At 53.6% G+C, this 136,329-nt stretch overlaps 4 protein-coding genes and 2 long non-coding RNA genes across 8 annotated transcripts; 3 read left to right on the top strand and 3 right to left on the bottom strand.

Moving 5' to 3' along the window:
- Positions 14,010-16,040, top strand: LOC108636072. The gene is made up of 3 exons (XR_001918123.1): positions 14,010-14,141; positions 15,153-15,210; positions 15,326-16,040. It is a non-coding gene; the product is annotated as an uncharacterized LOC108636072 (long non-coding RNA).
- On the top strand, positions 58,743-69,515 carry SOX10 (SRY-box 10). Its single transcript, XM_018048743.1, has 4 exons — positions 58,743-58,961; positions 59,483-60,006; positions 64,840-65,108; positions 67,563-69,515. Exons 2-4 carry the CDS (start codon positions 59,570-59,572, stop codon positions 68,264-68,266), a joined length of 1,410 nt encoding a protein of 469 aa, XP_017904232.1. The 5' UTR covers positions 58,743-58,961; positions 59,483-59,569; the 3' UTR covers positions 68,267-69,515.
- On the bottom strand, positions 73,044-81,769 carry POLR2F (RNA polymerase II subunit F). Its single transcript, XM_005681064.3, has 5 exons — positions 81,634-81,769; positions 81,096-81,165; positions 78,218-78,348; positions 73,751-73,822; positions 73,044-73,234 (listed from the first exon to the last, which is right to left on the bottom strand). Exons 1-5 carry the CDS (start codon positions 81,651-81,653, stop codon positions 73,144-73,146), a joined length of 384 nt encoding a protein of 127 aa, XP_005681121.2. The 5' UTR covers positions 81,654-81,769; the 3' UTR covers positions 73,044-73,143.
- C5H22orf23 (chromosome 5 C22orf23 homolog) lies at positions 81,838-89,714 on the top strand. Of its 2 annotated transcripts, XM_005681063.3 has the most exons (7): positions 81,838-82,009; positions 82,310-82,421; positions 83,640-83,702; positions 87,162-87,344; positions 88,522-88,653; positions 88,876-88,976; positions 89,106-89,714. In XM_005681063.3, the coding sequence occupies exons 2-7, from the start codon at positions 82,319-82,321 to the stop codon at positions 89,175-89,177; spliced, it is 654 nt and encodes a 217-aa protein (XP_005681120.1). In that variant the 5' UTR covers positions 81,838-82,009; positions 82,310-82,318; the 3' UTR covers positions 89,178-89,714. The 2 variants fall into 2 exon arrangements, with proteins under 2 accessions (XP_005681120.1, XP_017904233.1); XM_018048744.1 differs by lacking the exon at positions 83,640-83,702 and having other exon boundaries at positions 81,856-82,009.
- Positions 90,558-117,926, bottom strand: MICALL1 (MICAL like 1). Of its 2 annotated transcripts, none has more exons than XM_018048741.1 (16): positions 117,540-117,926; positions 113,254-113,302; positions 112,656-112,797; positions 108,352-108,443; positions 107,139-107,281; positions 105,516-105,961; positions 103,360-103,417; positions 102,321-102,682; positions 100,508-100,923; positions 97,192-97,326; positions 96,514-96,640; positions 96,297-96,387; positions 96,069-96,142; positions 93,551-93,665; positions 93,337-93,383; positions 90,558-92,341 (listed from the first exon to the last, which is right to left on the bottom strand). In XM_018048741.1, the coding sequence occupies exons 1-16, from the start codon at positions 117,683-117,685 to the stop codon at positions 92,220-92,222; spliced, it is 2,565 nt and encodes an 854-aa protein (XP_017904230.1). In that variant the 5' UTR covers positions 117,686-117,926; the 3' UTR covers positions 90,558-92,219. The 2 variants fall into 2 exon arrangements, with proteins under 2 accessions (XP_017904230.1, XP_017904231.1); XM_018048742.1 differs by having other exon boundaries at positions 92,023-92,341; positions 108,352-108,440; positions 117,540-117,687.
- LOC108636071 lies at positions 122,443-136,101 on the bottom strand. Its single transcript, XR_001918122.1, has 4 exons — positions 136,000-136,101; positions 135,684-135,817; positions 126,208-126,302; positions 122,443-122,488 (listed from the first exon to the last, which is right to left on the bottom strand). It is a non-coding gene; the product is annotated as an uncharacterized LOC108636071 (long non-coding RNA).

The following is a 136,329-nucleotide window of genomic DNA, read 5'->3' as shown; positions in this document are numbered from 1 at the left end:
TACTTATAGCTTTTAGAATCCGCTTGACAGGCACCACCAAAACCCTGTCGGGGTTTGATCCAGACTGAATTGAATCTAGACGTTAATTTGGGAAGAGCTGACAGTCTTAAGACATTGAACCTCCTTATGCAAGTTTGTGGCTGTCTCTCTGCGTTTATTTCAGTTTCTTTTTTTTACTTTTTATTAAGTAAAATTTCAAATGTACAAGATTAGAGAAAAAAGAATGACGAAGCTCTTTTGCATCCAGCACCAAGCTTTATCAGTTAAATCTTGCAACTGCTGTATCTCCAGCCATAACCCTGTCCACTCCCATCCCCCTATCCATTTTTTTTCCAGCTTCTCTGGGGGTCTTCATGAATGTCTTCCAGTAATGGTTTTTTTGGTCTCTTTTCCTTTTTAAATAATTATAGATTGACAAGAAGTTGCAAAAATAGCATAGTTCCCCCCCATGGTGACATCTTACATAACCATGACACTTTATCAAAGCAGGAAATTGACACTGGTACCATCCACAGACCTTGTTAAGATTTCACTAATTTTCCTTGTATTCTTGTGTGTGCGTGTGCGTGTGCATGTGTGTGTAGGTCCATGCAGTTTCATCACCTGTATGGATTCATATAGTCACCACCATGATCAAGATACAGAATACTATCCCACAAGACCCCTCGTGTTACTCATTTATAGCAACCCTTATATCCCTGCCCATCTCCTCCAGCCACTAACCTGTGCTCCATCTCTACGCTGTCGTCATTTTGAGAACATCACAGTAATGAAACCACAACCTTTCGAGACAGATTCCTTTCACTCAATGTAATTCCCTCGAGCACCATCCAGATCATCACATGTATTGGCTGTTAATTCCTTTTCATTGCCAAGTAGTATTCTGCGATATGGACGTACCAATCTGTTTAACCATTCACTTACTGAAAGGCACTTAGGTTGCTTCCAGTTTTTAGCCACTACTAACAAAGTTGCTGTGTACAGTCATGTACACATGTTATTGAGGATGCGAGTTTTGGGGTGGCATTGTCTTTGTTTGTTTTGACTGGGCCATGTAGCATGTGAGAGCTTAGTTTCCTGATCAGGGATCAAACCTGTCCCCCCTGCGTTGGAAGTATGGAGTCTTAACCACTGGGCCACCAGGGAAGTCCCATGGATATGAGTTTTTGTTTCTTTATAATAAATGCCCAGAAGTGGGGTTATATGATTGATGGACATCTTGTTTTTTAAAAAACTACCAAACTATTTTCCAGGGTGGTTATACCTCAGTAATATTTTATGCTCATCTCTGTAAATATTTTGTTATATTTCATCTTTGTTAATTATCGTTAAATGGAGGATTTTTTTAAATTATATTTTCTTTGCTCTGTTGTTTATAAAGCAATTACTTTTTATTGATATGATTTACACACCAAAAAATTCACCATTTTGAAGTGTATAATTCAGTATGTATTCACAAGGTTGCACAACCATCACCTCTATCAAATTCCTGAATATTTTCATTACCCCCAAAAGAAACCTATATCTGTTAGCAGTCACTCCTCATCTCCCGTCCTTGGCAACTTAATCTACTTTCTGTTGCTATGGGTGTGCCTACTCCAGGCATTTCATATCAATGGAATCATTGGCCTTTTGTGTCTGGCTTCTTTCATTTAGCTTCGTGTTTTCAGGTTTCATCCATCCACGTGTTGTAGCTTCAGTTGGTTTTTGATATTGATTTGATATAGGAATACCCTATTTCTAGCTGTGAAATTTCCTTCATAGTTCTAATAATTTGCCTCTGGATTATTTTGGATTCTCTATATAGACAATCATATCACCTGAAAAAAATCCCAGTTTTACTTTTCTTGTCCAATCCTTGTATCTTGTTGTTTTTGCTTTTTCATGTCTTACTGCCCCAGCTAGGACCTCAAGTACAGTGTTGAATAGATGTATGGATGAGGCCAACTCGTCCCTGACTTAGTGAGTGTATCTATTGCCCCTTTAAGAACAATGCTTGTGCTGCTTTTGCAGATAATTTTTTTTTTTATCAGTTTAAGGAAGTTCCTTTCTATCCCGAGTTTGCAAAGACATTTTTATTGAAAGTCGATGTTGAGATTTAGTGCCAGTGCTGAGACGATCATGAGTTTTCTCCCTTATTAGTGTGATGAATGAAATTATAGACTTTAAAATGTAAAACCAGCATTACCTTTCTAGGATAAACCAAATTCTGTTATGCGGTATATATCCTTTTTATTCCTTGCCAGATTTGTTTTGCTAATATCTTACTTAGGGCTCTCGCATTGAATTTCACAAGCGGGAAATGGTCTGTAACGTTTCCTTTGAATGTTCTGTGTAAATAGAAAGGAACCATCCCCAAGTCTAATGTGTGTCTCTCAGAATCTCGGACCCTGTCCCTGTCACTCTCTCAGGGTCCCCCTCTGTCCCTCCCCAGACACACTGCTTTAGCTCGGGGAGTGCTCCCGCGGGTGGCAGAAGACAGAGGCGCCACTTGAACGAGACAGCCTGGAAACCTGGGGCCTCAAGCTTTGGGAGGGACATGGAGCTGAGATTCCCCAAACCAGCCAAGGGATCTACGTGACTGGGCCCCTCATTGAAGAAGAAGGCTTAAGGGAAATCTTCCATCCCTTTCTCCATGGGGAGGGAGAAAGCCCTCCAGAGGAAGTGGCTGGAAGGGGGCAGGGGGCAGGGGTTAATGGTGGCATTGTGCTCAGGGCTGACGGATGGCTGGCCTGTCAGTGACAGTGGCCCAGCCTTAGCAGCCCCAGGGAGATCCCCTCCCCCTCCCAGTCATCCTCTGAGGGAGGGGGCCCTGCTGGCCTTTGATAATGGCTGGGGGCCGCCTTCCCTGCTGTGAGGTCACTGAGCCATTCTCTTTGGTGGGGCCTGGTCTGTGGAGGCCCAGAATGCACTCTCCACTCTGGCCTGACCAGCAGGCGCTGCAGGTGGCCGGAGTGGGCGTCCTGCCCCAGGGCCCTTTGCCTCACTGGATCTCAGGCACCCAACACAGGCCATCCCGTGCCAGCCCTGCCTGTCTTGTGGATGATTGTGTCTCAGAAGGGATCTGGTGAAATCCAGCTCCTTGACATCTGGGGCAGGGAAATGAGGTTATGACTTGTCAAGGCTCCCGCGGGAGCAGAGGGATAACTGGTCCTAGGACTTTCTGCTCAAATGTGCCTGGACTGGGGCCAGGTTGATGCTGAGATGAATTAGACAGTCTGCCCTCAAGGGGCTCAGAGGCTGGGAAGAGGGGAGTCATCACGGGTACAGAGAAATATAAGTGTGGTAAATGCAGCAAGCACAGAACCCTGTGGGTGCAGAAAAGGGACCACTAGCCCAGCCAGGCGGTCAGGAAGGCCTCCAGGAGGAAATGATGCTGGAGGCTGATTTTCAAAGAGTGAGTAGAAGTTACACCAAGGAAGGCAAGGACAGCGGGGAAAGGCATCCAGGCAGAGGGAAGAGTGTGAGCAAAAGCACAGAGTAAACGGGTAGGGGCGTGTGAGCCGCAGCAGTTCGGTGCTAAGCAGGAGGGTCAGCAGGGCCGGATTTTCTGGGGCCTCACATGCCCAGATGGCTAGACTTGGCAGTGTGGAGAAGCTAACAGCCAGGTTCCAATCCTGCCTTCTTGGCAACCATCCATCCTGTGGTCATTCAGCTCACTGAGCAGCAGTGTGACCTTGGGCAGATCTCTTCCTCTGGCATAGCCTCCCACAAACACACTCTGCCCTGGGCTGCCCCGTCTGCCTGAGGTTATCCAGCATCAATTTCAGGGTGGACAACAGGAGGTCTGTTTCTGCCGCAGCATCACTGGACCACATCAGTCCCGGCTGGCCTAACGGGGACTTCCTGTTACAGGAAAAAAGCAACCCCGTCTCTGTTAGTTGGATCTTCTGTTACTTGTTGTCAAATGCTCTCCTGGTTCAAGCTCCTTTTGTTGTTCAGTCACTAAGTCATGTCCGACTCTTTGCAACCCCATGGACTGCAGCACATCAGGCTTCCCTGTCCCTCACTATCTCCCTGAGTTTGCTCACACTCGTGTCCATTGAGTCGGTGATGCCATCCAACCATCTCATCCCGTTCCCTCTTTTCCTCCTGCCCTCAATCTTTCCCAGCATCGGGGTCTTTTCCAATGAGTCGTTTCTTCATATCAGGTGCCCAAATTATTGGAGCTAGAGCTTCAGCATCAGTCCTTCCAATGAATATTCAGAGTTGATTTCCTTTCAGATTGACTGGTTTGATCTCCTTACTGTCCAAGGGACTCTTCAGCACCACTCTTTTGATGTTTGAAAGCATCAATTTTTCGGCACTAAATTCTCTTTATGGTCCAGCTCTCACATCCGTACATGACCACTGGAAAAACCATAGCTTTGACTAGACAGACCATTGTCGGCAAAGTGATGTCTCTGCGTTTTGATGCCTCAAACTGAAGAATAGAGAGTATAAAATACACTCGAACAACTCACACATCCACATAAACATTTTTTCAGAGAAATGAGACTTTCTCTTAAATACAGGATACACTTTTTGCTTTTATTTCAAATAACTTTAAAACTTGAACGTATTCAGTGTAGAAATTTGGAAATAAAATAAAGAACAAGTACTAAAAATTTAAAAATCACCAGCCAGAAATAAATACGGTTAGAATTTGGGGGTGTTTTCTTTCCACTTTTTCCTTATATGTCTTTAAATGAAGTCAAGCTCACGGCATCTAGTTTTTTCTTTTTTCTTTTTATTGATGTAACATACAGGCACGTATTGTTTTATATCCTGATTTTATGTTATACCAAAAGTGTTTCCTATGTAATTACAATTTTTTGCTAAGTGTCATATTTACTGGCTGCATCATATTCTGTCATAGGAAGTGCTATAATTCATTTCAACAAGCCCCAAGGGACTGCTGAGCACTGAGGTGGTGGCCAGTTGCAGTAGACATCTGTGGGCATAAGTCCTTATTTATTCCTAGTTTGCTTTAACAAAATGTCCTACAATGCAGCCTCCCCCTCTTCCCAACCGAGGAATCGAACACGGGTCTCCTGCACTGAATGTCCCAAGGCATTCAGCAGTGACAGGCATTCAACGGGTCCTGGGGTCAGCCACCTGGCAGAGCCCACAGGTGGCTTGTGGTTGCCTGGTGGCTCTGGGTCCTCCCTTAGCACGTGCGTGCTCAGTCACATCCGACTCTGTGACTCTATAGACTGTAGCCTGCCAGGCTCCTCCGTCCACGGGATCCTCCAGGCAAGAATACTGGGGTGGGTTGCCATGCCCTCCTCCAGGGGATCTTCCCGACCCAGGGATTGAACCCCTGTCTCTTGCATCTCCTGCATTGGCAGGTGGGTTCTTTACTACAGATGGTGGTGGTGGTTGAGTTGCTAAATCCTGTCCGACTCTTGCAACCCCATGGACTGTAGCCTGCACAGGCTCCTCTGTCCATGGCATTCTCCAGGCAAGAATACTGGAGTGGGTTGCCATTTCCTTCTCCAGGGGATCTTCCCGACCCAGGAATCGAACACGGGTCTCCTGCACTGCAGGCAGACTCTTTACCAACTGAGCTATGAGGGAAGTCCATAGTCTTTACCACAGACCCTCTTAGCAAATGTTTAGATTTTTGCAACCATTTCTCTTTCTCCCTGCATATTTCTTCTTCTTTTTAAATATTTATTTATGTGACTGCGCTGGGTCTCAGTTACCCCACGCAGGATCTTTGATCTTTATTGCAGCACACGGGAGCTTTAGTTGTGGCACATGGCATCTACTTCCTTGACCAGGGATCGAACCTGGGCCCCCTGCATTGAAAGCACAGAGTCTTAGTCACTGGGCCACTAGGGGATTCCTGCCCCTGCATGTTTCTAATGACCTCTTATTCTGCTCTGATCTAGGAAATCAAAGCTCTAAGGTATCACAGTCACATCAAAAAGAGAAGCAATAGACACTGAGTGGGCCCGTGAGGGGCTCCCCAAGGAGAAGTGCCTGATGGGGGTGGGAGGACTCCAGCAAGGCCCCTCCGAGCCTCAGTCTCCTGAGACAATGACAGGCCCTCCGCCTCCCTCATGGGAGCCAGGCCCCACGGAGGTCCTGAACGCAGGGCTGGCCTGGTCTCCCTGCCGGCCTCCTGCATCAGAGAGACAAGGCCTGAGGTCTAGAGTAGGGGGTGGGGATGTGGCAGTGCTGAATGGACCCCAACACAGAAGGGGCGTGGTGGCCTGCCCACAGCCACCGCCTCGCCCGCTCTTCAGATACCCCACGCCCCGCTCACACCCAGGGGACCCCGGAGCCTCTCCATGCATCTCCACCCGTGGCTGGGACCATGGGCCAGTCACAGCTCTGGGCACTGGGGCCGTTTGGATCACCCCTTCTCAGTCAGGAGGCCTGGGTGTCTTCCTGCTGGTGACCACCATCAGTGTCGAGAGGGAGGGGTACCGCTGCACCCCAGCCTTCACTTCGCACCCTCTCGGCCTCCTGGTCTCCCAGCAGACACTGGAGCCCTCTTATGGGAAAGGCTGAGGTGTGAGGCTTCCAGGTGAGCTGTGGACTGGAGCTCTCACTCCTCCAGGAAGACCCAACCGAGGCATTTTCCCACCCTCAGCCCTCCCCAACCTACATCCCCAAAGTCAAGGGCAGCGAGCCTTCAAAACCTGCTGGTGGAAGGTCAGTTGCTTTCTGAGGTGGAGAAATCTCCATCCAGGGGCCTGGTTATCCAGGTCTAAAAGCACTCCTTGCTTCTCTGAGATCTCTCCCAAAAGGGCCCGTCCACCCACAGGGCTGGGTCCCCCGCCAGTGTGGACCAGGTCACCAGGGAACCTGGACTGACTAACGCCAAAGAATGTCCAGGTGTCAGCCCCGGACCACTGGGAGGAAATCAGCGCTGCAGACGGCATCCTTCTCCAGCTGCTCGTCCAAACTTCTCACCCAAACTGCCTCTGCCCCACGCCCGGGCTTCCCTGCCCCTCTGTCCTCCTTCCAGCTCCCGAAGCTCCCCTGCCCCTCCAAGCCCGGCCTACTCCTCCTGCTGAGTGTCTTTTTCTCTCTCAGCTTTTTTTGTGTGTATCACCGGATTCTCCTTCTGGAGTATAATTGTTTTGCAGGGTTATGTGAGTTTCTGCTGCATAACAAAGCTCTATGTATACGTACATCCCCTCCCTCCCACACCAAGCTGAGCTCTCTGTGCTACACAGCTGGTTCCCTCAGCTTTGGCGGTGGTTTAGTTGCTCAGTCGTGTCCAGCTCTTGTGACCCCATGGACTGTAGCCCTCCAGGTACCTCTGTCCATGGGATTTCCCAGGCAAGCATACTGGAATTGGTTGCCATTTCCTTCTCCAGGGGATCTCCCCAACCCAGAGATCGCACCCAGGTCTCCTGCGTTGCAGGCGGATTCGTTACCGATTGAGCCACCAGGAAGCCCGCTCTATTGATGTGTAACTCACGTCCTGCACAAGTCACATTTTTAAAGTGCACAATTCAGTGTTTTTTAGTGTATTTATAGAGCTGTACAACCATCATCAGCGCTATCATTTCAGAACATTTTCATCACCCCCAGAAAGAAACCCTGTACCCTTCAGCCATCATTTTTCAATTCCCTAGCCCTAGGTAACCATAGTTTACTTTCTGTCTCTACAGAGGTACCTGCTCTGGACATTCTAGACCAAACTCTTGCCCTGTTTCCCCCTCTATAAAGCAGGGGCGGTGATGGTTCCTCCTCACAGGGTTTGGTGAGAATTTAAATAACACCTGGACTTAGGATCATGTTTGATGCAGAGTAGACGCTGTATAAAGTCTGCTGTTGACATCACCTCCAGGGCCTGGGCTCCTCCGCCCACCCACATGCCTTCCACTTGCCCTGTGAGCTCATTTCCCCCTCATCCAGACCCCCAGCCTAGACGCCAGACCTCCCTGGCATCCCCACCCAGACATCCCAACAGCCTCTCAGACTGAGCATTTCCTTCCTCCCCAAGCCTGCCTGTCCTTCCCATGCCGTGCCCCTCACTCAGGAAATGGAATGACCGTCCACCTAGTCAGACCAGACACAAGGGGCACCCCTCCCCACCTGGTCCATCAGTCCGACTGTGTCCTCCCCACTCTCCCTCCCCTGGTGGTCACCCCGACCTGCCTCCATCTCCAGCTCAGTGGTCACGAGCTGGGCTCTGATGTCCAATGCTGGGCTTTTGTGTCCAATGCAGTTCTGTCCCCCACTCACTGGCCAAGGAGCCTCAGGCAAGTCACCTCACCTGTCTAAGCCTCAGATTCCTGGACAATAAAATTGTTGTTGTTCAGTCATCAAGTTATGTCCGACTCTTTGCAACCCTGTAGACTGCAGCACGCCAGGCCTCCCTGTCCCTCGGTAGATGATAAAATAAAAATGTCCTATAAAAGAATGCCTTCGCCAATCGCTTGTCTTGAGGACTATATGAATAAAATATATGAAGAGCGTGTCTAATATATAAGCATTATTGTTGCTGTTAATATTACTCTCTCCCCTAGGTGACTCCACTGCTCCTGAGCCCGGTCCCCACCTCCACCTTGCCCACAGCACCTCCTGTGCCAGTCATGACAGGCTGACCATGTGCAGGACACCGAGGGAGCCTTCGCATGCCCTGCTTTCTTTAACCATCACGACATTCCCAGGAGGCAGATGCTGTTACCCTCATTTTACAAATAAGGAAACTGAGGCCCAAGGTCCCACAGCTGGGGTCAACCACTGCCTCCAGTGGTAATCACGTTGGTAATCATATATTGATGGAAAACATTTATCGAGACCCTATTGTGGATCAGTTACTGAGCTGAGTCACGTTAGTGACTTACCTTGCTAAGTCACTTTAGTCATGTCTGACTCTTTGCTACCCTATGGACTATAGCACTCCAGGCTCCTCTGTCCATGGGACTCTCCAGACAAGAATACTGGAGTGGATTGCCATACCCTCCTCCGGGGATCTTCCCAACCCAGGGATCGAACCCACATCTCTTACATCTCCTGCACCAGCAGGCAGGTTCTTTACCACTGGTGCCACCTAGGAAGCCGGTTACTGAACTGGGTGCTGGGAAAACAGTAATAAACCCAGCATAGACCCAGCCCATAAGATCTTCCCAGAACACATATCGGACCCCTTTCAAATCCTTCAGTGACCGTTCCACTGCCCTCAGGATGCAGTCCTTGTACCTTATCAGGGCACCCTGGGTCTTCAGGAGCCCTTCCTCCCTGCCCTCAGCAGTCTAGCTCTCCCACTGTTCCTGCCCCACCCTGATCCAGTGCACTGGCCTGGTGGGGCCTCCCCACCCCAACACACACCATTCACCTTCTTCCCAGACTCATCCCCAGCACCAGCTCCTTTCCTGCCTTCTCCCTCCATTTCTTTGCCTGGTGAACTCTTATTCATCTGTTGAGGCTCCGGGCACAGTCACCTTCTCCAGGAAGCCTTCCTTCCCCAATCTTCCAGTCTAGATGAGATCCCAGGCCGCCTGTCTCCAGCATGCTGACCCTTTACTGATTTGTCTCTCCTCCTGGACTGTGGTTTCTGGAAGGCAAACCTGGGGGCCTCCGTCATGCCCCATCCATCACCAAGTCAACTGATTTTACCAGTCTCGCCATGACCCAAAGGCCCCAGCCCAGCCCTGAGGTTACACCTGAGGGCACGCTGCTGACACCGTGTGCATGTTCCATGAGCAGTCACTTTGCTCTGTTTCACGTCACCATAAATGCTGGGACAGCGTGAAATGGACGAATTGTTGAATGGAGCATCTGAGCACAATCTCCCCAGGGTTCCAGCTTCTGTGATTCCAGACAAGGGGCCAGGGCTGTCGGGATCCTCCAGGCCTCTCAAGGGGTGGGTGGGTTGCAACCCTGGAGAGAGATGACCAGGGCTGGAGTCACCTGGGTGAGCCCCAGGTCCTGGCTGGGCAGCCTCTCTGTGTCTCAGTTTCCTCATCTGAAAAATAGCGACTTCAACTCCTCCCAGCCTGCTTTGCGGGGCTGTCGGGAGGAGCCAGAGACTGTGTTCCCTGAGGGCAGGCTCTTTGGTACTGGCTTCCTGACACCCCCATCTCAGACACATTCTCTTTCATTTTCAAAAAGAAATTCCAGGAAACTTGGTTCTAGGCATTCTCTGGAGACCCACACCCATCTCAATGTTTCCCGACCTGAGGGCTCTTTCTCGAGGAGGTTTTGGGAAGAGGGGAACATAGCTGGGTCCGGCTGAGCACCTGGTTGGGACACTCACCTGTGGAGCCTCAGTCTCCACCTCCGAAAGATGGGCCGTCACTCCCGGCCCGAGGCTGCTGTGCTGATGAAGTGAGATGGTACGTGAGAAGGCGACTTGTCTCAGCACAGGAGGGTGGCCTGGGGTGGAGGGCGGAGGTGCACCCCAGGACGGTACATCGCACCCCAGCGCCCCCACATCCTGCTCCCGGCGGCCTCCCCGAAGCCGCATGGCCGCCCACAATATGGCCGCCGCGGCCACCCGGCCCCGCGCCCGCTCGCAGGGCGCCAGGGGGCCAGGCCACGGTCACTCCTGGTGTCCCGGGGGTGCAGCACGGGGCGGGAGGCGCGGCCAGGAGGGAGTGGGGTGGGTGGCTGGGTGGGGGGCCGGGAAGAGCCAGGGAGAGGGGCAGGGAGGCGAACAAAAGGTCCCTTTGTGGCGCGGCCGCGAGAAGAGGAGCGCATTACCCAATGCCCAGAAGCCATGTTGGTAACAAGAGAACCATTCTCTGCCTCGCTTGGAAAACAACTTGGAGCAGAGAGAGACCGGGAGAGAGTTAACCCCATGGGCGCGGGGCACAGGGGCCCGAGGCCGCCGTGGGAGGCGGGAGGGAGCGAGCGCCCGCTGGGGGCCTTTCGCGCCCTGAGCCCGTGATTTCCTGTCTCCCAGGCCTGGTCTGCGGTCGGAGGATCCAGGGTCCCAACATGGCCGCTTGGCCGCGGCCCAGCAGCCTTCGGACAGGGGACTGGAGCCGTGGCTTCTGCTGCCTGGGCCTGGCCAGATGTGTGACCTCTGCCTGCTCCCAGCTTCAGGGCCTGGCCCACCCCGAGGGCACCCCCCCCCCCCGACTCCCAGTCTGGACTCTACGCCCGCAGGTCCCAGGACTGGCCCTGGCTCCAGGGCCCCACGACCTCCACAAGCCTCCCTTGGCTGGCAGGCGGCATAGTTCCTCCTCAGGAAGTCCCTTCCATCTTTGCACAGTTTCGCTGTTGAGTTTTTCCTGAAACTTCATTAGATCTCTTTCAGCCTGTGCATCTTCTACCCACCAGTCCTGGTTCTCAGGCTCCTAGAGACCACATCTGGTAGGAAGGGGAAGCATACCAGAAGAAGCAGCTGCTGTGTTTGGGGCCCCTCACAGGCACTTCGGGGCCAGCCTGGCGAGAGTGAGCTGTGACCCTGTCTGCCAACGCCACTTATTCTAAAAGCAGCTATCACAGGGCCACACGGAGGAGGCACCCCATGAATAAGCAGAAGAAAGAGGTCCTTCCTTCCTTCCATCCTTCCTTCCAGAAATACAGGCAGAGCCATGTGCCCAGCTCTGTCTTAGCTCTGGGACTCAGCAGTGGACCAAATAGACCACCCTGCCCCCAGGGAGCGGGCAATAAAAGAGCAAAGACACAAACTAATGGCAGGTGGCCACAAGCTTGATGGTGACAAATCTGGGCAAAGAGAAAGAGTGACAAGAGGGATAACTTTAGAAATGGTGGTCGGGGGAAGCCCCCGCAAGGCTCTGCCATTTCACAAAGATCTGAATGGAGAGTGGAGGAACACTCAGGCAAAGAATTTCCAGGCACTGGGCACAGCGTGCCACGGCCCTGAGGGGGACCGTCCTGGGGAGTCTGGGAAGAGCCAGGAGATCAGAGTGGCTGCAGCAGACATCAGGGGATCGGGTCATGGGGAAGGATGGAAGAGCCCAGGCGCGTGGGTGCCCGCAGGAGCTTGGAGCAAGGTTTGTGTGGTCAGAATTCCATTTCAACAAGGACTCTTTGGCTGCCTTGTGGGGAATAAACTGCAGGGGTCAAGGGTGAGAGCTGGACACCTAACAGGACTTTTGTCATACCCCCCTAACTCCTGTGTGCTCCCCTCCCTAGCACTCCTCCTCCCCAGCTTGCCCACCCTCCCATCGTAGGTGCAACCATTCTCCGAGTAAATGTTGGCCCAGCACCTTCTAGGTGTTAAGAATGAGGCGTTTGATCTTTGAGCCAGACAGGATCCTAAAGAAAGCAAGGTTGCCCTGCGGGGGTGGGGGCAGTTCACAGTTGAAGGAGTCCCAGGCACCCAAAGGGGACCCAATAAAGGACGAGCCTTGCCTGTGGACCCCTAGTTAAAGAATGAAGGCTGGGCAGTTTTTGAAGCTTCACAAAGGGCTCTCAGGACCCTCCTCTCTTAGTCCCCCTGTGTTGTGACATCAGCAAACAGTCCAGAAACCCAGGGGCTCAGTGCCCTGGCTCCCACCTCAGGCAGGTCCCTGGCCTCCCAGAGCCTCGGTTTCCTCATCTGTAATACCACATGGACCTCGCAGGTCTGCTGAGTACAACTCAGTCCTCAGGGGGCAGAGACAGGCTCTGAGAGGTGAATGATGGAGCTTGGTCACCAGTTGGAAGGGGCAGTACCTGCTGACCCCTATTGCCAGGCCCTTCCCTGCATCTCTGCGTGTTCCCGACACACCTGTGGGGCCTCAGCTCTGGCCCCTCTAAGGCCCAGAGCTGCGTGCTGGAGCAGGGCAGATACTACGGAAAGTAGTGACAGTATCGAGGGGCTTCAGGTGGCAGAGGGGCCAGTGGGTAGGAGTGAAAGTGTTAGTCGCTCAGGTGTGTCCAACTCTTTGTGACCCCATGGACTGTAGCCACCAGGCTCCTCTGTCCATGGGATTCTCCAGGGGAGAATACTGGAGTGGGTTGTCATTTCCTTCTCCAGGGGATCTTCCCAAGCCAGGGATCGAACCCAAGTCTCCCGCACTGCAGGCAGATTCTTCACTGTCTGAGCCATCAGCAGGTAGGACAGGGAGGCTGTGAGACCCAGAAGACAAAGCAAGACAGACTTGGGCGTTCCAACTGAACAGAAAGCACCCCAGCCCTGGCAGCCACCCTGGTAGGGTGAGAGAGAGGCCCCTTGTGATCCTGACTCCCCCCGACCCCCACCCTGACAGGCTGTAAGCAGCCTGGCTTCTCAAGCCTCTGCATCTTCATTTGTCAAACGGGCTCCCTCCTCTCTGGTCCCAGAGGGTGGTGGCAAGGATCAGATGAGTGGGAAGCTGGGCACGCAGGGAGCCGGCGGGGCTTTATACTGGGTTCCTGCTGGTTTCCAGGCCTGTGCACTCCTGACAAAATGATCTAACATGGTGGATTTGTGCAACAGGCAGGGCTGCAGAGGAAAGAGGGAAAACAGGGGCAGGAGAGAGAGGGAATGGGGGAGGAAGGGGGTAGGGGTTCCTAGAGGAAGCAAGTTGTACGTATCATGGGAGATGGGAGGGTTTGCACGGGCCAGGAGGCGAGGGAGGGCTTGTAGGCACAAAGACAGGAACAAGAAGGGCAGAGCCCTTGTTAGCAAGGTGGTGTGGGGCAGCTGGGGTTGGGATCCTGGGAAGTCCAGAGCCTCCTAGGCCAGAGCTCGGAGATTCACCTCCACCCCTTCCAGCCTTGGGCTCAAAGAGCCGGATTTCCATCTCTGGCCTCTGCTCGAATCCTACCCTCCCTGTGGGGCACACTCCCCATGTCTTTGCTGGTCAACCCATTGTTGAGAGCTGTATGGCAAAAAGACCCTCTCTGGGAAGTCCTCCCTGAGCCCCAAGCCAGGTTGAGAATCCCTCCCCTGGAAGTAGTTCGTGCTGTCCCAATGGGAAAGAACTATTATACCCATTTTACAGAGGAGAAAACTTGGGCTCAGAGAGAGATCCTCATGGCTCAGGGGTGCGTGACTGGTGTCAGAGCTGGGATCCTAACGTTGCAAGAGGCCTGGTGCCTGTGAACTCTTATGTTACCTCCCCCACCCCACCCTGTGCCGGGCACCTCTTTTTCCTGGGACCCAGAGAAGGGCTGAAATTCAAGTGCTACCACGCCACCGGGAGGTGGCAGGGCAGATCCTGGTGTCGGGGCGGATCCTGAAGCTGGGAGTGGCTGACCCCACTGCTCCCACAACCGGTCTGAGAAGGTGCAGAGAGGCCCAGGATGTAGGGGTGAGTGAAAGGGGAGAGACCGGGCCTGAGGGCAGGGCCCACGGGCAGCCCTGGAGGGCAGGGAAGACAACCCTTGCGGCCAGAGCCCAGGGTGGCAGGGGGCTGATGGCCCGTGGCAAGGCAGCAGGAAGAGGGGGAGCTGGCCACAGGAGGAGGGGGAGAACTGGGGTCCCCGGTGCCAGGCCCTAGGCTGGTGCTGGGAGCAGGGGTCAGGCGGCGGTCGCGGGCACTCACAGGCTGAGGGCTGGGCTGAGTGGAAAGAGCACTGGAGACGCTGCGGGTCACGCGGGAAGTCACCCAGCGCGGGCGCGGTGCCCGGGCCCACGTCACACCCTCACCGGGGCGGAAGCCTCGAGGCCCTTCCACGCGGCACTGTCGTCAGCCAGCAGAGTCACATGGGGGGCTGGCCGCGGGGCCGTGGCGCCTTCCGGTGGCCTCTCCGCCCCCGCCCCGCCCCTGGGGATCCTGCCACCGCTCTTGGAAAACAACTGAGGAAATCAAGTGGAAACACAAATCCGCCACCCCAGTCTCTCCCGCTCCCTTGGGCCAGGCCCCTGCCCCCCAGCGCACCCCGGAATGGGGCTCAACCCAAGAGGCCAGGCAGCCTAGCAAGGTTAGCCCTGGCAAGACCCAGTGGGCACGTCCTCAGCCCCAGGACTCCCAGCATCCGGCCCTGTCCACCCATCTAGTCCCGCAGAGGCTGGCCCTCCCCAGGAGAAACTGGGGCATCGAGCTTGAGCCACCCCCTGCCGCCTCCCTCCCAGAGACCTCTAGACTCTGGGATCCAGGGCCAAGGAAATTCCAGGCCTGACTCTGCCCTGGAGAAGCTGGTCACCTGGGCAAGTCCTTACCTGCTGTGGGCCTCAGTGGCCTCATCTGTCAAATAGGAGCAACAAGTCCTGCCCAGACCCACCTCATGGGCCGGAGAGAGAGACCCGGGCCCAGAGAAGGACGGCACTGTGTGAGCTGTAAAGGGCCAGGCCCATGCACGGTCACTTTGATATTTTACAGAGAGGAGTTGCCTCCCTGGCTTAGAAGTCAGCTCCATGAAGGGGGACGTAAATTACAGGTGATGATACGGGGTCCCTGAGGTTGCTTACCCCTGAACAGAGAGGAGCCCAGCCCTGGCCCACCTGGTCCCTCTTAGCACCAGCCACCCCCAAATGCCTCTGTCCCCTCCACAGACAGGATGCTGGCCCCATCGGACACAGTCTTTCCTCAGCAGATGTCTTCCTCGTCCTCCAAGACCCAGCTCAACGGTCCCTGCTCTTAGAAGCGTCCTGATTCCAGGGGGGCGAGCAGCACCCACTTCCCCTGGTACATTCGGCAGGATGAACACGTCAGGTGTGGTGTTAGCCATCTTAGCGTCCCAGCAAGTGTGTGAGCTCCATGCGAGTGGGGCCTGTGTATTTACCACCCTGGAGTCCCTGCCCCACGCTCAGCGCTGGGCCTAACAGCGTCAACAGGTGTGAGCAAGCCGATGTGTGTGTGTGCACATGTGCCTGAGCGCCAGGAGAGCTGGTCGGGAGGTGACCTGTTCAGGAAAGGACAGGGAGGGGTCAAAGTTTACTACGTGCATCCCCAGCCTCCACTCGGGGCTCCCTCTACTCCCAAGACCGTGACTCCCCCAGTCTCCTTTGCGCCCATTCAGACTGAGGGAGCGTCTGGCTCCTTGCCGACTGAGTCAAGGTCAGCTCATCCCCTGCCGGGTCACAGGGGCGCACTCCCAGGAGGAGTGTACTGGTGGTATTTCCAGAGCTCTGCTGGGTGTGATGGAAGGTGAGGGGACACTGGCCCATTAGAAAGTGGACGGAATCTTCCAGACTTCAGACAGAGGAGACTAGACTATCAGGGAGGGGACAACGGATGTGAGCCGCGTTTTGAAGGAAAAACTGTCGTGGTTGATGATTAGCTGCGGGGGGATGAAGGGGCGGATGAGTCAAAAATGACTGAAGTTTCACGCCCGGGTCACTGGAGAACAGTGGGGCCATTGATGGGGGCAGGGAAGCAGGGTGGAGGGGGCTAGTTTGGGGGCAGGATGGTGACTCGGGTCTGGGACAGAGACGCACAGCATTTGGGGCTGGAAGCAGCCTCAGAGACCATCCAGGTCGCACGCCAGGAACGGAGGCTCTGGGAGGAGCAGCCACTTGGCCGGGACACCAGAGGGGTTGATGTCACGACCGAGGCTGGGGACCTGGCCAGGGTCAGTCCTGGAGGCAAGTCAGACCCAGTCCTCACCCTGGGAGACTGAGACCAGAGTCACTGTCCCCTGGGAGAGACACACATGGGCATCACTGCAAACTGATTGATGGGGTGTCCACAAGGCAATGTGGGGACACAGGGGGTGTGAGGGAAGGGCGAGTAACCAAGGAATAGTAATAGCAGCGTTATTAGAAGTGGGGCCCCTGCCAAAGTGCATCTCCTGTAATTCTAGCAACCGGCCCACAGGCTATGCAGACGCATTGTCCCCATTTTACAGATAAAGTTGAGAAAACTAAGCAGCTGGTCCAGGGCCTCATACGTCTCATGATGCCCAAACTCTTGCTCTTAAGGCCCGCTTTTGGATGCAGTGTTCTGGAACTGAAGCCTGATGGATGTGTAGGAGTTTTCCAAGTGACAAGGAGGGAGGGGTGACATGGGGCAGAGGAATCAATGTGTATCAAGGCCCGGAAGACCATCCATCCGTCAGCAGGGCTGGAGGGCTTGGTCTGTAGCCCACCTTCCTACCTCTCACCCTGGGCCTCCTACCCTGCCTCCCACCCTGTCCCCAGGCCCCTCATTTCACAAGGCCCCAGCTGCCTACCCCACCCTTTGCTGGTGATTTGTCAGATGAATGAGCCGGGGTGGAGGGGTGGGGGTGCGGCCTGTCCCCTCTCGCCTGCTCCCAGGGCTTCACAGCTCAGTCCTGCCCCATCCCCTCTGCCCCACGGCACTGTCTTCTCATCCCAGGAGTGATCCCACAAAAAGTGAGTCAGCCCCGAGGAGGCAGGGGTTGGTCTGAACTACTCAGCACGTGAGCAGCTGAGCTAAGGCTCAAACCCACAGGGCCTGGGGTCTCAGACCCTGGCAGAGCCCTCTGAGGTCTGGACAAACCAGGTCGCTCTCCATACTTCTCCATCCCTGGGCCCCCCCTTTGCGGTCACCCTGGTAGTGAACCAGGGGACAAGGAGGACTGAGCACCAGAACCTATAAGGACAGCTTATAACTCAGGGTGCAGTCATGTGCTGGTGTCGGCCCGTGAGAGCCAATTGCTAAATCTTCTGGAATTTTCCAAGCCTGTTATATCACCTTGGAAGCTTGAAATTGGCCCCAGTGAGAGTTTTACTCCGTGAACATTGGCAATCCACTCCTCTATGGCCAACCCCTCCCTGACAGAGCTGGTTGTTAAGCACTTACCAGCACACCACTGCCCAGCAGTCCCGCCTCCTGACTCCCGTGGAAGTTTCTGGGTTCTCCCAAGCACCCAGCCCAGTCTTGGGCTCTTGGGGGAGTTGCTTTTGTGCTAAATCCAGCGGCATCTCCTTCTTGCCACAGGGCTCTCCAGTCCCAGCATCAGCCGGTCTTTCCTGCCGGATCTCGGACTGCTCCCTTCCTGCCGCTGTGCTCCAGTGGCAGAAAAAAGGCAATTCTTCCAGAACAGGCCTCTGCTGATGCCATTCCCCACTCCTGGAATACCCATCCCTCATCTCTGCCTCTTGCGATTTTCCCTGCCCTGTCAGGTTTATTTATAATTGGTGGTCAGTAAATATTCCTTGACTAAATAGGAAGGGGTGAATTGAAGCCTCTGCATCCAGGACCGAACTGGGGTCTTGGCAGAGCCTGGGGCTCTGGGAAACCCTGAATCCATTCCCCTGCCTCAGGACGGAAACACAGCAAAATCCTCCTGCCGATCTCAGGCGTCTTGCGGCCTCCAGGGAGATGGGGTGTTAATGGAGTTCAGACTGACAGCTGCCCTCGGGCGGCAAAAGCAGCAATCAACTGAAACCACCCAGGTTACCTGGAAATGAATCCCTTCGATCCTTCGATCCGTGTTCAGCCTTTTGAACTCCTCTTCATCCTTCAAAGCCCAACTCACATGCTACCTCTGCCAAGAGGTCTTGCCCAGATCATAGCCCTCCATCACCCCCTCACCCCCGTGCTGTTAGGATTGCACCCATGGCACGGGGCGGTGCTTCTCTGTCTGTGTGTCCATCATCCACTAGATTACAGCCAGTTGAAGCAGGATAGGCCTCAGGTGGCTCAGATGGTATAGAATCTGCCTGCAATGCAGGAGATGCAGGTCTGATCCCCGAGTTGGGAAGATCTCTTAGAGAAGGGCATGGCTACCCACTCCAGTATTCTTGCCCGGGAAATCCCATGGGCAGAGGAGCCTGGCGGACTGCAGTCTGTGGGGTCACAAAGAGTTGAACATGACTGAACGATTAACACTTTCAGGCCTTATTTAAGGCTGAGTCCTCAGCCCGGTGCTCCACAGACTTAGGGACTGCTTGGGAGTTTTTTGGCCGCTCTGAGCAGCATGCAGGATCTTCCCAACAAGGATCAAACCCGTGCCCCCGGCGATGGAAGCGTGAAGGCCTAACCACTGGACCACCAGGGAAGTCTAGGAACTGCACGCCGGATTGGCTCCATCACTATTTTGGGCAAGTCACCTCTTCTCCCCGGGGCCTTTGCTCCCCTGTCCCTGGTATGAACTAGACTTGAACGAGGTTAATCACCGAGAACCCACCTCTCACATTCTAGGGCTCTGTGACTATACGCCCCTCCCCACGAGTCTCCCCCCTTCTAGCCTCCCTCTCTAACTCCTTAGTGGGTGACACCCCTTCCTCAGCCACCTTCACCTCTCCCCCAAACACCCCTCAGCAGATGCACTGCTCGGCCTGAGACCCCTGGACTCCATTTTTCTGGGTGCCCTTTCCCTTAGACTAGAGGTTCATCAGAAAGAGTAGAGGTCTGGTGCATCCGCAGGCCAGACATGAGCATCCATAAGCACCCGTCAATGGACCGTGAGGGAGCAGCCGGGACTTGCAGGGCCCTTTGGCAAGTCTCAACATCCCTGTTCAGACTCGCCCAGAGCAGCCGGCCCCTCACAGCCTAGCTCCCCCTTGAGCCCCCGGGGCTAACAGCCACATCCCAATCTCTGCCTGCCTTGCTCCAACTTTCATAGGGTGTGTGTGTACAGTAGTGTGTGTGTGTGTGTGGGGGGGGGGGGTAGATGGCAGCCCTTCCCTCCCCATCCCACGCAGAGGACTCGGGTGGCTGTGAAGCTACTGTCCCCTCTCACTCTCTGCCCTGCCCTCACATCCTGAGCACACCCAGAGGCAGATGCAAGAGCACACTCATGCAAGCGCACACACACACTTGCACTCAGGAGAGCTGTGAAGCTGCGGGTCTATCTCCCTATGCCGGTGTTTGGAGAGGTGTCACTCATGCCATCGGGCATGTTGACCAAGAGGGGACCTGATGGGATTGTTAGAAGGGGCTCTGAATCCCCTGTTGGTCCTGATATCCAAGGACCAAAGGCTGTCCCTGCCCCAAGGCAGCCTTGTGCAGCCACCGCTCCCCCACCCCACTCATCCCAGTCCTGACTCTGTCTAAGTTGCCAAGCCCCTCGCAGCTCTCGTGAGGCAACCCCCTGCAGCAGGACTCGGGGTCTCACCATCTCTCACAGGTGCCTGGAGCAGACTCAGGGCCCAGGGATGGAGCCCACAGAGCAAACCAACGGACGTGCAGAGAGAAGGCAGTGTGGGCCAGTCCAGCCCAGAAGGCTCCAGGGAGCAGTGTCTCTAGGGTGATGCAGACATGATGGTTTGCAGCCCAGACTCTAATGTCTCCTCTCCCAGGAGCTGCATGATCTTTAGCTAAATCCTAAACCTCTCCGGATCTGTTTCCCCATCTGTGAACAGTGCTAGGTCACAGCTCCTGCCTTATTAAGTTGTCGCGGCTGAATGAATTCACAGATGTGTCCACTCAGGAAATATTAGTGCTGCTGCTAGAAGTCGGGATGGTGGAGGGGAGGGCAGGGCAGCCCTCCTTGCTCCTTTCCTGAGCACAGCCCCTGTGCTGGGTGCTGCGAAGACACCCACGGTCCTGCCCACTGTGGATTCCTGAAGGTGGGGGAGGGTGCAGACAGGGAAAGAGCAGCTCCCAGACCTCCGTGTTACACACGGGCCTCTGGCTCTGTGTGTGCCGGGGAGACAGGCCGGGTTAGTTGAGGGGCCAGCCCTGATGGCAGAGGGTCGGGGGGCCAGGAGGAGAGGTGAGGCCTCAGAAGAGAGTGAGAGGAGGGAGTTCCAGGTGGAGGAGTGGCCTGAGCAAAGGTGGTCCTGAAATCCAAGGGCCAAAGGCCTTGGTGATGAGGAACAGTGGTCCAGAGTGGGGAGAGTCATGCTGTAGAACCCACCAGCTCCAGGACCATCACCACCAGCACGGGATAGGGGGCTGCTCTCCACACTCTGTGCCCCCTCATGCACGAGGTCCCAGCCTCACACACGAGGTCCCAGCCTCACGCAGGACAACACACCTGCTTTTCAAGTCTCTGCGCCTTTGTTCGTGAAGCCCCCGCCTATCAGTGTCACCTCCTCCACGCGGCACCTGCCCCCTGCATCATCGGCATCATCTCCTCCAAACAATGTGTAAACTTAACCTGCTCCCCTGTAGTTACTGGGGTCTCTCTATCACTCCCGGACAGGAATGCCCAAGATCCACCTGCGGCAGGGATTCGGTAGCAATCCGTTGGATGACTGAATGAGCAAATGAATGAGTGAACAAAGGTGGTGACTGCCACATCCCTCTACACGCTGGCGACTCACTGGATGATGGGCCCCGTCACGCACCCTGTGACCACAGGGCCCAAGCTGCAGGAACTCTGACACACACCGCGCCAGGCCCTCACCACCCCAGCGAGCCACGTGGAAAGCTGCTCTCTCTCCTCCGTGCCCCCTCCCCATCCATCCTCCCACCCACGCACACTTTCCCTCTTGCCTGGGGCAGCTGGTGGGAGGGTGGGGGCTGGGGCGGGGCAGGGCCAGAGGGGCCTTGGTGGCGGCAGTGGGGGCAGGGGACTGGGGGAGGCTGGGAAAGTCCAGGCTCTCTCCTGGGGGGCGGTGGGCGGCATGGCGAGGCGCTCGAAGGGATGAGGGAGGAGGGTCTCGGCCCGGTACAGCTGCGGTCCCCTCCCTAGCAGCCTGCACGGGTTCAGAAAGGCCTCTTTGTTCTCCGCCTTTAAAGGGTAAGAGAAACACTTATGCATGGCAAATTAGCCCAAAAATGTATTTCTCTAAAACACCCAATTGTCTCACCAGGCCTGCAGCTGCAGGGAAGTTCCAGGGAGCCGGGGAGGGGGTGTCTTTGGGGTGACCCTGAGGGACAGGGAGAGGTGGTGGGGAGAGGGGCCATCGCTCCTTCCCGCCTCTGCTCTCAGAATCTCACAGTCGCAGAAGGACACAGCTGGGGAGGGCCCGAGGGTCAGGGAACCCTCCCCCCTTCAGTGGTACAGAGACGGACACTGAGGCCCAGGGAGGTGGCTGGTGGCAGAGAAAGGGCTGATCCAGGACTCTGGACTCTTGCGTCTGTACCCACTGCTTGTCCATGCTGGAAGAGAAGGGGCTTCAGGGATGGGACCCCAGGTCCCCAAGATCAACCCAGCCAGCTGCCCTAGGAATGAAAAAGAGAGAAAGAAACTGGGTGGCTCTGCTAGTAAGCTCCCCACTTGGGGCTTCAGTGCCCAGAAGGATGGCCAGGGGCACCCACCGAGCCCGCCTGTTCCCCATCCTGATGCATCTGAAGGCAGCATGCGTGGGGCGATGGGAGATTCAGACAGTGGCGCCAGTCAGGAGTCCTCCAGCAAAGTCTTCCCAGGAGCAGACAGGAGACCTCGCTTCATCTGAACCAAATGCACGTTCGGAGGTTTGGGATCCCGCATTGATATCCCACTCAAGGCACGTTCTCCAGGAGTCGGCTCTGTGTGGACCCTGGGAGCATCTGGACTCCCAAAGGTGAATCAGAGACAGCTTTGTCCCCAAGGAGCTCCTGGTCCCCCGGGGAGACAGATGAGTAAGCAAACAACTAGCATGAAAGAGTCCCGTGGGGAGATGAGGTCCAAACAGAACCCTGTGAACACAGAGGAGTGGGATCTTCAGGGCAGTCTCCCAGAAATGGCCCAAGGGCTGGGCCCTGAGAGATGAGTTTGAGGGTGAGATGGGTGAACATTCCAGGCAGCAGAGACAGCCCAAGGGCACAACTGCAACTCCCGACACCACCGCTTGACCTTGGAGTCATTGATTTAAGAGAATTTATTGAGGACTTCCCTGGTGTTCTAGTGGCTAAGAATCCACCTGCCAGTGAAGGGGACATGGGTTCGATCCCTGGTCCAGGAAGATCCCACATGAGCCCACGCATCTTGGAGCCTGTGCTCCTCAACAAGAGAAGCCACCGTAATGAGAAACTGCACACAACAGAGAGTAGCTGCAGCCTGCCACAGCTGGAGAAAGCCCAGCAGCAACGAAGATCCAGCACAGACAATGATTTTTTTTTTAAGAGAATGTATTGAGCATCTCCAGAGTTCTAGCCCGTGTCAGTGGCACAGAGGAGAGAACATGATTCTGACCATTTGGAGATCTTACCAACTAGACAAAGTGAGTTTATGACAGAAGGAAAAACCCTGAGCTGGCCATGAAAAGTGCATGAAGGTACAGTTAGGGCTCAGCAGCTCCCGTGAGACTGCCAGCTCCCCAGCTGTTTGTGCATCTGTGGGATACAGGGATGGTAACCACCCAGGACGACTGCCGTGAGGACAAGGCGGAAGAGCCGAGCCAGTGATTGACACCCCAGAATTTCTCAGAAAATGTTAGATCTGCAGCCCCACCCCTCGCCACCCCCAAGGAGTCTGGAAATGAGAAAGATGGGAGCAAGTTGGGGAGGGGAGATTGTGTGTGTGAGAGAGTGTTGTGCTTACATGTGTGCGTGTGTATGAACGAGTGTCTTGATGTGCAAGTGTGCGAGTGTGTGTGTGACTGTGTGCATGTGTGCAGGTAAGAGTGAGAGGTGTTGTGAGTGTGTGCATGCACATGAGAGGGTGAGTTGTGCGTGTGTGGGGGTTGCTGTGGTTGTATGCAAGTGCACACATGAGAGCAGGAACAGGAGCGTGTATGTGTGTGTGTGTGTTTGTGTGTGTGTGTGGACACAGGATCATACCCAGGATGCTTCTTGGGGAAGGGGATGGAGCTAAGACTGAAAGGTCAGATGCACGAAGTGGCCAAGCAGCTGGAAAACCTTCTCTCTTGGCGGCTGGAGGGGCCAGAAAGGAGACCAGGCCCCTTGGGTGAGCAAGAGGCCACGAGGCGCCAAGAAGGGAGAGAGCAGCTGTGGGCCGAGGCCTTTTCCCCACCAGGCCTCCCCGGTTCAAGGAGGCACCAGCAGTCTTGGGTGGAGCCCTTACCTAGGCCCCCTTCCCAGGCTTATGCAAGACTCTCCCTGGCTTCCTCTTCCCTCCAGGAGAAACCCAGGTTCTTCGGAGGGTCGACCACACCCTCCGTGGTCTGGTCCCCACCCTGCTCTTCCCACTTCTCAGCCGGGTCAATTCACCTGCTCTGCACACTGGTTTCCTTTCTGGTCCCTCCAGCCACCCTCCCGCCACACTCTGAGCTTTGCCCTCCCCCGGCGATCTGACTGGAGAATCCTAGTCACTCAGCAGCCGAGTGCTGGTCCTGCCCCGAGTCATCCCTTCCCCTGCCTTCCTGCATCCCTATAACTCTGTCTTGTGCCCGCACATGCATCTGAGACCATCCTCATGGCATGCCATCATTTACAAAACCGTGGTCCCTGGACTGAGAACCACGGGAAAACTTGTCCAAGAATCCTCTCTGTAAAAGGCACCAGGAATTGAAAACAGGGATTCAAATAGGTATATGTACCCCTGTGTCCATAGCATCATTCACTATAGTCAAAAGATGGAAACAACGAAGTGTCTATTGACAGATGAATGGATAAACAAAACATGGTCTATACATACACTGGCGTATCATTCAGTCTTAAAAATGAAGGAAATTCTCAAAGACTACAATATGGTGACCCTTGAAGATGGGGAGCTAAGTGAAAGAAGTCAGACACAAAATGGAAAGTACTGTTAGAGTCCACTCATGGAAGGTACATACAGTAGTTAAACTCATAGAGACAAAAAATGGAACAGCTGTTATCAGGGGCTGTGGGGTGAGTGGAGAATGGGAAGTTATTGTCTAATGGGCAGAATTTCTGTTTGGAAGATGAAAAAGTTCTGGAGGTGGGTGGTGGTGATATAAATATATATAACACAATATATAATGTTTATACAATATAAACATAATAAACAATATAAACATACTTCATGTACTTAAAGTGTACTTAAATATACTTAAGAATGATTAGCATGGTAAATTTTATGCCGTGTATAGTTTACCACTGAGGGGGAAAAGCACCAGGCAAAGAGTTTTTCAAGGAAGTTCTTTTTAGATTTTAAGTAACGGTTTTCTTAAAGGGAACGCCTCTACACTGTTGGTGGAAATGTAAATTGGTGTAGCCACTATGAAGAACGGTATGGAGGTTTCTTTTAAAGGTAAAAAAAAAAAAAAAAAAAAAGTAAAAATAGAATACTGCAATCTGACTCCTGGGTTTATATCTGGAGAAAACCATAAGTTAAAAAGATACATGCACCCAGTGTTCGTTGCAGCACTATGTACTGTAGCCAAGACATGGAAGCAACCTAGATGTCCCTCGACAGATGAATGGGTAAAGAAGATGTGATATATGTGGACAAGGGAACATTACTCAGCCATATAAAAGAATGAAATAATGCCATTTGCAGCAACATGGATGGACCTGGAGATTACCATCATTGCTAAGATTTCACCATTACTAGAGGAAATAAGTCAGACAGAGAAAGACAAGTATCATATGATCCCACTCATATGTGGAATCTAAAAAAAAGATACAAATAAACTTATTTATAAAATAGGAATAGACTCACAGACATAGAAAACAAACTTACGGTTACCAAAGCGGAAAGGTGGGAAGGAGGGGTAAACGAGGAAGGTAGGGAGCAACAGATACACACTACTGTGTGCAAAATAGACAAATAACAAGGACCTACTGTGCAGTACACGGAGCTATACTCAATATTTTGTAATAACATGTATGGGAAAAGAATCTGAAAAAGAATACATATATATGCATATATATATATCTGAATCACTTTGCTGACCTAAAACTAATACAGCATTGTAAATCAACTATACTTCAATAAAAAATAAATTTTTAAAAAAAAAATAAAAGGAAACAGTTTTCTTTTTATGTAACCTGATAGGAATAATAGAAAAAGATGAACCGACGTCACCCACTCCCTTCAGGCAGACGTGTCTCCTTGGCGTCTCCGGCCCAGCACAGGGGGAGGGTGGTTCCGATGCACAGCGAGGCGTGTTGGTGACCAATGGCTTCTCTGACTAGCTTCCCTCGACCCTCTGGGGGGACCACTCCAGATGCATCCTTCCCTCCCCACACAGTCATTTCAGCCCAGGAATCTTCCGAGAGGGGTAGGGCACCCCAGGGAAACACAAAATGACCCAGTGGCATGCAGAAAGGTCAGCATTTCTTTCCAGTCATATGTTTACTCTTATTCTTTGGAAACTTCTACTTGGTGTATGTTTCTATAGTAGTTGCTGTTTAGTCACTAAGCTTTCTGACTCTTTGGAACCCCGTGGACTATAGCCTGCCAGATTCCTCTGCCCGTGGGATCTTCCAGGCAAGAATACTGGAGCGGATTGCCATTTTCTTCTTCAGGGGACCCTCCTGACCCAGGGATTGAACCCAGGTCTCCTGCATTGGCACTGAGCCACCACGGAAGCCTTTCTATAGTAGTCCACGTGTGTAATTTGTAAATTAATAAACAAACAAATGCCTTTAGATTTGACTCAGGAACTGAACAGATTCTGAGAAATTCTTTGTGATATCTTTCACACCCCAAACTCAGGAACCAATATATTTCAATATATTTCAAATATATATTTGATCTATTTGAATATATTTCAAATATATTTGAACCAATATATTTCAGACCAATGTATTTCTCTAATGTCCTCAGTAATCAAACTTGGCCTCTGATTTTTGCCATTCAACTCAGGAGCCAAACAGATTCTGATAGTGAGGAATATTTGTACAAATTTGGGACATTGTGCCCCCACATTCTTACTGTAAAGGATACACAATCAAAAGCATCAGGGACATCCCTGGAGGCCCAGTAGCTAAGACTCCTTCACACACTCAAAGCAGGGGGCTCAGATTCCATCCCTGGTCAGGGAACCAGATCCTACACGCTACAACTAGGGGTTCAAATGCCATAACTAAAAAAGATCCCACAGGCCACAACTAAGACCCGGAGCAGCCAAACAAACAAATAATCATTTTAGAATATTTATTTATTTATTTTTAAATCAGAGAGAGAGCTGGTTATTTTAAAAAATCAGAGGGAGCTGCTTGGACCATTGGAGGAGTGAAGTCTTACGGCCCCATTTAAAGGATGGAAGAGGTGAGACTATAATTTTCCCAGGAGACATCGATCCCAGGAGACAGATGCCCTAATGCCCTTTTATAGATAACGAAACCGAGGCTCAGAAAGGCACACTCTTCAAGATTACAAGGCTAGACAACGTCAGAGTCGAGACACCCCACCTGGATCTAATCCTCGGACTATGCTATTCAAGTTGCAGAGTCACAACTGAGCAACTGAACAACAACATACTGTTCCAGAGTGCCTCCCAGAGAGCCACCACGAGGAGGAGCTTGGCAAATGCAGCCTTGAAGCCAAGTTCCCTCTTTATCAGCAAGTTCTGGGCCACTCCCCCACAACACACACACCCTGCCTGGCCATTTCCGCCTTATCTACACACCTAATCAGGTTCAAGGTTGCCTCTCCCCAGGTGGGCCCTCCCCTAGCCTGGCCTTCCCTCTGCTGGCTATAGTCCCCCCGAGGTGGCAGCGGGCTCCCTGAGGACCCCCCACTGTGCCGGGCTGCTTGGCCGGGGGCCTGGCACGTCTGGGACATGATGGGGCTCAGTGAGCAGTTGCGTGAAGGGGCAGGAGTGACACGCGCAAGCAGCCTTCCTACTCAGCCACACGTGCGGGTGTGGGACTTGGGTCCCTTCGGACAACGACACTCTACGTGACCCTGACCCCGAGGAAGGTCAATGTGCAGCTGACCTTCGGATCAGAAAGAAACCCCAGAGCAATGGGGGAAGTAGAGGGAAAGAGGGGCTAAGAAAAGGAGAAAACAAGAGTACGAGGGGGTAGAGACGTCCAGGGCCCCCTTCCACTTGTTCCGCTCATGGATGCTAACAGTAAAACAGAAGCAAGAAGACAGTGGGGAGGGGCGAGCAGGAAACCTTCAAACCCGGCCGACCTTCTCAAAGGCACCGAAGGAACTTCCTTGGTGGTCCAGTGGCTAAGACTCCGCACTCCCAATGAAGGGGGCCTGGGTTCGATCCCTGGTCAGCTAACTAGATCCCACACGCCACAACCTGACAGTCAAGTAAATAAATAATTGAAAAAAAAAAGACCCTGACGGTAGTGGGCCACATCCATATAACGAGGGAAGGCCATCCTGCTCCCTGACAATGGCCTGAGCTCAGCAGGTGCTCCCGCTCTGTGCCCACCCCTGTCCTCGCATGGCACCCCTTCTGCCTGCCTTGGGCTGGTCTATTTCGCTCAGCAGGTTCCTGTAAATGCAGCCAGTTTTAAGCTATTCCTGAGTGACCTGGGAGCTGTGTGTTCCACAGGGTGACAACCACGACCTGAGAGTCTCACTCCCCCACCACCTCCTGAGGATGTCGCAAGGTCAAGACTGTGTCTGAGACAGCTGTGCCCACAGTATCTCCTGCTACCAGGCAGTGGGTCACGGGCTCTCAGCTGACCCAGTCATGAGGGATGGCCAGGACCCTCGGGGCATGCAGAAGTTGGGAGCTGAAAAAGGGCACCAGCAACTTGGGGACAGAGAGGGTGGAGAGGGTGGAGGACAGTGCCAACCTACTCTTCGTGGATGCCACTCACAGCCATATGTGTGTGCTAAGGAGATCCAACCAGTCCATTCTGAAGGAGATCAGCCCTGGGATTTCTTCAGAAGGAATGATGCTAAAGCTGAAACTCCGGTACTTTGGCCACCTCATGTGAAGAGTTGACTCATTGGAAAAGACTGATGCTGGGAGGGATTGGGGGCAGGAGGAGAAGGGGATGACAGAGGATGAGATGGCTGGATGGTATCACTGACTCGATGGATGTGAGTCTGAGTGAACTCTGGGAGTTGGTGATGGACAGGGAGGCCTGGCGTGCTGCAGTTCATGGGGTCGCAAAGAGTCGGACACGACTGAGCAACTGAACTGAACTGAACTGAACTGAAGGACTGACTCTGAAGCTGAAACTCCAATACTTTGGCCACCTGATGTGAAGAACTGAGTCATTGGAAAAGACTCTGATGCTGGGAAAGATTGAAGGTGGGAGGAGAAGGGGACAACAGAGAATGAGATGGTTGGATGGCATCACTGACTCAATGGACATGAGTTTGAGTAAACTCCGGAAGTTGGTGATGGACAGGGAGGCCTGGCGTGCTGCAGTCCACGAGATTGCAAAGAGTCAGACACAACTGAGTGACTGAACTGACCTGAAGTCGCTTCAGTCATGTCCAATTCTTTGTGACCCCATGGACTGTAGCCCATCAGGCTCCTCTGTCCATGGGGATGCTCCAGGCAAGAATATAATATTGGAGTGGGTTGCTATGCCTGCCTCCAAGGGATCTTCCTGACCCAGGGATTGAACCTGAGTCTCTTACGTCTCCTGCATTGGCAGATGGGTTCTTTACCACTAGCGCTGCCTGGGAGGCCCCCACAGCCATACTTGTGCACCCAAACACGTGTGTGTTGCCACCATCACACTTTCAGACACAGGTACATCCATACATCCATACACTCAGGCTCACAGGCACAAGTGTTTCCCCATCAAAGCCTTCCCAGCCCCCACATAGACACACAAGTCTACACACACATTCACGATTCATCAAGCAAGAAAGAAGGGCTGGATGCCCCTGAAACCATTCTTTCTCTCCTGTTCCACCCTCTTTCACTTCCACCCCACCCTGGCCATTCTTTTCCACATCAGCCAGGTGTTCCGACCACGATACCACCCCCAAGAATTTGTTGGAAATCCTGAGAGTGGTAGCCTGGTTCTCACACACCTGGTGAGTCAGGATTTCACCTGCCCAGGCCATCTTGACCCTGACCCTGTATCTGACCCCCAGCCTCCTCTGCTCACATGCACCACATCCTGGGCTGCATGGAGCGATGTGTCTCCCTGCTGGGCTCTCGTGGCACACCCTGGTGCCTCCAGCTCTGGTGACGGCTCCTGGAGATTGGAATTTGCCATGAAAACCTTGGTGAGCTGAGCCATTAGGGAGTAAGATGAAAAAATGTATGTACAGGGGACTTCCCTGGTGGACTCATGGTTAAGACTTCACCCTTCTACTGCAGGGAGTGTGGGTTAGATCCCTGGTCAGGGAACTAAGATCCCATAAACTGTGCTGTGCAGCCCAAAAAAAATTTTTAAAAAATGCATATTCAGGAGTTCAGCCCCGAAGAATGTCACCTAGTAGTCAAAACACAGCCTCCAACCAAGTCCTGACCCATATCACAGCTGAGCCTGACCACAAACCAGCCACAGATGGAGCCTTGACTTCAGTTAGAGACTGTCCATCAAACCTGGCTGATACCCTGAACCTTGACCCTGGTCTTCTGTGCCTACGGCCTGACCCTGACCCTGACCACAACCTGAGGCCGGACCCTAAACCAAAAATGAATGCTAAAAAGCCCTGATCTTGGCCACAGTCTGGATCCTGATCCTGACACCCAACACGAACACTCTCCTAGTTCACAGCCTGAGCCCTAATGGCAGGCTGAGGCATGACTCCAACTCCAAAATCAACTATTTCACTGTCTGTAAACTGAGCGCTGTTCCAAAGCACAATGACCCTGATCTTGACCCCAGTGAACCCTTATCTTGGCCCAAGGTCGAGTCCCGATCTTGACCCCAGACAGAGCCCTTCACCTCTCCCAGAATGAACTCTTACCCCAGCGACAGCCTGAGCCTTGACCCTGGCTCCAGACTGAGTGCTAACCCTGACTGCAGTCTGGCCCTGATCCTGACCAAAGCCCAAGACCTCGTCCTGAGCCAGCCCTCTCAGAAAACTCTGCCTCTGTTCACAGAAGGACTGGCCCCACCTTCCTTTCCCAAGTTCAGGAAACCTCAGCTGAAGCCTAGGAAGACTTGCAGAACTTTCCACAAGAGCCACATGACAGCCCTTGCCACGTAGCGGGAGGTGGGGTCCATCCTCACTTCACAGGTGAGGAAACCGAGTCGCACGGGGGCTTAACTTGTTCCCTGTGGTTCCAATGAATAGAACAGGAAGTGAAAGGCAGACACTGTAGGGAGACATTTCAGAAAGCATTTCCCAAATTTCTGGGCTGGGCAAGGACAGAATGAGCCGCGTGCAGAGGCCTGAGCGCCATGTCACTGGAGGCGTGCCAACAGAGGCAGGGGACTTGTCGGCTGGCGAGAGGCCTACAGGAAGTGGAGGGGCCCCCAGCCCCGAGCTGTCAAGGAGACTTCACGCCTCACTCAAGAGCTTCCTCCCAACCCTGATGGCCACACCTGGAAGGCCTCTAGGCCACCATCTCAGGAGGGAGAGACCCAGCCCCACCAGGTGGGACCAGAGCTCCACCCTTCCCTGCTCAACTCCTCTGACCAGCCCTTTATGTTGTCTGGACCAGGCATAGACGGGAGACAAGGCCCACCTTGCCAAGCTGGCCATCGGGCACTGTCACTCCGCCCCAGACAGGCTCTCTGTCCCAGTGTGAGTCCCTGCTCCGCCCCAGGCTCGGATACACACCCAGAACTGGGAGGACATTTGCCACTGTTTTCAAAACGCCCGCTCGGCCTTGCCCTCCCCTCATCCTCATTTTGTCGACTTGGGACACAAAGACCAGAGAGGCTGAGCGGCCTGCCTTGGGTGGCACAGCCAGGCAGGGGCACGTCAGGCTGTGGACCCCAGACCCTGGCACCTGCCCCACTCACACAGCCCCACAGCTGCCCCAGTGGGGTTGGAGGATGGTGGGGGGACCTGGTGCCAGGCGGCAGAGGCTTGGATCGGGGGCTGGAGGGCCCCTTGTGCCGCCACCCCCCCAGGCATCCCGGCCTGGCTCCATCCACCGGCCGCCCAGCTGCCCGCACATCCGCCCAAGCTCAGACATCAATCCACACCAGGGCCCTCGCTCCCTCTTTCTTTTCTGCCCTCCTCTTCCCTCCCCAACTCACGTCTTTTTTTTCCCCTCCTCTCTCTCTTCCAACATGTCATTACAGTAGAAACAAAAAGTGTCGGGACAATGCGGGCATTGACGAAGGCCCCCTCGCAGCCCCCTCCCCCCACGGTGCGTGCCAGCACTCTTTCCACCCGCCCAGGGCTGGAACCGCTGCCAAAGGAGCCCTGCTAATAAACAAGAGGAACCAGATAAACCAGGAACACAATAGAGGGATTTGTTGCACTTAGAATGGTGGGAACAATGTCAACGTCGCGCGCAGCTGCTTCTAAGCCCCCACCCCACCAAGTCCTGCCAAGCAGCCCCCTTGTCCCCCATCCCCACTGATTTATGAAAGGTCAGAGGGCATCATGGCTAGAGGGCCCCTTCCTCGAATCCCTCATTAACCCTTCGGACACAATGATCCCTTCTCTGGGAGGTGGTGAGTGGGGGGCGTGTGTCATGCACAGCGCTTCCTGGAGCTGCCTGGCCATGGTGCAGGGGGAGGAGGAGGAGCAGGCTCCAAGATGCCTTCAGGCCACGGGCTTCATCTGGAGTCACAGCCTCACTGATGGAGGCCTTCTTCTTAGTGACCCCAGAGGTGTGACGAGAGCCACAGCTGATCTACAAGATGGCGGCACAGGCTGCTTCCTGAGCCGCGCTTTCAGGGCAAAAGATCTGTTCTCCAAGGTCCTAGTGGGTGCCGAGTCCCTCCCTAGATGTTGGGGTGTGAGGATAAGCCAGACATCGTTCCTAATTTGGGCAAGCACAGGTTGATGGGTGTGGGGGAGCCCAGGGAAGGAAAATCAGGGGAGAGTTCTGGCAGGAGGTAATGTTTGAGCTGAGGAGGCAGCACCAGCAAGACAGTCCCCAAAGGTGGTCAGGAATCACATATCCTGCCCCACCACTTGACCACAACGTCTTCATTAGCAACTTAGAGACAAGAAAAATGTCCACCTCAAAGGATACTTGGAAAGATGAACTGACACAAATAAGATACTTAGAAAAGAGCCTGGCATGTAGTTAAATTTCAGTTGGTGTGGCCATTATTATTACAGTTGATGGTGGTGATGGTGTGGTGCTCACAGCCACCCTGAGCTTCATAACATGGCCGCATAGATGGGCAGATGAGGCTGGGACTCCCCTTGGATCATAGCTGGTACTTACAGACCAGGATCCCAACCCAAGTTTCCATACTCCAAACCCAGGAATCCTGCTTACTCAACTGCTTTGGGATGGACGTTCAAATTAGGAATCTGGGATTATGGGACAGAAAAGTGCTTAATGACCTATTTGGGAGTTAATCTCAAAATGAACTTCAGCCTGTCTTCCCTCAATAAAAAGAAAAAATCGCACGGAATCCTCTTAGTCCCTTCACATTTAAGCCCAAACTGGAAGAAGGAAGAAGCATAGCAAAGTCTCCTGTTCACCCACCTCTCACCTCTGCTAAGCAGGGGTCTCTTGATAACACTTTGACCATTCCTGCCCCCCAACAAACCATCCCTACCACCCCTGCTGGGGCCCCAGGCTCCTTATGTGGGCATTGACTATTCCTCCAGCAGAAGAAAGCCGTGTTCATAATAATCACTAAACACCAACCCTTTAGGAAATCAAATTAGCTCTACCTTCAAAACATGTCCAGAATGCCCGGTCTCACTTCTGTTCTACATTGTACTGGAAGAGCTAGCCAGTGCAATAAAGCAAGAAAATGAAATAAAAAGCATATAGGTTGGAAGAAGCAACACTATCTTTATTCACAGGCAACAGAATCATCTCTATAGAAAATCCTAAATAATCTACAGAAAAAGCCTAGTATAAAAAGTTAGTGAGTTTAGCAAGGTTGCAAAATACATCAATATACAAAACAAATCAACTATATTTTTATATACTCATAAAACTAGAAGTTTTAAGATTTTCCATGTCATTTAAAATAAAAGTATAAAATGTGAAATAGGGATAAATTCATATTATAAATTCATGATATAATAATGCTTAAGAAGTAGAGACCTGACCTAGGGAACTTCATACAATGGTGTTTTTACTAGACACTGTAAAGCAAGAGACAAAAGCAACTGTTTACAAATACTATATATTAGTTGGTGAATTTGTTTTTTACAAGGCATGGGTTAGCAATTCTGAGACTGTTTTATATGTACACTGTTCGAACAAATAGGTAAATATGCTATAGATAATAAGAGCTCTATTTCTCTGTGTTAGAGAAACAGATTACAAATAATAGGGAAAGCCTAAATAAACTCTGTTGAGCTGGAAAGTGAAAGTCACTCAGTCGTGTCCAATTCTTTGCAACCCCATAGACTATACTGCCCATGGAATTCTCCAGGCCAGAATACTGGAGTGGGTAGCCTTTCCCTTCTCTAGAGGAAGAAGGAATCTCCAACCCAGGGATCGACCCCAGGTCTCCCATCCAGGTCGTGCTGGAAGTAGAGCTTAATTTCCATCTCCTCAACTGTCAGCCAGACTTAGTGACGCACATCTAACAGATGGAGTAAGAAAAGGGAAAGCAGTATCCTTATAATGGAAGAGCCTGGCAAACACAACCTTAACCAAGGAGTCAGAGTTGACATTGCCAGTAACAAGCCATATCAATATCATGTTATCCCTAATGCAAGGGGCTTTCCAGGTGGCGCTAGTGGTAAAGAAGCCACCTGCCAGTGCAAGAGATATGAGAGACGAGGGTTTGATCACGGGGTCGGGAAGATCCTCTAGAGAAGGACATGGAAACCCTCTCCGGTGTTCTTGCCTGGAGAATTCCATGGACAGAGGAGTCTGGGGGGCCACAGTCCATAGAGTCACAAAGAGTCAGACACAACAGAAGTGACTTAGCATGCACATATGCCTAATATGATGTGATGAGAAGGGGACCTCCCCATGTAGTGTTTTTCCCCAAAATTCATACTTTCAGATTAATAACGAGAAAATATCAGAAATAGCCAAATTGAGGGACATTCTACAAATGTCTGACCAGTATCCTTCAAAAATGTTGAGGTCATGAAAGGAAAGATTCCTGAGAAGTTGTCACAGATGGGAGAAGACTAAGGAGACATGACAATTAAATGCAATGTGGGATCCTGACTTGGATCTTGGAGAAAAAACAGGCATTAGCAAAAACTGGATGAAGGATATATACAGGGGCTCTTTGTACTGTCTTCACAACTCTTCTGTAAGTTTAAAATTATTTCAAACTAAAAAGTTTTTTATCATATCATTTAATATAGCATAAAATACAAAATGCTTAGGGATAAATTGGACAAAATGTGAAATCTATAAAACATTGTTGAGAGAAATTAGAGAAGACATAAATGGAGAAATATAACACATTCATGGATTAAAAATCTCAGTATTATTATGACATCAGTTCCCCCACCCCCCACCGCCAAAATTGCTCTATAGATTTGTTTAAATCCTAACAAAAATCCCAACAAGCTATTTTGGAGAAATTAACAAGCCGATTCTAAAATTTATATGGAAATTCAAAGAATCTAGAATAGTCAAAACAATTTGAAAAAGAACAAAGTCAGAAGAATTATACAGCTTGATCTCAAGACTTATTATAAGGCTACAGTAGTCAAGACAGTGTGGTATTAGCATAAAGAAAAACATGAACGGGAAAAATAGAAAGCTCAAGAACAGACCCAAACATATGGTCAACTGATTTTCAACAAAGGTGCAAAAGATGAACCCTCAGGGAAAGGACAGTCTTTTCCACAAATGGCAATGAAACAATTGAATAGCCATTTGCAGAAGAAAAACAAAAACCTCACTACCTCCAAACAGATCACTGTAAAACTTCTAGAAGAAAATATAGGAGAAAATCTTGGGGACTCTAGCCAGGCAAAGATTTCCTAGATACAGCTTTAAATGCACAACCCATAAGAAAAAAATGATAAATTGGATTTCTTCAAAATTTAAAAAGGTTGCCCTTCTAAAGACAACTTTACAGGCCAAAAACTTGGAGAAAAATATTTGCGAGTTGTATAACTAACAAAGAACTGTAATCAGAATAAATGAAGAGCACTCCAAACTCAATAATAAAAAAATTAACCCCTTTTTTTAAATGGGCAAAAGATTTGAAGAGACACTTCACCAAAGAAGATATACAGATGGCAAATAAGTACAGGAAAAGAAGTTCATGATTCATCACGAGGGAAATGCAAATTAAAGTCACTACACATTTATTAGATGGCTAAAATTATCATTTGAAAAACTGACCAGGGGGACTTCCCTCCCTGGTGGTCTAGTGGCTAAGACTCCCATGCTCCCAGAGCAGGGGGCCCAGGTTCAATTTTTGGTCAAGGAACTAGATCCGAAATGCCCCAACTAAGACCTGGCGTGGCCGATAAATAAATAATTTTTTCAGAAAAACTGACCAGGGACTTCCCTGGTGGTCCAGTGGTTAAGAATCTGCCTTCCAAGGCAGGGGACGCAGGTTTGATCCAATGCAGAGGACGCAAGTCAGGATACTAAGATCCCACATGCCTTAGGGCAACTAAACTTCATGTCACTACTATGGAGTCCAGGCACTCTGGAGCCTGTGATCTGCAACTAGAGAAACCCCACGTGCATTACAATGAAGACCCAGAGCAGCCAACTTTTTTAATTTTTTTAATTAAAAAAAAAAGGTTGACCATACCAAGTCTGTGGAGGAAGTCAAACTCTCATACTCTGCCAGGGAGAATGTAAAATGGTACAACCACCTTGGAAAATGGTTTGATGGTTTCTTAACAAGTTAAATATACTCCTTGCACACAACCCAGACATTCCGCTCCTAGTATTTACCTACTAGAAATGGAAACATATGTACACAACGACTTTACATGAATGTTCACAGTAGCTTTATTTGTAATAGACAAAATCTGGAAACAGCTCAAACGTCCATCAACGGGTGAACAGATAAACAAATTGTGGTCTATCCATACAATGGAATATTCTTCAGTAATAAAAAGGATAAGCTGTCGATACACACGGTGACATGGATAAACTCAAAACAATTAAGTTGAGTTAATGAAGCCAAGCCAAAAAAAAAAAAAAAAAAAGTACATACTGTATGACTCCATTTACATACCACTCTAAAAAATACAAATTACTCTACAGGGACAGAAGCAGATCGTGGTTGCCTGGGGATGGGGTGGAAGTGGAGGAAAGGATAACCAAGGGACAGAAAGAAAGTTTTGCAGGTGATGAATATATTATTTTCTTTCTTTAAGGGACAGGGACACATTTTTATTTTGCTACATCAGGTCTTCACGGCACAAGGGCTCGTCCCTGGAGCACTCGGGCTTAGTTGCCGGGCAGAAGGAGTAGGCAGGGCACAGGCCCTCAGGTGGGGAGTGCTGAGCACTGGAGGGACAGGAGCAGGGAGTGAGGAGGGCTGAGACCGGCCTGAGCGGCCAGGCAGAAGCAGGGGACCAGTGAGGAAGCCGCTGAGGTAAGGCTGAGGAGAGGTGGTGGACCCAGTGAGGCTGACCAGGGATCGGACCTAGGCCCACTGTGCTGGAAGGCGAGTCCCCAAATATGTTATATTCTTGACCGTGGTGATGGTTTCACATGTGTATATGAATGTGTCAAAACTCATCAAAGTGCACATTTTAAACACGTACAGTTTATTGTATGTTAGCGTTAGTTGCTCAGTTGTGTCCGACTCTTTGCAATCCCATAGACTGTAGCCCACCAGGCTCCCCTGTCCATGAGATTCTCCAGGCAAGAATACTGGAGCGGGTTGCCATGCCCACCTCCAGGGGATCTTCCCAACCCAGGGATCGAACCCAGGTCTCTCGCATTGCAGGTGGATTCTTTACCCTCTGAGCCACCAGGGAAGCCCATTGTATGTTAACTACACCTCAATAAAGATGTTAAAACACAGTGATTTTTAAAAAGGGAAAACAAACAGCCAGGAATCTGCCTGTCCTCTGAATTCACCTGTGCCCTGACTGCTCCTTCTGTCTGGAATGTTCTTTCCAGAGACCCCTATGTTCAACTACCCCAAAAACCTAGGTCTTCTCTCAGTGAGGCCTGCATTAATGGCCCTGCTTAAAGCTGAGGGCCACCCTTCCCCCTGCTTGTGACACCCCTTTCGCCTCATCAAACCATATAGAATTCACTTATTTGGGGCTTTGTTTGTTTCCCTCAATTGGAGTTTGTGCTTTTGTTACAGTTAACTGATTTAATCTGAGGATCCCAAGTAGGTGCTCCATAGATGTTTGGTAAAGGAATGTTTATTGCATTCCAGGAGTTCTAAGTGCTTTTCATAGATCCTAGTGACCACCAGAAGTGGTGCTATAATTCTCCCCACTTTACAGATGGGAAAACTGAGGCACAGGGAGGTGAAGCATGCCCAGAGTTACTCCAGAGTAACTTGCTGTTAAGCCAGTACTCTGTCAACTCCTCCCCAGTGGCCAGCTCACCAGGTCACAGCTTCTGGTCACACCCGACAGCTACAACCTGATTCCTCCAAACCACGCCAGTGGCCCCGCCCCCACCCCAATTCCAGAGGTTGAACCAGATCTTATAACAACAACAATCAGAACCCTTCCTGGTTTCCTCTTGGTGTTCTCTCTGCCTTGGTCCAAGAGGAACGTGAGGGAGAGTAGAAGGGTCCAGAAAATATAAATGGCTTGGGATTTTTCTGGTGGTCTAGGAGTTAAGGCTTTGTGCTTCTACTTCAGTAGGTGGGAGTTCGATCCCTGGTCGGGGAACGAAGATCCTGTATGCCTCATGGTATGGCAAATAAATTAGCAAATAAATAATTACAAGCTCTTTATAAGATTTTAAACAACAACAACAACAACAAACGTCTTCATTAGAAAGGGGGCAGGGCCCTGCAGGTAAGTGGGCAGCATGCAGGCCACACTCTGAGTGGGGCTCAATCCTGCCCACGGGTCACGGGGAGCCAACAGGGCTGTAATTCTCAAAGTCCTCAGGACAGAAATTGGCCTCGGCTAGAACTAGTTTCCCTCTGCCCCTCATTCGGGCAGTTGTGGGTTCACGCTTCACTATTCAGCAAGTATTTACAGGCTTCATATACACGGTCCCTGGGAGGCGCAGAGGGCCTCGGGCTCACCTTCTTGGGAATCAGAGGACCCATGGCAGCAGCTCTGCCCTTTGTCCCCAACCAGGACCCCCAGGAGGCATCACCCCCACCCTCATCTTGCGGTTGTGGAAGCAGGGTTGGGAGGCACCGGGGCCGCCCCACAGTTTGAGCTGGGTCTGACCCCCTCCTCTGACCACCGGGTTCTCTGGCTTCCTCCTCTGCTACCCTGGCCCCTGCACCTCTCCCGCCTCGTCTGAGCCCCGGGCCTTCCTCTTTCCGGCTCATCCTCATGAGTCAGGACTCCAGTCCCTACTGCTGGGTGCCCCTCCTGCCTGGCAGCCACCCTGCCCACTCCTCGGGGTCTGCCCTGTCCCCGCGCCTGCTCCCCTCCACCTGCCACCCCCTCAGGAGGTGCTCCCCACCCAGGTGCAGTTCAGGATAGGTGCTGTCAGGGGACCCTGTGAGGAAGAGGTCGGGGGGCCTACCAAAGACACAGTCCCTGCTGCGATATTGCTCCGGGTTCCGGGGTGCCTGGTGCTGGGTGCTGGACCTCAAGTCAGGATTCAGGTTCAAGGACCCAAGCTACTGCTTCCCACTGGTGACCTCAGACATATCCTTGGCCCTCTCCGAACCACTCTGTTTAATTCACTGAAAAATGGAGTGCTTGTAACTGGTAAAATCCAAGTTCCTTCCAGATTTTTCGAGCCCTTGGTCTTCCCCGAAGACCTTTAGGGTGCCTGCCTCCATCCTCTGTGCTCCACCAGCCCTTCCCCTGGCCACTCCTGCAGAAAACAGGTGCCCCACCTGGCACTGTGATCAGTTCTGCTAGTGAATATGCTCGTGCCCCATGGGCCCCGGGAGTGGCTACTTAGAAACTCCTGCACTGCCCTCAGCACAAGGCCCTGAGCCTGCGGGTGCCCACTCATGACCATCTTTTATTTTTAATGCTGGACTTTTCTCCTTCAGTCACAACAACCCCTGTGTAGTTGTTATGAGTCTCTTTCATAAAAGATGAAGATTTGGGGACATCCCTGGTGGTCCAGTGGCTAAGGCTGTGCATTCCCAGTGCAGGTGGCTAGGTTCGATCCCTGGTCTGGGATCTAGATCCTGCATGCTTCAGCTAAGACCCAGCTCAGCCAAATAAGTAAATTACTTTAAAAAAATTTTTTTAATGAAGATTTAGGGACTTCCCTGATAGTCCAGTGGTTAAGAATCTGCCTTCCAATGCAGGGGACACAGGTTCGATCTCTGGGCAGGGAGCTAAGATCCTACATGCCGCGGTGCAGCTAAACCTGCCCACGACAACTAGACAGAAGGCCACGCTCTGCAGCTACTGAGCCCGTGCACTACAGTGAAAGATCTTGAGTGATGGTAACTATTAGTCAATGCAGTCAAATAAGTAAATAAATTTTTTAAAAATTTTAAATAAAGATTTGAAACTTTAAGGGACTCAGTCACACGTCCAACAAGTATCAGAATCAGGATTCCAATTCAGTTCTATTGGCCTCTGGAGTTCAAACGTTTAAATATCTATAGTGTATATTTGTTTGCTGATGGTGAAGGCATACCAAGAAGACACAGATGACCAGGGTTTGCAACCTTATGATCTGACAAAGTTAAATTTAGGTCAAAGACCATTAAAAATGATGAGAAAGTAGACTTTACAAAGCTAAAACTAAATGCAATAAAGATATAAAAATATAAATATTTATGCACCAAATAACATAGTGTCAACATCTGTAAAATGGAACCTACAGAAGATTCAAGGAGAAATTGAAGTATGCTACGAATAAGGGGGACTTCCCTGGCAGGTCCAGTTAAGACTCCATATTTCCACTGCAGTGGGCACAGGTCTGACCCCTGGTTCAGTTCAGTTCAGTCGCTCAGTCGTGTCCGACTCTTTGCGACCCCATGAATCGCAGCACGCCAGGCCTCCCTGTCTATCACCAACTCCTGGAGTTCACTTAGACTCACGTCCATCAAGTCGGTGATGCCATCCAGCCATCTCATCCTCTGTCATCCCCTTCTCCTCCTGGTAGGGGAATTAAAATCCCAAGTGCTATGCAGCCAAAAAATAATTTATAAATTAAATTGAAAAATAAAGTGGCAGGGTAAATGTATATTAAAAAAACAAACCAAAAAGAGTATAGGGAACTTGACCCAGCTTCTCTCAGTCCCTGACAGATGCAGTGAGCAAAAAGTTGTTTTTCTAGAACAGCTTGCTGTCCGTGAAGCTGATGGAAACCCAAACACTCAGAGCCTCGTGGTACAGAGATGAACCCCAAACATCGACCTTGTCCTCCACCTAGAGACAAGCCCATCCACCGTGCACTGAACTGCTGAGGCAGGCAGACACACAGGAACGCTCGGATGCACACTTAGTTGCACACATTTATACCAAACTGTCACCCCTCTCCGAAGGATGGAATTAAGAGTGAGTTTTACTTTCTTATTTTTGCTTCTCTGTATTTTCTAGTTTGTCTGGATATCATTTACATGTGGGCTTTTTTTTTTTTCCTTATTGACATTTTTTAAAATGCAGGCACATAGGACTATGGTTAGTTGAAGGATCACATAATGCAAATTTCCATGAAGAGAAGCCCGCCTCCTCTTATGGGGATTCAGCCAGGAGATACACCATGAAAATGTCAGACCCACAGAAGTCTGGGAGACTAGCAGGTGCTGGTATACCACCTGTTTCCAGCATCTTTCCTTCCATTCACTGCCTGATTACTCCTCAAATCTCTCCTCCTCTTCTCTCCCCATCTTGACCCTGCCCAGCACAAGTCCTCATCTTTCACTGGGATTAACACTCAGCCTTCCAACTGGCCTTCCTGCCTCTCTTCTCTTCTAGCACCTCCCTCTCCTCCACACAGCATGCATCTTTCATGATGCTTTGAGAGTGAACTTTAAAAACACTCTAGGGACTTCTCTGATGGTCCAGTGATTAAGAATCTGCCTGCCAATGTAGGGGACTCAGGTTTGATCCCTGGTCCAGGAACTGAGATCCCATATGCTGCAGGGCAACTAACCCATGGGCCAAAACTATTTAGCCCAAGCACTGCAACTACTGAGCCTGCGTATGCCAACTGCTGAAGCCCATGTGCCCTGGAGCCCATGCTCTGTAACAGGAGAAGCCACCACAGTAAGCAGCCCACGCACCATAACTAGAGAAGGCCTGTGCACAGCAACAAGACCCAACACAGCCAAAAAGAGAAGTCTGACCACGTCACCGCCCCCTCTCCTTCCTAAACATTCTTCTTGGCTCCCCATTGTCCTCGAGATGGAGTGTCCTGCCAACCTTGCTAGTGTCACTCTGGACCTTCGCTGGTTCACCACACCCTAAAACCTAAACATCCCGCTCTTCTCCCAAATTCTTCACGTGCTTTCCTTTGTACCTTTGCTCACGCGGCTCCTTCAATTACCATTAGGCTGCTTTTCCCTCTGTTCAACCCCTCCTCTCTCTTTCAGCTTTGCCCCAAATATCACTTCCACTGAGAAGCCCTCTTTGATTGCCCCAGACAATCAGACAGCTCCCTTTGCTGAGCACCCTCAATTCCTGGCGTGTAGAATCATTTCATCACACCCTCGTAGGTACCAGACTGATCCCACAGCATAATCAAACACATTAAAATGTATTCATGTTACATACTAAATATAATCATTTGGCTTTAAACAAGTTTTTAAAGGATGTTTGTAATTCTTCATTTGAAATTTTGATTAATTTCCCTATTTTTTTGGTTCTTTGCATACTTTGAAGCTAGTGATGTTTTTCTTTAGCTCTCAAACATTTTATGTGTCGATAAAAAGCCTTCCGGGGCCTCCCCTGGCCATCCAGTGGTTAAGACTCCACACTGCCAATGCAGGGGGCGTGGGTTTGAGCCCTGGTCAGGGAAGTAGGGTGCCAATGATGCAGAGTGCAGCGAAAAAAAAAAAAAAAAAAAACTAGAAAGAAAAAAAGCCTCTCCTCCCAAAAGTTAACATGATTCCCTTGGTGCTGTTACCCCGCCCAGTGCTGCCCATGTATTGGGTGCAGTGAATTAGGTGTTTATCTATGTCCTTCTCAGGACCGTGAACCTCAGTGTCAACACAGTGCCTAATTTCTCTCTGTATGGCCAGCAGCCAGCCAGTACAGAGCAGGCACTCAGGCACTGTCCACAGAATGGGTAAATTAATGAATTCCCCTAAAAATCTATCTTTCATCTCTAAGAATCTAAGACAGCGCGACTTGCATTTACTTCTGTACTTGTCGACTATAATTTTATAGCATATTTCTGTAATTTATATCCATCCACTCCAAAGACCTCTGTTCACATCACACCATGTGAGTTCCAGCGTGCATGCCCTTGAGAGCCTGCACGTGTTACCTCTCTGGAGCCTCAGGACGACTCTGTGACATAGATCCTATTATCCCCATTTGACAGATAAAGAAACTGAGGCTCAGAGCAGGGTGCTGGTTTGCAAGTAGGAGCTCGCAGACTGAGGCCATGAACTCAGGACTGTCTGACTCACTGTCCTCAGCATCCCTCCCCACCCCTCCCTCACCGGTAACAGGGCCCACCATCGCTCCTCACTCACTCCATGTCCATCACTGTGCTCCCAGACAAGCTGCAGACCTTGCCTCCACCTATACACTCCATTCCACCACTGGAGAGGTTGTCTCAACTATCACCCGCTTCAATCCCATAGACCTTTCCTGAGTACCATGAGCTGAGCACCAGGCTGAGAACCTGAACTAAAATAATCAATGCCATTAGTACTCACACCATGCCTAATGCTCAGGAAAGATCTATGGGATTGAATGAGTGATAGTCAAGGAGCTGTAAGCTCCTCAAGGGCAGGGACTGAGCCCAGAGCAGAGACAGTGGGACGTTATCTGCCTGCCCTTCCCTTTGAGGATGTTGGAGAATGTCACCTTCAAACACCGGGCCCACCTCCCAGGCTGGGCAGGGAACTCCTGGGTTGCCCCACCTGCCCTACCAGTCGAGTCTGTCCCTCTGGGAGGGGCCTCAGTGCAGCAGCCTCTGGACCCTAGACCACTACACGGAGTTTGCAGAAGAGCATAGGGACAGGCCTGGCCACCTGCTGCCCTCCTCCCTGGACCTCTAGGCCAGCGGGGCCCCAAAGGGGCCCTCCTGAGAACCTCCCAAATATGGGGCACTTTACAGTTTGCAAAAAGCTCCCCCTTCTTTCTTTCAGTTGACCCTCTCTCCATCCCAGCTAGGGATAAGGAATTTTCCAGGCCCCCTTGGCTCCTCAAGGCTGAGTTGGGGCCGGGACCCGGGAGTCCAGACTCTAGCCCAACACAGAGGGGCCTGGGAGCTCTGTTCAGCTCTCTGTCCCTCAGAAAGACCTCTTTCCTGAACCTCCATTTCCCATCTCAACCATAAGAAGATCCGACCGGACAACTTCTAAGATCCCTTCAGCTTCAACATGCCCAGAGGCTACCACGGTGAGGACGCTGGCCCTGTTACGAGGAGAGACAGAGGCCCAGAACTTTCCAGAGCTCCCACGGCGGCCACACACTCTGTCCCCGCACCTGGCTATCAGGTGGAGAGGCACCAAGTTCCAGCAGGACCCACGGGGTGAGTCACCAGGTGTGGAAATGATGCTGGCACCAGGAGGCTCGGGGGCTGGGAATCTCACCCCCACTGAAACCACAGCCCAGGAGCGGCGACCATAGGATTCCTAAGACTAGCCCACGAAGATGCACGCAGCCTGCCTGGAGCGGATTTCAGCCAAGGGCAGTGGATGTCGCCCAGACCGCCAAAAATAACGATAATCACAATACAAACAACAACAGCACTCAGCAGCCTCTATTGTGTCAGGCTCTGCACACCTGTCACCTTCTCTCACTTCACAACAGAGCTGTCAGGTGAGTGTTACGGGACCCGTTTACAGACGAGACCCCCCCAGGCTCAAGAGACTAAGGAGCTCTGCCCCCACCACACAAGGAGGAAGCAGGTCCCCTACTCTGATGGCCCCGAAGCCCACAACTGCTGCCCAGTGGCCGGGAGGCCCCGGCGGGATGGGGTCAGGGCACTGGGCTGAGAGGTATGTGACCCAGGGGCCAGGCGGTGTCTTCTTGGGCCTCAGCCTGCAGGTCTGCAAAACCAGGGGTCTGACCTGGAGCTTCCCTGAGGCCCTTCCTCAGGCCGTGACACTCAGGATGCCTCGGAGGCCTGCAGGCCCACGGGCCATGGGCTGAGGCTGGCAGAGAGCGGGGAGGCTGCAGCCTTGTGGTGACTTAAGTGCCCCGGTGCCCGCCACAAGCACGCGGCCAAAGGAGCTGCTGTCACCAGGCAGGAATGTGTCCGAACGGGACCCGGAGCCAGGCCACAGGACCCCGGGACAGAGGTGACCACTCGGGAGCCCAGGCTGGCACTCCACGGCACCGGCCACGAGGCTGTTCCCAGATGGAAGGCCGCACCAGGGACCCTCAGGCGGACGTGGGCGTGGACCAGGGCCGCCCGGAGAGCAGGCCCGAAGGCCCGCCCCGACAGGCCCATGGCCCGGGCTGAGCTCCAGGGCTCGAGGGAGACAGTCACGTGGAGGTACGGGGTACAGCCATTCTGGGAGAGAGGGAAGACAGAGGAGACGCTTGGCGAGGGAAGGTGGAGCGGGGTGGAGGGGGGAGGTCTCCAGGCTGAGGGGCACATCTGTGACGAAAAGCAGGACTTGATCTTAGGGCGGCAGACCCTCCCGCCAGGGCCGGCTCCAGTTCCCAGCCGGACCCTGCTGCCCTTCCTCTGACATCTCTGCCTCAGGCCTCATCTCCACACCCCCCCCACCCACCCCAACTCTTTACTCTCTCTCTCCCTTGCATTCCTCTGGGAGCCGATCAGGGCTTGAATGACACCCCAGATGACTCTTTGCTATTAATTCCCACACACAGAATGGGCCCCTTGTTCTCCTCTCCCGGAGGAATAGCCGTGGCCAAAGCCATCCCAAGAGTCTCTGACTTAACCCTTCTCCTGGCTGCTCCTCTGCATGTCCCCACATCCAGGGCCAGGGGGCCGGCAGGGGGTGGGCTGCAGAAAGGGTGTCAAAGAGAAACAAGGGCTCCTACAGCTCACAGCTCCTGGAAAGACATCCCCACGATGGGATAGCAGGGCCACCTCAACCTTCCCGGAGGAGCTTGACCCCAGCCCCTAACCTGAGGGCTCTTGCCAGACCCTGGTGGCCAGAAGGCCTTTCCACCGAAGTGTGGGAGGTCCAGGGTCTACGGCCTCCACCCCGGGGCCAGACTGACGTCTTGGTCCCCAGAGAGGCTCCTTCAAGGGGCAGCTGGAAGGCATGTGCCCTTGGCCCCGCCCCGGGCCTCGAGGGGGTTAACAGGACTGGAGCCCAGATGCCACCTGTCCTGGCAGGTCACTGAGGAGAGACAAGAGGTGCCCGTGGCCTCTTTTGATCCTCCAAGCCTGGAGGACAGGGAGGAACTGGTCTGTTGAGTTAAAACCCACCATCTCTTCCTTCCCTGTTCCTACCCTACCCTCACCCCTACCAGTTTAGACATGAGAGTGGAAATATTGTGCCAGCCATCGAGGCCAGCCCTCACTGCTCAGATGGGGAAACTAAGGCCCAGAGGGAGGAGAGCATGGTCCCATCCCTCTGCAAGTCCGTGGCACAGCCTTGTCCCCAAGTTCCTGGCTTCTGGACCAAGACACTGTTCCCTTCCCCATTCCCCTCCATTTCTGCCTTCCACCATCCCACTGCAGCTGTCCCAATTCGACAGGCCTGCTGCGTGACCTTGAGCAAATCAGCTTGACTCTCTGGGCGCTGGAAAACTAACACACGAAGGGATCCAGACACCAGCTCTGCCACCAGTATCTGCAAACTTTGCCCCCTGCCCCAGGATCAGGTACAAATCCTTGGGTCTGACTCAATGAGGACTGCCCCAGGAAGGCCCGAACTCATCAACTCATCCTCCAGCCCCATCTCCCGCCAGTCCACCTCCCAGACCCAGTGCGGTGGGGGCAAGGGAGAAGGGCCCTAGAGGCAGCAGCGGTAACTCTGGAAACAAGACGGAAACAGTCCTAGCACAGGCCTGAGGGAGCAGCAAGGGGCCCAGGGCATGGCGGTGGACTGGGCGAGGTGGTGTGGAGCCAGGTAGGGAGGACCCTGAAGGTCGGGACAGGAGGCCCTGCACCCTCGGCCTCAAGAGCTGCTCTGTACAAATCTCAGCCTCTCTAAGTCACTTCTCCCCATCTTTCTCATTTTCCCAGGACCCTCCACCCCTTGGCAGCAACCCCCTACCCCCCCCACCCCACACACACACACCTCCTGGTACACAGGGACAGAGCAGGTGAGGGATGGTGGGGAAAAAGGAGAAACAGAGAGAAAGATGAGCGCCTGAGAGCAGGGCCAGGTGCTGGAGAGAAAGAGCCATCCAGCTGAGGACAGACAAGATGCCAGCGGGGCAGAGAGAGCCAGAAAGGCAAGGACACTTAGACACAACCACCACCTTTGGGGTCAAAACGATGGAGCCTCCCAGAGAGGGGCCTGCAGATGGAAAGAGGAAAAACTGGAAGTAATGGAGGAAGACAAGGAAATCCAGGCAGACTGTGGTGCTGGAGAAGACTCTGGAGAGTCCCTTGGACAGCTACGAAATCCAACCAGTCCATCCTAAAGGAAATCAGTCCTGAATATTCATTGAAAGGACTGATGCTGAAGCTGAAGCTCCAATACTTTGGCCACCTGATACGAAGAACTGACTCCTTGGAAAAGACTCTGATGCTGGGAAAGATTGAAGGCAGGAGGAGAAGGGGACGACAGAGGATGAGATGGTTGGATGGCATTACCTACTCAATGGACATGAGTTTGAATAAACTCTGGGAGTTGGTGATGGACAGGGAGGCCTGGCGTGCTGCAGTCCATTGGGTCACAAGGAGTCAGACACGACTGAGTGACTGAACTGAACTGAAATGAATGGAGGGAGAGAAGGAAATCCAGGCAGACAGAAAAATAGGGCCGTGAATGAGGCAGTAACAGAAGAGGAAAAGGGGAAAAGCGAAGGTCAGGAGGAAACAGAGGGGCTGAGGGGTGGGGAGATGGGCTGCCCTGGTTGTACTGCTCAGGCCCCTCCCAGGCTCCTCTGCGTTTCCCCCAGGCCCACGAAGCCCCCTCGGGCCACTGTAGCCTGCACACCTCCAGTGCTCCAGCTCCACAAAGGAGGACTCAGCCCTTGGCTTCCAAGGGCCCAAGCCATGCCTGCTGAGGACACAGCAGGGAGGAGGGCACCATGGAAGTCCAGGGGCCCAGCCTGCCCAAGAGGCAGGAGCTTTGAGGCTGAGTATGGCGGCCTCTGAGACCCTTTATTCTAATAGTTCGCCCACCAGCTGCAGCATAATCACAGTGGAGCTTTGAAAAAGAAATCCACCCAAATCTACCGCTCAAATTAGGACCTGGGAATCAGTATTTAGAACAAGCTTGCCGATGAGCTTTGGGCCACACTGACAGATGTGGGTGAGGCTGGTGGTCAGAGGTGGGCTGTGCCCCACCCAAGGTCACACCACAGTTCCCTGCAGAGCCGGGGCTCACAGTGAGGCCTCTCAGGTCCCAGCCCAGGGGCTGGAGGGTGGTCCACACGGTGCCAGGCACACAGGAAGGGCTTAAAGTGGGCAGTGCCGTCTCCCTTTCCCTCTGTCCCTCTACTCTCAGGGCCCCGGATCCAGCTCTCCAGGGGCAGCCGGGGCAGCCGAAGAGCCAGAAATCAAATGGGGAGAGGGAAGGAAGGCTTTGGGCCAGAGTGGGATTTCTCTCCCCCATTTCCCCACCCCCATCCCCCTAGTGCCAAGGCCTGGGGCTGCCAGCTCCAGCCAGAGATGGGGGTGGAGGGTGGGGCAGGAGGGAGGAGGGGAAGACCCGGGGCTTCCTGTCCCCCCGCACACACACACACCCCTGGTTTTTTCCCTCAGCCTCCTTGGGCTCAGGGCTGGGTCCCCTGGGGCGGTGGTGTCTGAAGCTGACAGAGCTGCCCTGTCCTTCCTGCCTGCTGGGGGAAGGGGTGGAGCTGGCAGGGGAGCTGGCTCAGATGCCCCGTTCCCTCCTCCCCTTCCCTAGTTCCTCAGGGGCTTTGTGTCCGACTATCCCTGACAGTCTATCCCTGATAGATCTTTCCCTGATAGATAGGTGTCTAGACTACCCAGCCTATCCCTCCAGGTGCCCTGCATCCTGAAAAGAGGAAGAACACTGGACGGGAATCAGGACACACGCTTACATTGCTCGAGAGACCCTGGGCAGGGCTCCCGCTCTGATCCTCGGCCTCCCTCCTCTCCTCTAATCCTCCCCCTTCCCGTCTTCTCCATGAGGCTGTGTGTTCATTCATTCATTCATTCATCAGGCACCTCTGGTGTGCCTGGCAGAGGTTCGTGAAGCTGACCTCCTTGTGGGAGGAGAAACAATACCAGGGGTTTCCTGGAGATCTGGTGGTTAGGGCTCCTCGCTCTCACTGCAGAGGGCCCAGGTTCGATCCCTGGTCGGGGAACTAAAAATCCCACAAGCCACAAAGGGCAGACAAAAAAAAAAAAGAATGACTAATCCCACAATAAATATATCATCATAAGTTGTCGTGAATAGTATAAAGGAAAAGGCCGAGAGGTTGTCAGAGAGAACAGCGGACCCTGGAGGATCGGGGCAGGGACTCTGCAGACTTCAGCTTGAGCCCAAAGAAGCCAACAAGGTGCTGGTGGAAGTGAGTCCAGTGAAGGAAGAGCATTTGTGGGCACTTGGAGGCCTGAGTCGAAGAAAGCAGAGGAGGGACGCTCTGGCTGGAGTCTCGGGGTGAGAGTGGGGCAGGTCATGCCGGACCAGGCTAAAGATTTGGGATTTTCTCAGAGCCATGAGAAGAAAATACTCATTTGATCTGTCTGTAATCTAAGATTTTATTTCCCTACGTGCATGTGTGTCTGCAGCATTTGTGTGTTTTAGAACAGATGAGTGAGGGACTTCCCTAGTGGTCTGGTGGCTAAGACTCCACACTCCCAAAGGGGCCCAGGTTCGATCTTTGATCCAGGAACTAGATCCCACATGCTGCAGATAAGGATTCGAATGCTACAACTGAAGATCCCAAGGGCCGAAACTAAGACCCAGCACAGCCTAATAAATACATTAAAATAAATATTTTTTAAACCATTAGTCATAAAAGAAAAATAAGTAAATTGGGATTCCTCAATAATTTAAAAAAAAAAAATTAAGAGGAACAAATGAACAAACTGCTAACTGTGGAGAGTGAACCATGGGTCCTGCCCCCAAAGGGCTAACGGGATGCTATGACTAGTCCAGTGGACCAGGTCTCTGGGGAAAGGAGAAGCAGGGCAGGGCTCTCCATGGATTCTCTCTCTTGTCAACGAGATTCAACCAGCACACTCTGAGCACCCTCTGTGTGCTCACATGCCCAGCCCTTAGCAGCTGCCTCAGGGAGAAAAAAATTAAAAAACGGATGTGGGCATTTTCCTATACAACCCCCATATCCCTGAATGTAAATCTGAAAGTCCCTCCAGAGATCTTAGAGGTCAGCTCTCTCATTGGACAGATGAAGTAATGAGAGAGCCCAGAGAGGGAGACTGACCTGCCCCAGGTCACACAGCAAGAGTCAAGACCGGAGCGGAGTTGGGAGCAGCTTCTCCCACAGCCCCTGCTAAAGGTGCTGAGGTACTAAGACTTCTGCTCAGGGTTCTAGCCCCAAACAGGAGACTTTCAAAGTCTGACTTCTCAGCCTGCAACCTGGATACAAAATCCCCATGCCTGGCAGCCTTAAGGATATATTATACTTCCTGCTTGAATCAATGTACCCCAGGGCTGTGCCAAGTCCTTTGCTCTTATTGCAGTAAGTGCAACTCTTGACCCTAGGAAGGGAAGAGATTTTCCTCGGTGCATTATATCCAAGACATTATTCCACCCAGCATGACTGTGAAACTTCTGGACATCAACTGACAGTGGAGATAGGACTCGAGACGGCAATGCCCACGCCTGCCTTTGTTCCCAAGTGCTGTGTGAAACACCTGCCAGTCCTCGTCACTCTCATTTTTGCATTCCCATGAGGCAGGTGGTGCTACGCTCACTTGGGGGCTTCCCTGGTGGCTCAGATGGTAAAGAGTCTGCTTGAAATGCAGGAGACCTGGGTTCGATCCCAGAGTTGGGAAGATCCCCCAGTTTACAGAAGTACGAATTGAGGCACAGGAAGATAATGTGACTGGCCTGATCCCACAGCTGGTTAGCAGTGGATTTGAACTCCGGTCTCTTTGGTTCTGAGTCTCAATCTTATTGGGCTTTCCTGGTGGCTCAGCAGTAAAGAATCCACCTGCAACTCAGGAGACCCAGGAGACGCGGGTTTGATCCCTGGGTCAAGAAGATCCCCTGGTTAGGAAATGGCAACACACTCCAGTATTCTTGGCTGGGAAATCCCACGGACAGAGGAGGCTGGTGGGCTACAGTCCATACGGTCGCAAAGAGTTGGACGCAACTGAGCGGCTAAGCCCACACATACCCTCACGATCATCATCACTCAGCTCCATTTCTCGTTATAAAGTGACATCAACAGAGAAGGCATGATAGGAAGGCAATCTTATCATGGGGAGGCCCCTTAGAGCGCACACATGAACACTAAAATCCCACTGGCTCATCCATTTTCACTTTCAGGGGCCAGAGATAAACTCGCCAGATGAGAGATACACTCACAGCACAAACCTCCAATGGGCATCTGGCTCCATTCACACCCAATCCAGTCCCCTGCTCTTTGGCAGCCACAGCCTTGGACCTGGGAAATTTCCTAGATGACAGAGTGAAACGACAGGGAGTCCAGAATGGGAAGACCTAGTTATTCCAGTCACCTCCTAAACTGGGAAACCTGGATAAGTCCCTCCCCTCAAGCTGTCCAGAGCATCAGCCCCCTCCAGGGACAACACCAAGGGTCCCACATAATAAGGCCAGCTTCGGTACCCGCCCCCACCCATCCTTTCTTTCCTCCATCATCACCACTCTCTTCAGCCTTACACAAACCTGCACCACATCTTCTAAAAGGTGTGTGGGAAAGTCTGCACGAGTGAACAACTCCCAGCTTGTTCACAAGCTCCCTGAACACAAGCTGAGCACTCACCCCACTTTACCACCCCACCGACAGCAGAGGGTGGGTCCTCAGGAAACCTGGGGCCAAAAGTCCTGACCAAGCAGTCAGGTTCCAAGACCAAATAGTCCTGCGATCTAGGCCAATCACTTCCCTTTCTGCTTTTGTTCAATGGGATGACGATCCTGCCAATGGGAGGACATCAGAAAACTGCACTTGGGCAGGACAAGAAGCGGTGACTCCTGTCAAACCCAAGGTCAACCGACAGCCACCTTCTGAGGCAGAGCCCGAGATGCTAATAACAATAGCGGCCATTTACTGAGCCCCGTCATGTGCCAGGCACTGTCCTAAATGTTTACATACATTAACTGGTTTAATCCTCACCCTGACCTGGAAGGAAACAGATTCAAGACATTAAGTCACTTGCCAAGGACACACCGCTAGTAAGTGGGGGCGGGGAGGGGCAGGATTTGAACTCACACCTGCCTGACTCAACAGCACCACACCAGTGCCCCCGTGTCTGTTCATCAAGTCATCACTTGCATCACTCTGCACCTCTGTGCACCAGGCATCCTGGAGGAAGGTGAGAAAGCCTCCCCACAGGTCTACACCCCGCAGGGACGATGTCCTGCTGGCAAGGTGACCAAGGCAGGACACAGGGGAGGCTCCAGGCCTTAGCCAACAGGCAAGGTGCTCTGTGGGAGGACTTGGCCCGCTGGGTTCAGGTCACACGGGGGACGGCGAGGGGGTGGAGAGTGGATAAAGCTGCAGCTTAGGTCAAGTGCAGGGGCAGGGAGACAGGGGGCGGTGGAGCTCTGTGGGATTGAGGACTGTGCCCTAAGGGGTGCCCAGGCTCCTCACGGGGGCACCTGCACCTTCTTCTTGACTCTTAAGAGAAAGGAAGGAAGAGAGAAAAGGCCCAGAGTCAGAGGAAAGGGCTCAGGAGAATGAAGGAATGAATCTCCATCTCATCCGCAAGGAGAAGGGTGAGGAGGAAGAGGAGTTGGGGTAAGAATTTTAAAAGTTCCATCTCTTCATTATAGCAGTTAGAGCTCTTCACACCCTCTAAGGCCCTGCCTCTCTACAAAGAAAAAGTGGAAAGCAGTGTTTCCCAAACTCAGTTGCCCACAAAACTTGTCTTTTCAAGAGAAGCTGATCAGTGCCTGAGGAACACGGAGCGCCCTGAAGCACCACCTTGGAAACGCTGGGTCAGGCATTGGTCTCTGGTTTTGAAATATAATTCATGGGCTACTGAATCTGGAAATAGCCTTGGAGATAAGCGAGCTGCCCCCACATTCTATAGGTGGGGAAACTGAGGCCTAGAGAGGGTAGAAAGTGGCCGAGGCATTCCCGCGCCCCACCGCCCTGCTGGGATTTGACTGCCCCACCCCCGCTTGGCCGTGGAGGACCTTGGCCATGCCAGGGTTCCGGGTTTCTATGCAGGTCTCTCATCAAATTCTGAGCTCCTCAAAGCCAGGTCTGGCCTCCACCACCACCTCCCTACCCCAGCTCCTGGCCCAGGGCCCTGCACAGAGGGTACGTTCACAAAAGTTCACCACCGCGTGAGAGGTTCGGGGAGACACCAGGAAGGGCTTTCCGGCAGCTGGGCTTGGATGACAGGAACAAGCAGCTCTGAGGGCTTCTAAGAAGAGGGCAGAGGCCAACTGCCCCGAGGCAGCCCTGGGCACTGGCCCCAGCTTCCTTGTTCCCGGAGTGGGCGGGCTTGGGAGGGCAAGGAGGACACAGGCCCCAGGAGCCGCCTTCCTGGCCCAGGTCCGCGACCCTCAGCTTGGACCAAAAACAAGGGCCAGCGAGAACCCTTGTCAGGACAGGCCTGGAATGCCATCCTCCCCTCCGCCACCCCCACCCATGCTCAGGCTGCCACCTCCAGGTAGCCGCTCCGGTCCACCCCAGCCTTCCCCGTCTTTTTCTCTCAACTCGGGTGACACAGCCACTCAGGGAAGATTCCCTGAAGTTATGCTGGGGCCTGGAGGAGCCGAGACCAAGAGGAAGGCGTGTCCCTGCCCTCAGGGGGGCCTCCCAGGAGGAGGTGGAGATTGGCCTGGATGCCAGGCTGTGCAGTGAGGGGGTGAGGCAGCTATGGAGCCATCAACCTCTCCTCCACGGGAAAGGAATACAGGAAAAGAATTCCAAGTGAGGCGTGTCCCGAAGAGAGGGCCTCTGAGCTGGGCTGCCAGCAGCGACGAGGGGGAGGGAAAGCACAGAGCCAGTGCAAAGGCCTCGGGGAGGGGTGGGGGGTGCAGGTGGCAGGAAGCTATGCCTGGGGTCTGGTGGTGGCAGAGCAGAGTGGTCAGAGGCTGGGCTGGAGGGGGGAACTATGGGTACCAGGCCAGGCCCTCCCATCATTAGCTGCGTGAGCTCGGGCTCATCACTGAACGTCTTTGAGCCTCAGTTTCCTTTCCAGAAGGAGAATAAGGATGGCACCTGAGTAGGGAGAGCTGTTGAGGCTCCCAGGACAGGGGTGTCCGGGGTGGGGCCGGCCCAGGGGGCTCTGGAAGTGTGGTCTTCACTGTCGAGGGGCCACCGGCAGGGAAGGCCCACCCAGGAAGCACTTGTCACACCGCTCTGGTCTGACTCTGGGATTCAACAGGCAGATTACAAACCCCTGACTCTAATCCACGGTTGCTGCTCTGTAAACACCTGTGCACCTGAACTGAAGTCAACAGCACCCCCACCTCGCAGTCTCTAAACTATTTTTTCTAGTTATCATTTATTGAGCACTTACTCTGCACCTTGGACAGCAAGGAGATCAAACCAGCCAATCCTAAAGGAAATCAACCCTGAATATTCATTGGAAGGACTGATGCTGAAGCTGAAGCTCCAATACTTTGGCCACCTGATGTGAAGAGCTGACTCATTGGAAAAGACCCTGATGCTGGGAAAGATTGAAAGCAGGAGAAGGGGACGACAGAGGATGAGATACTTGGATGGCATCACCGACTTGATGGACATGAGTTTGAGCAAGCTCTAGGAGATGGCGATGGACAGGGAAGCCAGGCTTTCATGGGGTTGCAAAGAGTCGGACACGACTCAGCGACTCAACAACAACAGCTCTGCACCAAACACTCAGAGTGTGTATATTCTTTTCGTTTGTTTTTTATTTTGGCCGCGCAGCGTGACTTGCGGAATCTTAGTTCCTCAAACAGGGTTTGAACCCAAGACTTCGACAGTGAAATAGCCACGTTCTAACCACTGACCCACCAGGGAATTCCTTGCATACTCTTTTTTTTTTTTTCTAACACTTTTTCTATTTATTTAATTTTGTATCTTAAAAGATGATGAATATTCACAAGGCTTAACTGTAATAATAATTTCCTGATGTATGTAAGTCAAATCATTATGCTATACACCTTAAACTTATACAGCGCTGCATGTCAATTAGATTTCAGTAAAACTGGAAGAAAAAAATTTTTTTAATGAACATTTAACCTAGTCAAAAAGTTCTGTGCCTGTGTATTCTTATTTAATTCTCCCATCCACTTGGGATATAGTGATATATAAAATGCTCAGCATCTTATACAAGCAGAAACCAAGTGTGAGAGGTTAACAGCATAATCTGCCCAAGGCCATATGATACGAGTAGCAGGGTTTCCTGACTCCAAGACCAGTGCTCTTTCCAATGTACACGAACCCAGGAAGAACATGTCTGGCCAGAGATAAGGGACCTCCCACCACCCGCCTCCCTCCCCATCAAACACTCTCCCAGACTGAGCTTCTGTCTGTGAGTATTGTACCCTTGACCCTGACCTGTGCCCCTCAGCCTTTCCCCTTCCCAAGCACAGCCCCTCCCCCACCACACCCCACAGCTCCCCAAACACCCCAGGGTCACTGCGGCTCTGGCCTCCAGCTCAGGGGTCCAGAGCCCAGCCCCCTCCCTTCTCTGGGGAGATTTTGGGTTCTGCAGGGGGTCACCACAGCCTCGGGGTTCCAAAAACCCCAGTCAGGGAGAGCAAGGCCTCCCAGGGTGCTGCAAGAAGCAAACACTTCTGAACCCCGTGCCCAGAAATTCAGAATTAGCCAGTCTGTAGGGGACCCAGGCTTCAGTGTTTTTTTAAGACGCCACAGTGACCCTAAAGTGCAGCAAGATTTAGAAGCGATGCTCGAGGTAATTGCTGGGAGCTGGTCAGAAAGTGGGAGCAGGGCACAGGCCTGAGGAAGGAGTGAGAGGACAAGCTGAACCATGCGGGTCTCATCCTCACGCCTGGAGGTGCTGAAGGGCCTTGCGGCTTGGCCCTGGCTCAGCTGAACAGCAGATTTCCCGATCACATCTTACCTGGGGATCTGGGAGGCAGGTGGGGGGATGTAACCAATGCCCCAGGGGACAGATGAGGGACGGGGACCTTCCACAAAGCTGGACCAGTGCCCCCCAGAAGAGGACTCAGGAGCTAAAGGGTTAAGGGTCACGGCAGACCCAAAGCAGCTCCACCAGGCAGAGTCGTCAGTGGGCTTTACATCTGATGGACAGAATTTCATTTGCTCTCTTCCTCTCAGGGGCCCATCTCAGGAGTAAATCTGGGACCAGCTCCACAGAACCCAGGTTGGATCCCAGAAAAACCCTGCCGGTCCTGAAAGGCCTCCGCCCAGGGTAGCCAGCCTGAACCTTACCATTATACCCTCCCTTCTGGGGAAAGAGAACAGGCTCCAGAGTTGCCCAGCACCACACCTCTCCCAGGATGGGTATACGTGGGATTGGGGGGTGGGGTATGGTAAGGGGTCACCAGCATTCCTGCGGGAGGGTCAGGAATGAGAGGGCAAGGACCCCTCCCATCTCCAGCGGAGAAAAGAGCAGAAGGGGGCGCTGGCCACCAGGCTGGTTCTGCCAAGGACATTGGCCCCGTGTCCTCGTCGTCCTCCTCCAGGAACCCTCCCCATCTCCAAACCCCCTGCTCTCCAGGGATGAACCTTCCCCTGCTGGAGAAAGCTGGGCCCCAGGGACCTGGAACAGATGGAGGGGATCAAGACTTGCCAGCATGGTGGGCAACGTATTCCCAGCACAGTGTGCACGCCCATCCACAGCCCTGGGCATCTGACAGCACTCGCCCCCCTGCCCCACACCCCTGCAGGCCCACCTTCCTCACCCAGCACCTCTCAGCAGAGAGCCCAGCACAGCACTTGGAAACAGGAAGAGAGGGAGAGACAGAGACAGAGGGAGGGGAAGAGAGAAGACTCTTCTGTCCAGCCTGGCTTCTCTGCAGACCCAGAGCGCCCACCGCCACCCCCACCCCCATCCTGGCACAGCTGGGCCAAGGAGGGGGGAGCGGTAAGGGAGGAGGCAGGCAGTCAAAAGGGGAGTCATGGGACCCCACACCTGGCTTCTTACCCTCTGTAACTACCCCTCCCCGCCCCAGGGGGGGGGGTCTCAGGCCGAGTCAGGGATGCCACAGATACCACACCTCCTCAAGAGGAGGAACCAAGGGCTGGAAGGATGAGCAGGGACCCACCGGGATCGAGGGATGCCAGGCAAGCAGGCGGCGGACGGGCCGCAGCGGGTGTCGGAGACTGCCGCGGGCAGCCGGACACGACCAACGGGATGCTTGTCCCTCCGTCCCTCTGTCCGTCCAGGGCGGCTCCTCTCTGGGCGGCTCTGAGGCCGGGCGGGCGCTGTTAAAAAGCTTTTTATGTGTGTGTGTGTTAATCACATGATTGCCGTTCACCTGTATTTCGAACAAAGACAGCTCACTGTTTCAAGGCCCCGAACAAGAGTCTGGGCACAGGGAAGAGAAGGGAGGCGGGGGGAGGAGGGTTGGCAGCGCCGGGGGTGGCGTCGAGGAAAACTGGGGGGAGATTGTCCAAGGCCGGCGAGCGAGAGAAAGAGAAAACCCTTATCAAACTCCTAATTCACTGGGCTCCGAGGCCCCAGACACACTGGCCCGATTGTCTGGCTGGTTGTGTGTGCGAGCGTGTGTGTGTGTGTGTTCCAGTGTCCGCTCCCCCCACCCCCAACATGCCTTCGCCTCGTGTGACTACCTCATTGTGTCCCATTACCCACCCCCTCCAACCCCCTTGGCCTTTCCCAAGCAGAAGGCCTTTCCTGGACCCCCTTTCCAGCCCCGCTCCAGACGCGACTCCCTTGGGCTGGGCCCGGGGCCTCGCCCAGCCGCTGAGGAGCTCAGAACCGTCCATGGTCATCATCGCGGCCCTGGCTCCATCTGTCCTCCTCACATACCCGCACCTCTGCCTCAGCACCCACCTTTAGAGACGAGAGAGGGGCTGTGGTCTTAGAGGCCTGTGAAAGCCTTAGATGATGGGCAGGACAAAAAAATGACGGAGTCACCCCGCTGCGGGGAGTGGGGTTGAGTGGAGAAGTGGGCAGAGAGGAGGAAGACTCCTCACCCTTTCTCCGGGTGGGGGAGTGGGGGGTGTCTTGACAACCAGGACTGGGACTCCCCCTACCAGGGTGGAGGGAGTTGGGTCCCAGGAAATGGGGCCCCAGAAGCTTTTCAGATCTGCTTGAAGAGGACCCCAGCCCAGCGCGGGCCCAGCCTCCCGCACACTTTAGTCTGTCTCTCTTGAGCCAGCCCAGGCCTTGTGGTGCTGGGTGTCCAGTGAGAGGAGACTGGGGGTGAAGCCGGGGCATCTGCACCGGGCAGGGGGTATCCAGCTGCACCCCGCTTCACCAGGTATGGACCTGTAATCTTCCTCTCTTGCTGTCTGAGAAAGAGGACAGCTGGGTGGGGGGTAGGAGGCGGGGTGAGACAGGCTGGCACGCAATAAGAGGTCTTAAGTGAAGCAACACTGGCCAGTGCCACCCCCCATGTGACAGAACCGTCACCTGCCTTCTCCTCTGCCAGCTGCCCATTCCGACACCTGAGACAGAGGTTGGGGGTCCCAGGTGGGCCCAATTTTCCCCCAAGGGTGACATTGTGACCCTGCCCACCTGCCTCCACTGGCTTTCCTGGCCTGACCACCCCCACTCCTACACCTTCCCAGGATGGGCCTGGGGGCAGCCAGCAGTGCAGGGAGCTGGGGTGGGGGCGGCTGGCGGAGGAGCCCAGAGTGTTGGGGATGAAGGAAAGCGCTGGAGGCTCCACCTTCTGCCCTCCCCTCCCTCCCCTCCCCCTTCCCCTCTCCCCCCTCCTTCCTTCCCCAGCCCTCGGCAGCAGCTCAGCGCTCAGTCAGTCTCAGGCTGTCCGGCCAGGGTGGTTGGTGGTGAGGATTCGGGCTCCGTCCTGACAAGGCCCGTGGCCTGTGGCTTGGGGGCCCCCAGCCCCTCCCAACCAGCCCACCAGCGTCCCCCACCCCCAGCCCCCGAGCTGGACCGCACACCTTGGGACACGGTTTTCCACTTCCTCAGGACGAGCCCTAGACTGGAGGAGAGGTCCGAGGAGGTGAGTGAGTGCGCAGCCCGCTCCTCCCTTCCTGGGGCCCAGGCCTGGGACCCTGCGGTGGGGCGTGGGGCGGAGAGAAGCTGACACCGCGTGCCCCCAGCCCAGTTCCTCTTCTAGTCCCCCCGTCGGGGGGCAGGCGGAAGGGAAGAAGGAAAGGTGAGCGAAAAGGTGGGAAATTCCAGGAGCCAGGATTAGAGCAGAAGAAAGAGTCCGTTTTTCTTCCTTTCCATCAACAAACCTCCACCCAAGAGGAGGTTTTTAAAAAAAAGAAAAGAAAAAAAAAAAAAAAAAACCCCGAACCCACCCACAGCAAGAGGCGGTTGGGACCAGGTGGGGGTAAGACATGGAGGCGGGAGCTAAGAGGCCGAGCCCCGGTCTGGCATGTGCGGGGGCCCAAGGGGCTGCGGTGGGTTTAGGGGCAGCCTGCCGGCCCCACCTTGGGACTGTGCCTGAGTCGCGTGCCGGGCCGCCGTCGGGGCTGCGCGCACGCCGCCCATCACGCCCTCCTTCCCATCGTCCAGGTGAGCGTTGGACTCTTCGCCAGGACCCCGGCGGCGGGCCCCGGGGAGGCGGCCGAGGCGGCGGCGGCGGCGGCGGCCGGGGGCGACATGGCAGAGGAGCAGGACCTGTCCGAGGTGGAGCTGAGCCCCGTGGGCTCCGAGGAGCCGCGCTGCCTGTCCCCGGGGAGCGCGCCCTCGCTGGGGCCCGACGGCGGCGGCGGCGGCGGCGGCGGCTCGGGCCTGCGAGCTAGCCCGGGGCCCGGAGAGCTGGGCAAGGTCAAGAAGGAACAGCAGGACGGCGAGGCGGACGATGACAAATTCCCCGTGTGCATCCGCGAGGCCGTCAGCCAGGTGCTCAGCGGCTACGACTGGACTCTGGTGCCCATGCCGGTGCGCGTCAACGGCGCCAGCAAGAGCAAGCCCCACGTCAAGCGGCCCATGAACGCCTTCATGGTGTGGGCGCAGGCGGCGCGCAGGAAGCTGGCCGACCAGTACCCGCACCTGCACAACGCCGAGCTCAGCAAGACGCTGGGCAAGCTCTGGAGGTGAGCGCCCCCGACCCGCCTCCGGGGAGCTCCCGCCGGGCCCTCTACCCGGGCCCTCTACCCGCGGGTGGAATGGGGAGAGGCGCTCAGGGCCTGGGCCCTTCTCTTGGGGCAGCCGTCTCCTTGATGGGACTGGATGGCCAGCTGAGGGCATCGGGCCCGCCCTTCCCGCAGTACCCCCTTGGGGTTGCGCTCGCGCTGGTCTGCCGCGGCCTAGGCCCCGCTCCCGAGCCGGGGCACTGGGCTGGAAGGCGCCCCCTCGCGGTTGGAATTCTGCCGGTGGCAGGAGCTGGGGCCTGGGCTTCTGGGCCGCGTGGGCGAGAGTGAAGGTGGAAGGGAGGGAAGGCTGGTGGAGGCATCCACACCATAGTCGTCCACTAACCCCATTTCCGCAGGTGCCACTCAAGGGTGCCACTGCCCCGGGGTCAAGGGGGATGCGAGGGAAACGTCTGGGAAAGAACTGAAAGCCTAGCTGGAGAGTCAGGGAAACTGAGGCAGGCAGTGGAGAACTGCAAGGCTGAGATGGGGGCAGACAAGGAATTCAGGTCCAGGTCTTTGAAAGGGTGAGGGATGGAGGCCAAGCCGACTGCTGCAGGCCCTTGTCCTACCCCAGCCGCCTCCTCTGCACCCTTCTGAGCTCTTTCAGACCCAGGGCTTCTTCATCTCCCCAGGAAAGGGGACCCATGGAGAGGAGACTCCCCCTCCCACCAGGTCCCAGAGCTGCCAGGCTGGTCTCTTCCCCTCCCTCCCTCTCCCAGTCCAGGCGCCATCTTCCTTTCCAGGGCCCCACCCAGGATTGAGTAACCTCCTACCCCTCCAGCCCTGGCCAGGAGGAAAGGCTGGCCCCTTTCCTACCCAGAGTCCCTCAGAGTCCCAGGTTCTCTGGAAGCAGCTCAGACTTTGGGGGGAAAACATGCCCCTGAGAAGGAAGTCGGCCTCACCTCTGGTCTGGGGTTTAGGCTGCTCCCTTTTGAATACGTTGTTGACCAGGGCAACGCCACCCCCGCCCCCCAAGAAGTCCTGGGCGGCTCAGAAAGAGAACAGGGGCTCCAGAAGGTGAGAGTCTGCAGAGGTTACCTGATTCCCCGCTAGATTGTCCATGAGATAGGCCCAGGAAGGCAGAGGGCCCGCCCAGGCCATGTAACAGCTGGTGGTAGAGCCAGGGCCAGAACCAGGTCTCCTGACGCTTCAGCCAGTGGTCTTCCCACACACTATCCTCGGTGACAGAAGTGGGTCACCCCTGCCCTCTAAGACACGATCAGGAGGTTGTGGGGTGAGGGCAGAGGAGAGCAGGAATGAGGAGCATCCAAGCTGCAGAAAGTGTCAGGGGAGCCTGCCACCCCTCCCCTTGCCAGCCCCAACACAGTGGAGCTTGGCCTAGAAGACCAAAGACTCAAGGTGGTGGAAGGAGCAGGAAAGCCCCCAAGAGACCAAGAGGAATTCGCATCCAGCCTCCTGGGCCTGGCCCTGGCCATGTGTTTGCCAAAGGCCTGGTGCTTCTTCCCCTCCCCCCTCAACACTCGGCTCACCCCAGCAGGCCCTGGGCTCAGTGGTCAAACTGCTGCGTGGACTCAGAGGGTCTGGCCTTGCCTAGGATCAGAGGTCAAAGCCAGCTCCTCTGCCCAAGGTCCATCCACATCGTGGCAGGGTTCAGCCCAAGCCAGGACCCTTGGTGCCATGGGACAGAGACGAGCAAGTGCAAGACAGACAACCAGGAGGGAGGCAGACAGGCAGACAGAACGGGCCTTGGGGACCATGAGCAGACCACAGTGTAAGCCCAGTAAGAGCATCAAAGCAAGGATGGACCGCCCCCCTCCCACCTCTCCCCCACGCTGTTACCAAGGATTTAAGGTTGGACCCTCCATTGTCCCTGTCTGTCCCTGCTCCCCCAGCCCAGAACCCCACGTTGGGCTCCCTCAAAGGGACTTGTTCCTGACTGCCCCTCACCTCAGGCTGTGTGCACAGGGGCCCAAGGTGACCCGCAGGGGCCAACCTGAGTGGCAGGGCAGGCAACCAGGAAAGCAGGCATTGCTTACTCAGGACCACCCCAGCAGTGGGAGGGTGACCAGACAGTGACAAGGGTCAAAGGCTATGCCAACAGGGAGTGGGCTGCTCGGATCCTGGGTGGGGACCCCGCAGACCTCTGGACTGGGTTAAGCTAGCCCGCCTCTCTAGGGGCTTCTCCTGAAATCTGCGCGCCCCGCCTCTCCACCGTCTCATGAATCTCAGGCTATCAAGAAGGGGGATGGCTAGCTGGGCAGAACTGGCAATCAGAGGCCCTATACCTGAAAAGAGAAAGACATGCAGATAGTGTGGGACGCTGGAAGGGGGTCAGACCACACCAGCGTCCAGGCCCTGGCTTGCAAGTGGCTAGGGGAGTGTGCCAACTGCCAACCTTCAGTGCCCGCCCAGGAAAGGCCTGTTAGATGTTGAGCTCATCATGCTGGAGGGTCAGTGTATTGATTGACCCTCCTGGGGAGGATAATTAGAGCCAAGAGACAGGAAAGGTGGGGTCACAGGCTGGAACCTCCCAGGACCCTTAGGTGAGCCCCCAGGGGAGCAGGGGTAGTGGAGCCAGTGTGCCCTAGCGTGGAAGCCCCCCGCCCCCGCCAGTTGGGGATTTCAGTTCGGGTGGGGAGTCAGCCCACCCCTTCCCTCTCCATTTCAGACCTTGGAGACCCAGAGGTGAAAAGCAAACAAGGTTTGTAGTTAGAGCTGTGGTGACCGAGGGCTAGCGCTGGAGTCAAGATGAAATTTGGAGTTGGGTTTCTGTGGTGGGGGAGGACGGGTTTGGGGTCAGGAAAGAGCCTTAACAGAGCTGAAGCTGAAGGTCTGGGTGAGGCTGGGGTTGGGTTTGTGGGTAAGGTTGGTGTTGGGCTCAAGTTAGGACTGGGGTTGGGGCTGGCAGACCCCACCCCCACCCCCAGGTAGTTTTCTCTCCAAGTTAGGGTGCTGGTGGGAACTAGCGCTGGGAGGCACCGATGGGTGCAAGTTGGAGTCTTCCCTCTCTTCTAGCCTGTGCCCCTGCTTACACTCCGTGCCCCCTGCCATTTTCTTGCGGATTCACATCCGGTTGCCAGTGGGCAGAGGGCACAGGGAAGGTCTGGGGTGGGAGTGCAGGGTCCCCTGCCATTCTAGGAGCCTCTGTGCCGGGGCTATGGCTGGTTGAGGCACCCCCACGTGCCACCTCCCCTCCTCACCAGACACCCACCTTTGGGCCTGCCCCACCTACCCTGGGCTGGCTGGGGGCGGGGGAGAGGGCGCAGCTAGGGTGGGAAGGGCTGCATCCACTCCCTGCCCCTGATGGTCTGGGGTCCCCATCCCGTCACTCAGCTAGAGGGGCCCTTGGAGAGAGCTGGGCTGGGCTGGGCTGGGCCACGGCCTGGGGGGAGGGCAGCCGAGCAGGCTAAGCTGGAGAGGAATGCTGCTGCCCGCTAGGAGGTGCCTGGTATGACCACCCCCTCCCATCCTGGGCAGGGAGGGCCCTGCCTTCTCCTGACTGGGTGAAGAGGGCACCCACGGGGAAGGGGGGTATAGGGGGCAGCTGGAGAGAGAGGCCCTTTGGGCTAAAGGACAGAGCTGCTTCTGGAGAGTCCCTTATGTCTGGGGATCTGGGAATCTGTTTCTTCCCCCTGAGCCCCTCTTTGAGGCATCCTTCCTGTCTTCCTCACCAGCGACAGCCCAGCCCTGAACTTCCCTGCGGCCCCAGCCCTGGCTGGAGTCAGGTGGGTGGGCCTACGGTCTGCAGGGGCTGCGTCCCACTGGCTGGGCTCAGACTGGGAAGAGGGTCTGAATGCCCCCATCCAGGGTCTTAGAAGACAGGAGCTTCCTTTACATTCTTTCACTCCCTCAACAAGGAGATACGATCGCCCCTTGAGGTGGGGGTCTGTGCGTAGTGAGGGGCACACGCATCCTGCCCCCCTCGGCCCCACCACGCTGGAATTCACAAAAATGACTCCAGAGTTGAGGGGTTCCACTGCAGGTCCTCTTGCCCACCACCCCGCAGGCAGCATTAGAATTGCACCTGTTTCTTGAGGTGCTGCCCCCCCACCGCCCAATCCCTAGGTCCCAGGTCCCATGCACAGGGCTTCACAGCCATTCTCTTGGCCACTCCCACACCTGGAAGTAGGTGTTACCCTTGTTCTATAGGTAAAAAACTAAAGCTCAGAGAAATGACTTGCCCACGGTCACACAGCTAGGAAGTAGCAGACACTGGGCTCTTCCCCCTCACCGTGCCGCTCCTATTTGCACATCTCCAGTCCCAAGGGAGCTCACCCCCTAACGAGGCAGCCAGCTCTACTTGCAGACAGCTTTGAAGAAGGAGTTTTTGGTGGCTCAGACGGTAAAGCGTCTGCCTGCAATGTGGGAGACCCAGGTTCAATCCCTGGGTCGAGAAGATCTCCAGGAGAAGGAAATGGCAACCCACTCCAGTATTCTTGCTTGGAAAATCCCGTGGACGGAGGAACTTGGTAGGCTACAGCCCATGGGGTCTCAAAGAGTCGGACACGACTGAGCGACTTCACTTTCACTTTTCAAACTGAAGGAAGCTCTGTTGTAAGCTCTATTCTAACCCCATCCTCAGGGGCTGCCTGGAGCGGCAGGCTGGTTCTTCTCTCACACTCCAGCCCCTGAGAGGTTTGGGGGCAGAGATGGCTGCCCTCGGAGGCTGTGGTGCCTTGGGCTCACATCCTCCAGTCCCTAGGCCAGGCAGCACGACTGCCACCCGGGACCCTGCCCGCCAGGCTCCCCCAGCCCCCAGGCCTCATTTCTTCCAGGGCAGGCGCTCATGGTGACCCTTCTGCTGTCTCCCCCACCCCAACCACCCCACCCCAGGCTGCTGAATGAGAGCGACAAGCGCCCCTTCATTGAGGAGGCAGAGCGGCTGCGGATGCAGCACAAGAAGGACCACCCAGATTACAAGTACCAGCCGCGGAGACGGAAGAACGGGAAGGCGGCCCAGGGAGAGTCGGAGTGCCCAGGCGGGGAGGCTGAGCAGGGCGGCGCGGCCGCCATTCAGGCCCACTACAAGAGCGCCCACCTGGACCACCGGCACCCGGGCGAGGGCTCCCCGATGTCAGATGGAAACCCTGAGCACCCCTCGGGTGAGCCTGGGGCTGGGAGCTCGGGTGGGAGGAGGCTGTGAGCAGCGGGGAGAGGCAAAGGCTGGAGGAGGACTTGAGACCCGAGGCTCTGGGAAGGGCTGGCTGGGCTGAGTTGTGGCTCAGCTGGGCTGCAGGGGCCCAGTGGCAGTTCAGAGGGGGTTCAGGGGTCAGGGGAGGCGGCTGGGCAAGAGGGCTGCGGCCAGGACTGCTAGGAGGGGCATTGGTTTGGGGTGAAGAGACTCGTGAAGGAGGCCAGTGGGCCAGTTACACCAGAGAAAGGTGGGACAGGACGATTCTGAGAAACAGGAGGGCAGACAGAGGACAGCGCGTGGCCTCTCCTCCACCTCCAGTCTGACGGGGGAGACACGGCATGTGACATTGAGCACGTGGCACGGAGGAGCCGGACGCAGGGCGTCCTGTTTCATTCTCATTGGCGATGAGCGCAGCTGACGGTAACTGAGCGCTTGCGCCGGGCACTGCGCTGCTCGCTTTGTGTGTGTGAGCTCGTTCGATCGTCTTCGCTGTGATGAGGCAGCCGCTGCCTGCACGCAGACCTCAGCTGGGTGGCGAATCACTCCCATGCTACAGAGCAGACCGTACAGAAAACTGAGGGTAACTTGCCGTGTAGCTGAGGGCTCCAGGGCCTCTGCTGGCACCATAGCTACGTCCCTTGTGCTTGTAGCTTACAGGACACCGTGCTTGGGGCCAGGCTCCTGGCCAGTGTCGGTGAGCAGAGCTCTGCCTTCAGAAGACACACTCCGAGTCCTTTGTGCCAGACCTGGAAGCAGACACCAGGCGTCCAAACGAGACGCCACGGTCCCTGGAGCCTCCTGTCGCCTCCCATGGTCCCTGGTCCCTCAGGAGCCCACATTCTATAGAGGGATGAGCAGTGATGAAAGCACGTGAATTAAGTACAGGAAGAATCAAGGGCATGTGAAGCCCATGCGAGACCCAGAGGGAGCGTGACCTCTGGGCAGGAGTCACCCCCCTGTCCACCCAGTCAGTCTCCAAAAATATCCAGCTGCCCACCAGTCTCTGGTCAAGGAAAGGAAGGAAGCCATGTTCTCAACTGCTTGGTATCATCTCTGCTTTACTGATAAGGAAGCTGATAAGAGAAGATAGGGGTCTGCCCAGGGTCACACAGTAAGTGACAGAGCGAGAATTCAAACTCAGAGCCCGGACGCGTTGGCCAGCACAGGACTCAGTGCTGCCTCTGGTCTGATGGAGGAGGCACAGGCCTGCCCTCAAGGAGCGCCTGGCTTGCTAGACCATGAACATGGTCTCTGTCCAAAGGGATCCCCCATCCAGCCATCCCTCCCTCACACTCCTTCGGAGATTCAGGAGTACACACACACAAGACCCTGGATCATGTACAGAGCCAGCTCACTCTATTACTGTGGACCTGGCTTTCTCTTCCCCATAAACAGCCCAGCTACTCCTCCTCCCCAAGCCCTTCCCCACGTCCCCAGGGCAGGGCAAGCGGCATCCTCCATTGGTCTCCTGAGCCCTTCACCCATCCCTCACCATAGCACCTGTGATGCTGCCCTCCAGCCCAGGGTGGATCCCTGGATCCCCCACCCCAAGACCAGGAGCTTGTGCAGACAGGAACCATTTGACTTGTTTGTATTCCCCTATGCCTGGCAACCGTGCCTGGAGCTTAGCGGTGCCCTCTAAGTGTTTGCTGAATGGACCTGGGAAGGGGCAAACGGACAGACGAAGGAACGGGGTAGCACAGGTCACTCACGTCAGTACTTTCCTGGACGGGCAGGGAGAAGGCAGCTGGAGGGATAGTGGGGCCGCGTGGTGCGTGATGGGAGCTGAGAGCATGGTCGGGGGCGCTGGGTGGGAGGGAAGGTTTCCTTGAATAAAGGGCACTTGAGGTGGCCTTGGGTGGAGGGATGGGGTGGGAGGTGATGCATCGCCATTCGGGGTCTGGGGTGGTGGAGGTGTGCAGACGAGCCAGCCAAAGTGATAAGGGCTTGAGAGGTGAGCAGGGCAGGCAACCAGCAGAGGCCGAGTGTGCTTAAGAGAGAGCAGACGAGCCGGGGCCTACAGGCCAGACCGCATCGGGCTGCACAGCTGAGGAGCGCCGGGAGGGCAGCCGACTTCAGCTGGTGTGAGGAAGAACCTTCCAATGGGGACAATGGAAACTTGCTCAAAATGAAGCAGGCCTCTCCGGGAGGGGGCGGGGGCGAGAGAGGGGAGTCCTATCCTGGTAGAAGAAAAGACTCATTCCTAGGACTGAGGAATTTCATAAATGACTGGACATCAACCTAAGATCATTATATAGCCAAACGCCACCGCAGGCCACCCCAAACACGTTAAAACGAACAAGGCCGTGCCGTGATGGGTCCTCAGCCTCCCGGAGGCATCGCATCTGAAAAATGAACCATCAGCCTCTGACCTTAGTTCCTGCTTCCTCTCTCTCTGTCTGTGTCTCCCTTCGCCCTCTAGGCCAGAGCCATGGCCCGCCCACCCCTCCGACCACCCCAAAGACAGAGCTGCAGTCGGGCAAGGCAGACCCCAAGCGGGATGGGCGCTCCCTGGGGGAGGGCGGGAAGCCTCACATCGACTTCGGCAACGTAGACATCGGCGAGATCAGCCATGAGGTAATGTCCAACATGGAGACCTTCGATGTGGCCGAGTTGGACCAGTACCTGCCGCCCAACGGGCACCCAGGCCACGTGGGCGGCTACTCAGCAGCTGGCTACGGGCTGGGCAGCGCCCTGGCTGTGGCCAGCGGACACTCTGCCTGGATCTCCAAGCCTCCAGGTGTGGCTCTGCCCACGGTCTCGCCGCCTGGCGTGGACGCCAAAGCCCAGGTGAAGACGGAGACCGCGGGGCCCCAGGGGCCCCCACACTACGCTGACCAGCCGTCCACCTCGCAGATCGCCTACACCTCCCTCAGTCTGCCCCACTACGGCTCTGCCTTCCCCTCTATCTCCCGCCCCCAGTTTGACTACTCTGACCATCAGCCCTCAGGACCCTATTACGGCCACTCGGGCCAGACCTCTGGCCTCTACTCGGCCTTCTCCTACATGGGGCCCTCACAGCGGCCCCTCTACACGGCCATCTCTGACCCCAGCCCCTCAGGGCCCCAGTCCCACAGCCCCACACACTGGGAGCAGCCGGTATATACGACGCTGTCCCGGCCATAGGGGGGGCCCCCGGACCCCCGTCACCACCCGTCTTGCCCTGCCCCTTCCCCCAGCCCTCGCGCCCTGTTCCTCGCCCATCTCAGGCCCGGTGGCGGCAGAGGAGGAGGCTGCAGAGGCTGACAGCTGAGGGGAAGGCCTTCTGTCTGGCTCACTGCCTTTGATGACCCCACCCCGTCCTACCCAGGCTCTGGCCCAGGCACAGCCCTGGGCTACTCGGCTGGGCAGAGGAGAAGGAGGTAGCTTGTTGCCCCTAAACTGAAAAATGAGGGGCTGTACCTTCCCCCCCAGGAATGACCCTCGATCCCAGGATCTGAGCAGGCCCCGCCTACCCTCCTCTGGGAGGGTGAAGCACCCAGGGTCGGTCGGATGGGAATCGGAGGCCTAGCCACCCCTGTGCCTGTGTTTCCTCTTCCGTGAGGAATAGGGGGTCTGACCTAACCCGTGCACCCAGGCCACGTGTCTTAAGAGCAGGGCCAACCAGAAACCTGCGTCAGGGACTACTGGGGCTCCGTCTGCCCCTGGGTGCGGGGCACTGAGGACAGCTTTGAATCGCCTCAAGGGAGTAGGGGTGGGATGGGAGCTCAGAGGGAAGTCTCCTCAACCCTTCAGTGCCCCTGCCCTCCTGAACACAGGAAGGAATTGGCACAGAGGCCCTCAGATCCATTTCGATGCCAATAACCTCGTTCTTTGTCTAACGGAGCGAAAGGGCCCAGGTCCCACTCCAGGACAACCTCCCAACTTTGAGGTACACCCAGGACGTGAGGAGGCCGGGGCCCCAGGAAAGGATTCGGAGACAATTCACAGAGCCTTTCTCCCGGCTCCCACCAGCTCCCTGCCCTCCAACCTCGCCAGGCTCTGTGGTCCGTGCGCTCTCAGCCCCAACTCCTTGGGCTTCCCAGAGAGTTAGAGCTGCTCAGGCCCAAACCCTTGGCTCCAGGGGGAGACCCAGGGCCCAGCACCCTGGTTGCTGGCAGCAGGCTGAAGACACTAAACTCCTGACATGTACATGCTGCCCTGGCCTTTTGCCCTTTGCCTCCCAGTGGTATTTGAATAAAGTATGTAGCTCTCTTCTGCCCCCATTTTCCTATTCTGCATCCCTCCACCCCCAAGTCCACATGTAACTCATTACTGCCCCCCCTCTTATTTATCTCAGTAGCTCCCTCTGCCCACCCTCCCCTCTGCTAGGTACTCCAGCCCTTATTAACTCTGCATTAAGCATTCCACATAATAAAATTAAAGGTTCCGGTTACCTGCTTGGTGGGCCTGACCTGGTCTCTTATCCCTGCACCTCTGCTTCCTTAAATGCTTTCTGGAAGTAGCTAGAGGGTACAATGCAAAGGATAGATAATCCAAAGGTCCCCTCTCTCACCCAGTGCAGTAGCTCAGGACAGCCGGCATCACAGTGGCGTCAGTGGGTGCTCAGAACTGAGGCCTCAGACTGGAGCTCTGCCCCCAGCCCAGCTATGTCCACACTGCAGGTGAGCCACTTGCCGGCTCAGCTGGAACTCTGCATGAATGCCTTCCAAGCAGCCCATTCTCACCCAGCAGAGAAGGGGCCTTGCAAAGACTTCAAGGAACAAGTATGTGAAAGGTAGATCAGGTCTGTCTTGCTGTCTGCAGTCAGTAGGCCTGGTCCTTTAGGACGAGTGAGTGGGCACTCTCTCACTGTACCTTCCACTTGCCACCTCCCCCAGCAAGACACACACACAGGTCCACACCAGGATCTAGCAGCTGCCCATGTCTAAGTATAAACTGGGATGGCAGACATAATAACCATCTAATCCTTGGGGTTTCCTCCCCAAAAGCTCTTTGCTCAGCAGAATTCCAACCTGCACTCTGGGACCTGGGGCTCCTCCACCTCAGAGACAGGGGAAATTTCTTCTCCACGCTCCATCGATGAACAGCTCTGATGGCTGAAGTTTCCCCTTCCACCCAGTTCATAGTGACATTAATAGCTCCCATGTACTGGCTGCTCCCTGGCTGAGTGCTTTACATCCTTCTGGCCTATGAGGGAGTGTTCTAATCGTTATCCCCATTTCCCAGACGGGGTCTTGATGCTTTGAGAGGTGGGTGCTAAGAAGTACTGGTACACAATCTGAAACCAGCTGACTCCAAACCTTGCACCCTTAACCATCGTCTCTTCCACCTGACTTATTGCCACTTGTAATCTGAGGCCATGCTTCCGTCTCGGCTCCAGACCAGCATCCCTAGATCCAGTATCTGTTTCTATCTATGGGCTCCAGCCCCTCACGACCTCGGGTTGGGAAGGGGGCACCAAGAACTAGCCCAGTCCTCCAGGGTGGCCAGACTGCCACCTGGAAGCTGCCATGCAAGCTCTTCAGGCCACTTCACCAAAACTGCTGGCTCCCATGAAGTGTAGTGGTAACTACAAATCCTACCTCTTGCAGATAAAACCTGCGGCCAAGTTGGACCACCCTGAACTGTATACAAGCGGTTTTCTGCTGCTTGGCTGATGTGTTGTAGATAAATGCAGGATTTTTTTTACTGGTCTTGAACAGATTTCATCTTTTTGCACTTGACCATTTTCCCACCTATATTAGATCCTTTGGAATTCTGAATCCAATTTATAGCTCTCCTGAGCTTCATGTCTGAAACTTGAATATCCTCATTCAGGTTACTAATGAAAAAAGATTGGAATGAGAGGGACAGACCCTGTGTCCACCACTGAAAACCTCTCCATCCATTCTATCATCTATACTCGTAAACCTGTCCAGTCAATTCTGAATCTAGTTGTCACCTTGAAGTACCTGCTTCTCTATCACAGCCATACAGACTGCCTAATGCCTTGTTCAAATCAAGGTTCCCTGTATCTGTGGCATTCCTCCAACCTACCAGGCCGGTAACCATTGGAAAATAGAAAATTCGGTTCCCTTGGTGATATTCTTAGAAACCCTATGCTAGCTCCAGAATCTTTATTATTATCCGAGTGTTTTCAAATATGCAATAGCGTATTCTAGAATTTCATTAGGGGGTCAGTTATGCGCTCCTACTTCTTACAACCTCCCTTTCCCTCTGTTGAGAAGCAGGACATTAGTCCATTTCTAGCCTGGCCAGTGTCTCCTATGTGCTCCCGTGCTCACTGGGATTGTGCCTGTGGAGCGGGCAGGGCAGGTGGGAGGGGCTACATCAAGATGAAATCACCACCTGCATGACCTCAACGAGAATGGAGAGTCACTGGGGATACAGGGGAGGGAATGGCCCGCAGAAGTCAGAAGACCTGGCTTACGCTCATGCCTTAGACCTGAGATTCGTGATGAGCTCGGGCCTCAGTCAAGTAGTGGCTCTGCAGTCAACAGAGAAGGGGCAGGTGGATCTGGACAGGGTCGAGGAGATGGTGCCCTGGCCAGGCCAGCTGAGTAGCGAGGGCCTGACTCCGTGAAAGCGGAGCAGGATGGAGGGGGCAGGTGGGAGGGTAAACACCCCTTTCTCCATCTCCTCTGCACCCTATCCCCTAAGGGTTAACCCCCTCCCTCCCCCAGTCCCTCTCTCCTCTGCCACCCCAGCCCCATCTCCCTTTAATCACATCTGATACTGAGCGGCCCAGCAGGAACAAAGAGACCATTTAGAGAAACGGGGCCGAGAAAGTGACCCCCGCACTCTGGGGCGGCCGCCTGGATGCCAGCACAAAGGCGGCATTTCAGAGCTGAAATTTCAGCACCCAACTTGATTAAAGGATTCCACAGGCTTGGAGGAGGGTGGAAGGGGGTGCGAAGTCCACTGCTCCCTGAATTAACCCTTCTCCAGAGCAGCGAACACCCCTCCCACTCCTGGGGATGCTCATCACTTCCCCCCTGTCCAGGCTGCACCCACCCCGGGGGCCTCACCTCTTGCAGAGGTCAGGCAGGCCTGGCTCTTCCTCTTCCTAGAAGCGAGGGCTGGCAGCACACTGAAGGTCAAGGCTGGAATATTCAGAGAGATGGGTTTCCTTCCCATGCCTATCGGTGTCAGTATACACCCTCTCCTTGCTGTCTGCCCCCGCACCCCAAGGGAGGGAAGAACCAGTGTGATCGACTGGATTTAACGTCACGCCTTGAACCCAGAAGCCCTGCTGCCCTGCCCACCATCACCCTAGCACCCATCCTTAGAGGGATCAGGGGCTCCGCACAGAAGGGAAAGGACACCTTCCAGAGCCTGGGGAAGGAGAGAGTATGGGTGTGGCAGACCAGACGGGTGGGTCGTGGAGAACAGACTGGTGTATGGGGAGTGGTCTGACAGGTGGGGAATGGGAGGGGCAGTGTGGCTGGGATGGGCAGGTGTTCAGCCCTTGCTCCAGCTGCTGACTTGCCCAGCGGGGCTCTCTCGGGGAGGGCAGATCACTGCGTCCCCAAGCTTCCTGCTGGGGGCACTGGCTCCTGAAAGGGGATCCCAGCCCACGATAAGAGGCTCGAGGCAGGTCCTCAGGAGAACAATGGGTGGCTTGATGAGACCTGCTCTGTGATACTCCTGAGAAGGGAGAAGCCCCTGCAGCCAGTCCACACGGGAAAGGAAATTGGGGGTTTCCGTGGCAACCAGCTCCCTGGGCACAAAGGCGCGTCTGTCTGCTAGGAAGGCAGCCGAGGTGTCTCCTGCAGCAGCCTCTGCTCTGGTGGACTGTGAGACGGAGGGGGGCACGCAGGGGAGCCCAGGGGGTCAGGGCTCTGGTGCTTCTTAAAGAGCTGATGGTCCCAGGGCCACTGGGATGCGCACAGCCTCCAGGCAGCAGGATGGTAACAGTGAAGACGCAGGTGGGCCTCACAGGCAGCAGGAGGCAGAGGGGGTTGAAAGGTTGAAGAATTTACTATTTACACGTATAAAGACTATAAAAAGACTATGAGATGAGCCACGGGTGGAGGCCCAGTCCAGAGGCTGACTCCAGCTCAGTCGGTGATGATGAGCTCGTCGACGCCCCAGTCTTCGTAGCTCCCGTCGGGCAGGTAGCGGCGAATGATGATGGGGATCTTCCGGGCCCTGTGACCGGGGGGAGATCGAGGTACATGGGTGCTGACCCTGGCTCTGCAGCAGAGGGACAGCAGGCGCAGAAGGCAAGGGAGGAGAAGCCTTAGGAGCATCCTCTTTTTTTTTTTCATAAGGAGCATCCTCTTGAGACCACGGATGTACTTTGTAGGTGAGGAATTTCAGCAAAAAAAAAAGTTCCTGCTTCTCTGAGTGTGGGACCAAAATCTACAAACGGCCTGCCATCCCACAGCGAAGGGCGAGGCAGAAAGCAGAGGGATGTTGGTAAGGCCAACTGCAGCAGGAAAAAGGGACGATGGGACAGACAGGGACGGTCCATGTCTCATCAGTGTCCTCCCCTCCCCCTTGGCCCGTCCCCTCCTCCCCGGTGAAGGGCTGACTCCCAAACTAAGGGTCTACAGGAACAAGACCACACGTCCCCAGCAGGGAAGTGCGGGAAGGCGTGCAGCAGAGCACCCGAGGGATGCCCCCAGGGCTCTGGAGCCACAAACCAGGATCTGGGTGACTTACTTGAGCTCCTTCATGGCGATCAGTAAAGGATCTGTCTCCCCCTCCAGCTCCACCATCACAGGGGCGCACATCCTGCAGGTGTAAGGACAGGTGTGGGGAGATTACACACACAGGGAGAGGGCCCAGCATGAAGCTGGGCAGTTTCACAAACAGGATCGGATCAGCGCCCCAGAGCTCACCTAGAAAGGGCTCCAAGAAAGGGCACCTCGCAAAAGCGGCAGGTGCGGAGCAGCGGTCCAGGGCTGCTGACAGTGAGGGTACTTGAGTGGCAGCCAGTAGACTAGGCTTAAACTGGGCCTGAAAGACCCTGAATTTCTCTCCAAATCTCAGCATCCTCATTTGAAAATGAAGACAAAAAGCCCTGCCACGACTACACAACAATAATGCTAAAACGCTACTGGCTACAAGCAAAGCCTCACTAGGCGCCATAGCTGCTCTCCACCCACCACGTGGATGTCTCATTTGTAGTAAGCACTACTGCTACTTCCGTTTTACTGAGGAGGAAACTGAGGCACAGGGAGGTCAGTAATTTCCTCAAGGTCACACAGCCAGTGAGTGGTAGAACCAAGATTTGAACCCTGAAGACTCCTCTCTACTATTCTGTAACACCTCCCATTAAAAAACTGGTGATCCACAAACTGAAACCAGGTACTGTGAAAGGGACAAGCGTGAGCTTTCATTACTAGGTCGTGTGACATTCATCACGTCCACTACCCCGGCCAAGGACCTTCCCCAGGGCCTGTCACAGACTCCTGAGCCCACGGCCACAGCAGAATATTCCCACACAAAGGACCCACATGTGCAAGAGCTCACCCTCTGACCACTCTACTCAACCCCCAGCCCTGCCTCAGGGCCTAGCTCGCCTCGTTTTCCTTCTCTGTCTTGGCAACACCCCCTGCAGTGGTCCTGCTCCTCTAGCCCCTACACAAGGCCTGTGGTCAGGCTCTCCCCTGCTTACCTCTCTTCCTTGATACCCCATGGCCATCAGGCAGGCAAGACCTCCTCTGGCCCCCGCTCACCTCTGCAGTACTTTCTCATGCTCCCTGCCTCTATTCACCCCACATTCCAGCCGCATCAAACCCCTGCAGCTTCTTATGCAGGCCCTGTTGTTTCCCTTCTGCATCCTCACACGAGTGCTTCCTCTTCTTACAGGCCTGAGAGAGGCTCAGATGTCTCCACCCTGGAAAGCACGTGCTGAAGCCTCAGGGCCCGGACTCATTTTACACACACTTCTCTCAACACCACTGTCACTAAACTGCGACTTCCCGTTTGAAGTTTTCCAAACAAGACCTGGTGGTCCAGGACCCCAAGTTCTATTCTAGTGCAACACCTGGCCCACAGCAGAGGGTCTAAAAGCAGACAAACCAGTTCCAGGCCCATCTCTTCTACGAAGTCACCCTTATTGATTCCAACTCAAGTTTACACTAATGGACCCCAAACCTGATAGGAGAGCGTGCTAAAAATACAGGTTCCCAGGTCCTTCCCCAGACCCGCTGAACAGATTCTCTAGTGAAGGAGCCTGAGAACCTACATTAGCAAAGCTCCCCTGGTGATTCAGATAACCAGCCAGTCTGAGAGCCACCAGTTTACACTAAATGATCTACTAATTTTATTGCTAAATATTCTGATGTCTGTTACTCCCCAAAGCCTGAAAATTCCCCAGGGGCAGAAACCAAGTATTTAACTTTCTCTATATCTTCTCTCAATAATTATTTAAACTTCCCCCAACGTTTAAGAATGTGGCAAACTGCTTTCCCTGATATGCATATGCCTTATTTCTTTCAAGATATGAATAATTCAAGAGCAGTCATTCATCCAGCCCTGCTACATTCACAGGAAATGTGAGAGTGTGCCCTCAATGTCTCCACCAGGGTTTCCAAGTGGCAACCTTCCTTGGGAAGCAGCCATGGGGTCGCAAAGAGTCAGCCACGACTCAGCGGCTGAGCACAGCACAGCACAGTTGCAACCATTCAGCCACCAGATGGGGCTAATGAGCTGGAGTGAGACTTCATCCACAAATACCCAAGAAAACATTGTTCAGCTTCTACTACTAAGCACAGGCTTCCCATGTAGCTCAGTTGGTAAAGAATCTGCCTGCAGTTCAGGAGACCCGGGTTCGATCCCTGGGTTGGGAAGATCCCCTGGTGAAGGAAATGGCAACCCACTCCAGTATCCTTGCCTGGAAAATCTCATGGACACAGGAGCCTGGTGGGCCCCAGTCCATGGGGTCGCAAAGAGTCGGGCACGACTGAACAACTAACACTTACTAAGTGCAGGATTGCAGGCCCATAACTCAAGACAAGATCCAGCCCTGACTGTCCAAGGGCTTACAGCAGCTGGGAAACCACCAGACAGCCTCTGAGCTCTTAATCTGAAGGAGTGTTACAGCCCCAAAGGGTTGGACAAGAGTCTTAACCTCCAAAGGAAGGCAGGACCCTGGGCCTTGTTTGGAATGCCTGCTCGACTGTCCACCCAACGCATGCCCATCTTCTAAACTTGTCACTCAAGGGACCAGTAGCATCTTTTCCAGTCTTGTGCCCCAAGCGCTTACCATTCCTCCACCACAATCCACACATGTCTGCCTTCATTTTCCTAGTGCTATTTCTGGCACCTAGGAGACCTTCAAAACCACGTCGCTTTATTCTCTTCTCTCCTTTTGTTTCTCTTGTAAAGCATCAGCCTCGTCTGCCTTGGGTTCTGAGTATTTAGAACGGGCTCCCGTTCCCTACTAGACAGTAAACATCTAGAGGACTAGGGAATTGTGTCTTTAATCCTCTTTACACCTCCAAAAGGCATGAGCACAATATCTTATTTGGTGCTGAAAGACTTTAACTTGCATACACTTTATCTGTTTAAAAAACAGATTATGAATTATTCTTCCTGCTGGGTGGCGTTCAGCAGACATGAATACCACCCCTCTAGCACTCTACAAGGATGGAAATGTCCTCTATCTGTGCTACCTATCACGGTAGCCACAGAGGCTACTGGGCACGTGAAATGTGACTAAGGAGACAGAAACACTGAACTCCTATCTGCTGCTGTTGCTAAGTCGCTTCAGTCGTGTCTGACTCTGTGCGACCCCATAGACGGCAGCCCACCAGGCTCCCCCATTCCTGGGTTTCTCCAGGCAAGAACACTGGAGTGGGTTGCCATTTCCTTCTCCAGTGAACTCCTATCCAGTTTTACTTAATTTAAATGGCCAAATGTAGGCAGCAGTGACCATACCTGTGGTGCAGGCCTAGAGGATCCTGACCCCAGCAACACTGAAATCATCATACGGGGTGCGGCTCTCAACTCACCCAGACCAGCAAGGGGTGCAACCAGGCTGGCAGGAGGCCTCCTGCTGCCAAGTGAGTGAAGAACAACAGTTTCCCGCCCCAATAAGACACTCCACCGAGTGGTCACCTTCACTCCACAGATAAAGTCCAACACTGTTTGAAAACTTTGGGCAGGGAGCACACAGATTGAGCATCACCACTCCCCTAGCATATTTATCGCCCCACAACTCTGACCCCAGCTTTTCTTTCAAGCCTGTTTCCCACTCCTCTCTTCTCGAAGCACCCCTCCTCCAGGTGTCCACCATTTCGCCCAGCAGCTGGTAAGAAGTCTGAGATAGGGCTCCTTTCCGCAGCCTCCTGTTTCCCTGGGCAGGACCTGCCATGAGAGCAACAGTAACACGCCTGCCCTCTGTGTCCTCCCACTTAACTCTCGCCAGAACAGAGGAGGAGCTCATCTGACAGGGGAGCCTGGCAGGGAAAGCCAGCAGCTGTGGCCCAGCCTCTTCAAGAGCCCTTGCTTCCTCAAAGCCACCTGCCCTCAGGGGGCTGCTTTTGATCTGTTCTGCACGAGGCCCATGCCCCTGCAGACACGGCCTCCGACCCCTGCAATGCCTGTGGCTGATGGGTGGACATGTGAGCACCGCACATTTTGACCTGACCTGACTTGGCTACTGGCTGGCTCCCAAATCATGTTGTTCTTCAACAAGTTCCCAACTTGGGAGAGAAAGGAAGGGTTGCTAATTTCAACCCCCCACACCCCCGACCACTGCTCTGTGCTTCCACATTCCTAGTGCAGCCTCAACGTGGAGGGCTCTCTCACTCCCCTGGGCTGGCCCCAGTCTACTCAAGAACCACCTTAAGCCCAGCGGGAGCTGTGGCGGCACCCCAACTACCCAGCCCACAAGGGTCTAGGTCTGATCTTATTGCGTTCATTTTCACTTCCCCACCTGATGGGCGGTCATCATGCTCTGTACACTCACGGTTACTCTCTGCTGTTTATGTCCTATTCCCCCAACAATCTCCCCGAGAACAGGGGTCTAGCACAGCGCCTGGCACATGGGGATGGCGCCGCCTCTGTTCAGCCTGTGAGAAAGGGACGGGTGTGCTGCCAGGCCGGGCCATTATCAACAGCTCGGAGGCTCTCTGTGGCCTGATCAAAGGACACGATGGTGAGGGGGCTCATACTCACGCAATCTGAAGAGCTCGGGTGCCCAGCACACGGGCTCGCTCATACTTGGTCATATATGGTGTGGTGATTCGTTTCTGGTTGGCCTGCGGTCGCTCTCCAGAAGGGAGAATCTCAACGTTCTCCTGGCCCTCCTGGACACAAAGGCAGAAAAGAGGGGAAAATCTCAGGCTGCATCACTGGGGGTGAGGGGCAGGACAACGACAACAGTGACTGTGAGTGCCTCCACGCTGCTGCTTGTTACGCGCCAGTGACCACGCAACTGCCTTATTAACACCTCACCTAATCCTCACAAAAACCTTATCAAGTGGGGATTACAATGCTCATTTTAAAGGGCTGGACAGTTAGCCAACGTGGCCAAAGTCTCAGAGCTAGTGAAAGAGGAATCGTGATCAGGAGTCCAAAGCCAGCCGCCTCATCCAGCGGAGAGAGTTGGTCCCATACAAAGAAGTCCTTGAGCACAGACAACCTCACCCAAACCAGGAAGAGGAAGAAGCACCCCATCTTTACACATGTATATATTTAATAACCACTTATTAAGCATCTGTCATGTGCCAGACATGATAAAGGTGCTGAGACGGAGTCTCTGCTCGCCAAGAATTCACAGTCCAGCGAAAAGGCAAGAGTAAACAAAACATCAAGTGCTATGAAAGCGTGGCAGTGTGCCACAAACTCCACGAGAAAGCGAGGGGCATCTACCTCATCCTGGGGGTTAGGAATACAGTCCAGAGATGAGACTTGGGCTAGTCTCCAAGGATGAGTACGAGCTGCCAAGCTAACAAGGAAAGAAAGAAAGGGCATTCCAGGCAGGCTGAACTGCATATGTGCAAAGACACAGGAGGGAAGAGAGTGCACTCAGCCTGGTGCCTAATCATGGGGTGTGATAAGCCCAAAAGGCGCACACAGGGCAGACAGGAGAATAAATTCTGTAACGTAAAATTAAGCCGACAAATATTTACTGAGTGCTTACTCTTTGTCAGATAGCATCCTAAGTGCTTGACACAGAGCAGTAAGACAGATGAAAGTTCTTTCTCCCATACAGCTTTACATTATAATACAGTGAAAGTGAAAGTCACTCAGTCCTGTACGACTCCTTGTGACCCCACGGACTATACAGTTCATGGAATTCTCCAGGCCAGAATACTGGAGTGGGCAGCCATTCCGTTCTCCAGCGGATCTTCCCAACCCAGGGATCAAACCCAGGCAGGTCTCCTGCGTTGCAGGTGGATTCTTTACCAGCTGAGCCACCAGGGAAGCCCAAGAACACTGGAGTGGGTAGCCTATCCCTTCTCCAGTGGATCTTCCAACCCAGGAATACAGTGAGATGAACGATAATAAAATTAGTAGTAGAATGTGCAGTATAAAAACAGAGAGAAAAGACAGGGAGAGTCCGAGTGGTGATGTTGGAGGAAGGAGCAAATGCAGTGATTTGAAACAGAATGGTCAGGGAAGGCCTCATTGAGGTGACATGTAACACAGACCTGAAGGAGGCTGAGGAGCAGGTTGTGTGCATAACTAAGGGAAAAGGAAGAGGGAACAGCACGGTCAAAGGTCCTGACCTGGAACTTCCCTGGCATGACAGCGATACCAAGAAGAGATACGGGCACAGAGGGAGCAGGCGGTCGGATCACGGAGGACCTTGTGCATGTTCTTGGCTTTTATTCGGAATGAGATGAGAAGGGACCAGACGCAGGTTCTGAGCAGAGGAGAGACAGAGTGACTGAAGATTTAAAAGGATCACTCTGGATACTCTGTTACGAATGTTCTGTAGAGGCTAAGGGCTGAAGCAGAGAGAACACTGAGCAAGACCAATAGTAACCAATCATGTGGGTAGGAGAAAAAGTCGACTCTGCCAGCAGAAAGGCCAACAGCAGACTCAAGGCAGGAAAACCGGTAACAAGTTTCTGCAGTAATACGGATGAAAACCAATAAAGATCTAAACCAGGCTGAGGCACTAGGAATAGAGAAACGGGAACAGGACTGAACTACATGGAGGAGGCAGAATCAAGAGGAGAGAGATGGAAAGGCATCAGAAGAACCGAGAAGAAGGCTTCTGACTCAGTGAACAGATAACCTCAGAGTGTTAGGCAGACAGGAAAACCCACACAAAAAAGGGCCTTCACCTTACCAATCTAAAAAAAATCAAAGGATCCCTCGCTCCAGAAGACATAAAGCACTTCTTCCTCCACCAGTCACACAGCACAGAAGACCCTATTTTATCTATGACGCCAGTAACTCATCCACCAAGCTGCTCAAGCTAGCGACATGGGAGTCATTCCCGTCATCTCCCACTTTCTCAGCCCCACATCCAATCCACCAAAATCTCTCATCTGTTTTCTCATCACAAACACTACCAGCACCCAAGTGCAAGCTACAGATGTCACCTGGATTGCGCTCTAATTGGGCTCTCTTTGACTCTTGGTTCACCCAACTCATTCCTCACTGGATCATGCCACTCCCCAGATCCCCAAAACTTATCAGCAGCTTCCCGCTACCCCTAGGCTACAAAATCTTGGCTGATCTTGGCCCTCACCTCTCCAGCCTTATCCCAGGTCACTCTCCCCCTTGCTCTTTATTTAGCCCCACCCTGCTGAGCTCCTGGTACATAATTAACATTCACCACATGTCTGCACAATGAATGAAGGGACTATTTCAACTGAGTAAACTAACTGCCCCAGAAGTCATGCTCTGTGGTCCAAGAGGACAAAAGCCTTTGGGCCAACCCTGTAGGACTCCTCCACTACCCAGGGCTAGATCTCCCCTTTCTAACTGGCAGTACCCTGACCACAAACGGGAGACAGAGGCATGCAGTCGGCCATCACTGGCCGGGCTATCTGGCAGCTTGGGCTGCAGAGAGGGGAGCCCAAGGCTCAGTACTGACCTCCTCGGCATTCTCCAAGTCATCGAGCCCTTCATCCTCCTCCACGTCATCAAAGTCGTCTCCATCAAAACTGAACAAGTGTAAGAAGCCCGTTAGTTAGAGCATCACTTACTAGAATCAAAGTGGGCAGAAATCTGAGTCTCCCGTGATACGTAGGAGGCTCTCAATAAATATCCACCTAACCAGTGAATCATTCAATAAATCAGTCATCTGATGTCCTCATCTTAACTATGGGCCTCTTCTAGAAAGAGACCCCAGCTGAATCAACATTTGGTACAGACATAGAGCCCGACTCAGTGGAAGTTTGCTGAAAGATACTTTTTCACTGATCCTCTCTGGATCCTCGAGTCGGAGCCTTTTCCGCGCCCAGCCTCTGGCCGGGTCTATGCTTCCAGTTCCCAGCCTTTCCCTTCTCCGGCTCTGCGGACCCCTCACCACCCCCAGTCCTAAACCTCTGGCTCAACTTCCTTCGATCCTGGCTCCCGCTTCATCCGCCCCTTCTGAGTCTTCGAAAAAGTCACTTCGCCCCCTCACTCACTTGTCCTCGTTGTCTGACATGACGCCCGCGCAGCAGCCACCGGGTTCCGCGACACAAACCCGCGCGGAGACCGGCGAACAGAATACCTCCGCCTCGCGCGATGCCAAGAGTACTCGGCGCCTGCGCCGTGACCTAGCGGTAATCACTTCCGGGAGGCAGGCGGGGCGAGAAATAGGTACATGCGCGGAGCAGTTTGTCTTCGTTACCATGGTAGCCGGAGCCGCGCTCGCTGCAAGCTCTAGTGGCTGAGATCTCAAAAGTATTTCTGGGAGGGACCAGGCGCGGCTGCTGCTTCAGAGCCTTGGTTACGATCTCCGGAGCCCAGCCGCCGCTCTCTGTGGGGAGAGAGGCCACCCAGCCGGGGTCTTACTTTAGGGTGAGGTTTCCCGTTTGGGCGTATCACACAACGGGCACGGCTACCCTCACTCCCCTTTCCTCCCGAGGGGGCTTCCCTGCCACAGGCGCCAGGTCAGGATGAGGTCTCTGTTCGCGTGTATATATCTGCCAGTGGATCTGTTCGAGGTGGGAGGATCGGGCACTGTCGCGATGTTGACAGGCGGCATCACGATCTCTTGAGACCCGACACCCGCTCCCAAACTTTGGGTGGTGTTGAGGGTGTGAGAAGAGATTGGATCTGGGAGACCGGGAATGTTTCATTGGATTTTTCCCTCTTCAGAGCCCTCCCATGGCTTCCCAGGAGAGGGTGGAAACGGTGACCAAAGGAACAGGGTTCTGGCGCTGTCCCAAGCCGACCACTTACACCCCAGGGACCTGCGAGCTGCTCAGAGGTCAGTGCATTAAAGGGCACAAGAAGAGCAGTGGTCACAGTTACCCTCTGTTTCTCAGTTCTCCCCTACTTGACTTATGGCTTAGTAATTGTATTTTCAGTTTACAGATAAGAAGCCTGGAGTTCAGAAAGGTTTCAGGCGTCCAGGTCCTACAACATGGAAGTGACCCAAAGTCAAAGAACTAAGAATTTCAGAGTGGTTAACTCCCATGAACCCCTTAGATCACACTTTCAGTTTCCCCAGGGAAGACTTATTTCCTCTCCACCCATCATCACCGCAGTGGAACCAACTGTTATGCGTCTGCACACTGATGCTACTGCTACCGCTAAGTCGCGTCAGTCGTGTCCAACTCTGTGTGACCCCATAGACAGCAGCCCAACAGGCTCCTCTGTCCCTGGGATTCTCCAGGCAAGAACACTAGAGTGGGTTGCCATTTCCTTCTCCAGTGCATGAAAGTGAAAAGTGAAAGTGAAGTCGCTCAGTCGTGTCCAACTTTTAGGGACCCCATGGGCAGCAGCAGCCCAACAGGCTCCTCTGCCCATGGGATTCTCCAGGCAAGAGTACTGGAGTGGGTTGCCATTGCCTTCTCCTAATAGTCTGCACACTACCAAATACCTTTTCCTTCACTGGGCTTAGTGCAACCTGTACTCAGATACCTAGTGTGTTCCGTTGAATTAACATTGAATTAACATTCAGTTCATGAACGCCATAAGGGCATGATGCCTGTTTTGGCTCACATTTGTAGCTCCAGCCCCTGGCACGTGCTCAATGAATACTTGTTCGTTCACTGTTTCATTCACTCAACAAAAATAGTTTTAAAGCCCACTGTGTGCTTTAGACATTATCCCGGGTGCTGAAAACACAGTGGTAAAGAAAAGAAATAAGCAAAAATTATTGTTCCCTTGGAGCTAATATTCTAGGAGGAAAGTAACAAATAATAAATAAGGTATATAGAACTTAGATGGTGATGAGTGGTATAGGGGGAAAAAAAGGAAGAAAAGGAAGGGAATTCCCTTGTGGTCCAGTGGTTAGGGCTCAGTATTTTCAGTGCTGGGAGGCCCAGGTTCAATCCCTGTTCAAGGAACTCAAATCCCACAAGCCAAGTACGCAGGCACCCAGAATGGGAGCAGGAGGCGATACAGTATTAAGTTTCAGTGGGGTGAGATGAGGCGTCTGCTTGCAGCCCAGGAAGCCTCACCAAGGTGCTTTGTTTTGCAGTGATGATGAAGGAATCCAAACTGACTAACTTCCAACAGCGCCACATCATGGACACCATGAAACGTAAGAGGCTGACCACAGAGGCTTCCCGGGGAGAGGAATTCTGGGTCACATTTTAATGCTCTCTCCATGTTGAGGAGTAGGGGACCTAATTTTAAACACACACACACACACACACACAAACAAAATTTGAATAGTATTTCTGACCCTTGCTCTTGGGGAATTGACCTTGCAGGGTCTTGGTCTTTGCTTCTTCACAAGACATGGGTCCCAGCCCATGAGCCTCTCCCACAGTCCAGCTCTAGCCAGCCTTCCCAACAGGGCATCAGCCCATTTGGGACTTCCTGCCCAGTCAGACAGTCTGAATGCTGTCAAGTCCGCAATCTCTCCCACCCTCTTACACACATAACATACGAGCTCTCCAGACGAGAGGCCTGTGTGTGTCTTATGCATAGTTTTATTCATTCTAGCTTAGCTGGCAGAAACACGATTACTGGCAGGCTTCCAACTTAGGAAAACTATGCAAAACCTTTCCATCTTTCACCTCTGACCACACACTGTATTATTTATTTTTAAGGAAAAAAAAAAACCTGAATGTAACAAGGTGCCCTCTAAGATCTTGAGAACAACTTTGCTTTCTGAGATTTAACTGAATCAGCTTTTAGGGGATCAGAACAGAGATCTGTAAAGTTACCTTTAAGAGGATACCAGAAGGTTCAAGCCTGCCAGGTTTCACGCAAATCTACCAATAGCTATTGCCTTCTTTCAAGAAAGAAGGTATCTATCAGGAGGCATCTGGTCAACCACAGAAACTGGAATGGGAGAGTCAGGGAGACGAATACTGACTGCCCAGCACTGGCTGGGGGAGGGAGGCTCCATCAGGTCAGTTCAGAAGTCAGAGCTCCTTCCTTTTTGTGGACAAGGACAACTCAGGCTGCCAGAGCCTAACACCACAACACAGCTGAGTCACATAACTCAATTTCCAAACTCAAGTCATCTGCTAATCATCTGATGTCCCTTACAGATCCCCTGGAGAAGGGAATGGCAACCCATTCCAATATTCTTGCCTGGAGAATCCCATGGACAGAGGAGCCTGGCAGGCTATAGTCCATGGGTCGCATAGAGTCAGACATGACTGAGCAACTAACCCTTCCTTCCTTACAACATGACCATAAAGAGAATGTGCTAGAAATTCCATTAAAAGTAAACACCAGGAGACCAAGGATTGAGCCTGCCTTGTTCACCATTGTACCTTGACTCCAAGAGAAAGTGAAGCTGCTCAGTCGTGTCCAACTCTTTGCGACCCCATGGACTGTAGCCTATCAGGCTCCTCCGTCCATGGGATTTTCCAGGTAAGAATACTGGAGTGGGTTGCCATTTCCTTCTTCAGGAGATCTTCCCGACCCAGGGATTGAACCTGGGTCTCCCGCCTTGGTAGGCAGACACGTTACCATCTGAGCCACCAGGGAAGTCCTTGACTCCGAGGTGCTGAATATTTATTGAAAAACTAATTGGATTAGTGATTAGGTCAACACAAGTCACAGTTTGCCAGTTTTTTTTTCTCCTTAGATGTTTTCTTTTTAAAATATTGCCTCCAAGCATTGGTGTTGAGTCTACTTTCTTCTCCCAGATTCCCCTCTCTACTCTCTTCTTAACCAAGTCCTGCTTCTTTGAGGCTTAAATTCTTTTGCAAGCCACAAATTCCTCTCCTTCACCTGAACTCCCAGAATTGCTGGGGCTCTAATTATTTGCTGAGACTGAGCCAAAAGAAAAGGTGGCATTTGGCACTGGACAAGTAGAAATAGCAGACACAGTAAGAGGAAGCATAGCATCTCTTCAAAGGAGAGAGAAAAACTGTGGCTGGCCCTAGATAGAGGGCACGAGAAAGGAAAGGCAGCGGGAAACAATGGCTGCTCCATTCTTCTGGTTCTTCCAGGCAGACACATCAGAGTCATCCTGTCCCCTCTTCCCCTTTCTCCTAGACCCCACATCCAACCCACCAGCAGTCCTGTCTGCTTGACCTTCAAACCATATCCTGACTGTGACTACCTCTGCCCATGACCCCCGTGCGTGCTCAGTGGCTTCAATTGTGTCTGACTTTTTGTGACACCATGGACTATAGCCCACCAGGCTCCTCTGTCCATGGGATTCTCCAGGCAAGAACACTGGAGTGGGTAGCCATGCTCTCCTCCGGGGGATCTTCCCAACTCAGGGATCGAACCCACATCATTTATGTCTCCTGAATTGGCAGGCAGGTTCTTTACCACTAGCACCACCTGGGAAGCTCTTGACCTCCAACTCTGTATTTTCTATTTTTATGGGTTTTTTTTTGTTTTTTTCACTTGCGCATCTTGAGGGATCTTAGTTCCCAGCCCAGGTATCAAACCTGTGGTCCCTGCAGTGGAAGCAGGGACCACCAGGAAATTCCCAACAATGTATTTTCAATGGCAGCTAAAGGGCTGACTCCTAGGCTCAGAACCCTCGATGGCTTCCCACCTCACACACAGTAAAAGCCAGTCTTTCCAGAGGCCTATGAGGCCCAGTCCGTCTCTTGCCCTCCCTGACCTCTGACCTGTACTCCCACTCCACCCCACCCCTGGTTCAGTCCATTCCCAGCACCCTAGCCTGCTGTCTGTTCTCAGATGCTCTGGGCACATTCCCACCTCAGGACCTTCACTTGAGCCATCCTGTCTAGAATGCTCTTCCCTAAAATATCACCTTGGCTGGCCTCTTACCGCTTATGGATCCTTTCTCAAATGCCATCATGTCCGTGAGGCCTTCCCGGGCTACCCCATTTATAACCGTGAATCCCGCCCTAACACACCCTGTGGCCCATCCCTGTATTGGCACTGGTGCTCTGCTGTCAACATCACTGCTGTTCTCTTCATCTAAACCCCAGATTAAGTACTGTGAGGGCAGGGCTTTGTCTGACCACTTTACCCCCAGAGTCCCGGGCCTGGCTCAGAGTACATGCTCAATACTACCTGCTGGGTGAGGACAGAGAAGGCTGGAACGGTACGGGAGGTAGACAGGAGCCAAATCAAAACAGCGGTTGGGGGGCATTCCCTGATGGCCCAGTGGTCAGGACTCCGAGCTTTCACTGCCGAGGGCGCAGTTTCAATCCCTGGTCAGGGAGCTAAGATCCACGTGGCACGGCCGAAAATATAAAGACGTTATAGATAAATGGAGTGATCTGGAAAGATGTTCATGGTAGATTGTTAGCTCAGTTCAGTCACTCAGTTGTGTCTGACTCTGCGAACCCATGGAAGATTGTTAGTCTATTACTGAATGGAATGCAGTGTGATCCAATCTTTGAAAAAGGAATCTTATAGATGCCCATATATCTTTGAACATGTTTAGGTAAGCATCGAAAAGAAGCAGCTGAGACCACCACATTGTTACCACGGCTCATTGTAGAGGGGAGGGTGTGGAGGGGAGAAGGGAAGACTCTTCCATACCGTTTGACTTAACAGGTAGGGACCACTTAGGTGGGCCCCCTGACCCTGACCCTTCCCTCCCTAGGAGGAGACACTCTCCCCCTGCAGTGCAACCCAACTTCCAGCCAGAGGGTCTTGCCTTCCAAGCAGCCAAGCTCAGCCATCTACCTGCCTCCCATCCTGGCAGCCCGGTCCCACCTCCGGCCTGCCAGGAGATGCCAAGCCAACGGGGCCTACAGCCGGGAGCAGTTCAAGCCTCAAGCCACCCGTGAGTAAGGAGCCTCGACCACAGCCCCTCTTCTATTCTCCGAGGCGGGTTAAGGAGGGCAGGGAGACAAACAGCCCACAGGGTGCTGAGTAGGCAGCTAATCAGATTTTCAGGCCATTTATACCAGTGCTCTCGAGCCTCAGCACATGTTAGCTTGGAGGCATTCAGGGTGCGTGGGAAACCAGTTAGCTGGTTACTTTTTATACATTTTCCCAGAATTCTCTTTAACAGTTAACTGGTTCCCCCCCCACCACCCCCAACTCTGATGAATGTTTGGAGGTCAGGTATCACAGCTCTTGCTCTCTCAAACTCATATGGTGCCTGGAAGCCCGGGTTCCTCTGTGCCCAGCCTGTTTCAGAGAGCCATTACATCCCCCCACTTTCCACTTGGCACGTGACTCTTGGCCCCTCCACACAGCCTCCCCATCCAGGCTATACTACACAGTCATTGAGTTTCCTTAGCCTTGCCCTGCACCCGGGCAGTCTGTGCATTTTTTTAAAAAAATTTTATTTATTTATTTTTGGCCCTGCTGGGTCTTCGTGCTGGCTTTTCTCTAGTTGAGCAAGCAGCAGCTAGTCTCTACAGCAGCGGGCAGGCTTCTCGTTGCGGCGGCTTTTCTTGAGGAGCACCTGGGCTTCAGGAGTTGCGGCTCCCAGGCTCTGAAGCACGGGCTCAGTAGTTGTGGGCATGGGCTTAGTTGCTCCGTGGCACGTGGGAGCTTCCCAGATCAGGGATCGAACCCCATGGCTCCTGCATGTAAGAATCTGCTTGCAATGCAGGAGACCCGGGTTCGATTCCTGGGTCAGGAAGATCCCCTGGAGAAGGAAATGGCAATCCACTCCAGTATTCTTGCCTGAAAAATCCCATGGACAGAGGAGCCTGGCCGGCTACAGTCCATGGGGTCGCCAAGAGTCGGACACGACTTAGCAACTAAACCACCACATTTACCACTGAGCCACCGGGGAAGCCCAGTGTGTGGACTTTGATGACACTCTCTTCCGGGTTCTTTCAACACCTTCTGGCCTACTGTGACTTGACCAGCGCAAAAGCGGCCCAGGGTAGGAGGTGCTGGGTTTGCACAAGCCCTACCAGGTTCCCAGGCCCCCTGGAGCAAGCATGCTCCAGGAATTGAGGGTGCCCCGCCCACCTTAACTAAGCCTTGTCTGGGCCCGACAGGGGATCTGGAGAAGGAGAAGCGAAGACTCCAGAATATCTTTGCCACCGGGAAGGAGCCGGAGGAACGGAAAAGAAAGCCCCATCCTGTGCGACAAGAGGACCCAGCCCCTAAGTTGGACCGCTTTGAAGAATGTGAGCCCCTGAGGGGCCAGTTATGCTGGGGAGGGGAAGGCGGAGTGTGTGTGGAAGGGTCCTGGGAGCAGGGGAAGGGGGGAATGCCTGAGGGCCATCGAGTGAGAAACGGACCACAGAACTGCTTCCCGTTCCCGGGAGGCAACCTGCCGCCCCACCACCCCTGCCAGGAGCGCGGGGTCCCCTGCTGCCCTGTACACAGACGGCCCTTTCCCTGTGCAGTGGTGAAAGAAATTCAGGAGAGGAAAGAATTCCTGGCTGACATGGAGGCCCTGGGGCAGGGCAGACAGTACCGCGGGATCATCCTTACTGAAATCTCCCAGGTAGGAGAAGCACCAGGGAAGGCGGATGGGACGTGAGCCGAAGTGAAGGTCCACTGGGGCCGTTTCGGGGGGTCCCGCTCTAGCCTCACATCTGCCCTGACACCCAGCTTTCCCCAATGCCCTTTGCAGAAACTACAGGAAATGGAAGACATTGACCACAGGAGGAGTGAGGACCTTAGGAAGGCTCTTGCCACCACTTAATCACCACCTGTGCTCCACCCCCTGGAGGGCCGGGGAGCCCACCCCCTCGCCGAGCAGGGTCACCCCCAGGTCAGCCCACCCACCCTGCCCTTCAGCCATGGAAACGGTTGTATAGCACTGCCTCCACCTACGGTACCCTGGACACAGCACCCTAGAAAATGGACCACATCTCAGAAAGTGAGCTGATTCTCCTCCAGACGCTGCCCAGGGATCTGGGGTCAGCTGGGCCTCTGAGACCAGTCACAGATCCAGACACCCACATACAGACAGGCACACATGTGCACGCATACACAGTGAAACCAAGTCCAGGTCTTAACCATCTTGGGTGTGTGTCTAAGGGTGTCCACCAGGGCCTCTTCCCAACACCTCGCCCACTGTGTTGTCCCTGTGTCCCGCAAATTAGGTTTTCTGAACTTAGTAATGAATATGATTCCTTTCTTCCTACCCGTCTCAGGACCTACTTGACTTCTTACAGCCTTGGACAAATATTTAACCACTATGATTAACTGGCTAATAAAACACATTTGCCGTAGGTCATTACACACACCATTTTGTTTTCAGAGGGATAAGGCTTATTTGTTCGAGGAGTTAGAATTTTTCAAGCCCAGTTGGTTTCTAGCTGTTTTTTTCCAGTAAAAATGGAACCAAGGCTCCCGGAGCAGCCCATGGGCGGGTGCTCTGCTAGGCACCGGTGTGGCTCCTGGCTGATTCCCTCCGTAAACACCCGCAATGGTTCATCAGCCCTGCTGAAAACCAGGACTCACCCAGAGACTCCAACCAGAGGCATTCAACCAGCAAGTGGCCTCCTCGGGATTCCAAGTTAGCTTTCGGTCTTTCCACCACCAAACCCACAACCCGTAGAAAGAAACCCAAAGGGTGGGCGGGATGATGTCCGCCCACAGGAGTTGCATCCCAGGCCTGGCACACAGGGTGCAGCAGTCCCCACAACTCTGACAACCACAGGCCTCACGCTCTCCAGTATCCTGTCATTTTCCCGTCCCCGTAAATCAAAGTATTTCAGAAATTTCAACCAAGCCTCCCACTTGGAGGGATTCATATAATCCTCTCAGGCCACATGACCCCAGTTGGGGTTTGCAGAATCAACATGGTCCTGCAGCCACAAACAAAACAGAGAGGACCAGCTCAAGGGCTGGGGCTCCGGAACATTCCACGGGGAGCCTGTGTCCACACTCCCTCAAGAAGCCAAGGGCTCAGGGCGCAACCTGAGAAGGACGGCCGTCCTCTACCTTGAAGGCCGCAGCACGAGGCCCAGAGGCAGCGAACCGGAGAACCCAGGCCAGAGTCAGCCCACTCTGACACGGTAGGATGTACCCTTGATTTCAGTTCAAGTCAGTTTTACAAAGTACACACACGCTCCACTGGATTTCCAGTTTCTTTTGAAAAATGCAAAGATCTGGTCCCACTGGGCCCACATCCCACAGGCTACAGTTGACTTGGGTGAGGGACAACCTCCCCCGTGGTTGCGGTGTGTCCATCCCAGTTCACCCCAGTCCCTGCCACCCAGGTGTCCTGACACCAGGGCAGCCTGACGGGGCCGCCCCGCAGGACGCACCCAGCCAGGGCTCACGTGTGTCACCCGCCTGGCCCCCGAAAGGCGCTGGAGCTGGTGACCCCCATGGCAGGCCAACAGGCCCGTCAGCAAGGGGACGGTCGGAGGCAGCACTGGTCCCGGCAGAGGAAGGCGTCCTGCCCAGCGGCAGGGAGAGAGGGGCCAGGGCCCCCGGCGGTGGACAGCCCCTCCACGCCCTCCTGGGCCAGCAGAGATGCCGGCCAGGAGGCATGGCAGAGGCAGGCAAGAAGGGAGGCCTGGCAAGCGGAGGGCGGCCCAGGGCTGCAAGGCACTGGCAGCTGAGGTGGTCTCTGTTTATTGTCGGTGAGGAAAACCCTCTCAAGTTAATACAGTGTGATCTTTCCCTGGAGGTGTGCTGAGGGAAGGGCCCTAAAGGCACCCCGGAAATAGCTTATAGCAACAGTGCTTTGCCCCAAGAGCTGCTGGGCACGTCCCCTGGGGCGAAGGTGCTGGTCCCCATCGGCTCCTCCTCTCCCACAGCCGTCCCAGGGGGTGAGCGGCCATCAGTCCTTTGGAGGCGACAGAGTCGGGAGGGAACAGACAACAGGCGCGTGTGAGGAGACAGGCTGGCGCTGACCACCAGGGGCGGGTCTGCCGCACCCCGGCCCTGGGGTGGCGGGGAGAGCCCACGGGAGGGGCCGGGGCCACGGTGTGGGGTGAAGGGCCAGGGTTAGCACCTACAGGCAGCACGCCCGCCTGCTGCTGGCCTGGGGCCCGCCCGCCTCCCCCGGGGCCCGCCCTTGGGGGGCTCAGCTCCCGGGCACCCCACCCGCCCCAGCACCCTGTCTCGGGCAGGGAGACTTCCTGCAGAATGAGGGGAGGTGAGGGAAGCACCTCCTAAGACTTCGAGGAACAAAGGGAGGGGTCTGTCCATGAGGCCCCTTCAGGTCTTGAGGACACAGTAACTACCTCCAACTTTAATTAAGAGACTTCATAAATAGAGCTCCTGAGTGCGGAGAGAGAGAGGCAAGGCTGCCTGCCCTGCCAGGATGACAGGGACTCAGACCCAGGACGGCGGGGAGTGGGAAGGGGCCGCTGTGGCCGAGTCTGGCTTGCCGACCTGCCCAGAGGGCAGGAGACCCAGGCCAGAGGGTCCACCACAGGCAGACCCTCATAGGCAGACAGACCCTCTGCTCCCCTCCACACGTGGTACAGGAGTGAAGCGGGACCAAGGGCAGGGGCTCGTGGGACGAGACCCTGCTCGCTCCTGGGGTCGGTCACAGCATCTGGAGTCAGGAGAGCCAGGCAGGGGGCTCAGAGGAGAGGGAAGAAAAACTCTTTGGCCCAGACCAGCCAGAAGGCCCTGAGGAGGGAGAGGCCATCACCCAGAGGCTCCCTCCCCTAAGTCATCTTTCCTCTTGACTGATCCTGAAGGGACACAGAAGCTCCCCCCCCGCCCCGCAGAGCACAGCCAGTGCGGGGGTGGTGTCCCCAGCTGGCAGTCTGCACCGTTAGCTCCTGTCTCCAGGGCACTTGCTCTTGGTATCACGCTTGTTTCCTAGCAGCTTCAGCACCTTCATGGTCTTGAACTTGCCCTTCTTCTTGCTCTCGGACTCAGCCTCCTTCTGGAACTCTGCAGAAGGGAAAGGGCAGTTGATTGGGGCGGGCCAGGGAGTGGCAGCCAACAGTCTCAGCCCACCACCACCCCCACGTCGCCTGGAACCGTGGACATGTCCCTTCATCCTTTTGCATCTCCAGTTCTTCACCTCTAGGATGGGACCCCACCCCTTCCCAGCATTTCGGCAGGGATCGGGACACGAAGGCAGTGGGGGAGCCCTAGAGCACGACTGATGTTTTATCTCGAAAAGCCTCTATTCCCCTACAGCTCTGTGGCTCACAACACAAACACTGACTGTCAGAGCTAGAAGAAACCGCAGTCATCTGGCCCAGTCCCTCACTTATTATGGACAAGGAAAATGTGAGTTTGAAACAGATTACCACCAGCCAAGCTTTTTGTGGGTGCCAGGCCATGCCTAAATGCTTTATACAGGTTATCTCAGTCATCCTCAGCACCTGCCCAGGAGGTGGGTGCCTCTGTTCACCCCCATCCTGCAGACAAGGAGAGTGAGGCCTGAAGGGGTGAAGCGCTGGCACAAAGCCACCCAGCTGGGACGCGTCACAGCTGGGACCAGAATCCAGTCTAACTGGAGCCCAGACGGAACCGCAAGGCCACAAAATGAATCACTGAGGGAACCAAGATTAGGCCCAGGCCTCCTGACTCCCAGTCCAGTGCTCTCTCATCTTCTCCAAGGGCGGGAGTTGGGGGACTGCTCTTTGAACCCACAGACCGCTCCTGAACCAGCTATGGATCTCAAGGAGGAATGCACAGCTCAAGGCAGACATACCCTGGGAAAGGGCCCCATACGCCACCACCCTCCCTGTTGGTACCACAGCATTCCACACCCATCTTCCTGGCCATAGGTTGGCTTGCCTTGCTACACATGGCCTTCTTGGCAAAAGAAAGGCTTGCACACACTGTCCCTGTGGGTACCCCTTCCAACGCTGTGTTCAACCGGCCCCCCACCCTGCAGGAGTTCAAGCGGGCCAGAGCCCCAGGAGGGGCCTCACCTTTCTTCTTGATCATGGCTTCCAACATCTTATCTTCCTCTTCCTCCCTGAAATGAGACAGGGAAGCTGAGTGTCCCACAGGAGGAAGGGCCAGATAATCTCTCAGGCCCCTCCAGAGCCTCCACACAGGCTGAGCAAGGGGGAGCTGAGATGGTTGGTGGTGAAGGTCTCATCCCCAAGGAAGCCCCGGGAGCCCCGCCCCTAGCCAAGTCACCTCTGCCGGTCCTCGTCCAGGCAGTTGACGATGGCGTTGCGCTGCTCGATGAGGGTCACGAGCTCTTGCATCAGCACCTTCTCTCGGCCCCGGTCCTCCTCTGTCCAGTCCTTTTCTGCTCAAGGAGAAAAGCTGGGGACATGAGGCCCAGGAAGCAAGGAACCAACACCTAAGTGCTAAGGGTGACTGCCGATCAGCCCCACGCTGGACACCATGAGGATAAGGAGAAGCCCAGATGGGTGGGGATTACAGTTTTTGGAGAAACAGAGGTTGTTGCAGAAGAGACCAAGAATACCAGTCTGCCTACCAAAGAGACTCTCCCAGGGGGCTCTGAGAGGACCAGTACAACGCAGGCTCTGCGAACAGAGACCAGCGCGGCCCAAAGCGTTTCCTGTTTATGTTCACACATTCATGCAACCAGTGTTCACTAGGTGGTTTCTTGGGAGAGGCGGGATTAGGGCTGGGCCTGCTAAGAGTTTCCAATGGCGGGCTGGCAGGAGTGGGGAGATACCAGGGAACCCCAGGGAGCACATACAGGAGGAGCAACGTGACCCAAGAGGCATCCTCGGACACCCATCTAATGCCAGGAAGGAGGGGGGACTAGAACGGACCCTGGGGGTTGGGAGACCTGCCAGGAAGTGTCCCTGATATCTCAGACACCTGCTGCCCTCCCCCACCCCGTCTCCTGATTTCAAGAACGCAGGCCATCCCACAGAACCACACCCTCAGAGACCCACCTGCTCCTTGGTATTCCTCTAACCCAGCCTGCAGACTTCCAGGGGACAGATGCCCCCACATATGACCTTCCTAATACAACATCTGCCACTACAGGCTTCCTCACCCCTCAGCCATGGCACAAACCCGTACCGCCTCCTCTTGCCAAAACTGGACCAATGGCCCAGCACAGTTCCAGGGGACAATGTGGGTTTCAGAGTCATCACTCCAGTTCAAAGCCTACTCTGCTGTTTCTCGAATCTGGGGCCTGGGTAAGCTATGTCCGCAGCCTACACGGGGGAAAGCTGAGGCTCAGGGAAGCTAAGTCCCTGACCAGTGTCCCACGGCAAGGGTGGAGCCAGTGCCTGTTTCCGGGCAGCCCCATGTCCCCAAGCTACAGCCTTAATCTCCGGCCTACCTGGGGCCTTTAAACCAGTATCACCTTCCAAAGGCAACAACCAGGACAGGAAGACAAGCCCAGAATGCACTGCCATCTCACACAGGACTGGAGAAGTAACACACACAAGGCCCAGGGCCAGGCTGGCCTGGAGAACAGAGGTGCGGGCCCCTCTCTGGCCACAAGGTGTCGCTGCGGCTCCCTCGGCATGGTGGCCACGCCCCAGCCTCCGGAGATTTGGGAGTGACTCATAGAGGGCAGTGGAGGGCTGGGACATTCTGTGACTTCCCCAGGGGCATTCCTGACTCTGGGTCTCATCCAGCCTCCCAAGCTGCCCAGTCAATGGGAAAGCAGGGCCACCATCCCAGCCAGGAGGAGGGACTGTGTGTGTGCAGGCACACGGCCAAGTCAGAGACTCGGAAAGAAGCCCAGCTCCCCCACCAAGAGGCAAGTCTCAACCTCTCTGGCTCTCCGTTTCCTCATCTGTTCAATGGGAAACAACGATTCCTAACCACCTGGGCCAGAGGAAGTGGTCAAAAGCCCTGGCTCCTGCCTCTGGACGTGCCACAGTCCCGCAGTCTCTCTCAGCCCACAGCTGTGCTTCACCCCACGTCGTGGGCAGACCCCAACTTGGTCACGTAGTAAGCATCAGCCCCTCCAAGGGCACAGCACATTTCCACATCCCATCTCCTGTTCCTGAGAACGCCCTCCCAGGTGGGCACCTCCGTTCCTGTGTCACACACGGAGCCACTGAGACTGCGTGCCAAGCCCGGGATGTGCAGCCAACACACATCCTAAGGGCACCAGCAAGTTCCCGCAGCGCACAGGACGGTGTGGCTCCATGCCCAGCCCCTCCCAGTTGCTCCCCTCCATCCTCAGCACACCCCATCCCTCCCTCCCAGAGTCGCTCTGAGCCATGCCGTGCAGGGGGCCCTCCCACTGGCCGTCCCTGCACCAGCAGAGTCCTGCCACGCTCTGACCTAATGGCCATGAGCCCAGAGCTGCCCCAGGACAGAAACATGCTCTCCCTCACTCATCGAGGCAGCCCAGGGCCCTGGAGACTGACTGCCCCCAACCCTACACCCCAGGACCTACCCACCCACACCTTCCGGGGGAGGAGGGGGCCAAAAAAGGTCAGTCTGCTCCTGGCCTTGGAGAGGTCTCTGCAGGCCTGTCATCCGACACACAGATGTCACAGCCCCACGCGGGTCCCCTCTCCCATCTTGGCTTGAGTCTATTAACCCCCTGTTAGGACCAAGACAGCACCTCCCGCCATGTCCTCTGGCCCTGCTCCCACAGTCTGCTCAGGCCTCCCCATCAGGGCTCTGTCCGTCCTTCCCCAGCCCACTCCTCCGTGTCACCAGGCCCCAGGGCAGGTGACCGGGGACGGGGCGTGGCCACCATCACCTGGCTTGTTGAGAAGGCACCGGAGCTCGTACTCCACGTCGGCCTGCCGCTGCTCCAGGTTCTGCTGCTTGAAGCTGGAAAGTGGGAAGTAGGTGACTGTTATTTCTGCCCCGGCTGCCTGCCCTGCCCTGAGCTGATGCGGGAAGAAGGTGAAGATTCTCAGTCCTGAGCTCTGTGGATTCAGGGCAGGGGGGAGCCAGGCGGGGACGGAGGGGAGGCAGGACTCACACATAGATGAGCTCGGACTCCCGCCGAACCAGCAGGTGCTTCTCGTGAATAAGCTTGAACCAGTCCACCAGCATGTCGTCTTCACGGCCCTCTGCAAGCCAGGTGCTCACTGAGGCCAGGGCTGGCAAGGATGCCATGGCGGCTCCCACCCTGGGGAAGAGGCTTCCCCCACCTGAGTCCCCCCGACCCCCTGCCAAGCCCCCCACAGCCCCCACACCGTTCACTCCGCCACGCAGCTTCTCCTCCAGCAGGACCCCACGGTGTTCCAGGGCATCCAGCTGGCGCTCGATGGTGTCTATTTCTCCGTGGATATCCTCCTCGGGGATGTACTGGTCGGACTGGACCTGCCCAACAGCACCCAGTCACCTGCGATCAGCCCGCCCTCCCATCTGTCTGCCGCCAGGAGCTTCCCTCTGGCCAGTGCTGGCCTCCCAGGCTCTGTCCCACACCCCATGCCCTGGGTCCCAGTGCCGTCAGGCATGCCCAGAGGGTGACACAACTTTCTGCCTCTCTTGGCAACTTCCTCCCCTCCTCTGGCACTCCAGAAAGGACATCATAATATGAGAAAGAGACCCAAAGGAGAGAGAAACCAAGAACACTCTTAAGCTGTTTAAGTAGAAGTATGTCATGTGAAGGCTTTGATCCTTGCACTATTATTAGCAACAATTTAAATGCATCACCCAGTGCTTTTGGTCAGAGCAGCTGATCTGCTCAAAATTCCCCCTGGCTGCAAGTCAGATCTCCCACCTGGGCCTCCCAGGCACGCCCCCTCCCACATCTCAGGGAAGGTGCCCAGACGGACCTCCCTGTCGCAGGGTCCCACAGGAAGCCTGAGGCCGCCAAGGCACGGGGCCGGAGCCCAGGTAGCCAGGTATCTGGGGCTCCCAGCAGATACCTTGCGTTTGATGAGTGGGAAGCCATGTCCTGGGGCAGGTGGTCTCGCTGGCTTCGAGCCCCTGGTGGCCTTCTTTACACTTGGGGATGCTGTGGGTGATGGCTTCCGGTTAAAAGGGTTCTCCTTGCAAGAAGACTAAAGGCAGGGAAACATGACAGAAGATATTAAAAGTCAGGAAGGGGCAGTGGGACCCTGGGAGCTTGATCACGTGGATCCACGGAAAGCAGGGTGGGTGGGACTCAGGCAGAATCTCCCAGCATCCAGTCTGAGGCACCCAGTCATTCAACAAAGACTTCCACCTCCCAGCACCCCTCATGTGCAGCTGCCACACTCGGTGCTGTTCTACACGCTTGTCTAATCCTCACAACCACTCCACAAAGTGGGTCGTGTCTGCCCATCTTACCGGTGAGGAAACTCAAGTTTTGAGGGGTTAAGTAATTGGCCCAAGGTCATGTTCTTCCCAAGGGCCCAAGCTGGAGTGTGACTTGGTCTGTTTCAGGCCGGGCAGCCCTCCGGCGCTGGGGGCAGTGGTCAGGACGTGCAGTTTAGGGCAGGACGAAGCAATGGTAGCTCACCCAGGCCTCACCAACACCGCTTTCCCAGCAGGGATTACAGGGCTCAGCACTTTGCCCAGGGTCTCCCAGCCAGGAAGTACAAAAGCGGGATCCCGCTTTCAGTAGAGGGAGGCAGCCCCTGCCCTACCCAGGAAAGGCCCCCATCCTACACTGCTCCTCCCCAGGGAGATCTCTGTCCTCTCTGAGGCCAGCAGAGCGGGCAGGCCCAGCACGGGAATAGACCCTGCCTGCCACGAGGGCAGTGCCAGCATCTTCCCACACTTCCCCCAGCTCATCGGAAACAGGCATCCCTGAGGCCATGGAGTGCTCCCAGGAGTGAGGACCTGGCTTTCCAAGAGCTGGGGGAGGAAGGGGGAGGGGAGAGCTGCTCACCTCACCTGTGCCAGCTGCTCAGGTGGGGGAGGGGGAGTTCTTTGAGGCTGCAAGTTGCTCTGGGAGCTGACGTAGGAGTCCAGGCGCGGCTGGGAGACAGTCTGGTCCCCGCAGAGCAGCACCTACCCAAGGGCCTTGTCTCCCGCCCTCAATGTCTCAGATTCCCTCTGAATCCTAGGGTGAAGGTAAGGGATGGGGCACCCCAGGAGGAAGCCCCCTTGGGGCTCTGCCCTCACCCTCCACAATCACACCTGGAGCACCTCAACAGGGTCAGACAGCCCGAAGGCCCCAAGTCCCTCAAGGGTTCTCAGCAACAGAACTTCAAACCAACCCTTCACACATCTCAAGGCAGGAAACGGCCAGCTGCCTGTAGTGGGGATGGGGGGGATTCACAATCAGCTCTCTCCTCCACCCACTCAGCAAGGAACCCTGGGACCCCTAAGAGCATCCGGAGGCCCAGAGAAAAGGCGGGACCTTGTCCAAGACACACAGCAGGTGGTGACAGCTGGGCTGGGGGTGGTCACCCAGACCAAAGAAGGTTAGACGGCATTTGAAAGTTGCACAAACCAACAGCTCCGGCTCCTCTGCAGACTTATCCTCTGTCAGGCTGGTCAGATCAGGACTACAGCCGGCCTGGGGCCAGCCTCCACCCAGGGCGGGTAAGCCCGGGCCCTCAGAGGACTGCAGAGTGCAGCACAAAGTGCAGGATCAGAACCTGCTGGTGGACTTCCCTGGTGGCCCAGTGGTTAAGAATCCGTTTACCAACGCAGGGGACTCGGGCTCGATCCCTGGTCCGGGAAGATTCCACATGCCTCGAAGCCACTGAGCCTGCACACAACTACCGAAGCCCACGCTCTCGGGCCCGCGTGCTGCAACACCCGAAGCCCGTGCGCCGAGAGCCTGCGCTTGGCCACAAGAGAGGCCCCCGCAATGAGCAGCCGGCACATTGCAACAGAGCAGCCCCCGCGCCTGCAGCTAGAGAAAGCCCACGTGCTACAGGACCCAATACAACCAAAAATAATCAATTAATAATTTTTTAAAAAAGAAGCTGGTGGCTCCAGGACTTCCATATTGGTTCAATGGCTAAGACTCTGCAGGGGGGCCCAGGCGCGATCTCTGGTCAGAGAACTCAATCCCACATGAAGCAACTAAGAGTTTGCATGGCACAACTAAACACCCCACGTGTTGCAGCTAAGACCTGGCACAGCCAAATAAATAAATATTAATAAAAAAAAAAAGACCCTGGTGGCACAAAGGGACTCTGGTCCTTTAATTAAAAAAAAAAAAAGAAACCCTGGTGGTGCAAAGGGACTCTGGTCCTTTAATAAATATTAAAAAAAAAAAAAAAAGAAAAGATGCTGGTGGCGCAAAGGAGAGACCTCTTGGTAAACTAGGTGCCCAGAGGAGTGTCCTGCCCCCGGTGACCTCTGGTTCTTGGCAGGGCCCTGAGAAACAGGTGCTCCACCAATCACAAAGGTCATCTGGAAAACGAGCTGCCGGGGGCGGGTGCCCACTGCAGCCCCCGGAGGGGACGGAGTGTGGGGCCAGCTTGGGAGGGGGCCTGGGAAGGCAGCAGGGGCTGTCTGTACCCCCACAGTGGCCACAACAGAAGCACCCAGTAGAGCTGTGTCCTGGGCCCTCTGCCTGTTGAGAGCTGACTCCTCCTCTACAAGTCCACCCCACTACAAACTCCATACAAGGCACAGTCGTCTCGGTACCCCACCCTCAACTTGGCTGTGAGCACCTGGGGACAAGGACCACCACAGCCATCACCCTGGGAGCCCAGGCCAGCCTGTGCACACAGGAGCGACTCCATGGACACCATCAGCCCCGTTCTATAGGAGGGGAGACTGAGGTCTCTGGAGAAGGATCACGACCCCAAGAAGGGCACCATCCCCTCCCCTCTGTGCTCTCTACCCCAGGTGAAAGGACAATCATCTAGGCCTGTCTCCCTAAGCAGAGGGTGAGCCCTTGGAGGGCAAGGATAGGGTCTCAATGATGCTGTGCCAGGTTCTGGCACAAATAGGGCTTCAGTGAATGGAAAGCGGATGGAAGATGTGTGGGTGAGTGGTGGCTGGTGTGTGTGTCTCCAACAGGCAAGTGCATGGGCTCGGCAGGTAAATAAGAGCTGGATGCCTCAAGACATGGAAGGTCGGGCAAGTGGACAGGTAAACAGATGGACAGGAGGTCTGGCCAGCGGATAAAAGGATGTTGTGAGGGAGCTGTACCTCAGTGCATGGAGTGATGAATGGCCAGACGGGCAGAGCCAAGGTCACCCCACAAGTCAGGGACAGCAATGATGGCCAGCCCTGGACATTCCTGCCCCGAGACCAGGCCCACGTCTGCTAGACAGGACAGCAGACACTCACCTTCACCTGCAGCTGCGGGGATGAGGCTCCAGGAGAAGGCACAGGGCTCTTGTCTCCAACCAACACAAGGGGGCTGGGGGCAGTGTCACCGCAGGGCTTGGCTGGCGGGGGACCCGGGCTGCCCCTGGCATTGGGGGCAAGCCCAGGGCTGGCTTGAGGCATCCGGTCCACGCTGGCCTGCACCAGCTCCCCGGAAGAGGACAGGGAGGAGTTGGCAGAGAGGCTGGCAGAGGTCCCAGGGGTGCCAGGGGCGTGGACGGCAGGCTCTGAGGAGCTCTTGGGCACGACGGGTGGTTCCAGGAGCTCCTCACCGGGGGGCTGGCTGGAGCTCTCGGACGACAGGCTCTCCACGCTGAGGGCTGGCGATGGGGTAGCTGAAGGCGGCTCCGAGCGGGACAGGCGGGAGGCATGGAGAGCTGCACAAACCAAACCGCGAATGGGTGCCGAGCGAGGGGCCAGAGACAGGCCCTCTGGCCTCGCCTGACACTTCGCTCTCTACAGTGAAGTAAGAGGTGGCCCAGGAAACCCAAGTCCTCCACATCCAGGCAGGCAGGCAGGAGCCTCAAGGAGAGCAAAGGTGAGACAGGACCAAGGTCACGGGCAGGCAGATCACCCAAATTCATGCCGCACATTCTGGGCTCTGGCCTGCGCCTCGTGGTGCGGCGGTAGCCCTCATTTCCTTATGGCTCTTGCTTCCTCCTCTAGTGTGCTACAGCCTCCGCTTCCCCTCCCATGACTGACTGATCTGACCCAAAGAAAGCCGAATTGAAAAGGCAAAAAGGCCTCGCACTGAGCAGAGGTGGAGGGAAAGCAACAGGGGAGGAGCAGCAGGCAGCTCCCGGCCAGACACTTTCAGCCTCATGGACGACGGCTGCCACGCTTCAAAGTATCCTCTGTGCTTTCCAGGTGAGACGACAGACTTGGAGAGCAGGGCTGGGATTGGACCCAGCTGTGTCTGACTCAGAGCTCATCCCATTGGCTGCCTCCACCGCCCACCACCTCCAACCAGCCGACCCACGCACGACCCACGCACGACCCACCACGCTCAGCTGGAGGGTCCCAGGGCCCTAGCAGGGGTTGGAGGAACCTGGACCACTTGAGCACTGGCCTCCTGTCATTTCTAGTGTGCTCTCGGTCTCACTGTCTGAGGGACTCCCACTGAGGTCTCCGAGGCAGCTGGAGCCCCGCCGTGATGGAAGGGGACCGGGCATTGGGCCCAAGAAGACTGCAGGATGAGAGGGAGGGCCGGGCGGAGGGAGGCGCAGCGCCCAGGACCTGGCCCACCACCTCCATCTTCCGGGGAGACTGAGGACACACACAGGGGACGAGCTGCTCAGAGTCACTGGCGCCCGCGTCCCACAGCTGGGTCAGAGCCTCAGGCGCCTGGAACTGGAGGGCAGTGACTGGGTGGGCAGGACTGGAGCTAACCCTGTCGCGCACCTTCCTCAAGCCTGACTCTGTGTTAATAAGCACATCAATGGATAACACATTTAATTCTCACAACCGTCCTGCAAGGTGGGTTATGAAGGGTTGAGAGTAGAGTCGGAGAGCCTGGGTTCAAATTCTGCCTCCACCGCTTAAGTGCTGTGCGGCTTTGAGCAAATCACTCGCCCTCTCTGTGCCTCAGTTTCCTCACCCGCAAAACAAGAGTGCCCGACCTACCCCAAGGGTTTGCTCCGATTAACTGAGGGCACACACGGCGCCTGACCTGGAGGGGCGTCCCACGGCACCCCTGCCCTTCCCGGGCCCTGGGCTCACCCAGGTGCCCAACCCCAGGGCCCCTCTCCGGGGAGCTCCCAGGAACGGCACTCACCGAGGGGGGATGTGCTGGGTGCTCGGGGGGCGGGGCGCTTCTTCGTCTTGGGGCTGCTCGTGGGGGTGATGCCGTACCAGGGGTGCAGCGACTTGGGTGTGGACTCCGGTGGGGTCGAGGCAGGGCCGGGGGCTGGGCTGGGTGCAGCGGGGGGCTCCTCCTCCTCTTCCTCAAAGGGGTTGTAGGGCTTGGGCTCTGGGCCCTGTGGGGCCGCTTTGTCCACACCTCCGTTCTCCACCTGCCTGCCTTCCTGGCCCGGCGGTGGCCCAGGGCTGCTGCTCGGGGGCAGGGGGGCTGGCTTCTTCTTTGGCTCTGCCTGCACCAGGGTGATCCACGGCGGGTCTTTCCTGGGGGCTGGCGTCCTGGACGGAGGCCAAGAAGAGGTAGCACCCATAAGCAGGCAAGGAAGGGGAGTGTCCTTCTCTCCCCAGACAGTGCGTCCCACAGCGGGTAGGTGGGACACGGCACCCTTCCCCTCTCCCACCCCAGCCTGGTGGGGCTCGTCTGGGCCCAAAGCCCAAATGGAGAGAGTGGGGGGCCCTCTCTCTTGCCCTCCCTCTGCCTCTCTTTGTCTCTCTCCACCCCCCGCCCCCTTGTTCAGGGACCATACAGGGAAAGCACAGCTCCCAAAGAAGAACTGGAAATCGAGGTTCCTCGCCTGTGATGTGGGGTTCCAGGGGGTGGAGGCTCTGAGTCTGGCATACTGTGGAGCTCTGCTGGGTCTTTCTATACTCTGCTACTGATTCTTAAAACTACTCTAGGAGGCCTAGGCCTCCCACACTCCAGAGGCTTGGGGAGATTAAGGGACTCCGGAGGCAGCCTGCTACCAGGCCCTGCCACCCGTGGGGAGAGGGGTCCCGGGGGAGCCACACAGGAAGGGGGTGTGGCCACAGGCTCCTGCCCACCAGAGAGGAGCTCCCCCTTTTCGGGAGGGGGCGCTGGTGGGTCACATGGCCTTGTTGCCGACCCAGACCCCCAAGGGGTACTCCCTTTTCCCCCCACCCCGCCAGGGCCCTGAAAGCCCTCGGAGCCAGCGTACCTCTCCGACAGCTTGGGGGTCCCTCTGGGCTTGGGGATGGGGGGTTCTTGCAGCTTCCCTAGGTGGGAAAGGAGAGTGAGCCAGATGGTGGAGTGGAGCAGTCAGGGAGCCAACCCCAGTGCCTGCCTCACCTAGGAGTGCCCTTCCATACCACCCGGTAGGTCGTGGACTCCAGGTGGCCATGGCAACCTCCCCTGCACCCTGCACCTCCCCAGTCCAGCGCTCAGGGAGATTAGATAAAACACCAGAGGTAACAGGTAGAGAAGGTCAAAGCCACGAGGCCAGGACACCTGGAGACCACCACCCCCTGACCTCATGCCTTTCAGTTAAGGAGGGGGAACCCAAGTGCCCCTCTGACACTTTCCCGAAGTGGACAGGAGGTCACCTCCTCCTGAAAGCCTCCCCTGACTCCCCAGTGTCCTACGTGAATTCCACAGTAGCCTCTGCTCCTCTGTTGTTTTTTTCAGGAATGTTTTGACTCTTTATTCCTTCATATAAATTTAGAATCAACTTGTCAATTTCCTCAAAAAAAGAAAAAGTCTACCAAAAACCTCAAACTTAAACAAAAGGGTAAAATATACCCTGAAGTGGAACAGGATTACACAGTGCATGTAACTTCTTTAAGTAAAGTATACAGTTCTGTGGCATTGAGCACATTCATCTTACACTTGTGTGATTCTTTTAATATTTTCTCACTAGACGATTTTATTACCTGAAAACCACGCTTTATTTCTTTCTCATTCTTTTTTCTCGCGTTTCCCAGCTGACGAGGGCCTCCAGTACAACGAGGGACAGAAGTACTGACACTGGGCCTGCCACCCAGGTCCCAGACACTGCTTCCTCCTGTCTCCCACTCCTTCCTAGTTCCTGGGACCTTCATCAGTGAAACAAATCCCTGGTATCCTGAACGCTCCCTTCACATTCTGGCGCTAACAACCTCACTGTCCCTGAAGACACAGTTTTCCCTGCAGCCTCTCAAGTCAGGCTGTCTTCCCCCATGGCCCTAGTGCCACTGAGTGTGGGGACGGCGCAGGGTCCTCCCTGACCCCCACTGCTTCTTTCTGTGCACCCCCTTTTCTCCCCTCAAGTGTCAGCTCTGAATCTCCTTTCATCAGATGATACCACCGCCCACTACCCCTTATTACTGCTGCTGCTTAGTCGCTAAGTTGTGTCCGACTCTTTGCGACACCACGCACTGTAGCCTGCTAGGCTCCTCTGCCCATGGGATTTCCCAGGCGAGAGTACTGGAGTGGGTTGCCATTTCCTTCTCCATGCCCCTCCATCTAAATAGACTTCTTACATTCTACCAAAATCCGTGTGTGTGTGTGTGTGTGTGTGTGTGCGTGTGCGTGTGTGTGTGCGTGTGTGTGCGTGTGTGCCTGTCTCTCCCTTGAGACCAGCAGCGCCTCCAAGGCACAAATAGGTCTGAACGCCCAACTCAGGAACCAGTCTCCATGAGCGTGGAACAGAACAAATCCCAGAGGGAGGAAACCAGGGAGCCTCCCTCCCCCAGGCCTCTACAGATAAGAGTTGCCCAGCACGTCTCGGGTTGCAGAGAACCTTGTTCCTATGAGCTCATGAAGCCCAGGGAGGTCACGTGGGAAGAGTCTAAGGGGCGGGGTGGTGAGGCAGAAATCTCTACTGCAGGGCAGGAGGTCAGGCTGGGGAGCACCCCAGGGTACACCTCACCAGGGACACAGCTTCCCCAGCCCCTGAGCAGTCCTTGCCAGACACCCAGATGTAGACAAACACACAGGCTGGGCATGGGGGGAGGTCACCTGAGTGTGGACACACAGAGTCCCAGACACACTGGGGACACAGGCACCTGTGGTGTGCACTCGCTACACACCCCGAAACCAAAGCTCACAATACAGACACATAAGAACACACACCTGGGACACATAGAAGGGGGCGGTCCAGGCCGCAGACGGGGGTCTACATCCCATCCCCTCAACATGCAGAACAGAGCATGCACAGAGGGGCCTCGGTAACAACTTGCTGCATGAATTAATAACCTCAGTGCCACAGCTGTCCCCAGCATATCCACCACACATAGGCACAGACAGCGTGGCCCCATGGATACCCCCCGGTACAGGTACGTTTAAACAGCAGCCACACCCCAGGGAGCGCCCAGCCCCAACAGGACCCCTGCTCACCGTTCACCAGGCCACTGCCGCCTCCCTGCTCCACCAAGTTCTCCTGCTGCAGACTGGACCGGGGCCGGGGCGTGGGGGGCGTCGGGGCTGTGCTCTCGGAGGCCTTCCTGGGGGCGGGTGTGGGGCGGCTGGCCGGGGGGCTGGCCAGCTCCTGTGGTCTGCCGGGAACCCGGGGCTTGGTGGGGACCTGGGGTCGGCCCTCGGGGCTGGCCTTGGGCACGTCCACCTCGGCCCCTGCAGTTGCCTTAGGGCTGGGGCTGCCGCCCTCCACCTCCTTGGTTTCTTCTGTAAGTTGCTGCTGCTTTGGCTGCAGCGGGGTTCCAGGCCTGGCCCCTGATCGCCCACTGGGGCCCAGTCTGGCACAGTGCTCTGCACACACGAAGGTGCCCTCCTCTGGCCCATTCCTGTAAGCTCCAGGGAGCAGCGTGCTGGAACACCGCCGACACCTGCCAGCGAGAAGAGAGGTTGCGGAGGGGGTCAACTTAACCAGCCCAGGGTGCTGGCTACCCCTTCTCCAGCAGCCAAAGCTGTACCTTCCCCTCCTCCCGGCTGCCAGCCCGGAGGAGTCCTGTCTCAGTACTCATAACTTGCCAGCGGAAAAGGAAAATGGTAACTGTCAGAATCATAGTAGAACAAAAAAACTACATGAAAGCGACACCATAGTTGTGAAACATGCCTTCAGTTTCTGCTGCAAGAGGAAGCAAAGGTTCCCCCCTCAAGGTTCCATCCAGTACGCAAGCCACCACTCATTAGTGGCTCAAAAAATCACTTTAGTGGTTTGCAACCAACCAGGTTTGTTTTGTTTTTCTATGAAATAGAATAAAGTACAATGTATCAGAGTGTATCACACTTGTTTTATGAACCTAATTCCAGTTGTATATCGATTTACGCAAATTTGATTTCATGGATGTACCTACAACTGGTGTCAAACATGCCTTACTGGTGGTTACCATAAAAAGATTTTAAAACACTGTCCTGACAGCCAGACATGACAGCATCAATGCAGTGTTTGCTTTTCTCGAGATTTTGGCCCTCATGACACCTCAGTTCTGCAATCAGGCTGGTCCCACCAGCACTACATCTGAACGTGCACGCGCACGCGCGCACACACACACACACCCATAGCTGAATACATGCTATAACTCCCATTCACTGGTTCTCATTGACTATTCAGTTGTAAAACAGTTTCCATACATTCTCTAAGCTATTTATATATTCCCTGCCTCTTACTCAAGTTTCTTTAAACGGTCACTTCCCCCGGGAACCACACATTCAAAGCAAGTTGTTACTATGATTTTTTTAACTGCTTTCTTTTTAGAAAACACAAAAGCAAAATAAAACAGAAGGAAAAACTAAAATAAAAATTTTTAAAGTGCTTTCTTTTCTCCGGGCTTTTAAAGCATATTCTGTGCCTTGATCCTCATCAGGTACTTAGCCTCAAGGAGCTCTGGCCCCGTTTCTGTTTCTATTTCTGGGACTGAGCCAGTAACGTTCTCCCTTCGCTAGTCTGTTTGTCCGTCAGTAAAATGGCGATAAGAAAGATGCTCCAACACGCAGAGCGGGGCAAGGGGCCTGGCAGCCCGCGGTGTTGAATCTCGGGGCGCTCCCGCCCTGCCCGCTCACCGGAAGCAGTGCCGGTGGTACAGCTTGCCGTCGGCCAGGTAACGCTGCACCAGGTGTACGTGCTGCTGGCAGGCAGCGCACGTGCTGCTGGGGGTCCGGTGGGAGCCCTGCTTCGACAGGCTGCCTGGGGAGCACTCCTCACCCTGCAGGGAATGGGGTGAGGTTAGGGTCGCCGGCCCTTTGGTTCAAGAATGTGCCCCGTTTCCCCGCTCTAATGGTGGCCATCCCCCGAGTATGCATGGTGCTAACTGCTCCACCAGAACCCCGGAGAGGCAGAGGGTAGGAGACTGTCACTGTTTCACCCTGAGGAAGCCCAGAAAGGGAAAGACTTGCTCAAGCTCACTGAGTCAGGATGGAACAAAAAAAGCCTGGCTTCCAGTTTCTGGGGCTCTCTCTGCAAGAAGGCAGCTTCTGGCTACATGAGCCTTTCTCCTGTCCCTGCAGGTGAACCTTCCCTCACAGATGACTGTCCTCTGAGGCCCACCTCGACTGCCTTCTGTCTCCCCAACCGGAGCCAAGATTTACATCTGTTTCTCAGCTTCTAAGCACCGTGACCTTGAGCAAGCTGCTTCCATCTCTGGGCCTTGGGTCTGTACCTGCCCAGTGGAATTCTATAACCCCGCCTGTCTCAGCCCCACCCATGCTCACTGGGCACCCACCCTGGGCCAGGCTCCCAGCCCCTCAGGAGCTCTTCCAGCAAGGAGCAGATGGGAGCAGGTGGGGAAAGCCCTTTGCATACTGGGAAGTGCTGTCCAGATATGAAAGGCTGGGGTCATCCAATGAGATCTCGGAACTGACAGCGTGACCCTCACTTCCCAGCTGAGAGATCCTGAACAAGTGGCCAAACCTCTCAGGGCTTCAGTCTCTTCTCGTTATATCAGGACACACAATACCCACCTCCCAGGGTTGTCGGGAGGAGTAAGCAGAATCAGGTTAAGAGGTTGACAGTCCAGTCTCATGAGAATCAAGGGGAGAATCTGCTGTATTGTATGTGTGAGTCTTGCCAGTCCCATGATGGAGGGTCAGTGCCCTGGATGCTCTTGCCCCTCTGGGGTTGGCCTTCCCCTGCCCCTGCCCTCTGCCCTCTGCCCTGGCCTATGAACCTCTACTTCCAAAGCCAGCGGGAAAGGGACTGAGAACACTCCCTGAACCCGGCAGTGGCAGCTGTCCCCCCCGACCACCCCCACTTCCCTAGCCCCCAGCAACTGCCTACCTGAGCCCTGTCTCCTGGGTCCGCAGGAGTAGATGCTTCGGATGGCGGGGAGGACAGCGCCAGGCCCTTTCTGGGTGATGAGACACCGGCTGCTGAGAGACCAGAGAGGGGCCCTGAGGCAGCTAGAGATTCTGGAGGCCCAACCTGGCCTGAGCTTTGGGCTCCCCAGCCACCACTTGATGGTGAGCCACCCGAGGCAGGCTCCCACTTCACACAGACACAGGGGACACCTCCACTGCCAAACTAAGTGCGAAGGGCAAGGTACCCAACCTCGCTGGGCCTCCACAGAGTGGGACAGTGAGTCCCACCACCCAGAGCAGTGTGAACAGTAAGGCACGAGGACAATCACAGAACCAGCGGCACCCAGTACATGAAAGGACGGGTGGCTTCCTTCCCACCAAGTTTAGCGGGTGAAGGAAAGGAGAGGGGAGGAACCACATGGTGCTAGCCTGAAGCTTCAGGAAGATGGGCTGGCTCCCTGGGAGCTCCTGAGGAGCTGCCCTGCCCCTGCCCATGTGGCCAGTTGCAGCCCTGAACCCTGCCTTCGTGCCCTCCAACCAGAAGAAGCCCAGCCCTTTACCCCACCTGCCTCCTCCAAGACTGCCCCGTCATTGCTTCAGCAAATCTCCACTGAACACCTACTCTGTACTCAGGGATTAAAATAACCCCCACAAATTCAGAGAACTGTATACAAAAAGAAAAAAAGTCAATGCTGCTATACGATAATTCTTAAAAATAAAATCCAGGGAGTTTCCTGGTGGCCCAGTGGTTAGGACTCTGCGCTTCCACTGCACAGGGCACAAAATCCATCCCTGGTTGGGGAGCTAAGATCCCGCAAGCTGTCAACCAAAAAAAAAAAAAAAAACCCCACTTCCTTACTGGGGTCATAATCCATTAACGGACCCTGAAATCAACTGAGGGGACTGTAACCAGCATATTGTAAAGATGAATTAGAAGAAAATATCCGTAGGCATCTCGTATTCTAAGGGGAGAATTGTTTCCTGAACCTTGTTTCAGCGACACATGTATACATGAACATGGATTATAACGGGAAACACATTGTTCACCATGAGTCATGGTCAAAAATTTGGGGCCCACTCTATACCCCACCATCCTCACCTCCTCCTTCTCCCTCACTCCCCTGGGACACACAGGCCCCTTGCTTCCCCCTTGCCTGGAATATTCCTCTCCAGATCTTCACACAGCCTCCTTCTCCTCCTTATTCAAAGCTGAGCTCAACTGTTACCTCCTCAGAGAGGCCCTCCATGACTGCTCGCCAAAAATAGCCACTTCCTCCTCTCATTGCTTTTTATACCATTACCTTATGTTGTTTCCTTATCCAGCTCACCTGAAATTACATTCACTACTTTGTTCTCGCTCTCCCTCGCCCATCCTTTAGACTGCAAGCTCTGAGTCTGTGTCATTCTCAGCTCTCTCCCTAGCACCTCCCACGGTGCCTGGCACACAGTAGAAGCGAAAGAAATATTTGTTCAATGAATGAGTAAGTGCCAGGTACTGGAGTCAGGCAGCTGTAGACTCAACAGAGATGGTCTACAGGGGAAAGAAGAGTAATCAAGATGCTGTGACCAGAGTCTTATGCGTTCACCATGGGGTATGAAGCTACAAGAGCACCTGGAGTACATCAGGGCAGGCTGCTTGGAGGAGGCAAAATGTGGAGATGAGAGGATGAGTAGGAAAGAATGTGCCAGGGCACGGGAGGCAGGGAACAGGGACTAGAGGATCACCAAGAGGAAAGACTTTAGCAGTAAAGGAATGTGATATCTTCAGAGCAGCACAAGAAATTCAGTATGACTACAACCCGGGGCAGTGAGCGGCTTAAGCTAAGTGGGGAGAGGTCCTCAGGAGCCTGGCTAAGAAGCTGGGCTTCATGCTGATGACACCACCCTTGTCACCCTGGGGTGGGGTGGGGCGGGGTACCCCTCCTCTGATTCCCTCAGCCACTGGGCTTCCTTCCCTCACACACTGGTTCCAGATTCCACGGCGGCTCCTGGAGGTCAGGGGTCGGCTGATGTGCCCAAGGTCACCGGCCCCCACAGAGCGCTCGCACAAGATGAACAGGCATGGCACGGTGGTATCTCAGCCACAGCCAGCTTCCCAAGGTACCCACTGCAGAGACAGTCAAGCCTGGGCAAATTTATCCTTGAAGTCCCTCCCCTGGCCCAGAGTACAGAACACGACCATCTGGGGGAGGCCAAATGCCAGCTTCGCCTCCAGGGCTGGAACAACCTCCCTGCGCCTCCTCTGGTTGAGCAGCAGGTGGGATAAAAATGGTCTGCATTTAGGGACCAAGCTGCATGGAAAGTACAAGCTGTGCCTTTAGTGACAAGAAATCCCTGCAGGCCCACAGGGTGCTTTCACCCAGGTACAGCCGGGGGAACTAGGTCACCTGAGTGATACCACCCCCAGGATGCCTGGTGAGGCATAGTATTACCAAGGGTCCTGCCCACCCGCCTACCCACCCACAGGGTCCCAGGAGGTGGCCCTCCAGAGAAAAGCTTAGTAGAGAGAGACTGGGGTTCGGCCACCAGGAACACTCCAGAAGAAAAGACTGAACTGTGATTCTAGGTGAGCAAGCTAAACTCTAACCAATGGATTAAAAAATAATAATAATAATAGTAACCCTGGGTCCTAAACAAGGGCCAGACACAGGTTCATGCTTCCTCGCTTACTCCCATCAACCCTGTGAGGTGGACGCTGTTCTTTTCTCTTTTTTTTAATTTATTATTTACTTTTTTGTCTGTGCCAGGTCCCAGGTGGCTCAGTGGGTAAAGAATCTACCTGCAATGCAGGAGAGGCGAGTTTGATCCCTGGATTGGGAAGATCCCCTGGAGGAGGAAATGGCAACCCATTCCAGTATTCTTGTCTGGAGGATTCTGTGGACAGAGGAGCCTGGTAGGCTACAGTCCATGGGCTCGCAATGAACCGGACACGACTAAAGTGACTGAGCACACAGATCTTAGCTGTGGTACGCGGGATCTTTAGCTAGTGACATGCAAACTCTTAGCTGTGGGAGCGTAGAGTCGTAGCCACTGAATCACCAGGGGAGTCCCCTGGGCGCCATTCTGTCCTCACTGCAAAGGGGACCCTAAGCTGAGAGGTGACCGCGTGACCCACTATCACCCAGACAGTAAAAGGCACCATGCTGCCTCTCATCAAAGACTCAGCAGTTGAAAAATACTTTCATTTTGATTTCTAGTCAAATATACATAATGTTATTTGTTCAATTATAATATTAATCCCTAGCATTATGGGAAAGATGGGGAGTAACAGAGTATTTTAATTTTTAAATTGTTACGCTTTTTTCTACGTTCTAAATTTTCTACAGTAAGCATGTGTTACTCCAAACAAACAAAAAAAAATCCTGACTTTTTTTTTTTTTAAGAGATGAGATAAGATTGTCCACACGGAGAGCAGAGGCAGGAGGAAGGAATGACATGGCAGGGTCCACAGGTCCCGTGACAGCCGTGACGCAGCGCAGGAGTCAGGACACCCGGATTCAGTTTTCCGGCTGTATGACCTTAAATTCCTCGCTTCCCCTCTCTGAGCCCATGTCCTCGCTATGGAAGGTTGGGGTCTAGGAGATTCTTGCATGGGGACGCTCCAGGCAGGAGATTCAGTAGCCACCTGACTCAGGGCAGAGAAATACCCTTATACCCCCACCCCCATTCCTTTACCCCACCTCCCACAATTCCCCAGGTTCTCAGTTCTCAGGCCTTGAAGGTCACTGCTGGGAAAGATGAAGCCAAATAGCCCAATAGGATCACTGCCTGGCTGGAGAGAAAAAAACCCAGGGAAGTGTCTGTAAACAGGAAGTGAGGGTAGGAGCCAGCGAGGTGAGCTCCCAGACAACGGATAAACTTGCCCTGCTTTGTCTCCTCTGACACTAATTGTTTTGTTTTTTACTGTTTTGCCAAGACCACATGGCTTGCAGGATCTTAACTCTCCGACCCAGGAAGGAACCCAAGCCTCCAGCAGTGGAAACGCGGGGCCCTAACCACTGGCCCGCCAGGGAAGTCCCTCTTCTGCCATTATTTTGCTCAGTAACTAGTTCACGTGTTTGTGGTCTGTCTCCCCCACCAGACTGTGAGCTCCTTGAGGGGAGTGATCTCCTTCACAGCTGTAATCCCTGGGGTCCCAGCCCAGCGTTACTTTACTCATAAACATGTGAGTAGATGGATGATGTGGTGAATGAATGATGGGCTGCCTGCCTGCACCCTGTCTGCAGCTCAGAAAACAGGCGCCACACTCCCAGGGCCCCGCCCCTAAGGATGGCACCCTCTCACCTGGGCCGGAGCCGGCGAAGTGGTTGTAATACTGGGACACGTAGGTCATGATGCTGAGGCAATCGGGGACACTCATGGAGACCATGTCATTGGGATCCAGGAGGGCAGGGATGCCCAGCTCCTTCTCGGCCACTTCAAAGGCCTGGGGTGGGGGCAGATGTCAGGGTGGGGGAAGGTTTGGGGTTGGGGGGGTAGGGATGGGGGCAGGTGTAGGGGAGGGAGAAGTTGGGCGGGGTGGGAAACAGAAGCAGCCACAGCAGGAAGAGGAAGAGGAGGCAGGGTCAGGGGGTGCTACCCTGCATAGGCCCAGCCTCATTCCGAGGGATAAGGGGGCCAGAGCAGGGGTGACTGGGCTCCCCGCAGCTCTGGCCCCATACTGTGACCTGGAGTGGGGAAGGGCTGGTGTTCCAGCCACAAGCCGGCCAGAGGGGAGCAGGGGGTGGGGAGAGGAGCAGCCAGGGCCCCAGGGCAGGACAGCTGCTCCAGGAGCCCCTCGATCGGTTCCTGTTCTGCAAGACCCCTGCCCTCTGATACACACCCCACCCCCCCGCACAACACACAGCCTCATCGTGGGCTTCCATCTGCCTGGGGGACTCACCAAACGGTTATTCTCGAAGACATTGTCCTTGGAAAGTGAATCAAAATCTCTGCAAAAGAAAAGGGGTCGGCAGGGAGGAGCACTGAGCAGAGGGCAGGGCCATGGGTATAGCGTGACCAGGGGAGGTGACCTTATCCCAACCAGCCTGGGCCTCAGCAGGGTTTGGGGAGGCATCTGTGGGCTGTCAAGGAGGAAACTGGGGGAATAAGCACAGGCTAAAAGAGTAGGGGTAGTCAGGTGGGAGAGAGGAAGAGCTCATTGTCCCAGGAGGCCTCCAAGTAGAGGCTGGAAACCCACTCAGAAGGGGCGGGGCTGAAAAAGTCCCAGCTTCAAGTTTATCTCCCAAGAAGCCATGTCCTGACTCAGTGGCAAACGTAAAAACTAAGACCAAGTCCAAGGCTGGTCACGAGAGGGACAGCCATGGATTGCTGACCTCACTCTGGGCACTGGGCTGAGCTCCTGCATTCAATTTGTTTTCAGCTCTACTTGGCAGGTATTCACCCCACTTTACAGATGGGGACACTGAAGTCCAGAGAGAGAAAGCCACTGTGGGGAGAGGTAGCCACTGTGGGAATCTGCATTTCTTGTCCTTCCACTGCATGTTACAAACCTGGAGAAGCCACCCCAGCTTCCTGAATCCCTAACCCAGCCCAAAGACAAATGTTGTTTTAATGGGGCCAGGAATAGAACAAGTCTGAACCAGCCTAGAAATGGTATATTCTCCAGAGCTGCCAGCACTAAATGGCTGGCTGACCCAGCTGGGCCACTCCTGGGGGAACCCTCAGTGGCGGAGCAGCGAAGGGTGTCCTAGTTTCTCAGCTGGGACAGGTGAGAAGTGGCAGGGCCTGCCAGGGGACCCCGACTGTGGGTATCCCCCCTCCCCACCTGCCCGCTCCAGCTGCTGGAGCAGCTGAAACCGGCGGAGGAGGCCCAGCCTGCTTGCTCAGCAGCCTCCTGGGTCTTGTCCTTCTATGGCTGAAAACTGCAGCCTGACTGCTTGAGAGACGTGGGCCCAGAGGCCGCAGCAGGCCAGCGCAGCCTCCCAAGTCTGGGTCCCAGGCTCTGCTCTTCCAGGCCAGGCCTTGTGATCTGGGGCAAGTCAACAGTCCTTGCGGCCTTTGTGTTCCCATCTGCAAACTGGGGGAAGCCTCGTACCACCTCCCAGGTTGGTGGGGAGGACCGAGATGGGTGGAGGCAGGCCTTGCAGACGCAAGAGAGCCCTCCTCCTCCTGCTCACCTGCAGGCAGAGTCCAAGGTGCCGTGAACCCTGGGCCGAGATAGGAGGGGGTCGCTTGCAAGCTGTCCCAAGGCCCAGGGTCGGGTGGGCTGGGAGGTGGAGGGGCTGTGTATGCACTTCAGCTCCGTTTCCCACCTCTGGCCAGGCTGCTTCCCCCTCCCCTCAACTGGGTCCCTACCTCCTCCCTCTGCTTCGCCACTGACTCAGAGTGTGACCCTGAGCAAGCTACACACAACCTCTCTAAACCTCGGGGTGAGGGTTAGGATTAGGGTTGTGACACCACCCCAGCTCCCAACAAAAGCCTGTTCTGAGACCAAATGAGACAAAAGCAACTTGTCAGGGCCCTGGACTGCAGTCTCCCTAGTCCTTCAAGGCTAGGGTCACATTTTTGTTCACCCCGTGCACCCAACACCCTCCACACTGCCTGGTACTTAGTAGGCGCTCCATTAATGTCTACTGAATGCATACATGATGGCAACAGCGTGAAAACTGTAAAGGTCCCCAGGATGCTAACAATTTTTCCTCTGCTTCTTCTCCCTCCCCCACCTTGGCCCCTAATCAACACCTGGGGTTGGGAAGCCTATTTTCTGAGAGTTTTCAAAGGCCTGGGAAGTTCTATTTGGCCATGGGGGAGATGAGGAGCACAAAAATGAAACCCACATGGTCCTGCCCGCAAGGCAGCTTAAAGATGCCTGAATTGGGAAAGGCGGGATGGGCCAGCCCCCTCACCCACCTCCAGCAGAGGCCTGGGCCCAACGCTCCAGCAGCCTGAACCACTTAAGAAGAGAGTGCTTGTCCTCACCCCTACCCCAGCCCTACTCTCACGGAGATCTTCCCCTACCTATCACTGAGGTCGTCTCTGTGCCTCATGTAGGACCTGGGCCTCAAGTTTTCATCCTGTGCAATGGGCTGGCAGCCCAGATGCTGGCCTGCTTTGCAAATGAATGATCGGACCTGATTCCGGATCTCTTCTCAGAGGGAAGCCCCTCTCTGCTCCACACTAATGCCACGTCCCTCCCTGTGGCCCCACCCACCCTCCTTGGCCTGCTGGAGGCCCTAAGCACTCTGGCCCAGCCACATGTCCCGGTTTTCCCCGCCCTGTGCTACGGGCTCCAACAGCGCTGCCTGTATCTCTGCTCCTGATATCCTCTGCCTGGAAGGCCCTTCCCTGACCTGGCTCCTGCGATCTCCTTGAAGATGAGGTGACCAGGCCACCCCAGCCTGGTCCTCTGACACAGCACTTCCCACGTGGATTTCTCAGCACTGCTTATACATCTATCACCCCCACAGGCCATAGGAGACTGTGTAGGGTTTGTCTCTTGGTTGATTGGAAGCTATTTCCATCAGCAGGTTGAGTGCCCAGCACAGAGTATAACTCTGCAGACACTTTTGGGAATAAATGAAGGAATAAGACACTTGCATCATCCCTTCCTGCCTAATAACACTACTTACGATCACTAATGTTAACTGAATGTTCATCATCTTATTTAATCCTCACAACAATCCTGGGAGGTTAGGTCTTATTGTCAAACCCACTTTACAGGTGAAGAAACTGATGCCGGATGGGATCTACTAGTTTTCCCACACCTAGGACACAGAGGAGCTGACCACAAACCAAGCAGCCTGCATTTTGTGGCTGGCAGGCTCAAGTCCACGATGTAGCTTAGCTTGACACTTGAGACCTTTCACACCCTGGCCCTGTCTCACCACCTGCCCTCCAGCCAAAACAGAAGATCCCTGCAGGCCTCCACTCTAATTTGTGGGTCCAGTCCGGGTACCCTTCTCCATCCTTCAAGCCCTGGCTCCTAAGCCCCCTTACCCCATGTCACATGCCCCACGGCAGACAGTGGCCCACCTACATCTCCACCCCATCTCGTTCACTTCTACACCCACACCCTCTCCTCCAGGGCGCACCCGAGGGCCTGACCCACCACCCACAGACATGGTACCACATGGTACAAAATAAACTAAGAGCATCTACACTATCGAATCCTTGAGGTCATCCTTCCCTTCCTTGATGAAGGATCAAATCCTTCATCCTTCCCTTCCTTCTCTCCTTCATCAAAGCCGCCCAGGTGATGTCTTTGGGGAGCACAGGTCTGAAGGTGGAACAGACACACAGAAGGTTCCAGACCCTGCCAGGGAAGCCCCATCCGAGGGGCTGTAAGCAAGATGGGCAAGGACCATGACTCTTGTCCCCAAAACAGCAGGTGCCAGATAAGCATGTATTGTTTTATGAATGAATGAGTGGAGAGGGTTCCAGGGCCCCAGGTAGGGGGAGCAGAAACCCCAAGTCAACTGGGGGCTCTGGATAAAATCTCTGACGGAGCCTGGAAACTGGGCAGCTGAGGGCAAGAAAGAGCCATTTCACACCCTGGAGCAGCCCTTTAGGGCTGTAGGTCCAACCCTGGCAGTCTTCATTCAGCCCCCCTGCCCCATGGAGGACAGCTGGGTCGTGAGGCACACACCTGGGAGGCAGGGCTGTGTCCTGGGGGGAGGGGTGTTCCATCCATTCATCTGACCTCTGCTAAAGTAGGGACTCCTCTGTGCCAGGCACTGTGCTAGTGCCTTGGAGAAGAGATGGCCCAGGGGAATCAAAGCAAGGGGGCCCCACAAAGAGAACGGGAACCTCAATGCCGAACGGGGAGGGGGCTGCTCAGAGCTCCTGTTTAGTGTAAGAAAGGCCCAGGGTCCCGGAGGAGGGCGCGGGTGCCTTTTCAAAGAGTCCATGCCTTGGGGGCTTCGGTGTCCCTTTGGCGGAAATCAGAGCCCTGTGGGCGGGGCCAGGCCCCCGGTAGAGGGACCAGCACGCGGGGCGGGTTCAGTGTTCCAGTGGGCGGGGTCAGGGGCCAAGTGGGGGAGGGGTGCCCTGGATCGGAGGGTCTCGGCGTCCCGCGAGGCGCTGGGGGTCCGCCGAAGGGTGGGCGTCTCGGCCTCTGGGGGCGGCGTCTGCCACCGCCCCGGCTCCGCGTCACTGAGGGGGGCGGGGGTCCCCAGCAACGAGCCCGCGCCGCCCTGCGCCCCGGCCGCCCGCCCTCCCGGCACTCACAGCAGGTCGGGCCGGTGCCGGTGCAGGATGGCGCAGAAGGCCAGGCCGTCCCGGAAGGAGCTGCTAAGGTCGCGGATGTCCACGCCGCGGTAGCCCTCGCACTGGCGGCGGCACCAGGCCAGCAGCGCGCCCCGCGGCCCCGCCATGAGCAGCGCGGGGCTCGGGCCCGGGGACTTCACCCGCAGGCTCGGCTCGGGCCGGTTTCCGGCTGCGGCTACGGCTCGGCTCTGCCCCGGCGCCGCTAGGAGCTCGGGGCGCGACCCGCGGGCGGCGGGCGCTAAGGCGGGGAGGAGGCGGGGCCGCGGCCTGGGAGTCCTCGCTCGGGCTCCCGGCGCAGGGTCCTGGCTCGGCTGCCGGCTGCCCGTCCGGACCTGCCCAAGCAGCCGCCGCCCGCGTGGCCCGGCCCGGCCGGCCGCCGCCGCCTACTCACCGCCGCCCACTCCCCTAGCTGTGGGCCGGCCCCGGGCGTCCCGCTGATCTCGGTCCCCGCCCGCCGCCGCCCGGGAGCGGGGAGGGGGCGGTGGCCTGGCGCCCCACCCAGCTGCGGCTCCGCCCCCAGACGCGGACCCCCGCCCCCAGGCCCCCCCTTCCCACATACATGGGCCAGCACCCCACCGCCCCTCTCCTTGAAGATCCCGGTCACCCACCACCCCCACCGTAGGTGCCGCCCTCTTAAAGAGCTCTGAGATGGCCCCTGAACCCTTCACCCACCGCAAACTAGCCCCTCCCCACAATGACTTCTTCCACCTCCACCACGCTGCCCACTGGGAACCCTCTTTCCCCCATCCTGAGTGCTTCCCACTCTTTGGCCTAAAAACCTGAAAATCCTTCACATTCCCCTGGCCTGAAGTTCGGGGGGAGGCATTCCCTCCACCTCCAGTCAATCAGGCAGTTCCTCTGCAGCCCCCAAAGCACCCCCGGCTGACCACTAGCTTTGTTCACCGTGTCTCACCACTCCAAAGCACCCTTGACTTCAGGTAGTTCTACCCCATCTTCCCCAGAGCCTGAGCGGGAGACTCCCCCGCCCCACCCCACCCGCCATCACCGCTGTCAGTCCAGCTGTCTACCCAGTGATGTACTGAGCCTCACAATGGGTCCTGCAGAGTTTTCTTTGCCCCCTGTGTAGGCTCAGGGATCTCACCCCTCCCCACTGGGGCATCCTGATTGGAGTGGTGGAGGATTGGGGTCCCATGGGAAGGACCTATGGGAAGCAGGCCCTTGTCTGGTGGGGCCTTGGGTGTCTGGCCTTGGAACCTCTGAAGCCTCATTCTCCTGCTCCCTCATCAAAACCTGGGTCCACCCTCCCCAAAAGCCTCTAATGACCTCCAGGAGAGATGAATCAGCTTCCATTAGGCTGCCGTGGCAGTGACATCACTTTGAAGCCGGGATGAGTCTGTCTCACCGCTCCCCATAGGAAGGAGCAGGGCCCTAGTCATTTCTGTCAGCCATCAGCCCTGGGAAGAATGGAGAGAACAGGGGCTTGGGAGTCATATCCACTCAGGCTTGAATCCTGGCTTTTCCTGCTCACTCAGCTGTGTGATTTTGTGTCTCCATGAACCTTAGCTTCCGCATCTTAAAAATGAGGTAATTCCTGCTTTACACAGTGGCTGAGAGGAGTAAGAGGTGCCTCACCATTAGTCATCACTCATAAATTCTAACTTGATACCCAGCGCCTGATAACAATGCGGTAAAATGGATTGAAAACGTTTTGTTACCCAGCTTGTCCCCTGGACCTTTTTGAGTAAACTATGGAGGAAAGAGGCTGACCTGGGGAATCCTTCCCCCTCTGGACTTCCCTGGTGGCTCAGACGGTAAAGCGTCTGTCTACAATGTGAGAGACCCGGGTTCAATCCCTGGGCTGGGAAGATCCCCTGGAGAAGGAAATGGCAACCCACTCCAGTATTCTTGTCTTGAAAATACCATGGACGGAGGAGCCTGACGCAGGCTACTATCCACGGGGTCACAAAGAGTCGGATACCACTGAGTGACTTCACTTTCTTTCACTTTCCTCCTCAAAGGTTCACTGAGTTCCAGCCCAGAATACAATTATGACTCAGGGTGGGGCACCCCAGGTTGCCACCTGGGGGAACCTCACACCCTAGATCTGTAACAAGACTGGAAGGCCCAGAACACAGACTCTTAGGTTACCTAGGAAAGGGCCGCCATGAGCCAGGCTGCCTGGCCAGCCCTCTTGGCCCCTCACCAGCCTTTCCCTGCCACCTCCGGCCCTGTCGCTGTGGGAAAGCAACTCTAAGAAAGGAGGGTTCCAGGTGTTCTCACTAAATCAGAGACTTGGGCTCAGGACTCTGATACCAGCATCCACCTTGGCCTTCAAAGACCACCAGTATTCTTCATTAAAACCCAGGAGGGATTATATCCTGTCCTCACCGGCCTAAAGGGCTCCCTTCAGGTCCCTGAAGACAGCTTCAGATCCAGCCTTGATCCCATTGCCATGATAATAGCTCACCCAGCCCAGACTCGGTCCAAATTAGCCTTTGTAGGGTTTATAAACTCATCATCTGAGTCAGCTCACCATGATGGGAAGTAAGGGCCTGCATGACCACAGCCCAGACAACTCACCCCTCTGAACCCCAATTTCTTACCCTATAAAATTGACATAATAATCTTTGCCTTGCCTGCATCCCAGGGTTGTGGGTAATCAGGTGAGATAATGAATGTAAAAATGCTGTGTAGACTGTCAATCCAGGATTCGAGTGAGAGGTGGGACTGTGCTTACAGGTGAGGTCAGAAGCCACAGATAGTTACACAAGTCAGGTCATGGGCCCAAATCATGCCACAATTTCAGGATTAGGATTGAGGGATTTGGGCTCTTCATCTGGTGTATTTATTTTTTTAACTATCCATTAAGTAAATACATTCTCCTTATCAAAAACTTAAAAACAAAATAAAGCTAGAGTTCCTATTTGACTGACTCCCTCAACCCCAGTCCCCTCCTATGATGTAGTCACGGTTGTCAGTTTGAAGCCAAGCCTTCCAGACCTTGTGCATGCTTTTATATTCAAACATGGATGCTACAGATTTTGACCCAGCACCTACTTCTTGGCTGGGGAGCTCAAGGGGAGATGAGGTGTGAACAGAACAGGATCCCTGCCCTCATGGAACTAACGTTCTAGCGGTGCAGGCAGGCAGGGAGCAAGTAAATCAGCGAAGATCATTTCAGATGGTGAAAGGGGCTTAGAAGAAAGTAAAGCAAGACAGTGTGGCTGAGAACCATGGGAACAGTCAGGGCAGCCAGGGACATCCTCCTTGTGGTGGGGACATTTGAGCCGAGTGATACCCATCCCCCTAAGAAAGCAAGTCAAATGCAAGCCAGTGAGAGATGACACTGCAGGTAGTTTGACTTCTAAAAATTCCCAGTAACAGCGCCAGGCAGGATCTAGGCAGGGAAGCGCTGACTGGTGTGGTGAGTGAGACAGACTAGTGAATACTCTTTGTCCAGCATAAGGGGCAAGGGAAAAGGAAGCCCTAAGGAAGAACAGGCGTCTAAAGGAGGACCCTGACTAGTCTGGGAAAGGGTGCAAGGCTTTTTACTTCCCATTCTTCCTTCCAGCCTGCTTTGCAGGAGGGCTGTGAAGGCTCGAGTATAAAGGGAGGATGAAAAAAAAGCCCAAGGGGTAGGGAGCTAATGTAGAATGAGCTCGGACGGGGATGGCTGAGTGAATGCATGACCAGGGCCTATAGTTCATATTTTAATCTATATTCATTCATTTCATGTATCTGTCTATTTGGCTGCTCTGGGTCTTAGTTGGAGCACTCAGGACCTCCCCGGCAGCTTGCGGACTCTTTCATTGTGGCAGGTGAACTCTTGGTTGCAGCATGAGGGATCTCATTCCCTGACAAGGAATCAAACTCTGCCCCCCTGCATTGGGAACTTGAAATCTTAGCCACCAGGATCACCAGGGAAGTCCCCCAGCTTACATTTATTTTCACATGCAAATCTCAGGGTACATTTCAGAAAGATGGAGGGGAGAGGAACGGCCATGGAGGGGACCTGGAGCGGCTGAGGGGAAAGAATATCATTGCCTCTGGGGACTCTCTTGTGCTGTGCTTAGTCACTCAGTCGTGTCCGACTCTTTGTGACCCCGTGGACTTTATCCCCCCAGCTCCTCTTGTCCACCGGGATTCTCCAGGCAAGAATACTGGAGTGGGTTGCCATGCCCTCCTCCAGGGGATCTTCCCAACCCAGGGATCGAACCCAGGTCTCCCCCTTTGGAGGCGGATTCTTTACCAACTGAGCCCCCAGGAAAGCCCATATAAAACATATAAATCATGTATATTTATGTATATAAACATTTACATGTGCAGATACATGGAATTTTAAAACATCAAGAAGAAAGGGAAAAAAATCTAACCAAATGCTGTCAGTGGTTCATTCTGGGAGTGAGATAGGAGTGTGGTAGACTCACTTTTTACAAGTCATTATGGTTTGAATTTGTAACAAGAGCAGGCTTAACTTCAAAATGACAGCTTAGAGCTTATAATTTTCATACCATAAAATTCACTTTTGTGAACTGTACAATTCAGCGAGTTTAAGTATATTCACAGAGTTGTGCAACCATTATCATTATTTTATTTAGAATATTTTCATCACCCCAAAACTCTGTACCCATTTAGTACTGACTCCCAATGCCCTTCCCCCAAGCCCCCTGCCCAGCCCCTGGCGACCAATATTCACTTTCTGTGTATTCACCTCCTCCTCCTTGTTGTTCAGTCACTAAGTTGGGTCTGACTCTTTTTGCAACACCATGGCATGAACTGCCAGGTCTGCCAGGCTCCTTCTGTCCATGGGATTTCCAAGGCAAGAATACTGGAGTAGGTTTTCATTTCCTTTCCTAAGGGATCTTCCCAATCCAGGAACCGAACTCAAGTCACCTGCGTTGGCAGGCAGCTTCTTTACCACTGAGCCACCAGGGAAGCCCTCAAATCCTCTGAAAATGAAAGTGAAAGTCGCTCAGTCATGTTCGACTCTTTGTGACCCCATGGACTGTCCATGGAATTCTCCAGGCCAGAACACTGGACTGGGTAGCCTTTCCCTTCTCCAGGGGATCTTCCCAACCCAGAGATCGAACCCAGGTCTCCCACATTGCAGGTGCATTCTTTAGCAGCTGAGCCACAAGGGCAGCCCTCCACTCCTCTAGGTACCTCCTGTAAGTGGAATCATTCAATATTTGTTGTTGAGTAATGTTTAGATTCTTGCTCTGGTCATAATCTTAACCAGTCACTTGAAAAAACAGAGAACTTTCCCATACCAACACAACATTATTTGCAGTTTAATTAATGGTGCTAGAAACAAATGGGGCTCTAATTTTAAAATAAAATCGGCCCCAAATGAGCAACAGGAAATTTGTTCACACAGCACCAGGGCCGCAGAAGATCACTGGAAGACAAGAAATCCAGGTAAGTCAGGTAGAACAAGCATAACTTCATCATGAAAAAGTGAACAGATGACAGGCAGGACTTTAGGAACCGGGCCATCCTTCCAGCCTAGGCAGCCCAGAGCCCCAGCACCTGTGAGCTTCCAGTTCTAGGATTTCGTTTTTCTAAGCTTCTCCGACTCCAAGATCCATGTGGGTCTGACCACACTGCTTTTCCTTCCAGACTGTACCCCAGGCATCAGGCCCCCTGCCCGGCCCCTTGGCTCTGAGCTGCTCTCCAGGGGGCAGCCTGGCAGAGCTGTGGACAATAGGAGCATTGTGGAAACTTGGAAGCCGGGGCCTGGGGGCAGCGAGAGGCATGTGGGAAGCTCGGGAGACAGGAGTGGCAGCCGCTTCATAGCTCTCCTCATCCTCGGTGGGCCAGAGGCATGCCCTGAGCACGTCAGGACAGCACCCTGCGTCCCCGCCCCAGCCAACCTGGATGAGTCGAGATTCCCGGCAATGTCTAGGATAGGCAGTTATTCCAAGCCACTCTCCATAGGCCCTACTGCTCCCCACACAGACACATTCTGGAAAATCTGTCTGGGATTGCGCAAGTAGGTTTGCATCCTTACTCCAAAATGAAGAAACTCTGCAGCTGAACGTTTCAGAGTAGAGAGAACCACAGCTGCCCAGCACTGGGAGGGTTCTCTCTGAGCTGGGAAATACTTTGCCTTCTGAGTCTGTCCCAGGAAGGAAGGCAGGCCAAAGAAGCCACTGAAATATCCAGGCTGGAAAGGACCCCTAGGGAGTATCTAGCAAAGCCCTTCCGGGTATGGGAGACTGGAGCCAAGGAGGGAAGGTGTTTACCTAAGGTGGTACAGGCCATTGAGGAGAGGCTGGGGCTGAACCCCCTCCCCCTGACCCTTGCTCTCCAAGCTACAGGCTGCCTGCGAGGTCTCAGCCTGCCACACTGTCCCTCACCCCTTTTGGCTTCCCCTGAAATGCCTGTTGCTGCTTTTCCAAATCCTACACAGCCATCAAGGTCCAACCTAGATGTCACCTCCTCCCTGAAGCCTTCCCTGATAGACCCAGGTAGAAACCACAACTCCAGGTCTTCTTACCGAATCCCACCCTTGAATTAGATGGAAACTAAAGGGGATATCCTTGCCAGTATCAGAGAGGACTTTCCACAGGCCTACCCTGGAGAGACTGGCAGGCCAGTGTGGGAGACAGAATGTAAATAATCACAATAAACAGTCACAGAAAGACAAGACAAGGGAGGTGATATAGAAATGGACAAAGCGCCACAGTACTTCCACAGGGAGCCTCTCCTCTCCTGGCTGGGGGTTGAGGGCACATCCCTGAAGGCTGTGTGGAGAAAGTGGCATTTGGACAGTGGCTCCCATTATGTGGCATTTATTTGTGTATATGTATCTCTCCCTATTGGACTGTGAGATCCTTAAGAATCAGTTCAGTTTAGTTCAGTAGCTCAGTCATGTCCGATTCTTTGCAACCCCATGAATCGAAGCACACCAGGCCTCCCTGTCCATCACCAACTCCCGGAGTTCACTCAAACTCACGTCTATCGAGTCAGTGATGCCATCCAGCCATCTCATCCTCTGTCATCCCCTTCTCCTCCTGCCCCCAATCCCTCCCAGCATCAGGGTCTTTTCCAATGAGTCAACTCTTCGCATGAGGTGGCCAAAGTACTGGAGTTTCAGCTTTAGCATCATTCCTTCCAAAGAAATCCCAGGGCTGATCTCCTTCAGAATGGACTGGTTGGATCTCCTTGCAGTCCAAGGGACTCTCAAGAGTGTTCTCCAACACCACAGTTCAAAAGCACCAATTCTTCGGTGCTCAGCTTTCCTCACAGTCCAACTCTCACATCCATACATGACCACTGGAAAAACCATAGCCTTGACTAGATGGACCTTTGTTGGCAAAGTAATGTCTCTGCTTTTGAATATACTATCTAGGTTGGTCATAACTTTTCTTCCAAGGAGTAAGCGTCTTTTAATTTCATGGCTTCAGTTACCATCTGCAGTGATTTTGGAGCCCCCCAAAATAAAGTCTGACACTGTTTCCACTGTTTCCCCATCTATTTCCCATGAAGTGATGGGACCAGATGCCATGATCTTCGTTTTCTGAATATTGAAAATATTCAATATTCCTTAAGAATATTGATAGCTAATCTTTATTGAGCAGTAACCTTATGCTGAGTCAGGCACGACTGAGCGACTTCCCTTTCACTTTTCAATTTCATGCACTGGAGAAGGAAATGGCAACCCACTCCAGTGTTCTTGTCTGGAGAATCCCAGGGACAGGGGAGCCTGGTGGGCTGCCGTCTATGGGGTCGCACAGAGTCGGACACGACTGAAGCGACTTAGCAGCAGCAGCAGCAGCAGCAACCTTATGCTAGACATTGTGTGTGTGTGTGTGTGTTGTTGGGGGTGGGTGTTTTCTTATTGATGTACACCCCCTCTTTGATTTCTCACCACTCTGTGAGCGTCACGTGATCCCCATTTACAATGAGGGTAAGACTCTGAGAGGTAATTCCTGCTCGAAGCCACACAGCTGTCAAAAGGTGGTCAGGACTCTATCTGGTTCTGACTTCAAAAAAAACTTTCACCACAAGGATGTGCCGCTGGTGGACTGAGGCCTGCCTTGTGTCAGGTTCGCCTCTGCACACAGTATTGTCACTGAAAGTTCATTCGCTGTTATGTACCAGTGAGCTTTTTGAGCAAGAACCCTCCCAGGGACCCCAGGTCCACAGCCCCCAGCAGCTGTTCCAACTCACTTCTGACAGCAATAAACGGAACTGGTACTGGGGTTCTTCCTGAAGGCTAATAAGTTTGGTGCTTGGATGCAAATGGAATGTTCTAGGCCCTAAGAGTTGGGCTCCTGTGGCTCTGCAGTGGGGCTTGGCAACAGAAATTTGGCAGGAAGGAGGGGGTGGGAGATCAGAGGGCCTGATTATAGTTGGGTCTGCAAAGCCAGTCCCCTTTTAGGTTTGGACTCTTTAGGGGTGACTGGGGGTTACAGTAGAGGTCACAGGCGCTGGAGCCCTCTCAACTACCCCTCAGAATCAACCCGGCCAGCTTTGCTAGTGAAAAGCAGGCAGGGTGGGAAATGGTTTCTGAGACTTCCTGACCCTGGAAGGTCATCTCGCCTCTGAGGACCGAGTGACAAGGAAGGGGCTGTCAGGCTGGAGAGATTTCAGTCAGCCAGAAGGTCAGATCCCCTGCCAAGGCTGTCAGACACTAGAAAAGGACGGTTTGTCTCCAGCTTACCTGACTGTCTACACCAAACTGTGAGCAAGGCAGCTCTTCCCGTCTGAAACAGAAAGTGAGACTTTTCTGCAGAAGCTCTGAGCAACTTGTTTTTCCTGTAAGTAGAACAGATGTTAGCAAGAGCACACCTCATCTCCAGATGATGCAACACAACAGAGCTGGGACGGACAGGAGTTAACAGCAAACACTGGTGTCGGCTCCAGCTCCATGTGCTGAGACTTAGAGGGGCCCGGGGAGGCAGGTGGAGGGGAACTATTCTCTCCATTGACAGATGAGGAGGCAGAGGCCCGGAGAAGTTAAGCAACCTGCCTGAAATCTCCCGGCTTCTAAGAGGGCAGTGTCAGGACATGTTTAGCTGGGCTGCCTGCCTGACCAGAGAGGGGAGAAGTCCACCCGCTAGGTCCATAGCCCCAGGGAGAGAGATAGGAGTGGGGGTAGGAACAGCAGGGAGGTATCCTAATCAAGGGCGAGGCCAGAAATACAGAAAGCTGGGTTTTTCAGCTGCAGATTTGACGGGAATGTGTGAAGCCATAGGAACCAAGCAGACTTGCTGCTTTCCTTATCCACTCCCTTCTGGAAAAATCAGGAAACTTGCTGGTCAGACTTTGGATTCTTGACTAAAAAGAAAGTACAACTTCAGAGTTGCAAGTTAAGTTTTATTTGGGGCGAAATGAGCACTGCATCCCAGGAGACAGCACCTCAGATAGCTCTGAGAGACTGCTCCAAAGAGGCAGTGGGGCAAGGTCAATATGTAAGATTTTGGTGAAGGGGGAGTTCAATGCAATCAAGTGCTTATTTCACAAGGGGTTTTTTTTGCCAGTCACCATTCTGCGGATGTCATCATGAAGGGATTTAATGCTTTTCTAGGTATGAAGAGATTGGGATCATGAAATAGTCCTGAAAATATCTGTCCACCTGAAAATGTCTCACTCCACCCTGAACTCCCTCAGGGGATCTTGAAGGTCAGCAGCTGCAGCAGCAAAAGGTTCAGTCTCTGCAGAGGCAGATGGCAAATGCTCTTGTTGTTGTTGAGTTGCTGGAAAATTCTCTCGGCCAGCGCCAATTTGTAGTTGATAGGGCCCCCTCATGGTCATAAATCCAGCTATACTTTAGGAGGCATTTCGTGACTATTTTGTCCCATGTTGCTGGGAAGGCCCACTCCTAGTTCTGGAGAAGATTTTGCTGGTGGACTGCTCAATGTGCTATTCCTTGACTAGGTCTTAACAGTCAAAGATCTCTGGACACCTGTCTCCTAGTTACGGCTCAGGAAAGTATTCCCTCTCAATGCATCTTCCTGTATCTAGAGTTACACTATTACCATTGATCACATATCAAGCTATGCGTTTGTCTAGTTATCGTTATTTTCATGGGAGGCTCCGTTATACACTTGATAAAACAGGAAACAATAATCTTGTAAATCAGGCAAAATACAAACAGTGTAGTTAATAACATTAGTGGACTTATAAGTAAATATTTCAGCTATGAGCCTCCCATACCAAGCCAGTTCTTTTTGGTTTTTTGTTTGTTTTTAAAGATCTTCTAGACTAGGGAATGGGTCACTTAAGGCAGAAATCTGATTTTTCATATGGTTCATCAAACGTGTTATATTAGAGGATGACTCAAGTATGAAAACACCACATTCAGTTTGAATTATGGCACAGGCACCTCCCTGAGATGCTGTAAGGTGTCAAGGGCCTTGCGCTTCTGTAGCACCACCTTCCTTATCATAGAGACCTCAGAGTTCAATAAGCTGATAGCCGGGCTACTACCATGTAAAGCTTGTTGAGTGAAAGTTCTTAAGACTTCAATATGGCCAATTATATCCTCTAATCTTAGTGAAGGCACAAAAATAGCTGCTGAATGGTCATACCAGTAGAATACAGACCTCTTGACTCATCAAGCTCACATCAATGTTAGATTGGCTGGAGTTTCCTCTAATTTGTTGCGTACACGACCTTGAGTTCATAGGACTCCCAGGCTATGCCTTCCTATCCATCCCAGTAAAAGCCAAGGCCATAAATTAGTACCACAAATGTACTGAGTTCCATTAGATGCTATCCAGTGAATCTCTCATCATCTGACCTAGTCAGTTCCATACCAATCACTGTCCCTAAGGGTAATAATAAGCATAGTTCATAAGGCACCTAGCCTCATTTCCTAATGTAACTAGGTTGATTGTCCTTAGTATGATTTAATTGTTCCCAACATAGAGAAGCTTTTGAACTTAAATGATCGTAGCCTGGTGTTAACCATAGAGATCCATCCCATAATTGTGGAAGTTTTCCTTTTAATAGATGACAGGTTACAGTATTTGATTGACTTAGTTCATTGCTCTCATTGAGTCTGAGTGATCCTAAGAGAAAACTTAAATTTGTGGCCAGGGTCAGAGCAGATGTTGTTAATTTGCCAGATGACAGCATCCCATCTAGTAATATCATGAGTACACAGAACAGGACCTAACTCTCTTCTAAAATAAATTTCCTAGGGGGCATCCAATCAGAGCCTTAGAGGGGATAACACCACCAAGCCTTGGGTAGTTCTGGTACCCAGAAGAAATCAGTTCAGTTCAGTTCAGTCACTCAGTCGAGTCCGACTCTTTGTGACCCCGTGGACTGCAGCATGCCTGGCTTCCCAGTCCATCACCAATTCCCAGAGCTTACTCAGACTCATGTCCATCAAATCGGTGTTGCAGTCAAACCATCTCACCCTCTGTCGTCCCCTTCTCCTCCCACCTTCAATCTTTCCCAGCATTAGGATTTTTTCCAATGATTTGGTTCTTCACACAAAGTGGCCAAGGTATTGGAGCTTCAGCTTCAGCATCAGTCCTTCCAATGAATTTTCAGGGTTGATTTCCTCTAGGATTGACTGGTTTGATCTCCTTGCTGTTCAAGGGACTCTCAAGAGTCTTCTCCAACACCACAGGTCAAAAGTACCAAGTCTTTGGTGCTCAGCCTTCTTTATGGTGCAACTCTCACATCCATACATGACTACTGGAAAAACTATAGCTCTGACTATACAGACTTTTGTTGGCAAACTGATGTCTCTGCTTTTGAATATGCTGTCTAGGTTGGTCACAACTTTCCTTCCAAGGAGCAAGTGTCTTTTAATTTCATAGGTGCAGTCACCGTCTGCAGTGATTTTGGAGCCCAAGAAAATAAAGTCTGTCACAGTTTCTATTGTTTACCCGTCTATTTGCCGTGAAGTGATGGGACCAGATGCCATGATCTTCAGTTTTTGAATGTTGAGTTTTAAGTCAGTTTTTTCATTCTCCTCTTTCACTTTCATCAAGAGGCTCTTTAGTTCCTCTTCACTTTCTGCCATAAGGGTGGTGTTATCTGTGTATCTGAGATTATTGATATTTCTCCTGGCAATCTTGATTCCAGCTTGTGCTTCATCCAGCCTGGCATTTTGCATAATACATTCTGCATATAAGTTAAATAAACAGGGTGACAATATACAGCCCTGACATACCCCTTTCCCAATTCTGAACTAGTCTGCTGTTCTATGTCCAGTTCTAACTGTTGCTTATTGACCTACATACAGGTTTCTCAAGAGGCCAGTAAAGTGGTCTGGTATTCCTATCTCTTTAAGAATTTGTTGATTCACACAGCTGAAGGCTTTAAGATTCATACAGTGGAAAGCTTTAGCGTAGTCAGTGAAGCAGAAGTAGATGTTTTTCCAGAATTCTCTTGCTTTTTCTATGATCCCACAGATTTTGGCAATTTGATCTCTGGTTCCTCTGCCTTTTTTAAATCCAGCTTGAACATCTGGAAGTTCTCAGTTCATGTACGTACTGTTGAAGCTTAGCTTGGAAGATTTTGAGTATGACCTTGCTAGCATGTGAAATGACGGCAGTTGTGCAGTAGTTTGAACATTTTTTGGCATTGCCCTTCTTTGGGATTGCAATGAAAACTGACCTTGTCTAGGTGGGATTATAGGTCACTGTGAAACAATAGCTTATTCACTAAGCCAAAGTAACAAAAAAGGATTTCAAAGACAAATATAGAATAGATCATTTAAGAGGTAAAGAAACTTAAATCTATTATCAAAAGCAGTCCAGCATCTGAAGAAAATGTGTTCCCTTAACAGAGAGAAAAGCCGAATTCAAGTTTTAAATTCATTTAAAAGTAAGCTTAACTAAATTTATATTAAATTTAGTCAGTCCTAACCATACACAAAACTCTTTTGCAGGGTCCACTTTCCACAAAACTTGTTACTTTCTGTACCCATTACTTTGTTTTCCCATCCTGAAACAGCCACCTGTAAGTCAGACCTACTTCCTTTTCCCTTCATAAAATGCAATTCCATTCCTCATACCTTTACTGAAAACCACATCCTACTTTCCTTAAGCAGGGAGAACTGACCTTTATATTAGCATTCTATAGATTGGTGGGCGAAACTACCAGGGATAATTTCTTAAAAACCTTTGCTTTCTTAAAGAAAGCATCTCAGGATGGCACCAAACATTATTCATTAATAGTCAAAAATCTCTTTCATTTCTCTTTAAGAGGAAATTAGTTTTCAGTAATCAGTGTTTCAGAATCTTATTTCATTTGGAAATGACCTAGCTATTCAATAAACTTTCATCACTTCATTTAGCACAATGCTAAAGATTCAGGTTACCAAAATCTGGAGAGACTATTTTAGACATTCCTAAAGTATAATTTTTAATAGAGTCTTTCTAAAAGCTTCATTTACATTTTCTTTCCTTAAAAATTTCTTCACTTGAGTTACTTTCCTTGCTGACAAACTTGTAACAGATAAAATAATATATAATATTATACATATATAATAATATTTAACTTACATTAAATATAATGTAATATATTAATATATAATAATATTTAACTTACATTAAACCTAGGCACAATGAAAATATTATGCTTAATGTTAATAACTCTTAGACTTGTCTATATTATATCACAAAGATTAACACCAGGTATTTAACACTGAGTATTTCCCAGTTCTCGTGAACCTGAAATTCGTTTAGGTTGACTTCTCTTGTATTTAGAATTGTTTGATTTGTAAGCACTTAACTTTTCTTTCTAATGACAGAGCTCCTCTTCTCGGGCTCCACAATCACTGCGGGTGGCAACTGCACCTATGAAAGTAGCAGACGGCTGCTTCCTGGCAGGAAAGCAGTCAGACGGGACCAGGCAACTGAGCAGCAACTCTTCTTTAGGCCAATTAGATTAGAGCCCATTACAAACTGATCTCAGCAATCAGCAACATTATCCAAAGACAAAAACACGTACTGAGACATACATGTATTCAAATAGACACAAGAGATCTCAGCTTTGCTTTCCCAACTTAGCTATGAATCAGACTTCACAATATAAAGCTCACTAATTGTAAATAACACTTGGAGTAACAAATATTAAAAAGGCTTCTTTCCCTTTTTTCCCTCTTCAGTTTCAGGAATTAGAGATCATCTAAATAAGTGATTCAGAGAGCTCTGGTCTCAAGGCCAAGGTATAAGAGGAGCTATTCCCACAGGGGAAGAGTACTAAAGAGATCAGTTCTTCCAAAATTTAGACCAGATAGTGCTCAATGCAGAGTTCCAAAGAATAGCAAGGAGAGATAATAAAGCCTTCCTCAGGGATCAATGCAAAGAAATAGAGGAAAACAATAGAATGGGAAAGACTAGAGATCTCTTCAAGAAAATTAGAAATACCAAGGGAACATTTCACGAAGGATGGGCTCAATAAAGGACAGAAATGGTATGGCCCTAACAGAAGCAGAAGATATTAAGAAGAGGTGGCAAGAATACACAGAAGAACTATACAAAAAAGATCTTCAAGACCCAGATAATCACGATGGTGGGATCACTCACCTAGAGCCAGACACCCTGGAATGTGAAGTCAACTGGGCCTTAGAAAGCATCACTACAAACAAAGCTCGTGGAGGTGATGGAATTCCAGTTGAGCTATTTCAAATCCTGAAAGATGATGCTGTGAAAGTGCTGCACTCAATATGCCAGCAAATTTGGAAAACTCAGCAGTGGCCACAGGACTGGAAAAGGTGAGTTTTCATTCCAATCCCAAAGAAAGGCAATGCCAAACAAAGAATGCTCAAACTACTACACAACTGCACTCATTCACATGCTAGTAAAGTAATGCTTAAAATTCTCCAAGTCAGGCTTCAGCGATACGTGAACTTCCAGATGTTCAAGCTGGTTTTAGAAAAGGCAGAGGAACCAGAGATCAAATTGCCAACATCTGCTGGATCATGGAAAAAGCAAGAGAGTTCCAGAAAAACATCTATTTCTGCTTTATTGACTATGCCAAAGCCTTTGACTGTATGGATCACAATAAATGGTGGAAAATTCTGAAAGAGATGGGCATACCAGACCACCTGACCTGCCTCTTGAGAAACCTGTATGCTGGTCAAGAAGCAACAGTTAGAACTGGACATGGAACAACAGACTGGTTCCAAATAGGAAAAGGAGCACATCAAGGCTGTATATTGTCACCCTGCTTATTTAACTTATATGTAGAGTACATGATGAGAAATGCTGGGCTGGAAGAAACACAAGCTAGAATCAAGATTGCTGGGAGAAATATCAATAACCTCAGATATGCAGATGACACCACCCTTATGGCGGAAAGTGAAGAAGAACTAAAGAGCCTCTTGATGAAAGTGAAAGAGGAGAGTGAAAAAGTTGGCTTAAAGCTCAACATTCAGAAAACGAAGATCATGGCATCTGGTCCCATCACTTCATGGGAAATAGATGGGGAAACTGTGGCTGACTTTATTTTTTGGGGCTCCAAAATCACTGCAGTTGGTGATTGCAGCCACGAAATGAAAAGACACTTACTCCTTGGAAGGAAAGTTACGACCAACCTAGACAGCATATTAAAAAGCAGAGACATTGCTTTGTCAACAAGGGTACATCTAGTCAAGGCTATGATTTTTCCAGTAGTCATGTATGCATGTGAGAGTTGGACTATAAAGAAAGCTGAGCGCCGAAGAATTGATGCTTTTGAACTGTGGTGTTGGAGAAGACTCTTGAGCGTCCCTTGGACTGCAAGGAGATCAGTCCTGGGTGTTCACTGGAAGGACTGATGTTGAAGCTGAAACTCCAATACTTTGACCATCTGATGTGAAGAGCTGACTCATTTGAAACGACCCTGACACTGCGAAAGATTGAGGGCAGAAGGAGAAGAGGGCGACAGAGGATAAGATGGTTGGATGGCATCACCAATTCAATGGACATAAGTTTGGGTGAAATCCTGGAGTTGGTGATGGACAGGGAGGCCTGGCATGCTGCGGTTCATGGGGTCACAAAGAGTTGGACATGACTGAGCAACTGAACTGAACTGAACTGAGTGCTCAAATTGGCCCTGATAACCAGGGCAGATTAGTCCCAGCAGGGATTGTCCCTCTGGGGAAATGGGGGTCTTAGTTTGATCAGCCCCAAGCTGTTGATTATAGGAGAAAAGTCCCGGACATCAGGGAACTTCAGTTCATTTTCCCATCCGGTGGCAATAGAGATCTAATATTTTTAGGCCACTTTCCTTTGTTATTGGATCGTAGCTATAGGTTGACCAGTCATTTAAAAATTTGTTGCAAGGGATTCCCAGGTGTGGTGTGGAACCTTAAAAGAAGCGCTTCCCATTTTCACTTGAGCAGTTTGGACCAGATGTCTGTGCACTCAAACCAAACCAGAGTCTCACCAGCCAGAAGTCACATTCCAAATAAAACAAAAGGCAGAGATGCCCAGAAACTAAAAGCCAAATGGCAAAAATGTCAAACGTGACTTCCCGGTCCCACTAGACCTATAACCTGGCAGAGTCAGTGCTAGCAGCCTTGTTTGGTTCTGATATACTTCAAGCAATTTCTTGCTGGCTTCCTGCAAAGAAGTTACCCTATCGCTTCCTCTTTTAGAACCTCCTAGGTACCAAAGTAAGCATTCCATTCAATCTGCTTGATCTTACACCTGGCTTTTTCTAATGGTGCATGCAAAAATATCAATTTTGGAATATCAAAAGAACTCCAATTTGGACACTTTTGTTAAGATCTTCTTGAGCATAATTTCCCCAGTTAACTGAATACTTGCAAATATGAACTCCATACATATTGTACATGAATCTGGCTGGAGTGTTAGTCAGAGGTTGGCTTTCTGACACCCCTCGTTTCTGTTTTTGAGATGTTTCCCATTTTAAGCTGAATCTGTCAGGGATAAAAATCACTAGTGAAATTGTGCGATGGGCCTGTGTGCTGTTTGTGAGCTTAACTCCTCCAGGAGTCACCCCAGAGTCATTTCAGCTCCTCTTATGTGTCTCAGATTCTGCCTCCAGCAATCTAAGACCACCATGGCTACTCAGGTCACTGAATGGCCAGTACTTATTGTGACCCCGGACAAGCAAGTATTTTAATTAATGAGTGAGACTTCCCTGGTTGCTCAGACTGTCAAGCGTCTGCCTACAATGTGGGAAACCCAGGTTCGATTCTTGGGTTGGGAGGATCCCCTGGAGAAGGAAATGGCAAGCCACTCCAGTACTCTTGCCTGGAAAATCCCATGGACTGAGGATCCTGGTAGGCTACAGTCCATGGGGTCGCAAAGAGTCAGACACAACTGAGGGATTTAACTAACTTCCCTATGGAAAGAAGAAAGAAACTCGCTCAGTCGTGTCCGACTCTTTGCGACCCCATGGACTGTAGCCTACCAGGCTTCTCCGTCCATAGGATTTTCCAAGCAAGAATACTGGAGTGGATTACCATTTCCTTCTCCAGGGGATCTTCCCAACCCAGGGATCGAACCCGGGTCTCCCGCATTGGAGGCAGGCGCTTTAATCTCTGAGCCAACAGGGAAGCCCAACTTCCCTATGGGTGGAGAAGGAAATGGCAACCAACTCCAGTATTCTTTCCTGGAAAATCCCATGGACAGAGGAGCCTAGCAGGCTACAGTTCATGGGGTCACAAGCAGTAGGACATGACTTAAGCAACTTAGCATGCATGCATTCTCCATGGGACCACTGCACCGTACGAGGACTTTGCCTCCATCACTCCTGTAAATTTCTCAGTCACCTGAGAAAACCATAACTGGCTGGGAGGAATCCTCCCTTTTCTTTGGAGCAAGGCTCTCATGTAATCTCCTCGCTTTTATCCTGACAAGTTCTATAAAGAACTGAGTGTCAGATCAGCTCTTACCTAACCACTCAGCCAAAACCACTCAGTCCCCTACAAAAGAGCAACAGGTATCTTTCAGCCAAGCCCCGGGTATTCCTGGATTTCTTTAGGTCGAGCCCTGCCCACCCAGTACCTTTCCATTGGGTGGGCATTGTTGCCCTGCTATCTTTTAGCTGAGCCCCACTCAGTGTCTAGTGAGTGGGGTATGCCCCAGTTTATTTCAATCGCCCCCCCCCCCCCAGTATCATGTTTCAACTGGGAACAGGCAAGTAACCTGCTCCACCACCAAATAAAACCCACAATCACAACCAATACAGGAGATCCGAGAACCAGGACCGACTTACCCAAATTCATCTGCACGCCCCAAGAGGGCGGATGGGCACACCACTGCTGGTATCAAAGCTCTGGTTCCTCACGGAGTTCAGGCGAAGGAGGGAAGTCCACTGGGTCACTTCGTCAATCGCCATAACTGTCTAAACTGACAAAAAAGATGCACAACTTGAGAGCTGCGAGTTAAATTTTATTTGGGGCAAAATGAGCACTGCATCCCAGGAGACAGCGCCTCAGATAGCTCTGAGAGACTGCTCCAAAGAGGCATTAGGGGAAGGTCAGTATAAAAGATTTTGGTAAAGAAGGAGTTCAATGCAATCAAGCACTTACTTTACAAGAGGTTTTCTGCTAGTCACCGGGAGCTGATATCATCATGACGGGATTTAGTGCTTTTCTAGATAGGAAGTTACTGACTGTGGGGCAAACTGAGTCTTGCTCTGGTGGGCGGGGCTGTGCTCAGTAAATCTTTATCCAATTTTCCGTTGATGGGTGGGGTTGTGTTCCCTCCCTGTAGTTCCCTCCCTGAGGCCAAACTATGGTCAGGGTAATGGCAGTAATGGTGAGCTCCTTCAAAAGGACTTAAGCCAGCACTCTGGGGCTCCCAGGACTGTTGTATTCAGTGCCCCGACCCTGTGGCAGGCCACTGTTGACCCACGCCTC

Source organism: Capra hircus, chromosome 5 (genome assembly GCF_001704415.2).
Source record: "Capra hircus breed San Clemente chromosome 5, ASM170441v1, whole genome shotgun sequence".
NCBI classification, from domain to species: Eukaryota; Metazoa; Chordata; class Mammalia; order Artiodactyla; family Bovidae; genus Capra; species Capra hircus.
Note: the sequence above shows the minus strand (reverse complement) of the source record. Positions and strands in the feature narration are given on the sequence as shown.

What these genes read in the sequence shown, in the direction of transcription:
- SOX10 (XM_018048743.1), top strand. Translation starts at nt 59,570, where the DNA reads ATGGCAGAGGAGCAGGACCTGTCCGAGGTGGAGCTGAGCCCCGTGGGC. An exon ending in ACGCTGGGCAAGCTCTGGAG is followed by an intron (nt 60,007 to 64,839) that starts GTGAGCGCCCCC and finishes ACCCCACCCCAG; the next exon opens with GCTGCTGAATGAGAGCGACA. An exon ending in AAACCCTGAGCACCCCTCGG is followed by an intron (nt 65,109 to 67,562) that starts GTGAGCCTGGGG and finishes TTCGCCCTCTAG; the next exon opens with GCCAGAGCCATGGCCCGCCC.
- POLR2F (XM_005681064.3), bottom strand. Translation starts at nt 81,653, where the DNA reads ATGTCAGACAACGAGGACAA. An exon ending in ACCCGAGCTCTTCAGATTGC is followed by an intron (nt 73,823 to 78,217) that starts GTGAGTATGAGC and finishes TTACACCTGCAG; the next exon opens with GATGTGCGCCCCTGTGATGG. An exon ending in ATCGCCATGAAGGAGCTCAA is followed by an intron (nt 73,235 to 73,750) that starts GTAAGTCACCCA and finishes CCCCGGTCACAG; the next exon opens with GGCCCGGAAGATCCCCATCA.
- C5H22orf23 (XM_005681063.3), top strand. Translation starts at nt 82,319, where the DNA reads ATGGCTTCCCAGGAGAGGGTGGAAACGGTGACCAAAGGAACAGGGTTC. An exon ending in CATCATGGACACCATGAAAC is followed by an intron (nt 83,703 to 87,161) that starts GTAAGAGGCTGA and finishes TTCCCTCCCTAG; the next exon opens with GAGGAGACACTCTCCCCCTG. An exon ending in GTTGGACCGCTTTGAAGAAT is followed by an intron (nt 88,654 to 88,875) that starts GTGAGCCCCTGA and finishes TTCCCTGTGCAG; the next exon opens with TGGTGAAAGAAATTCAGGAG.
- MICALL1 (XM_018048741.1), bottom strand. Translation starts at nt 117,685, where the DNA reads ATGGCGGGGCCGCGGGGCGCGCTGCTGGCCTGGTGCCGCCGCCAGTGC. An exon ending in ACCCAGGAGACAGGGCTCAG is followed by an intron (nt 107,282 to 108,351) that starts GTAGGCAGTTGC and finishes CATTCCCTGCAG; the next exon opens with GGTGAGGAGTGCTCCCCAGG. An exon ending in CCCCGCAGCTGCAGGTGAAG is followed by an intron (nt 97,327 to 100,507) that starts GTGAGTGTCTGC and finishes CCCTGCCTTTAG; the next exon opens with TCTTCTTGCAAGGAGAACCC.